The sequence below is a fragment of the Rhea pennata genome, chromosome 3 (genome assembly GCF_028389875.1).
Source record: "Rhea pennata isolate bPtePen1 chromosome 3, bPtePen1.pri, whole genome shotgun sequence".
NCBI lineage: Eukaryota > Metazoa > Chordata > Aves > Rheiformes > Rheidae > Rhea > Rhea pennata.
Window position 1 is genome coordinate 102,566,762 of NC_084665.1, and position 144,179 is coordinate 102,710,940.

The window sequence follows — 144,179 nt, forward strand, 5'->3', positions numbered from 1 at the left end:
TCCCTGTCTGTGCACTCCTATGTGAGGAGACCCATGTAAGGAGCCAGGTGCATCCTCCAAGACCCAGTGGGCACCTCTGACCCTCTATGATAGAGGGATCTAGTCCAGTGAAAGCTGCTGCTTCTGTTCCTGTTCTAATGGAATAGGAATTGCAATCTGCATAGTGTTCTCTTCCTTAATCTCAAGGGAGACATGGAGCTACTGGAGAGAGTCCAGCGTAGGGCTACAAAGATGATCAGAGGGCTGGAGCACCTGCCCTATGAGGAACAGCTGTGAGAGCTGGGCCTCTTCAGCCTGGGGAGGAGAAGACTGAGGGGGGATCTTATCAATGTGTACAAGTACCTGAAGGGAGGGTGTCAAGGGGACGGGGACAAACTCTTTTCAGTTTTCCCATGTGACAGGACAAGAGGCAATGGGCGGAAATTGAAGCACAGGAAGTTCTGCCTGACCGTGAGGGGGAATTTCTTCCCTGTGCGAGTGACGCAGCACTGGCACAGGTTGCCCAGAGAGGTCGTGGAGTCTCCTTCTCTGGAGATCTTCAAGGCCTGCCTGGATGCATCCCTGTTTACCATGCTCTAGGTGACCCTGCTGAGCGGGGAGGTTGGACTAGATGATCTCCAGAGGTCCCTTCCAACCTTACTGATTCTATGATTTTATGATAACCTGCTTTTATCATCCTAATGAGGGTCATATTACCTAACTAAAGCCATTTTCCACGTATGTTCTTTCACAGGAGGACAAGGCCCTCTGGGACCCTCACAGACATGCATCTGTGAGACATGGAAATGCTGTTTGCCTGTCATGAAGTGGGTAGGGCACAGTACTTCTGAGTGACAGTCTGTGGTCCTTTTTGGGAGATGGAAAATGGGCAGACAGCTTCGCATGGACCCAGTGTTCTCTCACCCATGGTGAGGGAAGGGAAATCAAAGAAAGACTGTCCACTGGGAACTGCGGTTGGACGGGAATTGTAGCTTCCAGTTTACTGGTAGAGGGAGACGTGCAGACAGCTTTGCATTTACCTGTCCATTAATGGCTTCAGCGAGTGAGCATGAGGTGGGGAGGCAGGCTGCCAGGGAGACTTGGACATGGACTGAGATCTCTCTGAGGTAGAGAGAAACGTGAATGAAAGGTTAAGGCAGGAGGATGGGTGCTGTCTCTCGAGGGCTGAGCAGACCCTATGTTGCCCACCGCATGCATGGGGATTTCCTTGCTGAAGACCAAGGCGGGGTGTGAGCTGGCCTCCCACCTTCCTAGCCCTTCTCAAGCTGCCTTCAGCAGAAGGGCAGGGAAGCTGGGCAAGGGCTCGGAGCACAGAGCTCTCCTCTGCTGATGGGAAGGGATTTGCTTACTGCGAGCTCTGGTAGCAGCAGCCTGAGCACTCAGAGAAGGGTGTGGGAAAGGCAACGGGGTTGTCGCTCTGCCTGTGAGCTCTGTAAGATGCAGCATCGTGAGCTGAGAAAGGAGAGAAGGAAGGGGGCTTGGGCTTTGTGGCTGTGAGACTAGGAAATGCTAGCAGCAGTCACCACTCAGGAAGGGAGATGGAGGGAGAGGTACCCGGCAAAGCTACTAGGACGTACCCAGGAAAGAGGAAAAAGCACACGTGCACACAAGTTATATATGCATGACGTAGGCTAGCTTTGCCCAGAACAGATGGTGTATTAAGCAGCAGTGGGAGTGAAGGAATTAAATGGCCAAGTGGAAAGGAAAGCAGAAGAGTAAGAAAACTGTCTCACGCTCTTTTGCCCGTGACAGTACAGGTGTAGGATGGCACAGACAGATGTTAATATGATTCCTTTCATTCGTCTTAGCACTGAACTGGGAAAGGTGTTGAATTTTGTTAAGCACAGTCCCCCTGTCCCAGTCAGTTCATTCTAAGACACTCACCATGGTTATAGGCCTCGTCAGTCAGGGAACGCTAGAAATGTGTGGTGTCCTGGGTGTCCTGGCTGCTTGCCACAGACATGGAGGGCTGGCCATGGACAGTGAGCCACTGTCCTCACTGTCGTTTGCTGGCCAAAAAGCCTCTCCTGCATTGTTATGGAGGTAATGTGGGAAGGCATGGTAGGAACCCATAATGTTGGTGGTGCCTGGAACATCATTGCCTGTTGATAAGAGGGGGGCCTGCCAGGTTTTGGCAGTGAGACACCTAATCAGTGTGGAAAAGGCATGGTCAGACTGTGTGCGAGCACTGCTGTAGTTAGGATAGGGCATCCTGCCCCAGATGCATAGAAGGGTGCACTCCCTCCCACAGTTTAGACAGGGACCTGAAAACCGTGAAAGGTCCTGTCTCTTCTTTCAGAGAAGCTACCAGTATCTCACTGATGCTGAGATCCAATTTATGGAAAACATGAGCATTATAAGACCATCCATTGAAGCCTGAGTGGTTTATGAGCCCTGACAAAAATAGAAGACACAGTGTCAGCAGCCTGGCACAGTTTGGGAATCCACAGAGGTCCAAATCCTGAATAATTTCATCTGTATCACCTAGGTACAACTTGTGAACAAAAAACATTTAGAGGATAGTTCCAGAGTCTTCAACCCTAGCACTTTGCCTCTGATAGGCTTGCTTACCCAGTTGTTAGTCATTCACCATTAGGAATTGAGTGTTGCACCGCAGCGTGTTGTCATGGGCTCGCTTGAGTGTGTGGGTTCATCAAAGTCTGTGTAAGGGCTGTGACGGACACCAGCTCCTGGCTTTAGTAGTACTTCTCCATACTTGGAAGTCATGCTCTTACTGGTGCAAGGGAAAAGTGGTCCCAGCAGCCTGAACTTGACTTCTGGGAACAGCAGTCACTGCAGCCAGGGTTTGCAGAAGTCATTCGGCCTTGTCTTTTCACCTAGGAGAAGAAGTGCAAGAGGATGGGCAGGAATTTATTCAAGGTGGCCATCTGGGCATTGCCTTGCAGTTGTAGGACTCAATCTATTATTCCCTTGCAATGCCTTCTAGTGTGTGTTATCCAAAGTGCCAGGGAAGAGAGAAGCCCCGTGGGTAACTAGTGCCAGTACTTGTATAGAAGTGGCACCAAGTGAAACAGGAAAAGGGCTGCTGTGGGTGTAGGTGGTGCTTGTCTGGACCCTGATGAAAGGGCAATGTGGTGATTCCTGCCCATTTGCAGGGCAGCTCCTCTTCAGAGACGTTTCGAACCACTTGGGTAATGGGAGAGGTGAGGTGCCAAATAATATATAATCCCCAAAGCACGCACTAGCTCCCCCAACCACTCACTCTTGAAAGGAAGGGAGCCTCGGCGCGGGCCACTCCCGCTACCGGCCGGCGCTGCGGCAGCAAAGGGCCCTGCGGCGGCGCCGGGCGCCCTTGCACGGCTGCTCCGTGCCGCAGCGGCCGCAGCAGCCGGCGGCGGGCGCAGCTCCGTCGCGGACACGCGGGGGCGGGCGGCGGCGGCGGGGCCGGGCCGGGCCGGTGCCGGGCCCGGTGCCGGGGCGGGGCGGGCGCGGGGCGGGCCCCGCTGGCGGCGCGGGGCCGGGGCGCCGCCGAGCGCGGAGCGGCAGAGCGGCGCCGCAGCGAGCTGCAGCCCCGGGCGGGAAGGGCGCCGCGGCCGTCGCAGGGCTGGGCTGGCGGGTCGGCAGGTGAGCGGCGCGGGGCCGGGCGGGGCCGGGCCGTGCGGGCGGCCCGGAGGGCGGCGGGGCTTCAGCCCGCGCTGCGCTGCGCTGCTCTGCTCTGCGCTGCGCTCGGCGCGGTGGGGCGAGCGGAGGGGCGGGAGCTGCAGGTGCAGCCGTCGGGGCCGCTGGCGCTGCGCGGCCGGCCGGTGCGCCCCGCGGGAGCCCCCGGCGGGACGGGGAGGGCGATCCGCAAGGGCCCATCTTCCCCAGTGCCATCAGTCACGGTCGGCGTCCAGTCGGTATGAGCTGCTCTTCAGCAGCGAGCTGGAAGGGGCGTGGGTCACTGCTGTGGGGTTTTTCTTTCTTTCTTTTTTTGCAGTACGATTTCTGCGTGTGCACACAGATTGTACTGCCTTGAAATCCTGGCTGATTTTTTGGCACGAGATGAAATGCTTTGTATTACGTTACCTCCTTCTATAACATACACAAATCTGCTTTCTTCTAGCACCATGGGTGAAATGAGTTAATGACTTGGTGTAAATGTGCCATAACTCCTTTGGTAGTTAGCCCATAGCATGGGAACTCAGGCATTACAGTAATGAGTCAAATGGAAATGTTCATAGGAACTGCAATTATGCTTGTTTCTGTAGTTCTGCAAACTACCTGACAGATATGCGCTGTGGGTCACTTCTGATTACTGCTATTTAGTTATGTAATGCTCACTTGTACATAGTACTCATCGTGTTGAAGGGATTTGCTCTCTGATTGAAGGATTTCAGAAAATGGGAAACCAATCAACTGATCAACTGGATCTCAAAGCCTTTCACCTTTCAGGGCACTGAGAAGACATTGTGTTTTAGGTAGGATTTATTAGACTTAATAAATTTACTTGGAAGTTTTCTCCAGATCTTTTTGAATGCAGTGGTGCTTAGTATGTATCTCTCAAAGTATATATTCAAACATATAATATTGAATGAAAAAATGATTTTAAAATATGTTTGAAGCACACTGAAAAATCACCTAAATTCCTTATGAAACATAGTTTCCAAGCATGAAGACTCTGATAGGACATAACTTGCTAAAGATAAATGCAAGTGTAGTGTGTGTGATAGTATTCAACTTTGTAAGTACAAGTTGAGGTGAACTTCTGTCAAAGTGGCAGTTCTGCAAAAGGAAGGTGAAAAAGTTATGACCACAAACTCAACAGGAGTCAGTAAAAAAATCCACACAATTTTTTTATACATGCATGGCTACTATATGCGTATTATGTGCAATATGCGTATACTGTATCTATATGCATATGCTATATATACATAGATATGTATAGAGAAAAAGTTAAGACAACGGTCACTAGGGGATGTATAACAGGAGGGTAACAGAGGATGTGCGATATCATCTGGTGCTAGTTATGACCTCAGGTATCTGGTGTCAGTCCTGCATGCGGTTTTGGGTACCACAGTTCCAGCAGAGTTTTAGCCAATTAGGCAGGATCAGGAGGAGCTAGGTGGTCAGAGGGCTAGAAAACATAATTATCAGAAAAAGTGAAAGAAATGGATTTTTAGGGAGGCAAAGGATGATGAGAGATGTGGTAACAATCTTGCAATATATAACTGGTTGCAGCAAAGTGGAGGGAAATAAAATATTCTCCATGTCCCCTGGAGATGCAGCAAGAAACAGCATGCTAAACTGCAGCAAGAGAGACTAGATTAAGTGTTAGGAAAAGTCCTATTTGACTGTATGAATAATTAAGCATTGGAATTGATTGCCTAGGTAGGAATTTGCATCACTGGAGCCTTTTAAGAACAGAATGTAACTAACATTTGCCAAAAATGCTTAAGGCAAACGTGACTGTGTACTCTGGTTGTGAGAGAGACTACATGACCTCTCTGGGTCCCTTAGAGACTCCCTGGGCTGTGGAGGCTACCAGAAGGCCAGCCTAGAAGTCAAGCTCTTGCTAATGATCGTGTATTTCAGAGAGGCAGGTAAATACTGCTTAGTCTTCCATCTATTGTATTTCATTACCTAACTTTTATACTAGGTTTTTGTGATTTTTTTTTAATTCTTCTCAAACTACATTCACAGTGGAGGTCTCAGAGCAGTCCATGAAGATGGATGATCAGTTAAAGAACATCTTGGTTTGGTACCATCAAAACCAGTAAATTGTCTTCTTGGTAAATTTGAGCTGAATTCAGAAGTACAGTTTTGTAAACTATCACGTGGCTCTTTTGTGGTCCACAGTAATGCAGCTATGATTCAGGTGCTATGTATGGCAAAACGACTATTAAGGTTTAATTTACCTCTGCTTAGCTATGATCATCATCTTCAAATGTATTTCTCTTACATTTGAGTTCTTAAACTTCCTTTGAAAAGTGAAGTTTATCCTACTGGATTAAACACATTTTTGACCCAGAATATTTCTTTTCCAATGTTGTCCTTGAGTGGATGCTTCAGAAACAACTTCACTAAGTAACTATGGAAATAGCTAGCTGGAATTAGACTTCTGTGGCTGTTTTTTTTCCTCTTTACCTCCATTACTTAGAGGGTCTCTGATTCTTAGAGGGTCTTTGATTGCTTTTCACCATACCTGTGCATGTTGTGTTGGGGTGTCCCATGACCGGGGCTGGTGGTGGTGGGGGAAGCTGCCGGTGGGGCCGGGCCAGGCTGGGGCTAGTCACCAGGGCCTATCCTGTCACCCTGTGAAGCAGGGTCCTGGGACAGCTGGGGCAGCCTGAGCCCTGGGAGCAGTGGGCACCGCAGTGGGGCCGGGCCCAGGCAGGGCTGAGGTGGGGGGTCTTGGGGCCCTGAAACATTTAAAGCTTCACCGACATAAGTTGTGAATTGCAAATGAAATCTGTCCATGAGCACAGTGTCCGAACGCCGTGGGAAGGGGGAGCCCACAGAGGCTGGGCAGCGAGGTTGCCATCTGCCCCACGGCGTGAATCGCCAAGTGTAATTCTGGAGAATTCATCTTCGCCCGCTGCACAAAATAATGAGGCTTCCAGGCGTGCTTTCTGTAGCGGGGACCGGTGCTTCAGTGCCTCGTCCTTGCCAGCGTCTCCTCGGCTTGCCCGCGCGGTGCTGTGCAGGTTGTGCCGTTCTCCGTGCCCTCTGCTGCTGCGACCTCCCTGCCCACACGGTGCTCTCCACCACGGGCGGTAGCGCTGGCCCTGCGTCGCTCTTTGCATTGCAGAGGGCTTTGCCGACCAGGGCCTGTTTGTAGGCAGCCATCTCCACCGGTCCAGAGTAGAATTTGGGGTTAGGAAGAAAATTGTTGAGATTGTTAAACTGGGACAATATTGCTTTGTTAAGTAAAACAAAAAAAAAAAAAAAAAACAAAACAAAACAAAAAACCCCCAAAGCTTGGCATTTATTTCCTGCTTTTGTCCATGACTGGAAAACTGGCTGAGTACTGGTAGGCTTCTGTGTAGCTTCACTGAGAAGAGGGCTGACCCTGGAAAAAAACAGTGTATGGTAGGAGAAGACTTCTTACACTGGCAGAAGCATGGACAAAATGCCTCAATAGGCTTTTTCCCCTCCCTAATTTCTGTGGTACCATGGGAGTCACAAAAGAAATTTTTCTTTTTAAGCTTCCATTAATCTTCACAGACGTTGTTTTAAAGCAGTGCTGATTGATTTGGCTTTCCAGGGTAGATGTCAGGCACACTGTTGGTGACTAACAGCAGATTTAAACCAGGGAGATGAGCAGTGTTGATGGTACTGAATAACAGTATGAATGAAAATAAAGGTACAAAGTAAATACATGTCAGCCTTTTGGAATTTTATCTGACTTGAATAATTTCTATGTTGAATCAATTGATTGCTCTTTGTATCAGTGTGTTTTATGCTGTAATAAAACAGGATTTAAGCAGAGAAATGTTAATAGCTGTAAAACAGATAGCCATTGGAATGGGGTACATTCTCTATAACTAGGAACATGCACAAATTGCAGGGAAGTTTGCTTGAACTTGATGTGGTGAAAAATAAAACTATCATCCATGCCAGCAAGAGATTTAAATTTTCCTTGAATTTGCTGTCAGTTCAAAGAATTTTTTTAAAGAGTACTGCATTAGTGCATAGGAAATCTAAATTTCTTCCTTGTGCATTAGTACTTTAAGAACTAAGTACTTTATAATTCAGACTTTTATATTCCAAGATTCTTCTCTTTCCCATGATTAGTTCCAGTAGGTTGGTTAGAAGCTCTGGTTTGAGGCAGGAGACGCTGTACTAATAACAAAGATGGAGAAGTTGAAGGCTTCTCAGCAATATGCTGAGAAGAGAAAAATGTTGATGTGGCAACATGAGCGGGCTCTGGAGATGATGGGGGAGGACAAGGATGGGCTGGGCGAAATTGCTGCTGTGCCAGGGCAGAAGGGCTTGGGAAGCGGCTGGAAGGGCCCTTGGGCTGTAGATGTGGGACTGGTGGGACAGGGGTCTTCTGGCAGCTGAGAGGGGACAGAAGCATTAAGAGGGCTTCATACATTTTTAAGACAGAGAGGGTTTGGTGGAGCTTTGTGTGTGGCCAGAACTCTCTTGTTCCTTCACACTTTTCATGCAGACCAGCCCTCCTCGTCGTCTTCTCCCCTGCTGCCCCACATTATGGGTCCCTCTTGTCACCTCTGAAGCCATCCACCTTTTTTCAAGCTATCAGTTTTCCTTCCCTCTCCTCTGGCCCCTTCAAACTCTCCTGCCCCTCCTAGACTTTGGAAGAAGGGCTAGCTCTGACTGTCACTCATTCTGGCTATGGGGAAGATGGTAAAAGGAGGTGTGAAGAAAGATAACAGGACTGTGCTGGGGCAAAGACAGCACTTCAGTAACCTGGAAGAGGACGATTTGCTTTTCTTGCTGCTCCGAGTGATGTGAGAGAGACATGTGGGAGAGGGGTATGGCGGTTCCCGCAGCTGCCCCAGGTGCACTGATCTCTGCAGTGGTGGTGGCCAAGTGTTGGGGGACCGTGTAAATAGGAAGTGCTAATCAGTGGTGTGCGGTGTCGATCTCTTGTCCCCATCTTCTTTGGCGTAAGTAAAACCTGCTAGTTGTAGTGGACTACTTCCTTATCTGTGTGTGTGTGTCTGTGTAGGGCTAAAGAAGACCCTGAACAAAGAAGAGGTCCTTGGGGTTTTGTACCTTTTAACTTGGAAGTTAAGATTTTCTGGGATGGCTCTGAGTATATCCAAACATGGGAAATCCGTAGCTGAAAGGCCTGTAGCATATTGCGTATTTCCTTGTGTAACAATACTTGACTTCTTGAATTTTTGAAATGATTTATCTGTGGAACATGCTAGAAATACATGTTGATCCAAGCTGTCTTTGAAAGGGGGAGGAGATTCAGTAGCTGGAATGAAGAGTGTCCCAAGTTTTGTGGTTAGAGTGTGCATTAGCACTGATATTTGCTTAGCTTAGAAAATTTATGTATATTTTAAAAATCATTTACTATGCCTAAAGCTCTGTCTTTTTCATACTTTTTCCAACTTTTCAGATGTACAGTGTTGATTGCATTATCCAAACTATCTTGTAACTCTTCTCCCCTTTCTTTTGTGTAAACCTGTGTAGCTATGGTGATAAAACATGTTGCAACCTGCCTGAATTCATTTATATCCTGCATCAACAAAAACTTGAAAAAAACCCTGAGCTCTAGTTTGAGAGTAAGCCAACAATTTTTAAAGCATGCCTTCTTGTATTTTCCGAAATATTTTATACCAGTCTGTACTTTCTTCATGCAGTAGAGGTGATGATTTCCAAAAGTTTTATCTTTAGTCATAATTGTTGCAGCATTTTTGCTTTCTATATTTTGAGCACATGCACAAATGTGATTTGAAGGCATACATAAGAGGAGTGCTGCAGTAGCTATGATAGCAGAAGTACCTGTGAGCACCATCCTGAAACTTGGTAGGTCCTTGTTTAACCAAGAATACCTTGTGCTTCTGTTGATCTCAGTTGATAATGCAATTTTCACAGCTTTAGTTCCCTAATTCCAAAACAGCTGGCAGTATCTGATGTGGAGAGGTCAGGATAACTTTTCATAGTTTTAGCAACAGTAGAATTTATTAAAATATCAAATTATTGAGCTCAGTTTAAAATCTTGCAGCTTAACCCTTGCCTCACTGAAGTGCAAGCCTAGGTAAATTTTTGCTGTCCTGTTGGGGAGGGACCACCGAACCCCACCATGAGTACTGTAGGCTAATAGTGTAAAACACATGCATTGGAGGGCAAGTGTAGAGGTGGTACTTGAATTGTTTTTCTCAAACACTTAAAAGGTTCAAATTATAATACAATTAGTAAATTTACTTCTGTCTTGGGTGTCCCAAGCCTAATCATTTCTTTTTCTGAGTCTTTTAAACACAACTGTCCTGGGATCCTCTGAATGGCTCCTTTGGAGCTCTGGCCTGGATAGACTCCATTTGGAAGAAACCTAAGCAAGGCTGTTTCTTTAGAAACTTATGCTTCTGTTTCTTGCTTATGTTTCTTTAGAAAGAAACATAAATGTTTCTTTAATTGCAGCTCTCTTCTACCAGTTCAGCATGTTCATACTTAATTGCACTTGGGATCTGACCCTGGTTTGCCCCTAATCCCTCTTGCTCATTGCAAGTAAAGAAGATAGAATCGTATTCCCAGTTAAAAAAAATAAAAAGGCAGCAGAAGAAGTAAGTGTAGCTTATTCAGCAGAAGAAATTGGTGTAGCTACAGTGTCATGTGGGGAAGAGGAGGCATACCTGTGCAGTAACAAGTGGATGAATTCTTCAAAATACAAAATATGACTTCAAGTTAGACAGAGGGGACCATTAGAGTCGTGCATGCATTTCTTCCTCAGCTGCAGGAGGTATTTCAGAATAAAAAGCACCCTGTGAGGAGCGCTTCTCCCATGTTAGGATTTATGTCCAAATTAAAAACCCAGGGGAAAGTTGTGTAAAGCTGAACTTCCATTTAATCAGAGGATTGCCTATCAAAGATGAATGTGGGCATCTTCAGTTCTTAAAATTTTGACCCTGATAACACATGACTGAAAGATAAAGCAAGTTACTCTTGACAGAACATAAGCTAAACTGAAGTGAATGTCAGCATTTTGGGAAGGAAAGGCACCCGGTTCCTTGCCAAGTGGACCAATATCTACATAATTATCACATTTTGTTTAAAGTTTCCATTAGGACAGAAGCAGAACTGGGCAGGCAAAGGTGAGAAGTTGAAAGGAATCTATCTGTGAGATCTGCCATCAACTCAGGAGATAGAGCAAAGAGGAAAAGTAGTGCCAAGAAAATTGGAGCTACTGGTATGTAAGGAAAGGAGTTACCTATTTCATTGCAATTTACAGAAAGGAAACTTAAGGAGGAATTGCAAAATAAAAGGTATAGGGAAATTTTCAGAAACATAAAACCTAATTGTATTACTGACAGCACACCATCACTTTCACCTGCTGAGAAGGGGTCCTCTTTGTACTGCAGAAATCCTGTCGCTCGCAGAGGAAACGAGGATCCACTGGAAGCCTAAACAGACCAACCAAATTAAAAAAATAGCTTTTTCATATAGCTCTTGCTGTAAGTTGACAGAAAAAGAAGAATTGGGACATAAATTATGTCAGTTAAGGACCTGCAGGAGACGCTTACTATCCCTAAAAAATAAAATCAAGAATCCTTCATGTCCTGTGTAGAAGGAGGTTGCACAAATCATAAGAAATCAGTGATGATCAAGTGTTTCCAAATGCTGGAAATCTATTAAACTGTGAAAAATATAGTCCTGAAATATAATAGAAGATAAATAGATAAAGGACTTTTTGCCCTTTTACTATCATGAAGAAGAATGGAGTCAGGGAGGGGAAGGAAAATCTGTTGAGTAGGAATAATAGTTTTTTTTTTTTTTTTTTTTTTAAGACTAGACAATAGGGTTTTATATTTGTTATTCCCTGATGCATTTGCAATGAGAAGAAAGGAATGTAATTGTATGTCCCTGTGATTAAGTCCATTTGCTGCGCCGAGAGGCCCACATGGTCATGGTGTGCTCATGACTCAGCTGAAATCAGCCCGGACGACTTTTGCCAAAAGGAGTGGGAAGCTGCGACGCAGAGCATTTCATTAAGGAGCTCGAGAGAACGGACAGCTGCACCTAATTTTCAGAAGCACATGTTTGTCTTCTAGGAGGGCAACCCGTATCAGGAAAAAAAACATAGTTTTTATTTCCTAAAGTATAAAGCTGTTCTATTTATTTTCTCTCTTATTTTCTTTTCTTACCTGGATTTAAATAAGTTGTCACTCCTCAACAGAGGTGTTTCTAACAAAGGAGATTTTTTTTTCTTTTTTTTTTTTATGCTCATGTACTTTATGTTAAGTAATCACTATAGTCAATGTGTAGTTTATGCTTTTATGATACCTGACAGAAGCAAGAAAAAGGCATTCAACAGAACTATTCTGGGAGCTGTCCAATAGCAAAGATTTTTCTTGCAAAAATTTTGATACTTTGCAGAAAATCTGATTCTTTCTGTTCCTAAGGACTTTAACCACATGCAGTTTGGGATTTATTGCCTGGTTCATTCTAGCTGTTTTTTAAATAGGAGTGGTAATATATAACTTCTACTCATGCGGAAGTATACATATGTAATCTATATGGTACATATATTTAGAGAATGCCTTTGAAAAGGTGAGCTGCCCTTGTCAGTGACATATGCAATGATATCTTGCTCAGAAATGAAAAAGGTTTGAAAATCATCTTATATGGTGATTTCGTACTCCAAACTCTGTTACAGAACTCAAACATTGTTGTTTGACTCCTGAAGAAAATATATAATCACTTTAAATCCTTAACCTACTTTCTTATTTGAGTAACCAGAAGACAATCTTTTTTCTTTTGAAAATGAAAAAGACAAGAAGTAGATAATATTTTGATATAATTTCTTTTAAAAATGAATAAGACGAGACGTAGATAATATTTTGATACCATAGAAAATAATTGTTATGAAGTAGTCCTTTGTGGCATAGACATTTTGACACTTTTTTCCTGAGGTAGCTGTATTTTAATCCTGTTTGCTTCTGTATTTTCATTGATTTGTGTTTTGAATGGATTTTCACTGTAACAGAAGTGTATTTTATAATGTCTGGTATTGTGTGAAGGGAATTATTTCTTTCTGCATTTGTGTATGTATTGTTTTCATCTGGTAATACTGTCAATACCATCTGAGGACCAACAACCATGTGCCTAGATGCCTAAAAGTGTAAGTTTTTAGAGTTCGTCTTTAACAAGTTCATTATAAAACATTCATTATAACATTTGATTTTAAAGATCTAAAATATAAAACAATGGTTATGGATCATGATGTAGTTGCTAGATATTGTAGCTAATTTGTAACAGTAGTTGTGAATTGTGATGAATCACACAGACCATATATGAGCAGAGAATACAATCATGCGTAAGTCTCAGAAGCAAGATAAACCATTTTAGTTAAACAGTGGATGAATTTCGTTAAGTGAAAGAGCCCTATATGATGTACTAGATACTATCTCTGGAAATAGGTGCTATACATCAGAGATTCCATAGATGAGATTTTTCTGTTTTTGAGGGAGATGATGTATTTTTAGACTGTGTCATTCTGAAGTGACAGTGAAACTTGTTAAATGAATGAACTTATTGCGCAGGACGTGCAGAATTCACAGGCCGGGTGCATAACTATTGCACTCCTATAGTACTTCCAAATACTATAATTTGTGCACTGACAGATGTGGCTTCTATAAAATGTGTCTTAATATATTAATTTAGCATTCTCACAGTATTATTACAGTAGTTTTTTATTTTTTGAATATATTATTAAAACTGGGAGGAATAGAATGTCAAAGAATACTCTGTGAACTGTAGTTGCTTCTTTAACATGGCAGGAAATACTAGGTGGAGGTAAGAGCATTGCAAAACCTTCTATAACTTGAAATAAAATAACCATTATTTAAAATATAACATTGTAGCATTTAATGTAGGGGGGTAGTCCCTTTCCCTTTGGAATCATTTAGGTCTGAATGCAACAAATTCCAGTTCAATTGCAGACTTTAAGATCTGTTGAGTTCACCATTAATTTTTTTTTTTTTTTTTTTTTTTGAGTGGAAACAGGAATCATCTCATTATTTAAGCTGAAAGACATGTGCTATGTGCCTATACAATGGCTGGTTTGGTGTAAGCCCACAGCTGCTAGTTCTATGACTTGTGGTAAATACTGTGTGTTCATTGTGCATTTTTATTTTTACGGGGTTGAACATACCTTACTATATAACAATTGATTGAACTCTACTGAAAAGGAATTTTCCCATTGCTTATTTAGTATTAATTTCTTTACAAACTCTTCTATATACCTCGGTGCAGATGGGGTGAGGTAACTATTGGTGGTAATGAGTGAACCATCAACATCTATCAAGAATTAAAACCAGTGAAGTGATTAGGGTGAAGGGTTGCACTAGCTTCTAAAAACTGGTCACACATGTGGGCAGACAGCGGGGAAGCCTAGCTGTGCTGCAGTTGAAGATAAATGGTATAGTATTTGCCAAATCATAGTATTAAAAATTTGACTACTAAGTTTCCATGGGACACATGGAAGCACAGAAATAATTGGAACGATTAACTCGGGATGGAGAGAACACTGAAATCAGAATTTTTGGAAATGCAGCTTCAGCAAATGGTAAAATATTGAATTTTACTTCTCTGTTTTAAAGCATAGCATCTACTGCACAACATCTGCATTCTGTGTAACTATATGTTCTGGTTTATTTAGAACAGCCTGCCCTAAGTTACAGCAAATGAGTCATCTTATATGATTCCCCAAAGTTTTAAGGACTTAAATGTTCAAGTTCTACTTTGGATGCCTATATTCAACATTTAAATTCCATAGAGACTCCTGATCGCTTCTACCCAACCCCAGAGGTAACAAAAGTCATCTTGCCCAAGTTTCTGTCAGTAAAAATTCCTGCACACCTACATGTCCAATGCTAGGCATGCCCAGAACTGTATAACACGGAAGGTGCCTAACATAAGCCTGATTCCTAGAAAGATTTACAAAGTAGAAATTCCTCTGTCTCAGCTGTGGATCTTGATCCAGTAAGAATTTTTAAAATGTGTTTTTGGAACAAGCTCCAGGAGTAAAAGTTCTTTATTCTTTATGTTCATGGGGTTTGAGCATTAGACAGAATAAGGAAGACCTGGGTTTAGTCTCTTCCTCTGTCTGAAGCAGTTTGAATTGGACCTTTAGATTTTGGTAAATGCTTAAATCATGAGCTTCTGGAAATTTGGAGATGGAATGGGCTGGGAGAAATACGAGGCATGGTGTAATGGTGGGAGGTATTGTGTGTTTCAAGCCCATTTTGCCACTATAGATAGTGCCGATACAGGTATTGGCATTTTCAGTTCCTGAAGTGGTCCTTGCAGGATGTATAACCATGCACCAACCCTAGGGAGCTCTAATTCATTTTGGGTGATAGACCTCTGAAAGCAAGCCAAATCACTCAGCGTAAGAGTTTGTTGTTTCTGTGGGAATGAAGTAAACTGTACATGTGTCTGCTATGGTAGATATTATGCTTGCTAGACAAAGATGAAAGATGGTTGGAAAGTGTAATTTATTCTGTCAAGGGTGAAGGCAAACACAGGGCATTGCAGGATTAGAAACAAAGTTTGGAAGTAAAAGATAGGAATGCATTGGTCATACCGCTTTGAAAATCAACAGACTCGGTAGCTTCTTCTGGGTTTCCCTATCCAAGGAAGCTCCTGCCAGAGCTAAGTGGGAAGCGTCTCTGACTCTCACCGGTGATGGTCTGCAGCACCCACAGACAAGGCCATGCACCTCCCTCCCTCTAGGCAACCCTGCACCCCCCAGGAGGTTGCTTTCTGGGACAGGACCTCGAAGCCTTGTTGTTGTCCTGTGTTTTTACCACTAGAGCATTAGGGAACTGTACCATAGAAGTAATACTTCAATGCATTTCTGAAACTTTTAATTCTTGTTAATTAAGTCTACTAAAACTTTGTGTATGAAGCTTATTTAACCAGGAGCATTACAGAGTTTAGAAACTCTGCCTTTGCCTGGTCCATTTTGATCTTACTTTGTCTGTGTCAGCTAACATAAATTATTTATTGCTATCTAATGGGTAAGTAAGTTGGGTACAAACCTTTGTTGTGCTTTTTATCTTGTCCTGTATCTGTTCAATGGTTGTTCATGCTGCTGGGTTACTTTACTTTTAATGGTTTATGAATCCCATAATTTAAAAGCTAATAGATATTTGCTAATCATACCGTAAAATGAACATGAAGCTTGTGTGAATATAAAACAAATCATGATATTGTTAATGTTTGGTAACATAAGTGGAGTGTAGATGTTGAACGCTGGTTAATCTAGAGGTTCTGTTTTGCACCGTGGAAAGACACTTGCAACACCTTCTCCTTGAAGTAACATTTGCACCGAGTATTTAATTAACAGGGACAAAGAGGTAAAAATCTGCTATTATTACCTCCATGATCTTTGGTCATTCCTGTGGTGAATGGCCAGTCGTAGAAATTCTTGCAGAAAGCTAAGGATTGGATTTAATTTAAATGGATCACTCCCAAGAGGGAGACTGTGGAACACCATGCTCTGAAGTATCTGTGCTAATAATGCTTTTAAACCGTGACTTCTCATTTACTGCAAGAAACACAAATTAGAACTGACGTTTAACAGATCAGTTTATCTCCACAAGCCTTCTTTACATGAAGTCACTAAGACTTGCATGCACTGTGTTTTTGTCCAACTGTATAATCCCCAGTTTCAAGTGCCAGAGTCAGTGTTGGAAAAAGTTGTAAATGTTTGGGATGCTCAGGAATTTGCATTCTTGGATAGCAGTGGGAGCACAAAATATATTAGAATTCTCCTGTATAGATAAATTCAGCTTCCCCCCCCCCACAAATGAATCTACCCTTTTTTTCAAAGAGCAGCAGCTTGACATTTTAAAAATATAAAAAACTCTTCTGAAATTGAGTAAGCTCTGAAAATGCATTTGGCATCTTTAAAAATGTCAGATTTCTGGCATGAATAACATACTGTATTCCTTTCACCTTTTTGCAAAACCCTATATTAGAATCTATGACAATATAAAAACTGCTTTTTTAAGTTGTGAGGCTCTCTCTGAGTAGTGTGTTATATACCTGTTTGTGCAAGAAAGTGTGACTTGTAATTTGTTCATGCCTATCCAATAGCATCAATGTGCAGCGTAAGCACCTTGTAATTGGTCCTAGCAAGTGTGCTGTATTCTTTTATTCTTTCTTTTGGAACCTACATTGGTGATAGTAAACATTACTTAATGGACTCTACAGAAAAGAAGTTGCATGTGTTTTGCACATTGTGAGATGTATGACTACTCTGGAAAAATTCATCTGCAATAAAGTGTTTTAAAAATAAGTCTACATTTCCCGCTTTTTCCCGTGGACTGAAACGCGGTAAAATATAAGCAGTGAGGCATGCTGTTTGTACCATTAAATAGCTTTGTCGGAAGAACGGGGTTATAGTTTCCTCATTCAGTGTGCTAAGACCTCTTATGCAGTGATGGAAAATTCGGTCGCTCATAAACTGATTGAGGACATTTAAGTTAATTAAAATCTAATTTAAAACAGTTAACAGATGACTCAGCAGAGTATTGTAATAGCTTCTGATTTGGACGGCTTTATACGTGTAGGCATCAGAACGAGTTGCTGAAATTAGGTAGGAGGGCACATGTAGTACAAAGGTGAGAGACTTTTTCTTCCTTCTTTCTTTCTTTTCTTCTCAGTAGAGATTACCAAAGTTAGCTAATCGATGCACAATACCGTGCATCTCAGCTAAATATTAAATTATGCTAGTAGTAAGAAATACCGTCCTGTTTAGCCGGGTGTAGTGTGCAGTTAGCTGTATGATGTTAACATAAAATTGTTCAAAAATGGACATTGGGCTAAAGACCTATATGACATTGTTGGAATAACCACTGTATGGCAAAAAATTTAGAAAGCTGTGCTTTTCTGGGAGCATTTATATTTTGCTGCTAAAAGGACCTTGTTAGTTACATATAGATCAGTTTTGTGTGATATGAAAGGAAGCAGGGGGAGGCTGGAAATTCATTTAGAAAACCGGAGGTTATCTTCCTAAAAGAATTCCTAAAGAATCCTAAGGAAAAAGAACATTGTTCAGAAGTACTAGTAAGAACTCTGGGAATAAGATTGGATTTCTTCAATAGTACAGACAAAAAAAAAAAAAGTTTATTCCCCTGATTCTGAAAGAGATAACTAACTTCCTTTCTGTTATCCTTCATGGAATAGTTTTAGCAAGGACTTTGCAAAAGGTCACAGGAACTCCCAAGGTACTTCAGAGAAAGCTTCTGAAGGAAAAAGAGTACATAAACTGCTCTAAACTCTGATGGCCATTTAATTAGGCAGATGCCAATTTGAGCTGAGCTGGGTGATTCAGAGACATGATATGCTGGTATGAAATACAACTTTCTTGCTAACAAATCCTTATTTCCTTAATGCCAGAGAGAGACAAAGGGCAGAACTGTTTGTGGCTTTGAACAGAAAAGGTGCAAACTGAGTGGGATGAAGGCAGCAGGGTGGGCAAGTTCTCAGGTGCTCACTGAATAGGCTGTAATACCGTACAAGATATGATGTTGCAGATATTCTGAGGTAGCGTGGTTAACATTGTATTCGATTATTGCTCAAAAAAGGAAAAAACTGTCTTCTTTCCTCTGGTTCCCTGGTGGAGACCTGTGACATATGCAAAAGAAGCAGGTTTGTGACTCTCTGGGATCCCTGCTGACTACAGTAGCAAATCTCATCCCTGGTGCCTAGATGACTCTCTGGCCCATATGTTGAAGATTTCTTCATAGACGCAAAGTGGGAGGAGAGAGTCTGCTCTCTTCCACGTGCTGGCACCTGGCAAGATGGAAGAGGATGCTCTCTCCAGCCTCGTGTGCCTGGGAATACTCCATTCTTGCAGCGCCAGCTTGCAAGGAGCTGGCTGTGGTGGTGGAGAAAGAGGAAGAATTCTCTATGGTTTGGACGTTCAGATTGCTGAGAATTTCCAGGCATATAACAAACTTGCATGGCCCTGGCGGTTGTAGCAGCTGCACCTCCCAGACTTGCCGATGGCTCTCCTCACAGTACCCCGGTGCTTTAGAGAAGCACTCCTATTACAAAGCCCAGCGGACTAATGAGTGTCTAAAGATGAAGCAAGTGGTCAGTAGCATGGTTTCTCTGGAGTGAGAGAGGAGAGAAAGGAGAGAGGATACTGGAAGTTAATGGTTAAAACAGTATTACGGAGTGTAGGAACCACTTAATACTGGGAGAGGATTACTTATGGTTTTGCTAGCTTACTAGCGGGAGAATTGCTCTCTAGCCTAACTGGGGATATAGCTAATTTTAAGATGATAACTAGGCAGTTGTGATACAGGTATGGAGCTATATATCCACTTGCAAAGTATCACATGAAAATTCAAGCACAAAAAGGCACGTAAGGAACATTTTTAACGTGTACATACTAGTGTTGGCCCTAAGCAACAAAAAAAGAAGAGTCTGAGTTATTAATGAAATTCAATAAGACACCATTGCTTGTTAAAAAAATCATGGGCAATTAAGAGTTATTTTGAATGTTTAAAGCTGAAGAGCTGGTGGACATCTGCTACAGGGCCCCATATTGCCTTTGAACACAAGATGATTTATATCTTAAGTATCTCTCTGTGAAGTGTTAGAAAAGAAGAAAACATGTTTATCATTGGAGACTTTAAACTAGAAAACATTTGGTAGACATCTCATGCAGGCATCTGACTGCATATTTTGCATGTGATGGGGGAGGTAAGAATTAGCTGTTCTAGCGTGGGGTGTCCTCTGAACACCCAGATCTTTGCCTCCTGGTTACTCAGCTCTCTGCTGCTGGTGTTGCCAAGAGGAAAAGATGTGAGGGGTGACAGTGGTTGCTGTGAGCTCCTCTAGCACCCTGTTCAGAGCACATCCAAATATTTTTGAGCCTTGCTCTCTAAGCATGGAGATTTCACAGCCTGTTACGGTATTTCACCATTTTCATGGCAGAAAATTGTTCCCTTGTATCAAGGTGGAATTTTTCTCTTCCAGCACACATCAGTTTCCTCTTGTCCTTCCACTGTGCAGCTCTGAGACCTTCCCTCTAGGTAGCTGCAGACAGCAATAAAATCTCCCATTAGCTTTCTCTGCATTTAGCTAGTGAGTTTGGGGTAGAGGGATAGTGTAGTGGTTATACATGTTGGAGGTCCTGGGTTTAAGCCCTAGTAGAACCAGCAACAGGGAACCTTTGGGAGGTTGGACTAGATGATCTCCAGAGGTCCCTTCCAGCCTTACTGATTCTGTGATTGGGGATGAGGAAGAGACCCCAATTTTACTCATATTTCCCATTTAGTCTCCCACAGCCCCTAGGACAGTGCTGCCCGCTGCTAGGGTTGCACTCACCTGCAGCCTCCCAAGAGCCCCAGGAACCTTGTGGAGTCCTCCCAGACATCTTGTCTTCCCATCGTTTCCCTCTTAGTTATGTGACGTTCCTTTGCTGTGCTGAGAGATGCCTATGAATGGCAATGCTTCTGAGATCACCTTGAATAATTATTCTTTGTTGATTTATTTCTTGTAGGTTACTTTGGAGATAATTTTAATCTACTACTATTCAGTAGATGAGCACCTCAAAATGCACTTTTACTATATCACTGTGGCAAGGTAGACCAATATGTTTGGATGTGTGAAGTACGGACTTTTGAGCAGAAACAGGGAAACAATTTATAATAACAAGGTAACAAGGATACTAGAATATTGTGCTCTGTTCTATGTCTACACCTCAAAAACGATATATCAGAAATGGAGTTCAAAGAAATGTCACAGAAAGGAGAAGGAATTTCAGAAACAAGCGTAGCAATAAGAGTCTAGAGGATGAAGTGGTTTAGTACGTAAAAGACAGGACTGTGTGATGCCTTGGATTATGTATAGATGCTTATAAGTAGAAAAGGGTAGGGGAAACCTTTGAGTTTTACTGGAAAGACTTAAACAGTAGCTGGAAACTCAGATGCATTCAACTTTGAAATAAGATGCAGTTTCCTAAAAGTGAGCGTGATTAAGCAGTAGCAAAGATCAAGAGGGGAAAGGGGAGATGACACATTTGTTCTCTCTTGAGTCATTATAACTAGATTAGATTCTTTTGTAAAGAATGCTGTTTTACCCAGTTTCTTGTTAACATTTTATAACCTATGCATATAGGGGGTCAAACCAGATGACAAAAAAATCTTGGATGATCCTTGCTCTTGGCAGGATCACATGTAATGGCTTTGGCAAAGCAGATCAACTTTCATTTTGTTGTATAGATACTGAAACAGCCCTTCTCTTTTGAGTGCTTGTGCTTTTGTGTACAACTTAACGTAGCTCCTTGTTCAGGTACTTGGCCGCATCGCCTCTTTGGGGCTTGGGAAGTACTGGGTATTTTGCTATGTCAGAGGTGGCATCAAAATCCACGATGAGGTTTGCATGCTGTGTGCTGGCTTACCTATTCTTGTGAACTCAAATACTCATTAGAAGATCTTTAGCCTTCTTGTAGGTGAAAAGGTGCCATGCTTTTAAACCTTTAATGGTTTTAATCTTTGGATTAAAAAACTCTGAAACTGCCTGAGCTTCTCAAAATACCACATTTTGGATATGCTTGAAACAGTAAATATTTATACTGCAAAGATATTTTCACCTTTGAATATGAATGTGCTAAATTTCTGATTTCTTCCCTCAAAAAAGTATGTTTAAAATGTTTTCAGCTCCACTGAAAACAACTGAAGTTTTTCCAAGGCTCTCACTAGTTCACATGCTTTTTCACTAAAGATTTTGTAAAAAAACCCCTTTGGTTTAGGGATCATAGAATTGGAAAACCTAAATTCCTTCTTGCCTTTTACCTCTTATGATGAGTGTTCTTTTAATGCCAGTGAGCTTATGTATCATTGTCATAATGTTAAGATATAATTACATATTTTAATGGCAAGTCAACTTCATGTTATTTTTATATATAGTCTAAAGGCTGTTGTACTAACTTCAATGGAATGAAGGTGCAAGAAAGTCAAAGGTGTTAACAGCAACTTTCACTGTATAACATGAAACAAGAAAATTGAGTAGGTGGAACAGATTGGACAGATTGAACAGAGACTTTGGCCTGCTTTTTCCTGTGGCAGGAGATTGCTATTAAAACACAAATCTGGTTCATCTTTTATTGAATGCTTCCAGAAATGAGGGAAAAAGAGGGAAGTCAGTTAAAGAAATTGAAAGGGGTAAGATTTCAGGTAAATATTAGAAATCTTCAGCTAAAGCAAGGTTCTGTGCCATCAACTTTATCCGCTCCAGCGTTTGCCACTATTTCAGATGACACTGAGAACAGAAGTGAGAGCTGCCGTTTGTGCAGAAAGACGTTGAATAACCATAAAGGGCTTGAGCAGTTGCTCCTGATGTTGGAGTCCAAACCTCTCTGAGGGGTAAACAAGACAGGTACAGGAGAAGAGAAAGATAGGAAAACAGAAAAAAACAGCTTCTGTTTCTGATGCTGACTCTTACTTTCAGGAGGGACCAAGCTCATAGACTTACTTTTTTCTTAACATAGTTAAGTTATGTTAATTTGCCCAATTTTTCTGATATTTCTTTATGCTGCTTTTTTATTTCACAAAAAACGTTGCAGTCACCACATTGCAAATAATGTCTCAGCTACGCCAGCCCTTTTAACAGTAGAGAGCAAAAATAAACAGAGGGAAAGAAAATAAATGTTTGGGAAAAGAAAATGATATGAGTGAGGAGCTGACGGCAGAAATCTGACATATCAGATTTTAGTGGCAGTGACAATATTTCCGAATCCTCTGCTGGCTTGCTTTCCTGAGGGTGTTGTTTGAGAGCAGGGCAGTAATGGATGAGCGGTCCTGCATGTCTCTCACCAGCCATGGTCCTAACAGACACTTTTAAGTCGCATTGGAAGGTCTTAACTTGCATTGGTTCAGTAGATGTCTCCTTCTTTACGTCTCTGTCAACATATGTTGTTTCTCTCAGACTTTGGCCAATTTCTATACTGTTTTCTCTGCTAAATTATGATTTCCAATCATTGTATAGTATCCCCAATGACTGTTTTCCTTCTGTTTACCAAGAATTATTTTTGGCCCAGTTAAAGTTTACATTCCTACATACAGGCAAAATGGTCTCTCAAACTTTTGCTCCAGGTAGTCATTTGGATTCAGTTGTTTTCCATTTTATGTTTGTTTAATAAATAAATATGCACACATGCATACACATGTTTATATGTTTGCATACACACACACACACACACACTTAACATTGGAAATACTGGATTTCCAGTAGAAGGAGTAAGTTTGAATGTTTGTTACTCGGAATCATGTTTTCATATGCTAGGTTAGTTGCAACTGTACAATTTGAGTGTCAGATTTTATCCTATTGATTAGCTGCTTTGTTTTCCTTGGAGCCTGCCATGGAGGGAAAATTCTGTGGAAACTCAAGTTTCTTGATAAAGAGCGAAATAACAGCATGGGCTTTTCATAGCCTAGATGAAATCATGGTTTCCAGGGAGACCTGCAGTTCATTTGTCGCAGCCAGAAGGCTGAGCTGCCAGCTGTGGCTGATTGCATAAGCTGCCCATCCTATATTGTTTTCTAGCCATGCGTATGTATCAGTCACCTATCTCACAGGCTTCTTTTTCCTTTAACTCGTAATAACTAATTGCCATCAGCTGGCACAGCATGCTCTTGCAGTGGGAACAAATCCAAGAAACTGCAAAGCACCAGAATAAACTGGGCTTAAAAACACAGGCTGTCTGGGGCTTTGGAGGTTGGAGCACGAATACAAACTTTCTCTGCTGGAGGAGTCTGTGGATTTGATGTGCTTTTCTGAATCAGATGAAAGATAAACAAGTCATCCCACTCAAGAGAGTTCTTTAGTTTCAGAAATACGTATTTTTTGTTTGGTTTAAAATCGGTATTAGCTGTTTACCTTGGTCTTTGATGTGCAGCATTAGTTTCTAATGAAATATATTGGCTCACCTATTCTCTTGTGCTGTGTGTTTGTGGTATTCAAGCCCAAGTTAATGCAAAACGCACTCCTTTTTGTTCTGAAGAACCTGTTGATGTAAATTCTTCTTTCTGAAATCCGGCCAAAGTTTGATACTTTCTTTGATCCTGTCTACTCCTTTATTTAGTCATTAATACATTATTTGTTATCCTTTATAATCCCTTGTCTTCTATTGTATCCTTTGTTTAATCAATAATATATTATGCAGCAATTATCCAAAGCTATAAATCTGCAGTGCAAACTTACCGTGTAGTATCATTTTCTATGGATTTAGTTTGTGTACGCTGAATACTGTTAGCAGTGGAAGTTGCAGTTATCTTGCACGCTATTTTCGTCGACGCGAAATGCAGCTAACGCGTGCAGAGGAGTGACGGCAGCGCTGTGGCCCCGGTGCGTCGGCTGCGTGTGCGTTCGCTTGGGCGAACCGAATGGCGTGGTGGAAGGAGGGAGGTGAAGCCTCCCTATCTTCACCTATAGGTGAAGATCCCTATTATCTTGTTTTTTTTGTAGGGAGTTTCAGTAATATCAGCTTGATTCCAAGATAAAGGAATAAAGTCTCTCTCACTGCATACTCTAAGTGCATACCCATATAGCCATGGGCACATACACAAAATAAGTAGAGATGCTGCCTAGCCAGAACAGACCCTTTTACAGCTGCTTTTCATTCTTGTTGCACTAGTAGCAACTACCATAAAAGATGAAAGAAAACTTGCTGTATGTGTAACTTAAACGCGTAATTCTCTTTCTTGACCCCTTGTAGTAAAAACTTACCCAAACATACTCTGCAATCATATTCTGCAATCTCTGCAATCATACTCTGCAATCAATGCTGTAGAACATTTCTATTACAAATGTAATTATACTGGTGATTGTATCAAAATAACTCATTCTGACATAGAAATAGAAAGAAGTTGTTTGGGGAATGCTAATGTACTTTTTACCGTGGGACATTTTAGCTATTTAGGTACAGGCATGCATTTTTATACATCTGTGTATGTGTAAACCAAGCCTAAATTAAATGATGGCTTCACAGTCTTTTCAGGGAAATGCTGTTATTCTTTTGAATGGTTGCAAGTATAACCTCATCAGTTGTACCCACCAAAAAAAATAATTAAAGAGGAACAGTATCTGGAAAACATGAATGTAGAATGGGACTGAAATCCAAGTGAAAATAAGTACAGATTCAGATGTATTAGTTGTTAAAAGTAATTGATTTGAAGTAACTTCATAGACTTTCTGAATACTTAGGATTTAAAGTATTAGGTAAAAATATGAATAAATAGGTAAATATACGTTGTCACAATATTTTATTTGCAAGACCCAGTAATTTTGAAGACATGGAGATGGAATATAAAGAGAAAGTGATGCAATATTGCATTAATTTTCCACATTGTTTAAGGCATGTAAATCAGGATTTCTAGAGTTGCTTTTCCATTGCTTTGCAGTTTCTATATTGCATAAGTGATGGAAATGCAAAGAATCTCCAGTATGCCTTTTCAATCATTATTACTGTAATGTTTTAATATTTGCTCCTTCATAGGCCAAACCTAACAATCCCTAGCTGAATTAAGAGATGTTTATACAGTGATGTAATATGAGAGAAGTGTTAATTTATACTTGGACGACGAGACAATATACATAACCTTTAGTCCGGTTGTTTTTTTGGAATGCTGGAAAAGGTTAAAATCATACCCTTCCCAGTTCCTTCTTAGGCAGTAGCTAGCAATAAGGAGAAAAGAAGAACTGACCTCCTCCTTTGGCACCCCTCCGTGTAGTTCTTGAGCAAGGAATCTTTATACAGCAAAGAGGAGCCAGAGTTTTCAGTGAAGGGGAATCTCTATGTCTCTGTCCATTTCCCAGTTTTTGGATAATGACAAAGCTGCACTGACGAGCAAATATTTTTGATTCTGGAAGATTCCAAGTTGCTCTAAATGGAAAGTTTCTTCAGAAAGTATTTCTAGGAAGAGCAAAATGATATACTTATGTGGACACTGGAAAGCTGGGTGTGGAAGGACTGTATCAGTAGACTCCCTTTTGAGACACAAAAGATGCTGCTTTTCAGTATCTTAAATGCAAAGTGGAAATACTGTCCTAGCTGCTTAGGCACCTAAATTGCCTACTGAAAACTTGATTTGGATGTGAGATTCTTTTGCTGTGCATGTGTAAATGAGACGCTGTTGTCGTTTCAACCTCTAGGTACTTTTGTGTAGCAATTCTATTTTGGGAGTTGCATGCTTTTGCCATGTCTGAATTCATTCAAAACCCAGTAGAGGCTCTTTGCTGTGTTAGTGGCTGTGCCAGATGTCCACTGTGCCAGATGTCTGCTGTGTAGGAGATATGAGTTCAATTGCCTTCCTGGTCTGAGGTGTTGGGTGATCTTGCTAGTGCAAATGCTCCAGCACAGCAAACTTGCAGCACCCAAAAATGCATCAAGGAAGATGATCCAGTTGTTTAAGCTGCCTGAAATGACAAAGCGTGTTGATGAGTCAAAACGTCATGAATTTCCAAATCTCAGTGAATTTTCCTCCTACACCTGACAAAGACCGAATATGCATTGGAAAGACTCTAATGTACCTGTCTCTGACCATGTATTCACAGCATATTGGCTGGTGTGAGCAAGCTCAATATGACCCTCTTTTTCTCCTCCTCTTGATATGGAGAGAACTAGTCTGCTAGCTGTGCTTTGGTGGAGAGCAGAGCTTTGTACTGCTGCCCTGTGGGTCGTGAATCAAGGGCCTGGTGCTTAGCTCTGCTGTGGTTTTTGCATTTCATTTGCTTTGAGATACGCAGAAATTTGCCTGGCTTTTGATGCAAGTTATAATCTCAAAGATACTCAGAAAAAATATCTGGTGTACAGCTGCTCATTCTAGGAGCTTAGAACAGAAACCTTTATGTAGGCTCATTGGGGATCCTTCTGAGCAAGACAGACCATTTTAGCCCAGGAGACCATTTTCACTCAGTCTGAACATCCCTTTTGCTGTCAAAGTGGCATGTGAAATAATGAGATTAAAAAGCTTACAGTCAAGAGTGGAAGAGCAGTGATACTGAGTCAGACTAAAGGTCCACCCAGCCCAGTATCCTATCTCCGTTAATGCCCGATAGCTCCTGGCTGCTTTCAAAGTAGCTGTTTTGTGGAGCGGGGAGATAGCCAAAGGCTGGCTCCAGCCACCCTGTGCGTCGCCAGGATTACAAAGCCTCTGTGCAGGGTGCGCTGTCCCCTGGGTGCTGGAAAAATGAGATAGCTATAGGAGATGCCTAGGAAAAGGTTTAATAACATGCTAAACACTTATGATACTTCTCCCCAAATAAATACTCTCCCAGTCCACAACCCCTTTCATGAGCTAGATACCACTTCTGTGTATTTAGTAACCCTGTGCAAATTTCTCTTCCATGACCTTGTATATACTAAAATTGGTTTGGTATAAGTGAGAGGTGGGAAAGCAATTTGACAAATATGTTTCCTGATTACATCTGGTGAAACCACGGACTACTCATGAACAAATAATTTGTAAAAAGACAGGGGCTAAAAATGTTTTTAAAATATTCTTTTCTGATGATGTATTTTTCTCATAGCTGGAGCATAAAATGCTGAGATTTGCCTGGCTGCTGCTTGACTCTCTGCAGATTTGAGGAGCAAAAATGGATCCCGGGTCCCTCTGCCTGTTCAGTGCTGGGACAGACTTACAGTCCCCGTGCTCCTGTGGCGTGTCGGGGGGGCTGGCGCCACTCTACAGCTCCAGCAGCAGCAGGTCGGTGCCAGGAGCCCAACTTCTCAGCCGAGCTCTCAGGGTGGAAGGCGACGCAGAGGGCACTTATACCGACCGCAGCTTTCTCTGTTTGCCTTAGAAACTGTGGGGAGGGAAATGATATGATCAGCAGAGATGAATTTGGTCTTTTGGCCAGGCCAGTGGAGAGATCGCGGGCTGGTACTGATGGTGGCCTCTCTGTGGTGGTGCTGAGGCACTTGGGCAAGTGTTTTCTGTAAGCAATATCAAGTATGCTACTGTCGCCTGTGCTATAGCAATTCCGTTGAGAAGACGCAGAAGTTTGGTCTCCAGGGCTGTTGGTTTGGCATCTCTTTAGACCATTCAAACATTGGTGCTCTATTATTATTCTCTTTAGAATAAATTGCAAACTCTATAATTCCTGGAATCCTTACAGGGTGGTTACTTAAGTCCTGAGTTTATCCCTTTAATTTTGGTTTCTATTAACAAATCCAGTTTGGACAACTGAATAGTTATTTGGCTTCATAGTTATAATGAACTGCTTAAGTTATTAATATCTCATATTTCTCAGCTTTTGTTATAAATGAAATACAGAAGGACTCTCACAATAGATGGAAAAAAGTGAATTGGGGAGGGAATATAATTTAATTCAGAAAATCAGATAAGCCTATTCTGCTGATTTATTTTACTGACTCTTTCTCTATAAGTTGGAGTCTGAGTTTCACCAAGAGCAATCTTGTTCTGATGTAATGGTTTAACTACGTTAATGTCTTTGGAGGTTAAAGGGTTATACTGCAGGTTGCCATGGGACTGTTTGCCAACGCAGAACGGAGGGAAAACGGACGGACCGTAGCGTTTCCGCGCACTGCCCGCCCCAGCGTGCGTGCTCTGATCCGCAAAGTCTCCACGGGCTTCTCGTTCCTCACTGCCCGCTGCCCCGCAACAGCCCCGTCCCCTGTTTTCTGCAGGCCCCCCAACACTGCTGGTGGGGCGCGAGCCTGTGGCACCCCGTCATCTTCCGAGCTCGTGGCGAAGGTGACCCAGCTGGGACCAACTTTCGCCATTTGCAGATGGCCGGTCGGGTCCAACTCCTTCGCTCAGTCCGTCCTGTTTTCGAGAGAAGGCGAAATGCCAGCGTTAGCAGTCACGGTGTCCTTCTTAGCGACAACCGATGCAGTGAAGTCACTGAAGTTCGTTTTATTTGGTAAAACCCTTTTCCTTTTGCGCACATTTTACACAACCACAGAAGTGAAATACACCAAAAATCTATTATAATATTATACTTTAATATCAATTATTAGTTGTTATTAATGATTATTAATAATATCCATAAGAATTAATATTATTATACTACTATTTTCCTCAGTCCTCTTTTTCACAACTATTTCATATCCATATTCTTTTTCTTGGGGGGAAGAGGGCAATCTATAGAATTGTATGTCTCTCTGGGGCCAGCGTTGTATTTTCTGGTCTATACCAGCTCTCTTTTTAATGCTGCAGTAGTCTGTCTTTTATTCACTGATGGACAAATTCCTTGCTGACGCTCTCAAGGGATGCCGTCGTTGTCGTTTGGTTACCTGCTGTTCAAAAACCCACCTAGATTTCATTTCGTATGCTCTTTTTTTGTCATCTCAATTTATCCTCATGAGATCATGCATTTTACCCTTCAGTAAACACTTACGTCTTGCCACACAAAAGATCAAAAGTAATTTAAAAATTATAGATCTTACAAACCATCACGTCTGAAATAATCAATGTAAATGATGCACTTCTACTGTAAGTAGGATTTTCTCATGTATTAAACCAATTATAAGCTGTTATAAGCTCATGGTGTAAACAGATCTTTTCTTCCAAATATCTGGGACAGGAAATGACTGTGTAATCTACATGAATGAAGTCATCTTCCCAGCGTCTGTGTAATATCCTTGGTTTTATTTTGGAACCGTAGGTCTTACATCCTATTCCATAGACCCCCAAAGTCCTTCAGCTGGTTTCTCAACCGTTTGTAAGGTAATATGAACAATATAGTATGGTCCTAGCCAGTCTGAAGGAAGTATTTAAAAACATAGGAGTTACATTTTTGCATTATTAATATTTTTTCAGTTACATTAGTCAGTAGTAGCATTTCCTGAACTTGAAAATAGCTCTGAGGTTGGCTGTGGGCAATTTTCTTGTCTTAATGGAATGACTTTCTAAGCAGTTAGAAAGGCACAGAAAGCTGACTGAAAGGCCAAAGTAAATCAATATACTGCTTTTCTGGCACATCTTCTATTTGGCAAATACAGATCAAGAATCTACCAGGAATTGACCTGATTTTGAAGTTACTACTGCTCTGCTTATTGTTATCATTGCTCCTACAACTCTGTAAACCCTTTTTTCCCTTATCATTTTCCTAAAAACATAACGTCAGGTTGAGATATCTTTAGGAGCAAGGGTTTATGTTTAATTGCTTTTGGACGTTGTTACAGATAACAGCGGGCCGGCAAAACGCTGGATGCCTGTTCAGTGTGTTGCAGCAAACACGCGGCATTCTTTTGCCCTTATTCCCTTGACTGCTCTTGAGAAAGGAAATGGTCACTTATTTCCATTTACGTGTTTCTTCTTCTAAGAGGCACTTGAAATACCCCAAAACCAAAACTCAGAGTGTGCCTTTTGGGGGAGAACAGTATTTTCTAGCATTTTGGAAGTTTCAGAACGTCCACCGGTACCTTATTACTGGTTGCATGGTAGACAGCTTGCCTACCCTGAAGAGATCAAAAGTAAAGGCTATCGATGCAAAAAAGGGCAAATACACGCAACTTTCATCCTCCCCCAACCCTGTACATTGACTTTTATTGTTAAGTAAATATTTTCATGTATATTTGACATTTTGGTTGAGTATGTAGATCTCTTTGATCTGGGTATAAGTAAAGGTTTATGACTAGAATAAAAAGCTATGAAAGGGGAAAGAGTCATGGCCTTAATCAAGGAAAGCATTTCAATTGTAGGAAATAGGCTGAAAAAAGAATGTAAGAATGTCAGTGATAAAATAACATGTAATAGATAAAGACTAACATAACTGACACCAGCTGAGGCTGAGGAGAGAAATGTTTAAAGTCTTTTGGCCAAATATTTTGGCCTATACTTAAATTGATAAAACTGAAGGGGATGGTGCAATGAATTGACCCTTAACTAGCTCTGAATTTATGCATTTTTTTTTCATGGTTTAAAATTTGCCCATGAATGTGGCAGAATTTGAAAAGAATAGGTTGCCTGGCCCATTACTAAACCATACAAAGACCATATTGCTCCTAGTACAAATTGAATAGCTTAATGGGGAAAAAATTTCTTCTTCTGAAATAAGCAAAAATGTATGCCACTTAGTCTTTAATTCTGTTGCCTGTTACATTCATGACATCTGATGGACCAAATCTACGGCTTACATGAACGTATACCACCTGTCATGGTTTAATAGAAATGCACTTAATCAGAATAGCAGTAAATTTTCCCTTTGTCAGTCAGGGTGCTCATATTTTGTAACAGAGGATGAAATGTAGTCAGAAAAATGGCATTTTGCCTTGAAGGATGAGAAGACATAATACAAAAGATATTCACTATCTTTTTTTCCTCTTTTTGGGTCTTGAAATGAATGGATCTCTAATACAATACTCCAGAAATGTGTCTCTTTCCATGATGGTTCTATTTTTTATGCACTAAATATGGGATAAGTTATAAATATGGCTGAATTTGGTAAATTTGTTTAAATAATATTTATGGCAATGACATGATGCCAAAACTGTTTATTAGCTCCAGTCCCCTATCGGGGATATAATTCACAGACAGAGACCTTGATAGCAAAGGAGATACCATAAACGGAGCAAAAAAGTCCGACACGCAAGAGGTGCGTGCTTTGCGTGCGGGCTTTAGGTGCGCTGCAGGGGGCTCGGCGGGAGCGGGAACGCAACCTCCGCGCGTGCGTGGCCCGCAGGAGAAACGCAGGCTTCTGCCTGGGGAAAACCGAGACGTCCCGGCCCGGAACTGCTCCCACGGAGATGCTGTCGAGTGTGAGAGTTGTTAAAAATCTCGGTTTTGGACTTAGGTGCCTGCGTGACGTTTTTTGTGTCCGTGCTGCATTGCAGGCCAGCCTTACGTCTGCTCTTGCGTCCAGGCAGGGCTGGATTTGAGTCAAAGCTGTTCTTCCTGCCCTACGTGTTAAAACCGGGAAGTCTGGATTTTGTTGGTAATATAATGGCATTGCATTTTCTTTTCATTTATTCCTCTTCCAGTTTAATCTCAAGACTCTGAAAATAACAATACACATGGCACAGATTGTAATGCTTTTTCAGACACTCTTAATTCTGCTACTTCACGATTACATCTCAGCTGAAGATGGTGAGACAAGAGCAAGTAAGTCATACACTTTATATTTTGGATATGGGTAATTTAAAAGCCTGCTTTGAATTTATAATGTCTGTTTTCAGGTCCACATGTATACTGCTTTCTCTGGTTCATTTTTTTGCAGTATAATTATACTAGTGAAAATGCTGTGGTGCAGAAGTCACTTCAGGACCTTATTTCTCATTTAGGAAGGGAATATCTATATTTCTTTTAGAAAACTGAGCTGATCGTATTCTCTTGGAAATGTCCAAGGGGGCAGAAGGCACTGTAAAACTCCAGTCTTGGTTTAAAGCTGTGTCTTGATTACTTATGTATTACTTATCTTATATTTTGGCTATTGCATTCATTCACTAAGCATTTTTCTTCTACTAAAACCAGAATATGCTACCAGCAATGTTCAACTGAGATTCATGAATTTATAATAACTAGTTCTGTATGTACAGTATAGCAGAATTGGAAGTCCAGTAAAATATATTTGTAGAAGGAGTGAATATTACTGCTGAATTCTGGATCATCTAGATTACGGCATTCCTCCCCACTGCGCTTGGTTTGCTAACAAAAACAAGTTTTGTGTTTATCACCTCTGCAGCCAAATAGAGATAGGGAAAAAACAAAAATGTATCCCTCCCTGCTGCTTGCATGAAATGTAATTGCCAGTTAAAGAATAGAATTCCAAAATTTTTCATAGTTGTTGCTGGTGATAATGTAAAAAACAGAAGATGGTATGGTTTTCAGATACTGAGCTGAAGCTGTGTGGCTTAGTGAAACAATCTTGTTTTTGCTGATAAACTCAGCTGTTTTTTTTTAATGGAATGTACAACATATTTGTGGATACAGACTCCAACATAATCAGTAATTGATATGAAAAACAATTTCCTGCAATGGACGAGTTCATTAAAATAATGGTTTTATTTGTGTTTTTCAGGTTGCAGAACTGCTCCAGCAGATTTAGTGTTTATCTTAGATGGCTCTTACAGTGTTGGTCCAGAAAACTTTGAAATAATCAAAAAATGGCTTGTCAATATTACACGAAATTTTGACATAGGGCCAAAGTTTATTCAAGTTGGAGTTGTCCAGTACAGTGATTATCCTGTACTTGAAATTCCCCTAGGAACTCATGAATCCACCGAAAATCTAATCAGGGAAATGGACTCCATACATTACTTAGGAGGAAATACAAAAACAGGAAGAGCTATTCAGTTTGCCTATGACCATCTTTTTGCAAAATCTTCAAGATTTTTAACAAAAATAGCAGTTGTTCTCACTGATGGGAAGTCTCAAGATGAAGTCAAAGATGCAGCAGCAGAAGCAAGAAAAAATAAAATCACTTTATTTGCTATTGGTGTTGGCTCAGAAATTGAAGAGGATGAACTTAAAGCTATCGCCAACAAGCCTTCATCAACTTATGTATTCTATGTTGAAGATTACATTGCGATATCAAGAATTAAAGAAGTCATTAAGCAGAAACTCTGTGAAGGTAAGCAAATGATCATAAAATATTTTTGAAAGGTTGGAGTATGTAGTGCTGTACCCATATTTCACAAACAGACCTGTTTGGGAACCTGAGGCACTTGGGAAGTTTTACTATGACAACGTCTTGATTTTGATCTTCTTTGTGGGAATCCCCCCAAAATTTTAGTTTCTGTGTTAAAACAAAGAGGTATATTTGGGAAAGATATGGTTTGTTAACACAATATGTGTTTAATTTCAGTGTGTGGAAGTTTGTCCTAAGTCGCAATTTTTTTACATTAACGATGTTTAGAAACTTGAAACAGTTGAGCAATTCTCACAGCACTGAGAATATAGGGCTTACTTTAGCGCTTTTCCCAGGTACTGTTGATACTTATCCACAATAACACACAGTTCATCATTTCTTCTTGACAATTGGGAGGATAACTTATCATTATACACAGCCGTTCTTCAGCTAGTATGTGTTTAAAAACCCAGAAGAAAGACTCTTGGCAAAAGTGCCTGGAATTGTAACAAGCTGTTACGATCTTTTTTGAAAGAATTAGCCAAGATCAACATTGTAAACTTGACTTTCTAGTTTTAGAATGCTAACAGCATTACTGCACTGAATTTTTGATAACTTTGTGAAGCAATAACTTTCCCATCTAAAAAATTCTAGCAAATGCATCACTCAGAAGGACTCTGTTCTACAGTGTATATGTACGTATCAGTGTTGTCTTGTACCTGTTTTATTACCAAGAATTGATGCAAATCCTGTTTCAGTTGTACCACATTCCTGTACTTGAAGGAGTGAAGAGTAGTTTTCATTTGTTCTCACTTTGAGCATGGACTTGATCGAAAAATGATGGTGATATTTATGTTGAGGTTAATAGTGTTTATTTCTTGATACACTTAACAAAAATTGTAGTAATTCCTTGAAGCTGATATAGTAAAGTGAAGCCAATCCAAAACTGAAATCAGCTAAATGCAGTTAAGTTCTTTAATAATGTCTCATGTAGGGAGAAATTTCCCCAAATAAACACAATAATTTCTTTAAATAAAGTTTAGAAGAAGTGACATTGTATTTCATCAAGATGAATTTCTTGCTTTCAGAATAAAGCTAACAAGAATCCTTTAAAATTCAGCTGCGGTATTTGACTTGCATCTTCCAGCAGTAAACTGTGAAGGTTGATGACATATACAAAATAGGGCTTCTTTTTATTTGTTTTAAATGTACTTACTGTTTTACTTTAAGTGACCCTTGGCTTCCATTCTCTTACGTCCTGCTCTTTCCTAGCGTTAGCAGTCTGAGATGCCTCTCGCAAAGAGCAGTCAGAGCCAACTGGCAGCCTTGTTTCTAACTACAACGTCTTTAACGGGTGAACTCAAAGCCTAGTAAGCTGGAAATTCCATATCTGAGTGATGGATTATTTTATGCCCATTGTTAAGTTTCATTTTGACTCAGGAGAGGAAGTTCCGTAAGGACAAAGCATCAATGAATGGGCTATCATCAACCGTGTTGAACTTCTGAAGGTTTTGTAGTTGTGGCTTGGTTATTAGATAATGCGATTTCACATCAGAATTCCAGAAGGAAAAATAAAGTATAAAAAATCTATATAAAGATACCAAAAAGAAACTAGTTGTTGGTGTAGAGATTTGCTATGACTGATAATGCTGACTGGAGACTTAACCTAGTTCTTAATTTTGTCAATGACTTCTGCATCCTGTGTAATGGCTCAGACATTTATGATCAAACAGTCCTGCCAGAAGATGGTCCAGGAGCCCCAAAGAAGATCTACCTTATAGTGAATATTTTATGTAATTCAGGGTTTCGCAATGTATAATTTTACTCATGCATATTTGCATTAGGTTGGAAGTACTATTTTGGCATTAATCCAGAATAATGCCTCTCACATCAAGTGATCCTGTTTCTGCATTTTTGGGGATGTTACACCAAATTTCTAATACTGTAACTGAAGAAAGATTCTTGCCTTGACTCTCAATGTGCATGAGTGTTTTTAATGCATCTTAATGGCAACATGACCATTACTCAGCTTTGAAATAAGTGAGTTTTGAAAATATTCTTCTGATATTGTTGCACGTGCCTTTTATTATTTACATTAAAGAAACCTGAAAAAATAAAGTATTATCACTACTTAATTTCAGAAGTATGCTGACTTAAATCCTACATCTGTGTTTTGATGTGAGTAAGTGGAAAAGTTACATTGAGCTTTGTATTTTCTTATTTATATGTAGCATTCATAAGGTAGATATTTTATTTTCCATAACGTAGACAGGGCAAATTCTTGCAGTTCTTTACTTGTAGAACAAGACAGGCAATTTGCAATACCTTTTAAATTTGGGGGTCAGATGACACTTTGAGAAGAGGAAGAGAAAACCCTACTGAAGACCAAGGGAAGGCAATCTGTCTGTTTCTCAAAAGCAGGTTCCAAAAATAAGATCAAAGATGTATCTGCATTAGCTAGTATATATGGAGAGTGTGCATTTGTGGCACACCTCTCACCTTGTATGTCCATAAGAAGCTGAAGTCCAAAATAGTTGGGCAGAAGCTTCTTGTTCCTGACATGTCCCCCTGGGATGCACTACCCGTTCCCACCACGGCCGGCTTGGGCGGACCCTTAGCCGAGTTTTCTCAGCTGGGGTATCCTGCCTCCCCTTCTCCAGAGCAGGGGTAGCGTCTGACTGTTGCTGACTGGGCTGGAAAGGGGAGAGGGGCAGTGTTGCACATTTAGTACAGAGCAGCCAGTTTAGACCATCCGTGGTAATTCCCTGGCACTGAAATGTGAGTTTTCCAGCGTGTGGCTGCTCCACATGGAGATGAGAGAACCCTCCACCCCTTCTTTGGATGTATTCCTAACCTCATCCTCTCTCTGAGCTGAGACTTTTCTGTAGAAACAGTGGAAAATGAATGGTGAAAATGTATTTACTGTAAACAGCTTACGTAATTTTAACAAAATGAGAAGTTGTTTGCTTTCTTTTTGTTGATTTATTACTTTAATATAATGTTGGCTTTAGCATTTAGTTTCATTCTCTTTCTCCCTCTCTTCTTCTTCTTCTTCTTCTTCTTTTTTTTTTAAGGAATTTAGGTCCACTGCCTAGTATTGTTTTTGTGTAAAAAGAATTGAACAGAGATAACATTCAGCAAACTTTACTTTCCACAGAAAATACGTCACATGGTATTTGTCCAGTGTGGATAGCTTTAGGTGGATTACAATATAATAGCCAAAATACATTAGAGTCCATCTTGAGTGAAAAAAGATGAAAAAAAAAAAGTTGTAAATAATTTTATCTTTTTCCGCTTTCGGTGTGATTTCATAGTTGGGAGGCTGAATTAAGCCAAATCATTAGTGCATCCAGAAAGTTAACAGCTATAGCTTTGTGGCATTTTGAGACCACGTGTGTTTAGAAATTCAAGCCCATATTTTATATTGTAATACTGCAGCTAGCCACAATTCATAGTAGTATATGAATCTAATTGCAGAAAAACACATCTCAATATTCTCACTTCTTGCTTCTTAAGGATTCTGCATATCCCTTCTCTTTTGCTGTATTAACCGGCAGTTCTTTCTTAAAAGTCAGCTACAAAACAATAGGCATGTGGGGGTTACTTTTTTGAAAGTTTTAGTTATGTTTTGAACTACAATTGCATTTATTGCTTTGCAGAGTCTGTATGTCCAACGAGAATTCCAGTGGCAGCTCGAGATGAAAAAGGATTTGACATTCTGCTAGGATTAGGTGTGAAGAAAAAGGTTAAAAAGAGAATTCAAATACCAACTACTAATGCAAAAGCTTATGAAATAACCTCACGTGTTGACCTGTCCGAATTGACAAGGTATTTAACTTTAAAAATATGATTCTAAATTTTGTAACATTTTTATCGTTTAAAGTGTGGCAGACTACAACTGTGGTCTTTTTCTTTCACCCTCCTTCCTTCTCCCTTAGGAATGTGTTTCCAGAAGGTCTGCCTCCATCATATGTGTTTGTTTCCACTCAAAGATTTAAAGTAAAAAAGACGTGGGATTTGTGGAGAATCCTAAGTCTGGATAAGAGACCACAGATAGCAGTCACTGTTAATGGAGAAGAGAAAACGCTGTCGTTCACAACAACAAGTTTAATAAATGGAACGCAGGTTATTACTTTTGACGCGCCTCGTGTGAAGGTAAGGAGGAGCTCCACATCCGGCTGCAATACTTGTACACATTTTTCCTTTGTCCTTTGCGTTTTTTTAAAAATGTGTGGTCTCGTGCTTGGCTGCTTAGGCATCTCAGAATAGGGGCTGGGAATTTCATCCATTTTTCCTGAGTGTCCACGGAGTTCATCCATGTAGGTGCCTCACGGGTGCTTTCTATCCAGCAGTGTCCAGCAGGTAGTTGTGAAGATGAGGTAGAGTTGTGGCACACAGCTCAGTTCTCAACAGATGCATTGGTTGAAAAGTATCTTCTGCCTTTGGTACGGAGACCAGAAAACGTGAATCAAAAAATTCCGTTTTTGGAGAGAGTTTTATTAAGCTTCTAAATTCTTTAAACATACATAAAAGGAGGAAAAAATGCATAATGAAAGAAGTGACTTTCTTCTTTGGAAGAGAAGTTAGTGGCTTACAAGAGGTTTGTCCCGTTCTCTGTTGAATAGAAATTCCTTTCAGCCAATTATTTTTCTCAGCCTGTCTCCATGGACAGAGAGATTCCCTTGTTTGCCTAGACCATTTTGGTTTTCCTCAGAATGTAATCTGAAAGTTCCGTTTCTATCTTCTTTCAGGAATTTTCAGTGAAATAGTCAACTCCGTAAGAAAGATTATCCCACATACGGGGCAGCCACAGAGGGAAGGGGAATGTATGTCTCTACTCTTGTATTTGTAGCAGCAGCATGGGAATACAGCAGCACAGGAGTAAGAGCCTGGAGTTTCCCCTTCCTGCTTTAGAGAGTATTTTTTAAGTGAAATCAGAAGGCAGACTTCAACAACAACAAAAAAAAAAGCATGAGAAAAATTTACCCCTAGAATACTTAGTGTTCCAAGCAGTTTCTAGTTTTCTGGGGAATTTTACTTTTTCTTTACAAATTGCTTCTGCCTTTAATATTTTTTGAAATGAAATCTTTTTTTGGAACAAGCAAAGTGTTTAATTTGATTTACTGGAAATCATGAGAAATTTTGGTTTCAAATCAGTCTGAAATTGTTTAATTGGTTTTGGCAGCCAAAGTGAAAAATCAGTTTTATTCCTGCAGTGCCAGATACCCATGAACTTCAGCCCGCAAAGAAGACTTTGTTTCTTTTCTGTCCTGTTTCTCCATGCTTAGATTTATTATTATACAGAATCATATTTCTTCGCCCTTTTTAGGGCTGCATGCCTCTAAACACATTAATGAATATTGTTAATCCTTTAATGAACCTCTTTGTCGAACATTTATGATTATTTATCACATCTACTCAGTTAGGAAAACGGAAATGTTCTATATTCTGCTTTGCTGTTTATTTTTATCTTGTAATAAGGGCCACTGTAAATACATAAAATCGCAGTCTACAAATAAAAATAACATGGGGGCAGAGATCTTATCTGAGGCTGTGAACTAACTAGTAAAGGAAGTGAGATTAATTTCTGATTATGCCTACAAAAGGTGACAAAAATATAAAACGTACTAGGAGGTGTATGTTTCAGCTACTCTTGGGCATCAGTCTAGTGTGGGATTAATCTCAATTCAATTTAGCTATATAAAAGTATCAGGACTAAATAGCTAGATTGTTTTTTTTAAAATTAGTGGATAGGTTCAAGGAGGTGGCATTCCTTTCCATGCTGAATTTCATTCCTAAGGAAAACGGGATGAATATTTCTCTAAAGGTATCCCTTGTTCTCTGTTACCTATAGAAACAAGCTAGGCTGTTTGTTTAGACCAAATCTTATTAATAGCTCTTTAAATAGTTCAAGTTCTTTGAGATAAATGTGGTACTTGATTCTTTCATTGTAACATTTGTGGTTCTTTCTGCTACTGTCATGATTAATTTAAGATTTTTTCATAACAGATTGGGTAGAAAGATTTTCAAGTAACGTTTCGCTGTGATTGAAGGTCTAAACTGCATGAAACACTGTGCCACTGCTGGAGAACAGATAGAGGTTTCAATATATTCAGGACCATAGGCTGAAAAATCTATACCAGTTTAAAAAAATCCTGAAATAGTGACTAAATATTATACAGAATTTCTTGACTAATACTTATTTTGCCTATTTGATTTTTGTTTTTTGGCATATCAAAGCCAGAAATGCTGATCATCTCTACCATTACCAGGCAGGTTAAGAGTTGAAATGAAGTTTTACGGTAGTTAAAATTGAAGACACTTTGTTTCAAGCATTTCTGTTTTCTTCACTTTTCTTAGACATTGTTTGATGAAGGCTGGCATCAAATTCGTCTCTTAGTAACAGAAGAGTTTGTAACCTTATATATAGATGATCAAGAAATTGAAACGGAGCCATTGCATCCCGTTTTAGGTATTTACATCAGTGGCCTAACCCAAATTGGAAAGTATTCTGGGAAGGAGGAAACCGTACAGGTAAGCATACACTAAAAACACAGTAATTTCAGTATCAGACTGCTCCAGAAATTCTGCTGCAGGCTAACATTTCCATTGGAGCCTTCTGTTTTCCTGAACTTACTCTTCTGATTTACTGTGGGTGGACACTGAATATGTAGCATTTCAGTAATTAATGGGAAAGGAAGCAAATATCTTTCTCCAAAAGCCAGGAGCCATCAGGAGTCGATTGCCCGACTGGTCTCGCTAAGTCCAGGGCGCCGGTTTTTGCTGCAGCACTAATTTCATGCCGTGCAGCCCCCTGAATTTGGGGAACGGTATCTGAAGGCAGGGGGTGTGCTGGAGGAGACCCTGCGAACGGCGCACGCGGGGTCTCCTCTGTGCCGCGGCGCCTCGAACTCCCTTTGCCCTCGGCTGTACGCGGCCACCGAAAAGCTGGTAAAAACGTCGCGCTGTGCGAGCAGGTGCGAGCGATAAAGACTACAGCATTTACACCGATCCAGATGTTTGCTAAATAGATAATTTCCTTGTTTTAATTTCTTACGATTTATTTATAGCACCATAGTAACGACATTGCTAATTAGCCTGAGAGTCATGGAGGCAATGCTGAGAAATACTGAATTACTTGAACAGGCATTATTTATAGGCATTTTGAAAGCTTCAGGCATTTGTTTCAAGGCAAGTAGAGAGTTCAGAATGATAATGAACCATCTCATACGTCGTTTTTGTCGGCACAGAATTATCCCATATGCTGCCTTTTAATAGCTTTGTACATTCTAGGGTTTTAGGCTGCTTTTCGTTGGTGGTGTTTCTTGTTTTTTTTCCCTCTCTCAGTTAGCTGCAGAAATGGGACTTTTTTAGATTCCCAGTAATTCTGTTTCTCAGTTAAGGAATGTTATGACCAGGACATTTTATCTGAAATAAAAATGAAAACATTTTAGGAATGTGGAATTGTTAAAGATTCGCTTTTGGTAGTGGCCTGGAATCAAAGTAGAAAATCTACAACAGGGAGCAATTTTATATTTCCAGATGATTTCTATAATCTAAAAAAGGTATTTTCTTTCTGCAGTTTCTCAGACTTTGTGACATGTGCAGTAAGCCACATTAACAGTCAAACTTTGCCAAAATATATCTATTTAAACTATTATTATAGAGAAATATTTTAATGAATCTGCATAACACCTTTCAGTGACAAGGTAGTTTGAAATCCATTAAGAAAAAAAACAGTCGGAGTGGGATATGAAGAATGATACAAGAGTCAGATTTCACAATAAAGTAGAGAAGCCAATTTGCAATTAAGAAAAGGAAAAAAAAATTCTTCAGAAACTAGTGAAATTTCAGTTGTCTTCATGTCCGCTGGGTCAGATGTTTTCCAGTGATAATTTGCAAGTGTTCTCCAAGCAGTTAGGCTCGTACTTAGGCTGAAGCGCTTTCCAGCGCAGTGATGATAAACTTATGCATGTACCTAGGTTTTGTGAATTGTAGCTAAGACATTTTAAATTTGCCAATTTAAACTCCTCGGACGGCTGATATTAACAGACTCCACATGCTGTGTCTTCCCCTCACCCCCTCCACTAGTCAAGCTTGTGTCCTGAGATTTCCCGTAGGAATATCGGACTTTCTTCTCCTCAGTCACGGTAGTCTCCTACTAGACGCATTGACTGCAGCTGAGTTTCATTTTTCTGGTGTACAGTGACAGACCAGAATGGCACAACTTTTACTCACCTGGAGCCAATGTTTTTATTGTCTGCTTTTCAAAATTTTAGGTTTTACATCTGAACTCTGAGCTAGATCCTTCCAAGCATCAGGGACGCTTTTTGTTACTTGATCAAAATTTATTAACTTTACATCCAGTGCAGACTGCTTGGTGTAGAAACATCTTTCCAGGATTATTTAGGTATTTAGATTTTGCCTGTGGGGTTGTAACTGTCTCCTAATGATATTGGCAACCAGTGTTATTTGTGCTGTGCATGTTCTGACTTATTGTCAAAGATTTGGGGCAGTAATTCCATCGTTTCAGAAAGCAAAATCTTGGATTGATTATTTTCCGTTAAATAATTTTATTATAGACCATGTAATTTCATTGTGAGTAGCCTGAATAAAACTGCTTCTACATCTTTCATTGCTTCTTAACTGTACTGGACTCACAGAGCTTCCAGTTTCTATTACTTTGTGGTTTCTCATTCATTTTCTTTTATGCCCAAGGGTTATATAATTTAAGAATGATATCATTTAAATTTACTTCATGTTAGACTTTTAACACTTTCTAAAAAAAGTTTTTTTGTGTTTTGAATTATAGTTTGATTTACAAAAACTGCGGATCTACTGTGACCCAGAGCAAAATAACCGAGAAACAGTCTGTGAGATCCCAGGATTTGTGAGTATGATAGATGAACTTTTGAGGATTACCTGGCTTTTTTTTCAAATCACTGTTTAAAGCTAACTTAATAATGAGTTCTTAAAATACATAACACTACACTGATTCAGCTGCTGCAAACAAATGCTTTTTTACCCATGCGATATCATTCAAGTGACATAGAACTTGTCTGTTTTCAGCCTTGTTTTTGCACAAACATATTTTTAAATCTTTTTTTTTCTGACATAGGTAGCATAGCAGGCTTTGATGTAAATGTAGATATTTGATGGTGTAAATTTGACAACAGAAAAGAAGAATCTCAGAATTTTATGTCACAGATTCAGGACTTCAAACTTTATAAATTAATCAAATAACCAGGTTATAATTATAAAATACTTTAAATATAATTTAGCTTATCTAATATATTCACCAGTGTATTGATGCTCACCAGGAGGTCATTCAATCTGAGATTTTTTTTATGTAACCAGCAGAACTATCTTTTAAGTTAGGTTTTCCTCTCATAAGTACCTATGCTGAAGTCTATGTTAAAACTTCCATTGACTGAAATGATGCCAAGACTTCATAAAATATGTTTTGGATAATACAGAACTGAAATCCAGTCCAGTTTGTACATAATTAGGAAGCTTAAGGGGCTGCTTTGGCCCTCTCCTTGCCCTTGTGTTTAGAGATAATTATTCAATGAAATGTAAAAGACGTGTGAACAGATTTTTGAAAGCATTCAACTCCCTTTTCAAAATACAAACAAAGAGGTGTTTTGTGTGTACAGTTGCCTTGAAAATGCCATCCTTTATGTAGTCTCTGAAAAGAACAGAGTTAAAGGTAATCAGACACCAGTGCCCTAGTGTGTAAGACCGTATTTTGCTTGTTTTGATTTGGTCTATTATTAGGGTGATTTTGCTTGACAGCAGAACCTGTGAGTCTTCAGCATCCAGATAGTTGGTTCTTTGCCCAAGATCCCTTATACAGCTCCAGAGCCAATGTGTCTGCCTTCTATTTAACGAGGGCTGGTTTGGCTGTAGCAGTAGCCCCCGTAGAGTGTAGCACCCCTATTAAGATCTACTTTTTTCAAAACCTGGAAGTTTAATTTAAGCGGCAACTATGTAGCTAGATTATTAGCTGTCGTGAAAGCTGACTGTGTGTTTCAGGAGCTGATGGATGTGGGAACGCGGTGTATAGTTGGCTTTACTTCCTGAAGTAAAGTTAGTATTGGCTGTTTAGCTGCTCCACATATCTTCTTACACTTTACAAAATATGAGTAGGATACAGAAAGTAAACAAATGAAAAGAAATTCGGGATATAGAAAGGAAACACTCAAAACCCCGTCGTATTTTGCATTCTCTGTGCTTGGGCAAGAGGTTAGAGCAAAGAGGTTGATTTTGCCAATTCAATTTCACTTGCTGTTATAAATTAAATATATAAATTTCACCCATGAAAATTCTGGATTCCTTCAGAAAATAAAAAATGTTGGATGTTCTCCGAGGAGGTGATGCAACAGCAAGGTATATATGCTTTGTGGTTGTATTCCATGGGACTGTGTTTGTGTCAGAGTTTTAAAGCTAAGCAGGGCTTGAATGTGCTAACAGTGGCCTGAATTCATCCCTGCTACCTGGGGTACCTGGGTGCAGAGTTGGTTTAAGCTCCCTGTACAAACCATGGAGAAAAATAACCTCTGGAGGCTGCCTAAGATGTAGCTCCTCTAAGATAGAGGAGCTGGCTGTGAATGAAGTCTGTGGTGACTGTTTGCATCAGAAACCTCCTGTATATGGAGCGGGTGTTGGTGGTTGCTAACTGATTAAGTAAGACAATTTCAAGGTTGGCGTGCTGAAATATTTGGGGACACGTTGTTCTGCGATATTGCAGATACCAGAAATCCCGCTTCAGTTTATAGTGGAGTCTTATGCACTCGTACAGGGAAGCAAGTGAGGAAGAGGCCAGCCTTGCCTCTGTGTCGACACGAGTTTTCCTGCAGGCTGCGTTCAGGCTGAGATCAGAACATTTTGTAACATTTTGATACATTTCTTACATTTACATTTTTTTGCATCTTTTCTGTTTTGTCATGTTATGGCACATTCTTGGACATGAATGAGTAAGCAGAGGATGTTTTTTTGATGAGAAATTACTCTTGGCAAAAAGCTTGACACAAATATAAACATACAGTGTATAAATACTTACATCATTTAGTTTTAATACTAGTTTTGTCATTTCCGTTTAAAATTGCTACTGGCAGCTCCTGTTGAAAAACTCTTAAATGATAGTAAAATTCATTGGCTTTGATAGCAACTGCACATGAATTTGAGAAAGTGTGGAATTTTGAGTTATAGTTGCTTGACAGTTACAACCCCAAATTTATGAGTGATTTTAGTAGTATTTGCAAATAAATGGATTTTGTTTGTTACAAATGTTGCTATACTCTTAAACTATGTTTCTTCTTGTTTCAGAATGGAGAGGTAGGCTCAATCCTAAACTGCTCAAACTCAGTTTAAGGTAGTATTTGACTTTATATAAACTTATTGTTATTGTAGGGAACATATGCTCTATTTTAAAAAGTGGACATACATTTGCTAAACTTAAAAATACTAGAATTCCATTAATTGAACACAAGTCAATAGGCAAATTCAAAACTGGCTTTTTGAAGAAACCCATGTTTGTTAGAATAAATGGCTTTTTTTTTTTTTTTTTTTTTTTTTTTTTTTTTTTTCCCAGTTCAATTCAATTGCTCTTATTTGCAGGGCTGGATGCTGTTGCAAAATGAATGGGGATATGCACAGTCAGGTAGCTGTTCCTGCATCATGTGAATGGGAGCTCCCTGAATGGGAGTTAATATGAAGGCTTAATGTGATAGTTCCCTTAGCCACTCTGGTCCAAACTCCACTCATGCTTGGTGCTGTTGCAATGAAAACATGGACTTGTATTTTGAACACTCATCTCACCCTGAGAAAGCATTGCATTCAGAGAAGATTGCAAAATGACTGCATTTTCATAGAAAATCTGAGTAAAATGTTAAGGAAAGTGAATTTGATAATTACAAAATCTGCTTCTCCACACCCTGGATTCTTAAATTTCAGCCTTCACATAGCTCTGAGCACTTACTGTGTGAAAGAGGATTCAGTGAATCCAACTTTGGCATATACATTCAGTCCAGATGCACCTAAATTTTGGGTGCCTGACCCTGGGCAAAGGGACTCCAGTCCCCTGTCCTTAGTAGTTTTCTCCTCAGCACTCCCCTCCAAACCCACAGACCTTGATAAAATGCCCAGATTTCTTGTGATGTCTGTGGAGGGAAGTAGATCCTTCAAAAAAAAAAAAAAAATCTGTGGAGGAAGACACAGTGTGCCAAGGTTTATTGCTACTGCTGTTTGCTAAGAAGCATAGTCTGGAGTTAGATCCACGATTGCTCTTTGGGGGGGAGAGGCAGCTGCCTGGCTGGGTTTGGGGGCTGGTGGGAGCGCGTGGGAGTAGCAGACGTGTCCCTTGTTTCTCAAGTAGCTTGGTGGTTGGGACACTTGTCCAGGAGTTGGGACACCTGGGCTTTGAGTACTTTCCAGACTTGTCCCAGGTGATAATGTGCTAATCTCCCTACCAGCCATGGTCAGTTTGCTCTGAGTAACATTTATTAGGCCCTTTTTAAAGTTTTAAATAGTGGTATTTGCATTATTGATCATCCTACAAATGACTATCCCTTAGTTTAGGAGAACGGCTTTGCATATTGGCAGATTGAAAACTGTCAAAGAATTTGACAAAATATTTGTGGAACAAAGAACAAAGCCTGTTTCAGAAATCAATCCATCAGAGTTACTTAATTATTTATTTATTTTTCTTCTGGGTAAAGTGATGAATTCGTGCTTGGAAAGTTGTTGAGGGGGAGATATTCAGATAAGCAGAAGGTCCAGCAGAACAAATATGTGAAAGCCAGGACCTGTGCAAGCTAAGGAAGATCAACTTGGTATAATGGTGCATTTGTTGAACTTTTTGGCGTGTGTATTGATGGTTGGTCTCACTCTTGGTAGTGCATGAATGGTCCTAGTGATGTAGGCTCAACGCCTGCCCCCTGCATATGCCCGCCAGGAAAACAAGGACCTCCAGGCCCCAAAGTAAGTTTCTAGTCTTTCTTATTAAACATATAGTGCTTTTATTGTTGCTCAAGTGTTATGTTGACAGCCGTGGTCATGTGGGTTAAAAACGAGGGGACCACTCACACCATTAAACGCAGTGGATCAGAATAGTGGTTAGTATCCTTACAGGCCAGTTTTAATGCCATATGATAACACAAATACAACTTTTAACTTTTAAAGAAACTGCTCATTAATGTAATCTCGTTATATTTATACAATGTAAAATTGTGTTTCTGTGTACTTACTCAGCAAATGATCTTGCAGTATTTGCATGATAATGAAATGGTTTGCTAATAAATTAGTCATTTAATTCAGATTTTTCTCTTTGTTTAATAATAGAGTAAATACTTACTGAGAGAATTCCACCCTAGGCTGATCTGATTTCTATGATCTCCCTTCAGTGCTGGTGAAGGATTAAAAGCCTAAAATGAGGATGGGACTTAGGTCTCAGATCTCGAATGTGGCTCACTCAGATCTCTAGTATTTACCATAGTTCCCTCTCCAGTATTTATGATGAGCAGGCTGTCCACAACTACTAGCATGCCTTCTAAAAACTGACAGGAAAACTCCAATTTATCCTTCATTAAGCAAATGTTTACAATAAAAAAATCAAAACTATTAATATAATATTTAACAATTATGCTGCAGCTACCTCGGCTTAAAGGACTTTCTGCTGTAATGATAAAGGTGTCTCTAACCAAGGAATTGGAAACCAAATGATGGAGATCATTATTATTTCATGTAGTGGATTTTTTAAAAACTTTTTTTTCTTCTTTAGCACATTAGAGAAAAAGAGGGAGGGAGAAGAAGGTACTCATCAAAAATATTCTACAGCCCACCCTATAAAGCATAAAAGCTTAGGAAGTGTCAGAATTAAGGTGATCTATACAGTTTAAATTAGATACCTGCTTAATAAGCAATCTCTCAATTGCATTGCAGTATAATATTTGTTTTGGACTAACTAGATAAGACAGGTGACAAGATATTGCCTAAGTTACAAGACTGCAGAACGAGTGAAAAGGAAGACAATTTAGGATTGCATAGGTTATCTTAGTTACAGAATATCTTAACTTCTGTATAACAGACTTTGCAGCCTTATATGTTTAAACATAATTTGTGTATTAGTAATATTAATACAGTACAATAAAATTAATTCAATTAAAGTAATTTACAAAAACAAGTAATTTTTTAAACTAACTTTTTAAAATCACGGGCTATAACACTAAATAGTGTAGATACTGAGTATTTAGTTTCATGCATATCAAAGCTGGTCTCTAATTTGGACATTTATAATTCTAGATAACTTATTATTAATTTTTGCAAATGGTAACAGCTTATGCTGTGTGAGTTGTGAGTTGTGTAAAGAGACATTATTTCTTTCCCATTTCATTCATTCTAACACATCTGTGGTTTGCGTATGAAAAGATGTTTTTTCACAGTCAACCCAAAAGTCAGCCTGGTGTTTCCCTTCTGAAGTCCCCCCTGGCCGTGATAACTCTGAAGTTGTGACGGAGCTGAGAGCTTGCTAATGGGTCGGGCTGAGGAGCAGGCTTAAAGTTCCTGTAGAAGTAAAAGGCTTTTATGAGTCAAGTCTTGTTGGATTTTGTAGGGCCCAAATCAAGTCCTTCGGTAAAATAAACAGAGATGACGTAAATGCACTAAGAGGATATACTGAGTAGAAAGTTATGTTCTTACCATAAACATGATATCTGGGGAACTAAGTTTTATTTTGCCTTTGTGCGGTCGTAACAAAGGCTACCAAAAGAATTGCAAAGACCTTCTCATAAGAATTACAAAGCAATACTTTTTAAAAAAAAAACAGCAATAAATGTGGGAGGAGGAGTTTGTTATTAACAGGTTTTAATCCCGACTCTTGCTTTCCTCGTGTTTTGGCTCTAAGAACTAGACTCAGCCAAATCCTTGGTAAAGAGATGGAAGTTATGTTCAGAAGAGAACTGCTAGGGTTTTAATAGAGAATTTTTCATCTGTTTTTACTTCTCTTGTTGAGGATGCTGAAAACCTTGAAAGCACGTGAGGTAAAGGGCCTCCTCTGCAAGGAGACCCTGCGCGTGGGCCTGTGTCTCCACGTCCTGCCCAAGGAGCGAGGGAGGATTTTCCCAGGCAGAGGTTACAAGATCCGTTGCTTTTTTGCTGTAAGAACAGTGGCAGGTATCTGGCTTTGCAGCCAATATTTGTATTAAGATTAGGATTAGGATTAAGGTTAGACTATGCTAATGTTAAACTGCTTTTTTGTATCCTTTTTGCATTAACATATTATATCCCTGCAGGGTGACCCTGGGCAGCCCGGGAATCATGGTTATCCTGGACAGCCTGGTCCAGATGGTAAGCCTGTGAGTACTAAAAACTTAGTCATATATTGTAAATGTAAACTAACAGGAGGAAGGTCATGTACCATGCATATCAGATTCTCAAATTCAGATGATTCTTGCCATTCTGTGAAACTGTGAATATTGTTTAAGAGCTATCTAAATGTAACTAGTCTATGAATATGTTAATAACAATATCTTTATTTCAATTAAAAATATTGTAAATATGATAGCATGAGTTTAGGTGCTGTTGTAAAGCAGAAAACAGTATGCTTGCTGCTCTTGGTCTTTGTGTCATTTAGCAGCAGTTATCACCTTATGACTTGCGATCTTTAATGCTTAGATTTTTTGATTTAGGAAGCTGTTTAGGACAGGAAAAATCCTGTCTATTTTGTTTTAGGAATTGCATCTTATGTTTAGGTTTGGTTCATTTAATTTCTTGTGGTCTGAGTCCTATAGCAATAATCAATAAAAATATATAGATATACATACACAATGTTTAACATGCAAATATTTTGCAGTTCTACACATTATATGTTAAAACATACGTCATAAAAATGTCTGCATTTTTCTGTCACCCTAGATTACTTTTTAAACTGATAGTTCATTCATATGAATGGTAAAGACTGAGAGAAAGTGGATGAATAACAGACATCCCTAAAATAAAAATGACAAATTTGGCGATGGCTCGATTGGTCTTTGTGACTAACATTTTTTTATTGTGATAAAACTGTAATAAAATAAATGCATACGTAAGAATAGTCTACATTTTTATTTTAAAATCTTCGGAAGCTGCTAAGCTGTTGACACCCAGGCTCCTGTGCTGGGCAAAGCTGGGCAAAGACCTGCAGCTCCCGAGCTCCCGCGGCAGCACTGCGCGCGTGCCGCCAGCGTGCAGGAGGAGGGCAAGCCAACGGCTGAGATGTGAACGTCACCACTGATGTTTCTGTCACAGCAGTGTGGCCCCTGATGTGCCTTACTACTTACTAAGCTGTGTCATTTTATTAAAAAAAAAAGAAAAAAATGGAAGACAGTTGGGAAGAGAGGACAATTTCTCTGCCGAGCACTTCGTACCAAAAAGAGGGAAAGAAAAGTGCATGCACTTGCTACAAACTGTTAATTTAGCGTGGACCTTTTGTTTTTATTTTAAGGAGTAAATCATATGCTTGAATCCCTAGAATGTTTTTATCTTACCCAACATTAGATAGCTAAAAAAAAAAAAATACAGTATGAGCAAGTAACTGCACATGTCTGGTCTTTGGCCATGATGAATCATTCTTTAGAAGTGCTCTGTCCATGCTTTGTAAGAGGCACCTGCACAAGATGACCCAAAACACTAAAAATCTAAATGGATATGTGCAGAGAACAAGATGACCCAAAACACTAAAAAATTTAAGTGGATGTGTGCAGAGAAGACAAAATCCTTTAGGCAAGAGACATTGGATAATGGGGGAGGAGGGAAGTAAAATGCTGTGGTTTTTGGTGACACTTAGCAGGGTTCTCTTGTTTTGGGCTATTTTATCAAGCTTGACAAACCAAACAGACTTCGGAGAAGGGAACCAAAAAGCTAGACTGGGTCTTTCTACTTCATTCTCTGTTTTAGTAATTGTTCTGTCCTTTGGAAAGATTGATGAGGATATTGTAACTAATCACGAGTCTTTCCCAAATCTGTGCTTGCTTCTCAGTGTTAGTAGAGCCTGTAGCATGTTGCTCTTGCTGTCAATTTTCATGGCTTAATGAAAACACCTAACAGTATATTTTTGTTAAGAATTTTTAGTGCACTCTGTTTCTGTCAGCTAAAGATGGAAACAGTGAGATTGATACTTACTTGGAAGTGTGTATGTTGTAAGGGTAATAAATATTGTCAGCTAGAGAGAGCTCCATGCTGCACGTTATAAAATGTTCATATTTCTCTTATTTTGTTGCTTAGTTACATTTTGGCCTTTTCTTATGGACAGCAGATGGTTGATTTGACTGTAGTGGTTCCTTTTGAAAGCACAGTTTCTTTGAGGGGAAAAAATTAGCAGCTAGAATCAGGGAATTTAGTTATTTCTACAAAAAAATAAATTACTCTTTTAAAAGATAGAGCTTGGTATATTGAGACCTGGCCATTATGGCCCTATGTATAATTCTGTCTCCATTCTGTAAAATGTGTGGTCTCCGAATTTTTACTCTTCTGCTTCTGTGTCGTCAGATTTTGATGGCCATTGTCTTGAAAGCTTTTTTGGAACCAGAAATAGAGATAGCTGTCTTTGACTTGAGATTGCCAGTGCTATATACAATGTGCTGATTCTAGACAATCATGAAAACATAGGTTTTAAAACAGGACAAGGTGGAAACTGAGCGAGGGAAGTGTGATCCAATCAGAATAACTCTTTTTATTCAGTTGTTTAAACTTTGGAAGATCAGAACAGTTCTTCTGTAGAGAGGGAGATGGACAAGCTACCTCAGCCAGGCCGTGCAGGGGAGACGTTGTGCATCACAGCTCCACCATGAGGAACGCTGCAAGTGGAGCAGCAGTATGGATAAGCGTAGCAGAACTGTGTTTAACCTAGCTAACTTTGATGCTGTGAAAAATAAAATGATATTGTGTAGCCATTGGTGAAGCCAGAATCGCCTAGGTATTTGTAAAGAGATATCAGTTTCCATACCCCTTCTTAAAGAGGAGATAAATACTTTATTTTCAAAGCATCCAGTAAGATGCAATCAGAATTGTTTTCGAAGGAATCTGTCATGACTTTTTCATACTTTCATGAAAACAGATTTCCACTTCAATGCCACACATCCTCCTATAAGCACTAAAATTTATAACGCCGTGTATCTCAGAGGAGAAATAAGTTGATTCTGTAATCTTTCTGTAGCTTTTTAATCTGACAGTTGTGTGTGTTTTTTTCCCTGCAAGTGAGTCATAATGTGCAAAGATGGGCACTCGGTGAACATGGAAAAGATTAATAGAAGTATCTCAAGCAATTAGAATAGAAGCAACACGCCCTGCTAGTGGAGAAACTGAAAGATTAAACTTAAAGGTTAAACTTCACTGAACAGAAGTTAAACTTTTTTGAAGGATTGCAGTTAAATCCTTTAGTTTTATCAGCTGACTTATCTGTTTGAACACTCAAATGTGGCGTTTTGCACTTGTTCTTTGTAAGGATATAATTGCAAACCTATTAGATCATCTGCAGCTCTGGCCAGTATATTTTTGTTCCTTACAGTAGATTCTTGACTGCTTTCCAGTCTAGTTTTTAGCCATGAACGATGGGAGACCCTTTACATACACAGTGTAGGAAAACAGATTCCTCCCTCTGTCTTTTCCTCTCTAAGTTTTCTTTCTTTTTTCTTTTTTCTTTTTTCTTTTTTCTTTTTCTTTCTTTCTTTCTTTTTTTTTTTTTTTTTTTTTTTTTTTTGGCTAACAGTACTTACACTTTATCTATGCCAGCAGTGATTTTCCTTGTTTGAGATAACTTCACTCATTTTAGTCTGTTTAGCTATATGCCCTTGGGGAACTCTGAAAAGCAAGCCGTCAATTCAGATAGTGCAACAGGCTCATAGGTAGCTGTCTGTAGTCAGCGTTGTTTGGTCAAGTGGCTTTTGCATGGAAAGCTTTTCCTGGAAAGTCAGTCTTTTCTGTTCCCAAACACATTTTTATGTTCTCTAAACTTATTCCAGTTTGCCTATCTGGTATTCATTTTCTTTGAACAGGATAACTGCTCAAGAAAATACTTCTCTCTCTGCGAAAGGTTTTAATCATGCATTTTATGTTACTATATGTAACTGATTTTTAAAGCCAAAAATAAAAAAAAAATAGTTTATTGCTCATGGGCTTGCTAGATGGTTTTAACACTTAAAGTTAGTCTTAGTCTGGAAAAATTCAAACCAACTGCCATGAATATGTTCAATATTACCATAAAATAATTGTTCTCCATGTTTTACTTGTTCCTTGAGTAAAGTCGTTTGCTGTAATATTTAGAGAAAATGAATAAAAACATGACTCAAAGTCATACATTTCTTAAGTTAAAAAATAGTTTTGATTTTAGACCTTTCTGTGCTTTAATCATCAGCTCTGTTTATTTTGCATGCTCTGATATATACACAAAGGATCTGTTAAAAATAACTGGAGAAAAGTACAGAAATGAGAAGTTTAATAAAAAATACTTTTCCTCATAATCATAAATGGCAGTCCTGATCTTGAATGATTAAATTGTTTTGTCAGCAGAAATAGCACTGGTAAGTAAGGATGAGGGTAAAAATAGTATTTGGATCTTGGTTGGACCTTATTTTAATGGGCATTATTCATCAGAAAGAAGCAGCTGGAGTGTTTACTGGCCCAGAGAATACTTAGCAGCCTCAATGTGTGGTCACAGAGCCATTTTTTATTCCAAATACTTTAGACATACTGGAGAAAAACTCTAGCTTAGGAGGAAAAAAAAAAAAAAAAAAAAAGAGTGAAGCAATCCCTTGTGGTTAATAAAGGTGATAGGTTATCAGTTTGTTGAAAGAAATGAAAAATAATTGTCAGTTTTGAACTTTGAACAAAAATATTTGTCAGTTTTGAACCACATGGTTGACAAATCTGGGAATTTTCCAGTATACCATCTAGATTCATTCAAGAAAGTTTAGAACTATTTGCCTTGTCTTTACAGTGTCTGTAAGAAATAAATAGTTTAAAATAATCTGATGAGACTGACTTTACTGATATGTCCAGATGGACAGTTAATAAGATATCAGAAGTATCACATAATAAAATAATTTTGGGTTATTCCAATATTTCTTTTTTTAAAAAAGAAAACTATAGGATACTTTTACAGCTGAACTACCTAGCATTTATTAGCATTTGTTTACTGAATGAAGATTGAATCTTTTATCATGAACTTTGTATAGTGGCCAGTCATTCCAACAGTGCTCTTGAAAATAGAACAGGTAATAGCTTCACATATACACTGCCTGTGGCCACTGGAGGATCTATGTGGTGACTTAAGTTGATAAAAACTCTGCAGCTACATTTCTCAGGAAACTTTGACAAACACAACTGTAAAATGGTGCTCGTTATTCTGGAAAAAAACTTCTGAAGCCGTACTTCATGGCCTTGTATTTAATAATCTTGATGGGGTTTTTCTTCAGTGTGCTTTTTGAACCCATGCAGATGCTTGTCGCTCAACGTCAGGCTCAGCGAACGCACGGTGCTGGCAGAGCTGAGCTATCAAAGCTGTGGCCCGTAGTGGAACGGCCAGTGGAAGGAGGTGCAATCAAGGGGACTGAAGAGTTAAACAGGCCAAGAAACCCCAGGGCTATGGGCAACTATTTTCTGTACCATAGTAATCTTCATGTGATAGCAAATCTTTGGTCAGAAGTCTCCCCTGGAGGAAGGAGGATAAAAGCTGCATTTAGTTAGCTTTGTGATCAGCACTGAATCTGCCCTTCATTTCCATGTTTTAATATCTGTAGGTGTAAGGTCTTCACTGCAGGGACAGTCCTGCTACCCTCTGGAAGTAGATGAACACGAGAAGTCCTGTTACTGGGGCCCTCCTATGTAAGACAGGGAGGAGAGAGGAGATGACGTGTCGTTTGGTCTCATGAGTTACCAGTGGAACTGTAAAGTTTAAGAAAACCCTGGAGAAATGGGGAGGGCATGTGGTCCAAACAGAGGACCAGCTGGCTGTTCAGCGTGTCCAGAGGGCAGGAAAAAAAGAAGAGCTGTAGGCAGATGACTGCAAGCATGGAAAAGTACTAGGGAGGGTTTTTGCGGAGAGAAAGGAGAAAAACTCCTTGAGAAAAGAAGGAAGCAGAACCTAAGGCAAAGAAATCAGATGATAAACGGCTTCTCAGATAAAGGCTAAAACACTTAATTCAAATACATCAGATACTTCCTAACATTTCTGTTGCCTCACATAAATAATTTTATTTGCTATAGGAGTATTGCCAATGAGGATTAAGGTTATACCATGACTGAATTTGAGTTATGGGTATATGGTGAATAGCTGTATGACTTTCTCACCTTGAAAGTGTATTGTATTTTGTAAAAAGGTATTAAAAGCTTCTCTTTTTATGCATTAGACAGTTGTGTGTCAATGTACTAGGTGTTTTCCACAAGAGACTGTTTCACAGTTTAAGCCCCCTCTGTGTTTTCCTAACATCAAGTCAAAATTTTCTTTCAGTTAAATTCCATTACACTTAGTTACATCAACCTAAATAGTTCTGTTTACTTGGTGTTTGCAATCTTTAAATATCTTTAGACTGTTACTGTTGATCCTTGGTTATTTCCTAGCCAAATTCAGTTTGTATACTTTTTCCTTGTAAGTCTTGCCCAAATAGTCCTGCTGTCATCCCTGGATCATTTGTGTGTGTTGGTCAGAGAATCCAACAGCTTTTCGGTAAGGAAGTGGGCAGAGCAACCAGTGCTGCGCTGCCAGGATCTCCTCTGCTTTTCTTTTGTATTTCTCTGATGTGATGCACCCGTGAATGCTGTCTGAATTTCCACCCTTAGCCATGCAGGGGAAAAGAAGATATACTTCTGAGTTTTAATCTACTATTGCACCTAAAGTTCTTTGGAATTATTACTTGTCATATGTCCTTCTTGCTGAGTTTTTTCCCCTACAGGTAAACTGACATCCATTTTCCAGTTATGCTCCTATTTCACTGTCTATGTTAGTATTGCTAAGCTGTCTATGCTCTTTATATAATTTCTTTGGCCTAAATAATTCTTACATTTTTTTCAGTTATTTGCAGATTATTGTCATTTTATTCAAATATCCAAATTACTTTTTATATTTTTCTGGCCAACTGGTACAAAACTAAGCATCTCAGTGTCTTCCTGTTTATCACTAACATTATGAGACGTTATAGGTGGGATCCAGTTTAAGACACATACCTTTGGTGTTTACATGTGTACACATGTACTAGGTGTCCAAGTTCCTATATTAGCCAACAGATACTTAAATAATATATCCCCCAAAGGGATGGGATTCAGTTGCCTAAGTATAGGCATCCAGTGTCATTTTATATGCTGTAGGGTGCTCTGTCTTGCCTCCAGCTGCTGCTTCAGATGGGTGAATGCCTCCCACAAATTTTGTGACAATATCCTCTAGCACTGCATAGGTGTCTATGTGTCTAAAATGTAGGCAGCTGGATCTAGAACTGAGGAGCAGACTCAGGGTTAACTATAACACTTTTTCACCATTTGTATGACTGAAGAGTTCATGAGAGAAGACCAAGCACAAATAAAAATTTTAAAAAATCTATTTGGTGACAAATTTAATGATTTCACATTATCTGAAAGTGAATTTACAGTCCCAAACTGGCTCTATGTGAAATGAAAAGGGAATTTCCGCTTCTTTCCCTTTTACGAAAAATGTTTGCTATAGCACAGCTGGTCATGGAGGGATCTGTCGTGTACCTACCTTTGCTGCGGGCTTTGAGGTTAAGGAAAGAGGCCATAATCTGTATTTACTATAAAGAAAAAGAATAGAGGCTGAAAATTTGTACGGCAAAAGACCACTGTCATTTAGGATGTAAGTATTTCTAAATCAAGAGAGTGACGGATAACCATATAATTAAGGTTAATGTGTGGGAGCAGAAGGAAGCCATGTGAATGGATAGTAATGAAGTAATACACTGCTCCTGTTTGATAGTCTGACAAAGGGGTAATCTGCAAAGAGGTGATCAGTTTTTTGCAAGTGGGTTGTCAGCATTTATAAAAGTTTTCAGTTTGTCAAAACAGGTTATTTCTGTCAGATGTTGATTCTCATTTTCTGAAATTTCAGTGAATTTCCTTTCGAATCTTCTCTGTTCCAGCTTTCCATTTCACAAGCACACTGACAGTGTTTGATTTGCTCCGAAATCACATTACGAGATCTAGCTTTGAGCCAAATATACAGTTTTGTAGCCCAAAATCTATTCTGCCATCCTCCATTCATATGTTGAATTTTGAAATTCAGTTCATCCAGGAAATTATCCTCCTCTCTTTCTGCTGCTGCTCAATAAGAAGGAAAAGGAAGGGAAATTGCATTTCAGAGATCTGAAATGTGAAATAAAGTTTTATTTATATAGGTCTATATCCTACAGGAAGTTGTACAAACTTTTTGCTTTTTTTGGAGCAGAAATGGATGAATTTTTAAAGGTATTTTTGGCTTGGTGAATTGTTTCAGCTACAAAGAAGACATATAAGCAAGCTGGGAATGCTACTGCATTTACAGCTAAACTGATTTTGCTGGAACTGCCTTGGGCACTAAAAGTGAAATGCTTGATATAGGATCCATGTATGACAGAGACCTAGAATTCTGTTTACTTCTATGCTAAACTTAACCAGCTGGCATCTGCTTCGGGCATCTGCTCGGACGTCTCTTGGGAGGGGGGCATGGCAGGCACCATCTTGTATCTAACCCAGCAAATGGTTTTAGCTCTGTTTATTATTCCCTGTCCAGTCTGATAGAAAGAACAAATCACACATGCAAGTTGCCTTGTTTATAAAATAGTACTGTTATCTCCTTGTACTAGTGTGGAAATCTCCCCATTAAATTTTGTACTTTTTTATTTTAAGACTGAAAACTCATTTTTAAATGGGATTATTAATTCTTTTGGATCAAATCAAAATCAAATGAAACTGGATAGTCCATTTTATGGGATTTATCTAATGAAATAAAGTTTCCATTTAGTTTGAGCTGCCTGTTGAAGGGTCTGAGCCAAATAGCTTCAGAATTTTGTAGACATTTTTTGTGGGGACAATTCCTTTTCTTGTTTTGCATCTTTTCACAAAAAACCCTCTTTGTAGCTCATTTTGTCCTTTGGAATCACATATGTATTGCTGGAGTTAGGTAACCCCCCCCTATTCTTCACTTATCTCCCTATATTAAAGTGTTCCTCTAAAACATTGCTAACTTTGCACAGAAAAATGGCAATCTTTGCTCACTGCAAAGATGAATACTCATTGTATGCAAGTCTGCAAACAAGACCTGCTCGAACATATATTTTGGGTCAAGGTTTTCTTGTTCTGCCAATGTTGATTTCTGGTAGAGGGTTCCTGAAATTCTGATCTTAATTCGTGAGTTGTTTCTTTTTCCTAGTCCCAGTGATTCAAATTATTTTTTCACTCACATAGCCTGTTACATACCTTTAAGTTTGTAGCTAAGTTCTTGGTATTCAGAATGGAATTTTTATTATTTAAAGATATTATAAAACTAGCTGCATAATGTATTAGAACATACGTTGTTTGTTAAAGCTTATTTCTGTACCTAGGAATAAGCCTTTAAAAGCCCTGGCATTCTTTAGCTATTTTTGCGGAGACAGAAAAAAAAAAGTATGTGGGTCAATTTGTTCTTTTCTTACAACGGGGAGTGAAACAATATCTTTGTTACGTTCTCATGTAACAATTCCAAAATAACGGATTTTTCTTATTGCCTGAAAAAACCCACTTTGCATAAAGTCTGGAGGCTGCAGATTTCAGATGCAGAAATGAAAGCTTCAGACAGCTGAAATGTAAATCTCAAATATAAGATTATGATAGCAATGTTGAAAATTTTGTGCCCTAAAATGACAGAGTATGACAAAAGTTCTCTAATAACTGGAAGGATTGTTTTTTTTTTTTTCCTTAAATAGATAGTGGAAATTTGTGAATATAACTTATGAATAGTTACAAGTCTTCATTTCCTTTTGTTAGGGTTATCAAGGATCAGCAGGAAATCCAGGTATCCCAGGGACGCCAGGGGTTCAAGTAAGTTCCTGTTTCATCCGAGACAAATCCTGTGAACTCGCTCCTCATTTCCAGTGTTCGTCACTGAGAGTTGAGGTGTGGAGCATGAGCAGGGCTCTGGGGGTGGTGGGACGTCAGGGATGGCGCCTGGGGGGTCGCTTTGGTGCTCGACGGCCTTGGCTTCCGATGAGATGGAGAGATCCGATCACTGCTAGCCAAGGCCTGTGTGAGCTGGACTGGGCATGGGCATGGGCATCCTGATCCTGCCGGGGAGCAGCAGTTCCTTCTGCTCTTCGCTGAGTTGATAAATGTGATCTGATGCTATGTCATGGTTCCTACAATTCACTCATCCAGAGCGTTTCAGAGAAAGCCCAGATTGCCTGAGGTGAACTTTATTTTTTTTCTTTTTTTGCTTTCTTCATAATTTAGCAGCCTTTTTTGGGACACTTAATGCAAAATTTTGCTGTACCTTCTACGTGCCTTGATCCTGTATGGCTGGATAGTCATAGACTAGTTAATGTCTTGAAGTAAAGCTCTGAGAACATGCTGGGGCTGAGGGCTGGCCTGCAACCGCATGTACATGAAGACTGTCTGATGGACATTTGAAAGGAAAGGGACATCTCTGGATTAATGGAGACTGCGTGACCTCCTTCTTTCCCAGTATGGTCCTCAGAGCAAAGAAGTGCTTTGGTGTTCCCAGGTCATGGATTATAACAACATGCCTTACACATCCTGTATACATCTTGTGCCTGGTTCTGCTTTTGTATCCAGCTACAAAAATGTTGTGACCGGCCAATGACACATCAGTCTCTGTGTCATGTACTTATATTTGTATATATTGTATTTGTGGTCTCATTCCTTCTCAAAATGTATTAGTATTTGAAGCTATTTTTCATTTTTTCTCTCTTAGGGACCACGTGGGTTACCGGGTATCAAGGGAGAGCCAGGGAAAGATGGGGCTAAGGTAAAATAAATAAATAAATGAAATAAATAAAAAAGAAAAGGAGGAAAAGAAAAAAAGATTATATTCTTATCATTTTTGATTGGTACAATTAATAGTCAATATTTCCACGTGAACCTTCTGTGAAAGTTGTTTACTGAAAAGGTGATAAAGAGGGTATAAGAATTCTAAATTTAGAATGTTATTTCAGTTCTGAATCTGGTCTGCTTTATTTAATAAAGTTTATATAGGCTTTAGCACTGCCAGTAACACCTTTATTGCACTGAATAATTTATATTTAGAAAGCATATCTAAATATGGGTACCTGGAAGCATGATACAAACATCTGTCAGAATGGTTACTTTCTATCTCTTTTTACCCTTTTTCTCATTAATGAGCATCCAGATGAGCTAGGTAAGAATTTTTGGATGGCATTTTTTATCAAAAAAATACTGACTGATTGAAAACAGAGTGTTCTGTGGAAAAATTTGCATGGAAGACAGATGTGTAAGCTCATATATAAGTCCCTTCTGGTAATCAGGATAAACTTGAATCTGGATCTCCCACATACACAGTGAATAAACCAGCCAGTGGCTACTGGCAGGTCTCCTGATATGTGAATATCTGTGCCCACTCTTCTCTCATGCTCTCTTACACTTTTGCCCTTTGGAGAGTATATTTAGAAAAATATAAAGTTCATTTTGATACAAGCTTGTGTTTTGTTTGTTCTTTGTAAAATGAACACTTGTTTTCCAACCAAATTTTACTGTAGAATTTCCTTCCTCTGAAATTCCTAACTCTAAAAGCAGGTCCTTAAATTCTTCACTGTGCAGCAGAATTCTCAAATGCATGATTAAAACTGAAAAATGTGCTTATGTGTTCTGGTGCTTTAGGGAATTTACTTTAATCTAACTGATCAGTCAGTACTGCGCCCTGTGCAGAGAGTAAGATGCTGGTGATGAAGAAAACCACTATTCTCCTGGCAATGCAGGGTTTTGACAGATGGAATATTTCCTAATGTTTAGTCCAGCCTTGTTTAAAATGTGCCAGAAAAGGGGCTTCCACCACGTTTTTAGAAAACTTCTTCCACTGTAAATTAGGTCTTGCCATTAGATTTTTTTTTCCTGGTGATTCAGCCTAAATTTTCTAAATTTCATCCCATTACTTGTAAAGTTTCTATAGCAACTAATTTAGAACTATTTCCGTTGCCAAGTGTTTTGGTCTATCCAATAATTAAGTCACCACTTGCAGACAGAAATTGGGGCTCTATTCTTCTTGCAATAAGGAGCAATGGAAGCATGACGAGTTTATTTATAAACTTTGCTGGCTTTTTTGAATTACATTCCATCTGTATTGTCTGTTTTCAGTGCTTGCTGAGAGATATGTCTTATAACAGTAGATGACAAGCTGTCATTTCTGTGGTCGTGTTCCTGTCTCCTGTGAACGTGTGACAGACCTCCAAATCTGCTTAGGCGTGAATGGCTTTGATAAATGCTGCTGAGAGGTCTTATCTGTTGCCCTTTGGCCCCAAACTTGAAATGCTATATAAAACAAAATCCTGAGCATGTCTTAGTATTTTCTTCTTAAATTTGAAATACATTAAGCAAATTGAAAACTATTGCCTCAGACAAAGTTAGTTAGATTGACCGCAATGATTTGGTGGTTGGCTCTGAGTTCTGGTTGAAGTAGATTCAGTTTACTGAAAAAAGCAACCTGTCTTGCTTTTATTGTTTCAAGACAGGTAGTGCCAAGTTATAATTTAGCCTTCTGTTATAGCTCAAGGGAGTTTGAAGAGAAATCATCAGATAAATATCTCTAGTACCAACAGCAAAAGCTTTGGGATACCTGACATCTGACAGTTGTGAGGAAAAAGCAATATTGTAAACAGAGCAATTTTAATAGCTCTGTTAATTTTTAATAGCTTTTGGAGAGTTTCCCGAAAGGATTGGGCTGATTTTTTGGTTTGTGTTTTCAATTGCCAGCTGCTTTTACAAAGTGAATTCTTTCTTCTCCTGAAATGAGAACACATTTATTAAAGTGCCTGAAGTTGTTTAATCAATTTATTTTGGTTTTATTTCGTTTAATTTTTAGAGAAAGTACTTAACATCTTAATATTTAATACATTATTTATCCTGATGAGAAATTTGATAAGGTCAGTAGGCCTGTGATATTTTCGGGAAGAGGTAGGAGCAAAGCCATCCTGGTTTTAGGGAAATTCCATGCTCTTCAGGAGTGAGGAATGGATGGTAGAGTTGTCACAATTCCCCAAAGCCATTATGAAGCTGGAAAGTACTGATTTTTGAGACATACTATATAGATGGGTTAGTTAGCTCCTTCTTGTAATTAGGTATGTGTAGTTTGTACGCAGCTGTAGACTACACAATTAAGTTTACACTGCAAGTTTTGAACTTGCAGTAACCATATGAGCTACTGAGCAGTCCTGCACCTATCCATGGAAGAGTGTCTTGAAATCCTGTTTGTGAAAATAAAGCAAGGACTCACCATAACATCTTTGAGATTGCTGAATGTTAGAAACCAAGTTGCACATTCCTATGCAGCACTGTAATCACTGCTGAGTTGATGGATGGCGGTAATGAAAGAATTTTAATTAAAATAAATAAAAGTAGGTATTTGGCAAACCCAGTTTAACACAATTTAACTGGTAAAGGAATGTGAAGGAACCTATTTTTTGGATGCTTTTTGATAACTACCCTCAGAAGATCTGTCAAGCTTATCTAATCTAATTGCTTATCTAAGACTGCTCAATTGATTTTACTTGAAATTCTTCCTTAGTTAAACCTTTCAGAACAGAATTGAAAAATGTGCAGAAATTTTCAGAGAGCTAAATTCCTATTTTGGAACCTCCATAAGTCTTAATGAGAGATCACAGTAAAATCTATTTTTAAAATCCTGATATATAGTGATTCCTTTTATTTTCTTTTATGCATTGCAACTGATCTGAAGACCAACAAGATCTCATTAGTCAGCTTACCAATGTTACATATCTGATATGCTGACACTTACTGTCTCTCCAATATTTGTTGACCATTTGGATTATGAATGTTATTTTAGTATGTTACTGTTATTTAGATATAAAATTTTCAAATATGCTTGCTATTTTAGGGTGACCGTGGACTTCCTGGTTTTCCTGGATTACATGGGATGCCAGCACCAAAGGTTGAAATTAAATAATATAATTTTGTGCTATGGTATTCATATATCTGGCTTTGCTCTATAGTCAAATAAAAAAAAAAAGAATAAGTTTATATACCATATAATGTCAGTGTATTTGCTGTAGTACGTAAAATAGATAGATCTGATGCTGCATTGAAACTGAAAGGTGATACAGGTCATGGACCTTGATTAAATACCTAAGCAATGGATATTGCCATTTTTTTCATTTTTGTCCTGTTCTGTGAGTTTTATATGCATTTGAACTTTGTTTTTAATATCACATTCTTCATCACAAATAATGTATCAAAATCGTAAATGATTAATTATATAATTTTCTTGAAGTCCTTCAGTTTGAATGACAGTAGCTGGAACGATTATTTTGGTCTAACTCAATGAATTTCTCTCACATACATGTTCCTCAGAAATTGTTCAATGCTGTCTTTTGCTCTTCTCATTTGTATTTTAAACATTTTGGACAAAATCTTCAGAAGAGTAGAGCACTTTTCAAAGGGCTAAATTTTAACTTATGTACCTACCTATACGAAGTGGTAAGACATTTAAAGCCCTTGTGCCCATCTTCCACTGAAAACAAAAATATTAAGCTATTGATTGTCTTACTAGTGGTATGGAACATTCTGGACTCCTCCCTTTTGAAAGCTTGGAAAATTCAAGATATGCATTTACTGTCTTGAGTATATTTTTATAATATCAAATGGAGCTCTTTGCCCACTTAATTTTATGTCTGCAGTATGTTTTTTCATATATAAAAATATATAAATGTTCTATTTTTAGAATAACTTATTCAAACATACTATTTTGTTTAGGGAGAAAGGGGTCCTAAAGGAGATCAAGGAGTACCGGGAATATACGGCAAAAAGGCAAGTAAAAAAAAATAATTAGAGAACAAAATGACAACATTTTATTGACATTGTTCTTATTTTATAATAGATTTTATTCATTGGGAATTTGATTCTACAGTCCTAACTCAGAAAAATTTGCACTGAAGTCAAAGCATATATTATTATCTAGTTAGTAGTACTAGACTCCCATGCTTTGCTTATTCAGATATCTTGAAAAAGTTTTTTTTTTTCCATCAGTGTATCTATATAATTCCTTTTAATACAAATTACTTATAAATATATTTTTGTTTACAAATATGTCTATGCCTTGAATAAGATTCTTGTATATATGGCATAATTATATTGCAAAAAAGTCTTGAGCTTTTTAATATATAGAAATGTTCATGCACTGTATAACCAAGAAGAGGGAGAAAGAGAAAGGTAGAAGGTGAGGGAAAGGAGAGGATATAGATGAATGTAGCAAAAATGATAGCATACTAGAAAAAAATACATTATATATCATTAAAAATGGCACATAAAGCCATTTGTACCTGCATATTTATACTATATAGAGAGAGCATATTTTGGTTGTCCAATGTGTAACTTTCATTTTTACCCTTCCTTATACTTTCTTCATATTCTTCACTGGTCTAGAGTTTTTAGTAATTTGAAAGAGGGTGTGTGATCATATTTCTATATTTTAGACAATGTTTAAATTTTAGTACCAGCTAATTATTAGTAGACTACTGTCTGTGTAAAAAGCAAACCATCTTTTCCATAGATTTCCAAAACAAGGAAATAACATATATGAATTACTAAGTATGCTGAATTTGCAGCATAAACATTTAATAGTATTTGCTTTTGGTTTGTTCTGTTTTTCAGGGTTCAAAAGGAGAGAAGGGTGATACAGGATTTCCAGGAATGCCTGGACGATCCGTAAGTTCTGTAAACACAGTGAGCCTTTAATTTTAGTTTATTAACTCATCTACTGATGACTGTTAACTATTGCCACAGGGAGACCCTGGCAGAAGTGGGAAGGATGGATTACCAGGGAGTCCTGGTTTCAAGGTATGTAAATATATTAAGTGAAGACAATTTGACATACATTCTCAAAGCACTTGGAATAATAAATTCCATTTGAAATCTGGAGTACATTGTACAGTGAGGATGGAAATCAGAGAGGTTTGAAACACCCAGATTCTACTGTGTTTGTGAGCACGGCAGCTACCTATGTCCTCTTTAAAGTCTCTGGAGTCTGGAATTCAGCTCCTATAAAGAAAACACATAGGGCCCAGCGTATTACCTACATACAGGTATCAAGTGCCATATGAGATGCCTAAGAGCATCCAAAGCATCCCGGGGGGTTGCCAAGTATGACACAAGTGCTATGGAAAGCCAGTGCCTTTCTGGAGTGGGAGCTGGAGGCCAACCTTAATATCTCAAAAGTGACCAAATGTCTGTGAGTGGGCAATGAATGCTCCTGGCTGAGCAGCTGAGTCGGGGCTCCAGAGTGTCTTCTGTGGGCTGTTATGGCAGCCTGGTCACCTACATGTCACCTAAACAGCTTTATTTCAAATGAATCCTGCTCCAATTTAATTGCATGCGTGTGTGTGTGTGTGTGTGTGCAGATATCTCAATAATTGGGGGGAGAAATTCCTTTTCTAATACTAATGGAAGAAGAAAAAATAATTAGGTATTAGATCTATAATCTTTAATAATAATGATAATAAAATTAGATGTAAGATGTGCTCCTTTATTATTATAATAATGACACAGTGTTAACTGTCATTGGTGAAGTATTACATTGATAAAGCATGAATTTGGAGGGTATGTTAATCTATTTTTACCCTTTCAAACAATACAGGGTTAATTCAGTCTGTTAGCTGTGTGAGTCGATGTACATTCAAACTAAAACACCTTTTCTTGAGTATTTTCAGAATTTAAATACAATAGTACAAAAATATGCCATCTTGTTACTTTTCATTCATTTTGGAATATAATAGTTAACAGAAACCGTTTTTTCCATTCAAACATTTTGTCAGCTTGAATTTAACATCTGCTTACTATAAAACATTGCTTCATTCAGGGTCTGTTGTAATCAAATTCAAAGCAGTAACAAACAAGCTGTCTTTGAAGGAAATTTCTGCCGGAGCTTTCCTGTTCTCTTACAATATTTGTTCTGGGAAAGAATGTGGGGAAAAAAACATGGCTTGAAACCCAGATGCTACCCATTCAAGTCCAGTTTTGTAATTTTAAGTTAATTATTACCAGATTATTATATGTTTTAATTCTTCTGTGCATTTGCTTTATGTACATCATTTCATAGAATCATCGAATCGGTAAGGTTGGAAGGGACCTCTGGAGATCATCTAGTCCAACCTCCCTCTTCAACTAGGGTCACCTAGAACATGTTAGACAGGGTTGCATCCAGGCAGGCCTTGAAGATCTCCAGAGAAGGAGACTCCACAACCTCTTTGGGCAACTGGGGCCAGGGCTCCGTCACTCTCAGAGGGAAGAAATTCCCCCTCACGGTCAGACGGAACTGCCTGTGCTTCAGTTTGTGCCCCTTCCCTCTTGTCCTGTAACATGGGACAACTGAAAAGAGTTTGTCCCCGTCCCCTTGATACCCTCCCTTCAGGTACTTGTACACATTGATAAGATCCCCCCTCAGTCTTCTCCTCCTCAGGCTGAAGAGGCCCAGCTCTTGCAGCCGTTCCTCATAGGGCAGGTGCTCCAGCTTGCTGAATCTCTGGAATTATTTTCCAGTGTTTCAGGTTTTTTTTGACAATATATTTACTTTGGGTAAGGACCCAAATAATGACTTGATAATGACTTGATCATGTCCGGTACTACTGTAGTTGTGAAATGTTTTGAAATAGTTTTCAGACTATTATTTGTACTAACAGTTAGAACAGTAGACAATGTGGTGTCATAGGCTACATCTATATTAGTAAGTAAAAACCCCAGACATCAGCCCTGAAGGCAGGTAGTACAGCGTGGCTTCTGTTTCTACAGCTAAAATCCTCCTCTCCAAAATAAGGTGGCTTTTAGAGATCAATGCCTGGCTTACACTGTCCATCAAGTGTCCTATGCCTGGACATTTCTTGGAAGGGGGCAAGTTGGCATGGGGCAAAACCGTGCATGTAAAACACTCAGCAGTAAGCATAGGCTGCTGGGTGATCATAGACCAGTGCTGAAGCACTCTCTGTTTAGTTTACCAATAACCATAAAATTCTGGCATTTTTCTGGTAATAGTGACTTTAAAATGGTTTAGCAGTTTGGACAGCCTAGGTAGTTGAGAATAGTCTATGTTATAAACAAGTATGTTAAAACCTTGAGTATGCTCTAGTTAAAGCATAGAGAACACAGCGCAATAGCTTGCTTTGTCTGAAAATGAAATCTCTGGGCTTGATTTTAAGAATTACGGAGTTTTTTTCTCTCACATATACATTTTTGATCAAAATGCCAAAATTTTGAGAAGCAGAAGTGTTCTTAATCCTTTTATAATTATTTTGTTCCCATTTATTATCATTTCAAAGAGAAAAGTTTGATTCATTTCCCAACAGAATTAAAATCTATAATTTTCCATTCACAGTTGCCACATTTTTCTTTTGAATATTGTTATTCTATTATTGTCATTTGCCCTTCAACCAGTAATTGCCTTTCTGGTTCAACTCTTCCCAAATTTCAAAAGAAAATGCTCTCTCTCTGATCTGTTTTTGCAAACTGTTTAACAGCTTTCTGTTCGACACTACGTGAGGGAATTTTAGGGAATTTTGAACTGACAAAACTTATGTGTTTCAGGCTGTTTTCAAGAGACTTTTTGATGAAGCCTTTAACATGTGTATTTGTTTTACATTTTAATTAGATTATTTTAAAATAATAATTTACCATTTGAATTCCTTTTTTTTTTTATGGAAAGAAAGGTATTTTTTTTTCAAATACCCTATTTAACAGTATATTTCTTTTTAAAGGGAGAAGTTGGACAGCCTGGATCTCCAGGCCTAGAAGGACATCGGGGAGAGCCTGTAAGTGATTAAATTGCTGACATACCTTTGCATACAGTTTTGTTGTGGTTGTTGTTGTTAATGGATGCAGTACTTCATGTTTCACCCATTCTGGCTTTTATTTTTTTTTATCATCTTTATATTTTGATGTTGTAGAAGAATGCAAGAAGAAATTTAAAGTCAAAGGTGCCTTATAAGAAAAGATTCTCAAATATATTCCTGTTATATACCACTTTTCTTATATAATATAAAATTATCTCATTGCTGCCTTCTTCTTGGTGTTTCTAATTCTCCTTTTCTGCAATATGGAATGTGTGTTTTTACTAACTTGCTGATGGTACTTTTAAAGTTTGTTTTATTCATAGTCTACCATCCTTTCCCCCCATCATCCAGTTTTCTTAGTTATTTGCTTCCTTGCATCTTGTTACACCCTCCACGTGGTCTCAGTCTTCTCTTGCTCACCTGGTAAAAAGGCTGCTCTCATTTTTGTTTTGCTTGTTTCCCAAGGCATTGCTTCTCTCCTGGTGCTTGGACAACTCTCTGGGGCAGCTCTTTAATGTCTCTCTCTCTCTCTCTCTCTTTTTTTTTTTTTTTTTTTTTTTTTTTACGTAGTAGCTAGGCTGTGCCCTCTTTGTTTCCAGCTGTTCTTTTAGGCCACCAGGCTTTGCTTTAGGTAGAGAAGCCAAGATATCTGTAGAAACAGCTGAAAGCTTGGAGTGCCGAGAAAGAGCCAGCTGTCTCCAAACCACCAGGAATTGTTCTGTAGACCATGAATGGCAAATCGTGCTCAGCTGGTGAACCACTGCCTTCCAGATGAATTACATTTTCTAACTGTAAGATGAGAACATGTAGCTTTTTAAATCCAGAAACGTTTGGAGTACTGATTGTAACACCTTATGAAAGGCAGTGGGTATTCGTGGTGCTGGAACCTGGTGGAGCGTTCTGCTGGCTCAGAGATGGAGATAACAATCCAAACTGAAGTATGCTCAAGCACTTTCCTTTATTTATTTACTCACCAAAACCTCACAAGAACACTGTGACTAGACTGCAAAACACTGGGCAGTTATTCCTAAGAGACTTTCTTCTCACTCAGCTGGCTTAAGTGAAGAATGCACATAATTCCTCACTTGGCTTTGTTTTTTCTTCTTTTTACCCCCCAAATAACCATGTGACCTGCTAAGATGTATTAACTTTTTACACACTACAGTATCTTCACATGTAATAACAACTGAAAGCGAATGTTAATTAAAAGCAATAAAATGTAAGTGAAGGTTTTATAGTGTACTGCTTTTTACAAATTTGTTAAGGCAGTAGGAAGACATATGTTCTTTTACATAGCCTAGTTTTGTCCCTTTTCAGTATTAGAAGAAATGTTAGTTAGTCCTAGATAACTTTTAAAAATTAATTTAATTAATAATAGGAAGCAGAAGGCATTTCTAAGCTAGAATATTTAATACTTCAACAGTGCTTTTTGATCTGACAGCTTTGTTTAAGTCTTTTACCTACTAAATACTTTTTGATTTAAAATTAATATAAATGCTTAATAATACAACATTTTAAACAAAAATGTAAATTCATTATTTATAGCTTGTACTTCTGTTCTGAAGTGGCAGATTTAAAGATGTTAAAATCACTGCAGGGTCATTTGAAATAACCATAAAATAATATAGGGAAAAATTTTCAATATATAAAAACCTACAAAAGATTTACGTCGTACTAAAAGGGCAAGGCAGATTGCACTGTACATGCTTCATTTTTAATCACTGGAAGTTCTTTTGAAGAGCAGGAGGTTTGCATGCTTAGAGGTGACCAGTAGGAGAAGCTAGACACCTTGTCGTACCTGATCCCCTGCCTCCCTTGCTGACGTAGCACCAAACTGCGTGTGCAGTTTGGGCCTCTTGGAGCCCAGGGGAGGAGCAGGGACATCTGTGTGCAGCCGTGCTTGGGCCGTGGGAAGCGAGAGCCTTCCTCAGCCTGAGCTGCTGGTATTTGCAGCCCCTCTCTCCAAGGATGGGGTAATTGGCTGTCATGCAGTGGGACGTGGTCTGTTATGGAAAGAAGTATGTAATAAGCTGGCAAGTCAAAGGGAAAAGTCTCTAGCAGAACTGAGAAATTTTTCTTTCAGCTGTTTGAGGGCTGTGAAGAATGCCTTGTGCCACTTGCTGCCCTGTTATTCCTCCACATCTGTGATGGAGAATGTGGTGCTTCCTCTCTGCCCCTCTTCAGGCACCATGTCTCAATTGGATATTCGGTGTGGTCTTTGGTGGCATAGCCTGGTGGTTAGGGCACTGAGATGGGAGAGGGGGTCTGCCCTCTGATATGGCTCACCTGTGATAGCCAAATGGGCTGCATAAGCTGGAGACAGACCTTGGATGATGCTGTTGGACCAGCATGACTCCATACTGCATACTCCTCAGCAAGTTGCGTGAGTACCTCTGCCCACACAAACATACATGCAAACAGTCTTTATTTTTTCCCTTCAGCCACATAAGTGTTAGACATGGCCTAATTCTTCAAGTTGGCCTTTTCAAAAATAGCAATCCTATCCTTTTTGATGTAGCAAATAACAAAGCATCATGGTTGCAAAATGAATGCATCCTGAGACAACTGTCCAGAAGGCAGCGTGCAGCAGAACTGAACTCCATTCTCTTCAGCCTCTGAGTGTGGTTATTTTCTGGTCAGCATACTTTCTAGTTTATTATTGCTCCTATTAATCACCAAATTTATGAGCAGGAAAAAGAAGGTTGTAAAGCTAAGTAAATAATTCTGAGTGATGTAGTTTTCCTTCAATCGTACTAGCTGGAACTTAAGTTAAGGTCGTAAAAACATTTGACAGCATGGACAGAATAATTGACATTGCACCCAGTAAGGCTAGTAATCAGGCTCAGTTTGCTAATGACAAAAACACGGTATGCTCACTTAATCAGGCTTAATTTCTGCCTGATTCTCCTTTTTAATGTAGGTAGTGAGAGTCGTGTCGGAGTTTGATTTTGGTGGAAGCTGGGTTAGGTGACTTTGCTCCTCGTGTTTGCAGTTCTGCCAAAGGGAGCTCTGGGCCGAGTGCGTCTGGGCGCCGTAGGCACTTTGCATGCGACAGCGATAGCAGTGCAACGCGGCTGGCGGCTTCTGACCTGGCTCCTCCTGGTACACCTATGCTCTTCATGTGTCTCCTGATGGTTTCTCATAACTATTACGGAGGGCAGATCTAGGTCACCTTTTAATCATTTTCTAAGCTCAACAAAGTGTGTGATTTATGTTGGGCCCCATAGCAGAATACTTTCTAAGGCACTTATTCAAGATACACTAATAATATGGGAATGCTTATACCACAGAAGTGACTGTATTTTCCTCATAAAGCAGAAATCCTTTAAATATGGCATAGGAAATCATATAGCCAGGTAGCCAGTATGTTTGGAAGCCACATCTGGAGGTAAGTATCATTCTACTGCATCTATATCCATACTGAAATTAATAAAACGGGGACTGAGGAAGGAACATTCCTGACTTAGCTACATGGTAGTATGCAGAACAAAAGAAATTTTCTTTCTTCTCTGTGCCACATAATATTGCCCCCTCACCCTTACTTTAGGGGTTCTCACATCTCTTCCCTACCATCAAATTCTCTTCAGTAGGACCCTTGAAGTGTAACACCTTCCTGAGTGCCTTGTTAAATGGGGTCTTTTTTATGTTCAAACTTGCCTCACTCATCTTTCTTTGTGCAGGAGACTATGAAAAAGCAAATAGAAACCACAGAATTTTGCTAGCAATTGCGTTATCTGTGTACTGGAAATCCTAAGAGAGCCTGTTCTCAGAACAGATGCCTACCAGCCTGACAGTAATAACAGGGAATAATAAAATCTACTTTTTAAAAGTAGAGCTGATTTTAGTGGATTAGTTGATTCTAATGGACTACCTTTCTTTTTGTTAGGCAGAGCTATGCAGAAATCATATTACTAATGGTTATTTCTTAAATTCATTTAAACATAAATGAAGATTGAGGATTTTGAGGATTGAGGAAATTCTGAAAAATAATAACCTACATATATTTGCCTGCTGAAGCAAATTTTCTTTCACTTCAGTTTCATCCTGTTACGCTTCTGCTGCTGTGTGTATTCTGATGAATAAACCTGAGGAGAGAAATACCCAACAGTATACCGTATCTCAATGAAAATATGAAGGGAATTCTCTGTAGAGAATAATACCTTTTATGAGATATTAACTATATATTAACTATACAGATGATCTATTGCAGTAGACAGCAGTCTTAAAGCTATGCTAGGCTGTTCAGGAAGAAAGGTCCTATTCCATTTGTCTTTAATAAAATAGTTCTAATTTTGTACTTCTAGTGGTCATAAGTCACCAAGCTGTTTGCCGAGTTGTTTCTGATAATGACTGTGTTTGAGGGAGTTGCATCATGTGTGAATACTTTGTCAGTCCTATCTTTCGCACTGACAAATAAAAGCAGCAGCACTGGTTACTCGACATGTCAATGATTATTCATTTGGCTTTAACGCTGACTGAAAAGGATGATGACTACTAAGTGAGATAAGTGGTAGTGAAATATTTACACTGCACGTATGCACATACCTCCTTTTCAGTGATCACTGTGATATACTTTGCTTGATGTGATTTATATCGATAAAATACTATATCCTTTTGTACCAGTTTTAGTTGGTCATTAGGATACTGTTTATTCAATATTTATATTTTTTATCTGTGTTTATATAGTGTGAGTTATGAATTACTTCTGACCTTGCAATTGGAAACAAAGTTGAAAGCTCTATAGTATGTATGTATGCAATAGGCCCTGTGACAAATACCTTTTATCTGAAGGTGTGACTTATCTTATTTTGATTAATGCACCTAGTCTGATCATTGCTGAACTTCCATTTCTATTATTTCAACAGAAGATTAACGATTAAAAATGCTGTTGGATTAAGTGTTGGTGCTCAAAAGATCATGACTTGTATGTGAGATGTAATACTCCTCTTGGAAATATTTCAGAGTACTAAATATTCCATAAAGTTGTTTATTTCCTTAAGTGGGCCCACTATAAAGTAGCGATCACTTTAAAAGTAATGTATTTAAAAGAAATGACTGCCAGGAAATCCTTAAGAAAAAAGCGATCATTTTGCAAGGGAGACTCAGCAAGCTGTTTGATTTCAGGCAGTCAAAATTCTTAGCTTCAAGTCTAATTTTCCTGCCTTTCCATGAGTCTGAGACGCTTCTGTAGAGCTGCTGACCTCTGAACACCAGTGGCTTGCTTTTCAGAGGTGCCAACACTGCAGTTATGAGGGAAGCAAGAAGGACTAGTATTGCTATGCAAAATGAATATCTGATTTCTTTGTTGAAAAATTTGCTTTGACCTGTAAATATCTTTTTGTATAAAATGAAGTGTTTCTTCAGTTTGGGTTTTTTTGACATAAACAGCTGGCACATCTTGTAAGACTTTGGTAAGCACACGCCATATGCCATTATTTGTTTAGAGAGAGGTTTGGTTAGCTGAATTAATTTTTTGATGGTTGTTTATTGATTTCTTCTTTAAGAGTAGTCTTTTCAGAAGCAGGAATGCTTTACTGGTCTTGTTTGTCTCTTCCTCTATCCATCTTATTTTCCTCCAGAATCCTATTTGCTTAGCCTCCATTCACTAAAAAAAAAATTAAAAAAAATCAATGTGTGTCATTTTTGTCATTTTTTTCCTGAACTCTGAGAGTCCTGATGAATGACTTTCCGATTACTGAAGCTACTATAGCATGTATTGTTAGTGTTTGTTACCACTGGAGAAAGGCGCTGGTGATGGCAACTTTGACAACACAATAATTTCAATAAATTTTCTTTATATACCCAATGATTGCTGTAAGTTTAACTGTATTTTTTTGACTGACTGTGGATTCTTCCCCTCAGTTATTACTTTTAAGTTCACTTTAGGTGTATATATTTTTAAAATACTTGCAACATAGCTCATCTTCACCATTCTGTCTGACAGGTTATTTTAATTGAATTCATTCCATACTACATTGTCTGCAAAGTTAATTGCTATTAAGAAAATAAATTTGGGAATGACATTGTAAAGAAACAAGTGTTTAAAGACTTCTGGAACTTCAGGCAGACTAGTCTCAACTACTCTGTTGTTCCCACTTGACAAAAATTGTGTTAAACAGGACAACACAGTTGCTGATCCAAAGCCTTTTGAAGTCAGTGGAAAGATTCCCATTGAATTCAGTCTGGACAGGGGCCACATGTTGCAATAGACCTGGGCCTACTGACCTAATGCAACTTGGAAAATAATGCCTGCATTTCCAAGCTGTAGAGCCAAACAGTTCTCTTTCATCTAATTCACACTTTCTGTTTCTTCCTCATGATTTCTAATTTTTAAATTTATATCTTCATAGAGCATGCAATTATACTAATTATATTCATGTTCTGTAGTTATACACTATCTTTTTATTTTTTTTTATTTTGCTTCCAAAGGCGTAAAATGTGTTATTTTTTGGAATTTTGCAGTTAGTAACATTTCGAATCATGTAACGTAGTCTGGAAAATCAAAGTGGAGAAAAGGTGACATACCCTACTGACATTTGTTAAAGACTATTTTATAAAGGCAATGTTCACAGAGGCAATTTCTAAAAAGTTGAAAGGGGCTACTAAAGAGCTGTAGTTATTGTAAGCCTATTATGGACATGAATGGCATATGCTATAAATAGCTATAAGCAGTACTTAGAGTGGTCTGTTTTATGCTGGTACGCTGTAGTGACCTTTTCATGGGTATGCTAGCACTTTTCTTACTAATTCATGTGCTGGTAGAGGTTACATACCAGCATTCTTCTTCCACTGCAGCTGGTTTATAAGCACTGTGATAGATAAAAGCATAGCCAAGTATGTCGTACCAATTTAAAATCTCCCTATTGACTTGCTGAATTTTATTACAATGAATGGATGTTAGCCACTCGTTAAAATGTCTCCTATATAATTTTATAAATTAAAAAATCTGTTCAAACAGAATGATTTTGCAACTCTTAAAAAAAATGCCCTACAATAAACAGTTTAAGGTGCATTTTTGCTCAAACATGCAGTGTGTATGTACTAAGCACAAGAATATAGGTAGTGCTTATTTGCTTGTGTTCCATTAGTGATTCCAATGACCTAGTCCTGTTTATACATAAAACCCACAAACTCTTGGATCTGAAGAGTGAAGTTTGTTCTATACATTAAAATAATTCTGGGTGTTTATGGGAAAATTTCAAGTAAAACCCTGAGATTATGTCTGTTAGTTTGCTTACCCTAGAAAGGGAGCTTTGATTCCCAGATCATGTATTTTGGTGGGCATACGTATGAGCCGTGGCAAACGTTGTACCATAAGTGTTTTTCCCCACGGAGGGAAATCACGATCACTTCACACTGGAGCTTTGGCATTCGGCTGTCGCATACGTGGCTTGGATGAAAGGGATTTAGAGATCTGGCGTGGAACTAAGAGCGAGTCACCTTAGCAGGTTGGGCGTACGCGGTAGTGCATGATGTAGCCCCTTCTGGATATCCATATGAAGGTTTGCCCATTTAGGAGACTGGAGACCTTCTTATCATTTGTAGTGACTGTGATATACACAGGCTCATAAAAAACTACTACTTTTTTGATGATAAACAGATACATTTAAAGTGTATTGGCCAACATACTACTGCTTCAGCTGAAAATAAATAAAGTGTTCTGAAAAGTTACTGGAATTAATTAAATAGAGATCTTTTGGGAGCTGAATGCAGAGATCCACACAACTGTAAATAGACTCTGTATTCTCTACCAGAACTTTTTAAGCTCCCAAATATCGCTTTAAAATGTGATTGGTTACCGAACTGCTTTAGATTCAAACATTATAACCATATAATTTGTGTGTGAATGTGAATCTATTTCAGCTCTACCTGGCTATCTCTGATTCAAGTTAGAAAGTCCAGAAGTTCTTTAATCATTCTTTATTTTTCCTTTAAGAATATTAAATTTTGTGTTTGCTTAAGCATTTAATCTGATCGATTACTTTCCAGACAAAACAGGTTTATCCACCACATTAGGGGAATAACTGCTAAAGAGCTTGAAAGTAGTGTAGTAAACCTGGTATAAAATAGATACGCCTCAAGTGATTAACATTCATTTTGTTTGATGTGCAGTATTCTAAAAAGCACTCAATTTTGGATTCTTTATGATCCAATGATGTCAATAATAACAGCTAAAGGATTTCTGAATTTATTTGGTTAACTTCATCCAAGAAAGGTTGTTCTGAAGTAGGAAATGCTTCAAGGGAGCGTTTGGACTGCTGTTTGCAACGTTGTGCATCGGGCTGATGTCTCCCGTTTCGTACCAGGAGAGTTGGCATTTATTCTTTCAGTAAACAATACTTCACATGTGCTGATTAATCTTGTAACAGCAACGTCTCTCCAGCACTTTCACCTTATAGTTTTCGTGTTAACTCTCACAGTTTTCAAGGAAGTTAAGATTTTAAGGAACACTTCAAGAAATTATCAAATCATCCAATAATTTAGATAGCATACTGGAAATGACATACATAACAAAATGGATTTTGTATGTTCCTCAACAGAAGCATAATGCCTGGAATCAGAAATATAAAACAGCATTTGGAAGATTGGCAGCACATAAATAAATAGTGAAATACTTGTGAATTTGAATGAAATTTTGACAACCAAATCAGCAAACTCTCTTGACTGGGTGGGCAGTGCCATCTTATGATTTTGGCATGATAGTCTTACATGCATCTCCTTTTAACTAAATATATGGTATGACAAAATATTTCAAGTCATTAGAGCAGCATTTTTGCAGGACATCATTGTGAAAGAAAGGAAAAAATGAAAAACTTGTTTTGTAAAGAAGAAAAAATTGACAATCAGTGAAGTAAACATCCCATTCTTGGATTGTGGCTGAGGAATCACAAGTAAATGAAATGTCAATTATTTTTTCTCTTTGTATTTAACTATTTTGCAGCAGTACTAACTTTATTATCCACACAATTATCTACAGTAAGTTTCCACTCTCACATTTTCAGATGGGAGTATGAAATATCTCAGATTATAGCATATACTAATAGAATAAAAATATTTTTGTAACAATAAACAATAACAGTAAATAATAGCCATTTATTGTTGCTATCTATACAATATAATTTAGGCAAAAATATAAGACATAGAACATATTTATAATCTTATAAAGTAAATTAGAGAATGGCAGTTATGTAATGCTTTCACCTGTAATGCAAAGCAGGTGTGTTTAACTTTTACTCAGCAACTCTGTTCAATCACTGCTACAAATTTCAGGAAGTGTCATATATGTTAGACTGTACATTGCATGAGTATGTAATGAATATGTGCTGTTGTGGCAAGTGGCAAGTCACTGCACACTGTGCCCACTGTGGTCTTTCATCTTTGCCAGGAGTCAGAAGATGAATTGCATAAGATATCAAGATAGACCTGGATTTTTCAACATTGTTTTAAAAATGTTGAAATACTTTGCAAAAAGGAAATGTTTTGAAGCGTTAAATATTTGTCAGACAATAAAGTCTTTGTTCTAAGATTATCATTTATGGTGTATAAAAGCAAAGTGTTTATGTGTCCTTTTTTCCCCATTTATGATGTAGATTCAGTAACCAAATTGAGTTTTCTAACCTGTATGTTGGTAGTTCCACTGAATCGCAGATAATGCTTTAGGAGCTTACTCTTCACAGTAAAATTTCTGTGTATGTGCAATGTGATGCTTTTATGCCTTGACTTAGCACTTTTGAAGGTCAAACACAAATAATTTTTCTGTTTCTAAATACAGTCTGATAAGATACAAATGTTTCTTAGTACATAAAATTACCATTCATGAAACATATGCATGTGCATTGGACTTTTTTATTCCTCTTAAGTATTTCCTCTTGTAAGTATTTTTGAAGAATTCGATTTAAGCTTTTACTTGACCATATAGTCAGACTACATTTCCATTATTAACTTTGACTAGTCAGTCTGCATTTAAAAATAGGTAAGTGATGTAAGTCTTTCACCTGAAGAAGGTTAAGGTTGACTACACAAACTCAATAGATGAAATCCAAAATTGCAATGTTTCTTTCCTCTGTTTCATGTTTCCACTTTTTCTTTGGTGCCATCTCCCTTATCTCCTTCCAGTCTGACTGCTGCTAGTGGTGGAGCTCTTTGCTCTGCAGCTCCGGTGTCTAGAATAATCATCCTGCTTTTTTTCTGGGATGTACAGCTGGGAAGCTGCTTATGTTTGCTGTAAAAATATGTGCTAATACCAGTAGATACTGCACTAGCAAATGTGGGGAAATTTGGGCAGCAGTGTTTTAATTTTTGTAATTTTTACATGTCAAAATTCCAGTGAAGTGAAGCTATGGAAGCTATGAAAAGTCTTTTCATCCAAAATGTAACAAAAACTTAAATAATCTTTTATCAGCCTGAATTTAAATAACTTAAATTAATTTGTAAGGTTTAATTAAAAACTTCTGGCAAGATTAAAATGCTTCAATGGCAGAAGGCCTCTTTTCCACAAATTCAGAAACCTGATAAAAATATACCATTTTTCATTTGTAGCATATGTTGTTGTATTGGAAAGCTTCATTGAGATGTATGTTATGACCAGCATTTGTCTCTTTTCAGATAGATAATTCTAAAATATCATGTATTTGTGCTTAACTGTTGTTCTGAAAAGATGACTTTTTGCAAACCAAATAGTGCTCTGAACTAATGAAGCAGTATGCAGTGTGTATGGGATACTGTTCTTAGGTCAAAATGGAAAAAAACCTGACTTCTGGATTTTGACATCTTTTACTCACATTGGACCAATGTGGATTAAGGTCCAGTGTGAGTACTGATACTACATGATCAAAAAACCCAAGGTTATTGAGTCCCATAGGAGCAAGAATGAAGAGTCTAGTAAGACCAAGAGTGATGTAATGTTGTACAGAAATATTAAACCATTTAAGAAAGAGCCTGACTCGCATTGTACAACTTCATTTTTGCTTTAGCAATTACTCTTTGTAATTAGATTTTGTCTTAGTGATTACTATGTCTCAAGGTATGATTTTCCCTCCTTGCCATCTAGAATGATTTGAACTCTGCACCAAATTTTGTTAGCTACAACTTAAGCGCAGATAAGAACTGCCAAGCAGAGTCAAACTCCAGAAGTTATCAAGGAGTTCTCTCTATGACAATGGATAGGAATATATAGATTTTTTTTCCTGCATATTTACTTCCAATTTTTGTTTGTCAGAGGTTTAGGGACTTCCTTAGCCAAGAATGCGTGCTGGATCATACTGTCTAATAGGCCATTTCTGTAGTAATTTTAGAGACTTTTTTGGAAATCATTTTTATTGTTTCCTTCTGCCACATCCTGTGACAAGACGTTTCACTGTATGCTGCATGTGGAAAAAATGCGTGATTTGTTCTTCAGCAAGCTCCCTGCTGATTTCACTGGGTGGCCCCTTACTACGGGAAAGGGGGGGTGGCAGGAAATTGCGTTCCTTCTGCATCGATGTGACCTGGGTGAGCAGCGTTGCCGTTCCTGCCTCTTAGACGGCCGAGAGCTGCGGACGCCACATGGAGTTGCTCAAGTGTCCATGTGTGCATGTGACACACGGGTCGGGGTCTCAGCTTCTTGCAGAAAAGGGAAGTCGTTGGTTCGCCCAGTGCATAAATCTGGTGGCGCGGGGTTGGGGGGGAGGACATCATAGCGTCACCAGCGGATCCACGGCATGCATCCACAAAGATTTGACAGGACACCAGATTCATCCTATGGCAAAACATACACAGTTTCCATTTTCTGTTAATATTTTCAGCTTTCCAGCTATACAGTTTTCCAAGTCCAGTGTTGTTGGCAGTGCACCAGTGGCCACTGTGTTCCGCATTTAAAACATTAGCGTTTTTTATTTTTAATAACTGATTTGCCAAAAGAAGTGTTTGAAAACTCTGATCTTATAACTGCGGAGATACTCCATATGCTCTCTCCTTTCCTGCATTTTATTTAAAGCTGTTAGTCCAGTGGATACTCATTGTGTCTATTTATTTTACTGCTCTCCACAGTAGGGGAGTATCAATTTCTCCATTATCCACATTAATTTTTTTCTTTCGTTCCAGTAGGATTATCAAAGATTTGCTGTAATCTTTTAAAAACCACCTGGACTGTCGTCGTATTTTTATCCAACAATATCACTTAATGCTTTTTTTTCCATACTGCTGGTAGGTCTCTTATGTAGCGTCAAGGGTGTTTGTTCAAGTAAAGAACAGCAATGCATAAACAGTCATATTTTTCAGGCACTTAAATATGGTGCTTGAAGGGATCATGGGAATATCAAGGTAGATATAGGTAGCTTTTGTGAATCTTCTTGTATTGCTACAATTTATGTAATGTCTGTTAGCGTCTTCCCAGAATCAGAACTACAGATTTTTCAGCGTGGAACGAGCAATTTAACTGAACATCATTCAGGGAACTCGTATGCGGTAGAGAAGTCCTCTTTTTAACAGTAGTCATGTCTTTCATCTGTTTTAAGCCTAATACTTCAGCTGACCCTGAGAAACAGTAACATGCCTGAAAAAAAGAATAGGGTCAAAGTTAGCACCTTTCGGGCAACCTTCATGGCGAGCCGGTGGACTTTATAAGCCGAGCCACCAAGTGCAATGTCTTGGTGCCCTGCTGGGATGGTGGTGTGCGGCTTGTGCGGGCTGCGGCTCTCGGGTTTCTTTTTTTTTGTGTGTGTGTGTAAGTGGCAGGTGGCTAGAATGATGTGACCCTCTTTTAACAAAAGTCTCTAAATGTTGTTAATGGATCTGTGTATGAAAACGGGTGTAATTTAAACAAGTGGAGTCACTGAGAAGTAGCTTTGCAGAACATTCTCATGAAAATAAACTGTGAAAGCAGATACTGTCTTTAACCATAGAAATCAAACCATAATATTTAGCTATATTCAGTAATGCAGTAGGGAAAGTAGTATTTTTTCCCCCAAAGAATAACCTCAGAATGGAGGGGCTATGCTTAGGTTTTAGTATCTGTTTATTTTCCAGGAGGTAATTTAAACAGGAAGTACATGTTTTAATCCTAACTTTTTAAATCACGATCATTTTAAGTAGAGAAAAATGATATTATTTCAGGCTTTTTTGTGTTGATGTTGAAAGAAGGAAGGACAATTTGAAAAACTGCCCTGTAGTGCTTTGTCCTAGACCTTATTAATCAAATATCTGGCACATTGCAAAAGAAGTCCAGATGTGCGGTATTCAGTGAGAGCCTGCTGAAGGCAGTATGCTAAAAGGGTACAGTTTTGTATACCTGCCATAAAGAAATAAGATCCTTGAGGAGAATTATACTAATGCTGCATCAGTCTCCTCAAGGAGTTGTTTGCAAAAACAGTTTGCTCGTAACAGAAAAGCTTTTGGAAACTTATCTGTAATTTTTCGTATTCCAGAGATAGAATTTTATGATAACTAATTTATTAGCTGTAGTCTCAAAATTTCCACTTTTCCTACCAAGGTTAGTATGCCAGTACCATAAAGCACTCTCAGGTACTGAGAATATGGAGGATATTAAATTGAGTAACAGAAAATAAAAAACTTAATAGGCTAATAAATATCCGATTTGGGAATAAAACAGTTTTTACTTTGTTTTGTTCCAGAAGAAGTCTTTATGCTTGGTTTCTTCTACTGTTCAAGAACATAAAGTTAAGCATAGGGGGAGATACAAATAATTTATAATGGTGGCTAGAAAAAGTGGAAAAAATATTTTGAGAAATGTAGCATGTGCCTTAAGTAAAAAGGCTTCCACCTAGTTGATTTGAAAACATAGGGCTTCAGGCATCTTAATGGATTTATTGTAAAACAGCATGGAAAAAAAAACCCCAGCTGTTTAATATCATCCAAAAACATAGATGCTTTATGATTAATGAAAGGTACAGAAAGATTTTCCAGGGACTGTGAAACCACGTTCCTTTTACAGTCAAATGCACTATATCTGCCAGATACTATCAAAGAAAGGACGATTTATTTAAATTGCTCAAACTGGGATAAAATGGAATGTTTCTACTGAATTGCATCTGTGTCACTGTTGAGGCTCGTAATCATAACGGAGACAAGTTTGTGCTTTGGGGTATTCTGCATTCCCGGTGGCGGCGGCGGAGTGAGGAGCTGCCGGGGGGGAGGGGGGGCTGCGACAGGGGACGTAGGTGGGTGCTCGGGCGAGCTGTGGCCCCAGGGTTGGACTTTAAATTTCCTGTGATGATGCGGGTTAAGGCTAAAATAATTCATAATTTTACGAGTTGTTACAAGTGTAAAGGAAGACCCCCCCCTGCCCCCCCATTTAAGGGAAAATTTCAGAGAGAAGAGGAAGGTATTGAAAGGAAATAAAGTTAATTGAGAAAGTCAGACTGGTGTTACTGGAAAAGCTAAGGCAGTAGTCAGGCTTGCAATAAACATAATCTTTTAAAGGATGGAAAAGTGGTGAATCAGTCTTACATGCAACTTGGTGTGGAAGAAGAAGGGGAACAAATTAACTGGTTTGGGTGGGAGAATATGGTCTAACTTGTGCGTAAGGACAGAAATCATTAAAATGCAGTAGATATTGATTTTTAGCTCTTCTGGTTACAAATGCAATGCTGTGTTTTATTGGCATTATAACTGCATATGTGATAAACATGAACCTTTTCAGCTTTCTGAAAAGAGGGAGAGACTCTCCTCCCCTTTTTATGTCACACGAACAAAATGTTGCTTGATAGTTTTGCAAGGGACATCCCCAGCGGCAGTTTTTTTTCCTGGGCCAGTGAATCATGAATTATTCCATACCATTTATTCTGTTACTCCCAGTGGGTGGCAGTTTTCCCATTTGTAGTAGCTCCAAACATTGTGTTTCCCTTAATGGCAGAAAAATTGCATGATGGTTCTGTTTCACATTAAGTTTTGATTAAAGGCAGGCATTTGCGATAATTTTAGTTACAATATACACTTCACAAAAATTACATTTTTATTTTACAAATGGAGTAGTACTAATTGTTTCAGCTCAGGCTTTAAAATAAGAATACATCTTTTGATAATTATAGTAAGGTTTCTTTGATGGCTTAGTCGGTGTTATGTCACCCTATTAAACATAACTTCCTGTGAAAAGTGTTTTATTAGCCATGGTGGAAAAAAAAAATGCTCAGATTCTGAAGGCTTGTGCTGCATGTGAAACCTCTGTTTGGGAACAAAGTTTCTAACGTATTTCCAGAACTTGGTTTGGCTTTTAACCTAGAAGTTAGGGGAGAAATGCAGGATAGCTGAACTACATTTTAGCCTTCTCCATTGGGAAAGTGTAAGCAATTCTAATTGGCATGACCAGCTGTTATACCATATATAAGGAAGTAATAGATTGGGAATAGATAATGAGAAGAACATTTAATTTTTAGGCATGCTGGACTTGATCCTACAGAAATTAGTCCCTACAATTACTGAACCATGGAATCTCTGCAGGAAAGTAACTCTCATAGGGAAAAAAACTTCTTTTTAATGACCAAATTAGCCACTTCTTCTGTGCCAAGTGACATGTGGTAAATAACTGTGGAAATCTCCAACTCATTTACTCTGGGAATCACTCAGATTAATGTAAGCAATAGATTCATTCTTAGCTGAGCGAATGCCAGTGAGCTGTACAAGAATTTTAAGGATCTGGACCTGCTCCCACGGAAATAGGAGCCTAAAATTCCGTGCACTTCAGTTGTGCAGAATCAATCAATCAAAAAATGGCTTAGTTTTATTATTCTTTGAATTTTATCCTTCTTTACCATTGATACAGAGATAAAGTTAAATGTGCTGTATCAGTGATTCCTTTCAGGCAAGGAAGTTTAACATAGCTCAGCAAGACATTGTATTTTTTTCTCTTTGGCATGCTTACATGATCATAAATCATTCTGTGTGTTGTATGTGTGGAGTGGTCCTCTCTCTGCCCTAAGGACCACACAGAAATGTAACCATGGGAAGCTTGGGTACATCTCTTCACAGTAAAAAAAGGTTGATGCCCACTGGGAGATTTTTGTCAGCATATATGAAATTCACAGTTTTGTATTATAACTACAGAAATTTATGTTTTAGTCTAATATTTTACAGGTATAGAAATTAGGTGTTAAATAATTATACTGATAACTCAACAAGTCTGGAATATCCTAAATGTGGTAGTAAATATGCCCCATTTTTTATCTTTGCGTTTGTGCAAAAGACCTAAGAAGAGTTTGGACAAAAGAGCAGAAGTTTAGTGAGAAGACTTTTTATTCAAAGTGAGTGAAAGTCCTAGAACGAGGCCTTTTTTCCAGTTGATTTTATTGCATCCCCTGACCTCATCTTTCAGTGGAGAATTGGAATTTCGACGACTTGTGAAATCCACGGGATACGGTTGCTGAGTCATGTACCATGGACCACCACACAGTTTCTTTTCGATAGAGTTGTTAGGATCTGGAGGGCAGGTGTAAACTGCAAAATAACTGTGCTGCCTTTTCCTAGCCAGTGTTGCACAAATGTAATTTGTATAGAAAAAACTGTCATGTTATTCCTACCATCTGGCACGTCCATGTTGATTGATAGAATGTCTTTTTTTGGGTGATGTCTAGAACAAACCTCTTATTTTCAGTGCAGCATATTTAAATATTAGAGTAAAATGTAAAGTCAGTACGCCAAATTCTACAATGGTACTGTAGATTAAAGATGGTACAAGTAAGAACAGTGTCCAACAAATAGATTTAGCTGAGAGGAAAAATAGATTAACTAGTTTAGACTACTACTTTAAGTGTACGTAGAGTTTTGTTTCAAAGGCTGAATTATATTCATTTAAATTACCACTACAAGCAAATACTGTGAGATATACTGCAGAGTTAAATGAGTTTAACACTAAGTAAATGATAGGTATCTCCAAGGATTTATGAAGGTGGAAGCTAGCACACATCACATATAATAATAGCCATCTCTTGTGTTTGTATTTTAGATGGGAAGGTAGGATTTGTTGTCCTTGGTCAAGAGCTCTGGAGTCCTCTTGACCAGGACTTTTGCTGGTGCTCTAAGATGCTCCTGTCTATAGGAAATGCTATGTTTTGTAGCATGAAGTGAAGATTTGCAGTCATTGCAGGAAGCTAGCTACAAGTAATGATATTGCAAAATATTTTTTTTGCATGAAATGACAGTATTCATTAGCGCACAGACTGTGTAGACATATTATGATAGCTCTAAAAAGCAGCTTGCTTATTTAAGATGTGATGATGCCAAACTTGGCCTGTAGTTTCTGCAATGGGAAATCTTACGGATAACGAGAAGCCATCTCTTCCCCTGTGTCGGTCAGGATGCTCAGCACAGTGCTGCCGCCCGCGGTGGATGTCCAGGGTGCTGTGAGCTGCCCGCCTGTGGGCTCGGAGCCCTGGTGGGAAAGCACTGGGCCATGCTGCGTATCACGGTTTTGCTGTATTCCTGGGCGAAATGGTTTGCATGTTTGTACCTGAAACCTTTTTCTTATATTTATTTATTTTAATTTTCTATTTCCTGCCCATTTTTGAATCTTAATCGCAAATGTTAATTTTATAAGGACATGGGGTTCTATATTTTATTTTCTGGAGAAGTTATTCAATATATTTAAAAGTTTTTTTTTCCCTCCCCCTCAGGGAATTCCTGGAATCCCTGGAAGTCAAGGAGCAAAAGGACAAAAGGTATTGATAATAGTTCAAAACACAATTACAACCTGCGTGTGTATGTACTGCTTCGACTGTGGGCTCTGTTTGTCCTGAAAGGAGAGTTTCATAATGGCGATGTTTGAAGATCTCGCATTTAGTCTTACATCTGTGATTCCAGGAGTGCATGATTAAAAAAAAAAAAAACAACAGTCTTCTAAAACTCTCAGAGATGATCCTAGTTAGAAAAATCTGCGTAACTAAATGATATTTTAACAAACTGTATATACATTAATTATACAATATTCTATTTATGTGAAAAATTACAGGGTGAAATTGGCCCACCAGGGCAACCAGGAGCAAAAGGATCTCCAGGGGAAACTGTAAGTAGTATTGGTATTATTATGATCAGGAACTAAAACTAATTTTATGTCATTGTATTCAGGATACAGAACTAATAGTACTTGTCAGTGGGAAAAATAAGATAGCATTTCTTGATTCAAAGCTCACTGATATGCGCAAATGTTCTGATATATGACAACAATGGGAAAAAGGTACTTGTTATTTTCTCACTTTGTCTTGAGACTTACTGTACATCATGCGTGTAACAGGATTGTGCACACTCAGTCCAAACTGAATGTGGAACTTCATTTTCTCAGGAAGCCGAGAGGGTGTTACAGTGAAAATATTCAGTTGGAAAATTTCAGTATTTCTGTGGTGTTACTACTGGATAAATATGACGACATGGGAAACTATAAGATATAATGTATTTAGATTGGAAAATGCATTGGAGGTAGAATCCAACTGTATCTGTGTTTTTCATTTTGGTAATGATGGTGATCAGTTTTCTAATGGCTAAACCAAAAAGAAATATCAGATTCCTATAAATACTTTAATAATTTTTTTTGATAAATAAGTCTAACATCTAAACAGATAAACTAAAACATTAACAGGTAACTAACATATAAACACATAAAAATATAAAGCATTTTGCAAAAAATAATCTTGGAGCAATAGTCATTCATTCTGAAATGGTAGGATAAATCAAAGGAAGCAGTAAAAGCAATGAACTGGTCTAAGTAGAGAGACTTACATAGCAGCAAGGGTAAAATACTCTGGACAGAGCTCCAGGAAAACCCTTAGGAATGAGCATATACAAAGGAAGAGACTGAGCAGCCGAAAAGCGGATGTCAGCTTTGTAGGTACAAATGGCACTGACCTTTTTATCTCTGAACAGGGAAGCTATGTTTAGAAGTCACTATATTTCTTCTACCAATAGCAGATGACAATGTTACCTGACTGAGCTAACACCCTACATTTGTCTATGGCATTTCTTAATCATCAGGATGCCTATTGTCATACTGCTAAGGCCATCTTGCTGTCAATATCTACCCTTTGCAGGACAGGAATAATCTCAGTCCAGAGTCCTTTTGTTTCTGCTCTCAGTGCTTCCAGTGGTGTTTAAAAAGCTTCTTCCCATAGCTCATCTGTCATTTTGGTAGGTAGGAGAAACCCTGACAAAACGGGATGCCAGGGATCTCACTGTGGGCCTTCAGATCCTCTGGCTTTCTTGCTGAATCACTCTAAAGTCCTAGTTAATGTTACCATCTTCTAGAGTTCATGAGGGCAGAGCTGAACTCAGAATTATTTGGGTTTGTATCCTGCTGCATCATTTGCCATCCTAGAGAGAGAGTTTTTACTCTGATGGAGGTCAGCAACACGTACGTCTGACCATCTCAGTGTGTGCAGGCTCATATAATTATGTGTGGCCTCATGTCAGACTATTTATGGACTGTCTGATTAGGGATCTACACTATTGCTTTCCCAAATGAGCCATCTGAGTATGAAGACAACTATTAGCCTAAGGGTCATTTATATACTACAATGCTGAAGGTTTCTCAGAATGTATATACACATATGCCACTTCGTTATTCTCTCCATCCAGATGATTAGTGGTGCATGCTTCCCTCCTAAAATGGAAAATCTACCAAGGGTAGCTGAAATATTTTACTTTAGAGGAAAAAAATACACATTGACATATTCAGAGCTTGAGGGGAGTGAGAGGGGGCTGTTCGATCTTCCTGTGTCAAGTCAAGGACTCATTGTAAGCTAATGGGGACTGAAAATATGATGCTTTCCATCCCCAAACAAAATATTTTTTTTTCCATGTTGGGAAGCTATTGATCTTTACTACTGTTTTATAAGAAATCTGAGTCATTAATGAGTCTTCAACAGGCTGTCAGACAATTTTACTCACTTCCAAATGTTGAATTAAGAGTGAGAAATTTGCTCATGGTGTCTTTTTTATAAGTGGGGTTTTCCACAGTTTTGCATCTTTTCCTTTCAATTGGAAGAATAATCAGAGTTCTTTTACAGAGTTCTGCAATTTTAGAGTAGATGTTGCAGAGGGAGATAATGTTATATGCCTTTTTCATGTTGCCATTGTTATCCAAGGAACATCAAAAGACAAAGTCAGATGCAGCTTACCAGCTCTTGCCTGTACATAGCCAGTGAACACAGTTTTAGTTTCTGGATTTTCTGAGTTTGGTGATAAGGAGCCCAGTGCCCTTCTCACACTCAGCAGACTGACAATGAAAGTTTCAGGGAAATTCCTATTCCAGCTTTGAAACACTTGGGTGCTGGATGATTCTTACTTCTAAAACTGAGAGCAGTATATGGCTACTTGGCTAAATGGAGTATGTTCTTGTCCTGAGGCTTATCTAAATCTGAGTCTCCTCTATACTGGCTATTTTTGATTATATTGTTGAAGGTTTGATTATGTCCATCAGTTCAGTTAAAGTCCTTTTAATGTATGTCTTCCCATTGCCCTCTTCCTGAGACCGTATCTATATTTTTTTCTTTCTCAGATTTTGTAAGGCTTTACTGTTTCATGTAGGACTAGCTAGTTGATTATCTGGTGAGAGGATCTTTGATACCTTAGCATGTTACATCTATTGCAAGAAGACTTCATGTTCCTCGCTGATGGTTTCTTCTCTGTTCATTTTGCTATGAAAGTTGTCTCTACTTCCACTCAGAAGGTAGATAAGCTTGAGATCTTCAAGGTTGAATGACATTACGTATTTATTTTTGAGAGAGAATATGTTTTCAGACCTATCCCAAGCTTCTATTTAAGTTTGTACATGAATTCCACTTGAACTTAAACTTCATTTGTAACCAGTCAGGTTGATCAGACTGCCAAAGGGGAAGAATCATCATACACCCTGTGCATCAAAACTTGCTGTGTGTCTGTCCAGCAATGAAAATCTATTCCATCAAAACTAAACCTCGTATTTTACCATTTTTGAGGTTGCCTTTTCATATACATTTTGCATTTGTTAGAAGGATACTGAGATCATTTTTCTGTAAAGGACTTTCAAGTCCTCTAGGAGGCTTTGTTTGTGTTGAGTATTGCTTGCAATCTTGTGGCATCCAGAAGGCTATGTGGACTATCACTGGAGAAGCTGAAGAGGTTGTTAAGCAGTAGATAGACTTTTCCAAATTGTGAGGTCCACAGATCTTCTCTACATTCCTATTTCTTTTCTTCTCCATGTTTCTCTTTGTTTTACTGATTTTCATTCAGAAGATTCAGAAGAACTCAGAGTGTGATTTGTGCTTTGTCCTGTATCTCTGTGGATAACTAAAGAAGGAGCCCTGAACTCGTTCTATGAATAAAGCCAGGTTAAAAAAGCCTGTTTCCATGTAACACAGGTTATATGCAGGCATATGAATGTCTATAATTGTCTTTAAGAGCTCATTTCTTTTCTCATGCTTGCAGTTCCTTAATAAAATACATGATTGATTAAAACGAATGCGGTCCTGGATGGAAAGTTGAAACCACTTTCGTGTTTTACCAGTTTTGGGCTACTCTATCACCCAATACATTTCAAATATTCTTCACAACATTCAGCTATCCTGAATCCACCTAGCAGCTCTTCCTTTCCCAACCCATAGACATGAGCACTGCATGACAGCTGTCAAAAGCCGGTTTATATAAAGCAAGTACGCTTGTGATCTTAAAGGGCTTTTCCCACTGTCTGTAGACTTTCTGTGAAAAGAATAGATTTCCTCAAGAACCAATTATTGCAATTGTCTAGATCACTCTTGGAAGAAACATTACCTGATAGAGGAACAATTCATGACAAAGCATGACATTTCTCTCTACCTTTCCACTGAGTCTTCAGCATAAGCATTCTCTGCTCCTTGTTAACAGATGCACATTTGATCTCTCAACTGTGCCTCTAATCATTTTTGTTGCCTATCAATGGAAATTTTTTCTCCATTTCTTTCTGAGCAAAGCTGAACAAAATGCTCAAGGTGAGGCTGCAAATATAATATATTTATATATAGATGGTAATTTTTCTATTATATATATGTATTATATAAATTGTGAGATTCCAAAGAGTATCTATTTATTCACTAATTCACTTACTATTCAACTTCATATTTTATTTAGATAAATAACGTCTGCTTCTATAATACACTTGAAATAATTTATTTTGTTTCCTACCAGCTCATTTTAATGCGTCTTTTGTCACCTGATAAAATAAGTAGGAAATTGATGCATGGAACGTATGAACTTTTTATGGCATTAGGGAATTCAAAACAGAAAAGATAATGAGATTTTCCTTATATTAGTCACATTTACTATGTCGGTTCCAGAAAAAAACAGATGGAAAGCTTGTAGATGCTCTATTAATACTTTGGAGAAATTCTTCAGTAACACGTTCCTCTTCAGTAATGTTATGTTGCCAACTTCAGTAACTTGTTAATTTATCTGATGCATAAAGAGTAACAGCCCTGGAAAATGGGGAGGTAACACTGTGTTTTACATCCTTGAATTTTTATTTATTTTTCTTCAGAATATACTTTTAATTTTGTATGCCATAGTTTTCAAATTATATTCTCAAGCTTTTCTATATTGCACAAAAGAGTTTTCTTTCTGCAGCATGCTGATTCCATATCACCATCTTACTGTAATTTTTAAATGAAATGCGTAAATATGGCCTAGTCATTAAAGTGAAGAAAGGAAGTCAGGACAACTGGGTTTTATTTCTCCCTTTCCTGCAGATGTATGTTTATTCTTTAATTATATTAAGCCTGTTTTCTGATTTGCCTTCTCCAGTGTGCATTTGTAGGTCAGTGAGGGCAGATGTATCCAATCTGATTTTTTTGAAAAAGAAGTATATATACATACAGTTTTTACCCATTGTACAAGTAAAATATATAAATATTTAAATGAGCATAGAATATTTGTGATGAGTGTTTAACCACATCTTAATCCCGGGACTGATGCAGGCACAAAGTAGGAGTATGGAGTCTAGCGTGGCGTCGCCGGTGGATAAGCTCTCAAGAGCGTGTTACATGACTTGAAACACAGGGACACACTGAGCTAGTAATGTGAAAGAAGCTAGAAATCCTGCAGTTCCATTTCTCATCTTTTCCACTCTGTCTTTCCCCAAACTTGAGCTTGCTTTTCCCTACTGGGAAAAATGCACATGAGCACAAAAGAGGAATCTGAAGAGAAGAGAGTAGTAATTTCAAAAGGATTTTCACAGAAGGAAGATCACTCAGAAAAGCTATATTTTAAAAGTGAGGAGGTTAATACGTAATATGAAGGTTGATTAAATAGTTGGTTGATAGCCAAGCTGAGTTAAGCCTCCCCAGTGAAGTGAAAATTAATAAAAGCTTATTTTGTTATATAAATAAAAAGAGAAAAAGTGCAAAAGCAGGGTTGATATGCATGCAAGTAAATTAAGATAGGTCTTAAAGGCAATTGACACTAGGCTTGAAAACCAAATGGATATTTTCTTAGGTTTTCTGTAGCAAAGGTTCTGCTGAGCATAAGCTGCAAGCAAATGACTAATGGGACAATACTGTCTCTTAAACTATAAGTGGAAGTATAACTTGGATAACTCACTCTAGATGGAGGGAAATGGATAATTCCTACTCCAAAATTATGAAAGAAATGGAATAGAGTATAGTAAACCTTTGGTTTACAAAAGAATAAATTATACTAGGGTAATTGCTTCATATTTGATAAGATGGCTGATTTTTGAGATAGGTGAGAACAAGTAGACTTAATCTTCTTGAAGTTCAGAAGAGTGTTTGAAATGATGCTGCATATAAAATTATTAGCTGTAATAGAGAAATTGAGTTTTAATGGGAGAGTTTGCATTTGTAACTGGCTGAATGGGAAAAGTCTGGCCTTCAGGACAATTAGCAGGAAATTTACTTGAGATTTAGTCTTGCGGTTGATAGCTTTTATTCTGTGGACTCACAGCCCTGCGTCTGTGGCCCAAAGAGTGAGTTGCTACGTTTATTGACAAAAGGTAAAAGTGTTGGCGTCCAGTAATTTCTTGCAACAAAGCAAGAAGTAAGACTGAGTTGCCTCACAGGTAAAATACTAGAAAATTGATGAAATGCTTATTAAAACCTGGTACAATGAATTACTTCATATTCCAAATATTTTGATTTTTTTTTTGTTTTGTTTTTGCAAAAACAAAGCCATCCTTCCGGTGTTAGCAAAAGCATTGATTATTTTTTTGGCAAAAATGAGTTATAGTCTTTGTAACAAATTACTGTAAACTTACTTATTTTTGATCGCACATAACTTTTGAAGAAGATCTGGAATAATGTCATTGACATTATATTCTAAATAGTTCCTAACATTTAGTACTAAATGGAGGGTGGGTTTTATATATATATATATATATGAAAGCAGAGATTAGTTTAATTAATGAAAATAACAGCGGTTCTCGGAAATGCTAACAATTAGAAGCACTGATAAAACTTAATCTCTAACAAATTAGATTTCATGGCCTTGTTTAAATGTTTGACTTTCTGTATGCTTGTATTTTAGGCTGTATCTTATTATGTAAACTCTAATAGTAGATCATATTTCAGAGTATATATGTGTGTCCAAATAAAACAATAATATTACATTGTTTTTGTTGACAAATGGAGTTTTAGAGTCAAAAGAAGTGAGATGAAGTGGGGAGGGAGACCTATATTAACAACAGATGTGGAAAATAATAAAATTGGGAATTCCTTCTTGGAAAGTATTGCTTAAAAATAAGATTTCTTTTCAAAAGTGTACTTGAGAATAACTTTAAACAGAAGAAAGGAGAAACCCAGGCTTTTGATGATTTAATATCCTGTAGTTCTTAGCTTTTATATGGACCAAAGATGGCTAAATGTGCCTTGTCAACACATGCCCATCAGAGGAGTCCAAGGGACTGTGCACGGCAATGCTCTGCCTGTGCACGTGTGCTAAAGCATCGTGATCTGAAACGGCAGAGGCTGGTGGGTCCGTGAGTGGGTGTTTGAATCCTGAAGGCTCTGCAGAAGAGCTGAAGACCTGCCCCCAAAGCTCACTGCTGCCTCTAAATCTCTACAGAATTTGGAGATGGAGTGAAGGCATCACAACCTTGAGGGACACGTTGTCAGAAAGAAGCAAGCGAGTCCTGAAATAGCAGTTATACTTCCATTGATTTAGGGAACCCTAAATGGAACTAAGAAACTCTTTCTTGTGTCACTTTCAGTTATACCTAAGGACCTACTAAATATTGGGATTTTTTCCATTGCGTAGTAACACTTCCTTTTGCCATAGAAGGCCAAACTAATGTACTGTGTGAGACTGTATTTCCTATCCATTTACTTCATTATAGAAATATATATCATAAATAATATTTTTACACTATACTAAAACCATTATTCTTCTAGCTTGTTTTAGAAATGTCTCATCTTTTTCAAAAATAAATAGGGTTTGATGGGACCAGAAGGCTCATTTGGTCTGCCTGGAGCTCCTGGACCTAAGGTGAGCATGGGGGTTAAATTTAGCTCAGTTGGTTAGAGCATGGTGCTGATAATGCCAAGATTGTGGGTTTGATCCCCGTATAGGCCACTTGTTTGACGATTGGACGAGGTGATCTCCAGAGGTCCCTTCCAACCTTACCAAGTCTATAATTTGTGCTGCTTTGATTGTGCCTTTGATAAATGATTGCTTTATCAATGACAGGACCCTGAGTTTTGCAGCTAATTATTCAGTATATTGAATATTGAAAAGTAACTATGTGGTTTTCTGTATTACCTTATACGATAGTTCAGTATCTGTGCTCAAGAGAGCTTAATATAGTTTAGCGAATGGTGCTATCTGAGGTTTGGCACTCCTCCAGAAATGACTGTGAGATTTTGTTTGAGCTGCACAGTCCTGGAAAATGTTCTCCCATGTTAGGAGCCACATAGTTCTCAGTATACATCAGAGCTTTCAGCCAGTGTTACATTTATTTAGATTTTAATTGTGTTAAATAAAGTTACGTGCTGCTTTTTCCATTCGTGGAGCCAAATGTATTTCAGATGTAATGTAATTGATTGCAATGCAGCTACAGCAAGAATTAATTTGACCCATGCTCTCAGCATCTAAAATAGATATTATAAATCCTTATCTGTTAGTGTAACTTTAATTTAATCTGAGATGAGTTTTTGCTAGTAAGCACTGAATTTTATGTCTTGGAGAATATTTATGAATATAAATCCTATTTCCCAAACTTTGTATCTACCCCTAGCTCCATTTCCACATACATTATTTTATATCCAAAAGTACCGACTTATTTAAAATTGCATGCTGAAGGTAACATTTTTTAAAGGGGACAACATTTTGCCATTGTTGAGAAGACTGAACACCTATGAAAAAAAGATAGTTTATTTTGTTTGAGAAAAGGCTCTCATTTGGATGAAGGAGATGTATTTATCTCTCATTCAGAGTATAAACTGTGTTCCCAAAGGAATATCACATTCTTACAGAAAAGTATTAAAAAGTAATCCATAATTCTTAGATTTTAATGAAAACCTCATGCTAAACACATGGCAAGTTCTATTGACTTCAATAAAAAGCAAAATATAAACATATATTTGGCTCAGACAAGTCCAAGGATTTTGAGAGTTTTATTAAATAAGATGATGGAAATATGAAGTTAATATATATAAATATGGTGTGACTGGGCAAGGAAAATGGGAAGGGACAGGTGAGCAGAGGCAGGCAGATCTATTTTTTCCCCAGATGCCTTTCCTGATAGAGGGCTGAAACTTCAGGTCTCCAGAACGAGGACAGAATTTAGCCTTCTGGTCACTTATCATGACTATTTTTAAGGGTGGATTTCCCAGCAGTGTCTGTTTATGTTTGCTATTCATACCACATGTGACAAAACATACTGATGCATCAGCTACACTCTTGTGTTGTTTTATAGGGTGATAAAGGTGAACCTGGAATACAGGGAAAACCAGGATCCTCAGGAACCAAGGTAAATATGAATGTGCACGTACCCTAGTTAAAAGAGAGATGGATTTACTCTCTCATGATTTACTTCTTAGTTACAATGCATATATACTTGAATACAAAGGTGAAGAATTAGGAATGCCTTTTGTGGTATTAATCAGGTTGTGGGTATTCAGTATCCCTTCCCAAGTTCACTAGACATTTTAATCATCCTAATTTATAGAATTTCAGAATATGATAGCCAAAATGTATCAAGTGATCCTGAATAACATGCAGTGTGTGTTCTTACACACATCATTGATATTTACGGAGCTATTGTATCACTCAGGGAGAGCTAGGAGGATCAGGTGCTCCAGGAGAACCAGGCTACCCAGGTATCCCTGGCGCACAAGGTATAAAGGTAAGCAGCTTTTTTTGCTAGTTTTACATTATTTACAGCTTTTACTGGAAATGCTTATCCTATAAGTGATCATTATTAAAGGAAAACCTTTATTTTTTAATACATAGCATTATTATTGGACAATAGCTGGTAAATTTTGGAAGGCTTGTTCTCTAGAAAACCAATTGCTTTTCGTAGAGAGGAGAGAATGCCAGAGGGGAGAAACATTAAAAATGAAATGTTACAAAGTAGGTATTAATGCACTTTTCATTATGAATTATAGTATGTAATGGTATGTTCTATGATTGGCTTTGCATGTATCTTCTTATAGCAGCTGCTATTTATATGAAGTCTATTCTGCAAAGTCTTTTGTGGAGATCCCCTAAGAACTGGAGCAGTTAACCGAAGGCAGCTGGGACAGAGTCATCTCGGTTAGCCTGAGCCACTACGAGTTAGATATCAGATCCTTCCTAGTATTCCAGGTTCTCTCCATATTTAGTTGAGGGAGTCTGGGCTCTTCAGGAGGTCATTCATTCACGTCTTTATTGTGTGCCTTTCTTAGGATGGGATGCATCTGGAAGCGCTTAACTGTCCCCTTTGGCTGTAGAAGAAGCCTAGGCAATTAGCTAAATTAAATGTTGAAATTTTAGATGCAAGTCAGGATATGTATTGCAGATTAACTGGAGTTATAACCCTTAAGTATGAAAACCTCTCAAAAAATATAGTTTAGGCATCTGACAATAAAAGCGAAGCCCTTCAGTTATAGATTATTTTAAAACATGAAACCAAACAAAATATTTTATATTCAAGTACAATACACTCAAATACAGTTGGCATAAATACCTTCCTATCTTGAGGGATTTTTGATCAGGAAAATATTTGCCATAGCCAAAAATCTCCTCTCTGTTACTGTTTAATATTTAACTAAATATTCTGTCTTAGAAAAGAAAACAAAAACCAAACCACACACATACACATTTGACTCTTACCAGAAAACTGACAAAACCAAACCTCTCTCCAGCTTCTTTTCTTCACGAAAGACAATTTTTGCGTGCTCCCCATGGATCCATCTTTTGTTTCATGAGTTGCTGTTTTTTAAGCCCAACATTTTAATTCATGTCTGTTAGCAGAGTCACACTGATTTAAGATGTCAAAGTTAGGTCAGGCATCACTTCCCATAACTTTAAGCTTCCTTCTCAGTAACAGAGATAGGCACCTTCGGGAAGTATCTGTTTTACACCTCTGGTGTTAATTGGAATAATTTTTTTTCAGGATCTGCCTGTTTTTCTCCATGGACAATTAGATGGTATCCAGACAACTAGATAAACCTGGATGACTGACTTTTAAGTACCATTTGCACGATTTCATTACAAGTCATCCTATCCCATTGCTAAGTGCACCAGTAAGATTTAATCAATAAAAATCTCTATCAAAGTCAAAAGGAGCAGGTGAAAATGAAACTTAGTCCTTGCACGGTTTTGATTAAATATAAATACAAATATTCTGGTTTAAAAAGATCTGCTGTTTTTTTTCCTTCACTGTGCTATGTATAAGCTACATATTTAATGGGCTTGTAGTAAATATTACAGAAATTATTTAAACTCTGTTCTCTGTTGGGTAAAGGCAAGCATTCTTATTGGGTTACATCCAAACTAAATTTGATCTATCAAAAATGCTCGCCCTTCTTCCCTGTGTCTTGTCCACTCCCTTACAGTCACTGGATGAACACCGACTGGATTTGCCACCTTACATTGTTGTATTTTTAACTTGGTATATGAGTACCACTGGTCCTCTGTGTAACAGATTTCCTTCTTATTATAATGCTCAGTACTTTCCTCAGTGTTTGTGTACATAGGGATAAAATAATCTGTTTTCATTCAACATAAATAAAGGCTATTAGATGCTTCCCTTGTATATGCTGAATTAAATTAGAGCAGAGACAACATGTCTGGGAGATGAATCATGTTACAGTAGAGACTTTTCTTCTGATATTTTACAGGGGGACAAAGGAAGCCAAGGTGACACTGGTATCCAGGTATATTAATTTTGTTTCTAGTTAAAATCATTGGCCAACACTATTAATATAAATGTTATGTTAATCACCCTCCCTCTGTCTAGCTATGATATTGTAACCAGTGGGGTTATCTAAATATTTTAAAGTACTTGAAAATTATCTGAATATTATTTAATTATTCAAAAATTTAAATATTCTAAAATTATCTGTATTGTTATCTAAAAGCCACTGTAATACATACAGGAAAATGAGAGTATCATGTCACTGCTCAGCTGCTAAACTGTTTCCTCTGTGTGAAGGGAAGAAACTGTATCTTTCCAGCACAGGCTGTACTCTGAACTCTTGTAGAATAAGTATTTAGAGTGATTGGTTTGATGAGATTTTAGGATTTACCTCTTTGTATTATTTTCAATAGGTTAATTATTCCTCCCAAATAAATGTGTATTTTAAGATGATGTGTTTCTTTTCTGAAGGGACAAAAAGGAGAGAAAGGAAGACAAGGAATCTCAGGCTTGCAGGTGCAGTTAAAATAATAATCTCAGCTCAAGAGAGCCACAGTTCATATTTGTTTCATAAGATTGCTTCCATCAACCTGGGTAGTTCACTGCATCAGAAGTATGTTTAACATATCTTTATCTGAATAAAGCAATTAATATTCTAAAAATAACAAATGCAATAACAGGTATGTAGAGAAGATGGAGGCACCTTCTTCTCAGAGGTGCCTGGTGGTGGGACAAGAGGAAATGGATATGAGTTGGAACGCAAAAAAATCCCGCTTGACGCAAGGGAAGATGTTTTGCCCTGAGGGGGGATCAAACATTGGAGATGGCAAGCCCGAGCGGCTGTGGGGTCTCCATCCTTGGAGGCACTCAAAGCCCGACTGGAGATGACCCCAAGCAGCCTGCTCTAACAGGATCTGCCCCAAGCAGGAGCAGGAACCTTGGAGGTCTCTTCTGACCAACATGATTCTGTGGTTGTGGGAGATTTTGTCTTGAGAAAGGGAATAAAAGTACGTTTTCCTGTATTATTTAATTAAATCCATCACAGTGGAAAATTTTCATGAAACAATTACAAATAACATGAAATACAAAACAATGCCTAGTGGTTTTTTTTTGAGAAGGTCATGAGTGAAGCTTAACATGTTAAGCTTTTGCATGTATCCTGCTGCGGTTTTATGCACTTCTCTACTTCCTGTAGTACAGTGGGAGTCATTGCTGACATCTTCTGTGCTCATAAATTACAGATGTTTCCTGTTTCAGCTGCAAAGCAGTGAGATCCAGTTGTTTCTCTTTCTTTTAAATCTGGGCCAATGTATTTTGATTGTATCATAGTTGGCTATGCTGTGACACCACAGAAAATAACTGTTAGTATTTATAAATACTTGTTAACTACATACTCTATGTCATGTCTAAACAGAAAAGTATTTAATAGAGGTACATAGCTAAAACGAGACTTGGAAGGAAGTCACAATTATGCTTTTCAGAACTATGACATTGATACAGCTGAATGTCTAGCCAGGAGGAGCTAATTCCAGTGAAGCAGGGGTAGAATATCTACTTTCTATGTTGGCCTGGTTTTATCGCCCTCAGGGCTACGTAGCTTGATAGAAGTCTTGTGGTAAAGCTGCACAGAAATTTTTGAAAAAAAAATTAACTAAAAGGCCAACAATTTTTTTTAACCATATGTAACATTGTACTTTAAAATTTTACAAATGAAATGTCTTATTTTTTTTATTTTGAGACTAACAGACATATCTGCATATATTTATTTTTTTAATTATAAAGTAAAATAAAATGAGAGTGAAAGAGCACATTTTTTTCAGATAGAATCATACAGCCTGAATTATTATTTCTTGCTTTTTTGAGAAAGCTGAAAAAATAATGTGTTTAGTCTAAAACACACATCCGCATTTCTCACACTTATCTAGTTTGACTAGCAACCAAAAAAATCAGTCATTCAGATAGTTTTGGAAGACTGTGCTATACGTAGGTCCTTCCTCAGGTTTCCAGAAGCTTCAGAACTTCTCAGAGATATAATGCAGGTTCCTTTGTCCGTGAAAGTCCATCAGAAAAGTGAAAAAAGCCTGAGCTGAGCTGCCGTTGTGCCGTGGAAGTGAATGATTGGTGACTTGCTGGAACCAGCTGACAGAAAGGATGCTGGAACTGTTTGCCAAAATGCAACCTCTGGTGTGCAAACTATGTCTATATTTCAAAGGCCCTGAGCTTGGTTTCTGTCTAAGACAGTATTAAACAAATAGAATCCAGAGTCTCCTTTAGGTAGACCACAAATTTTTATATCTTCTGTGTTTTGTTGAGTTAATAATGTTTTGTCTATGCACTTGTAGATTAATATAATATATAGTTTATAATATGTATGGTATATTTCCAAGTTATCCTTTAGTGTATGATGTTAAAGGTATTACTAAAGGGTTTAGCTCACCATGATGTATATATTTTAATCCGTATATACAATGTGCTTTTTTTTTGTAGAAATAGGAATCACAGAACCATTAAAATCAATGTTTGTGATTAATTTTTAAAAACAAGGGACAAAAATACTATATTTTTGTTCCAAATGTAATTTGGTTCAACTTACTTTGTTAATATTTCTTTTCTATATTACTTTCTAAAGGGAGCAAAAGGATTGCGTGGAGAGCAAGGGGAGGTATGTACTTTGTAATCACAAAATTGTTTCTGCAAATCAGATAATCTGTAAAGTGCATGTTCAGAGTCTTATTTCTGCACTCCAAGTAAGAGAAGGGAAAAGAACTGAGAAATACCAGAACAGAGAAAGAAGTGATAGTTAAAAAGAGACAAAGTACATATTTTTTATGAAGTGCAAGATTAAAAAAAGATTTTTAAAGCCAAGCATTGCCTTTAAAAGAATAAAGGTCAGAGAAGATGCTGTCTGAAGAAACTAAATGGAAGAAAAAAATCTAGAAGTTCTAAGTTCATTGAAAGTATGAAATAATTCGAAGAAGAATACTGAGTATTTGATCAAAATGATACGTCTGGTCCAATGTCTGCCCTTCAGCAGCAGCCAGCACAGCTTAGGAGGCAAATATAAGAAACAGGACACCTGAAGACAATCCTTCCTCTTGTATATTGTATATATTTGACAGTCAGCAGTGGAGGGACATTTAAGCTAGAGGCTGGACCCAAAGTGTTGCATTTAATGCCGTTCGTGAGCTTGTCCAATTCCTTTTGAACTATGCTGGTATGCTGCACTTTCAGCTTCCAGAAAAGCCTGCGGAAAGAATTTCCACAGCTGAACTGTTTATCTGTGTGTTTTAAGCTTGACCAGGAGCTTTTGTTGTGTGGCTTTATTTTGTAGGTAATAAAAAGGAATATAGTGATCCTTTACAAGCATCTTATTTTAGAGGATTCTGTCTTGTGAGACTGGCTCAGAAAATCCCAGGCCAGATTTTTGTTCTCTGTTATTAGGCTTGTACTCAACTCAGCATGAAAATTGAAGGGTTAAGTATAAAGGGAAGCACATTTGGAGGAGCACAGTCCTTATCAGTCTGTCAGAACCTACATTTGTGGATCTCTGGGAGAGTTCTGCGAGGCCCTGCTTTACATTTTATATATTTACGGTCAAACCTTTTGATCTTCATGCTGCATGTTGTTTAAAATACTGAAATTTAAATGATTAACTTAGTTATCTTTTATTCATTCCAATACAAGTGAAATCAGGATGCACGCTGTCCCATTAGTATCATTCTGCTTCAACTTTATTTAGCGATGTCTATGTTCAGTTATTTTCTGTTTTTCTTAATGTATTGTTGCATGTCAGTAACTGGGCATATTCTTTGGAAGCTCAGTTCAGATAAACAATTAAATATTTTTGTGCATTTAACTTTGTGAATTGTCCTATATGCCTCTAGGCTTCTATTGAATACTTACAGATGACAGCCAAAATTGCTTAAGGATTACTTTTACATCATCAAACTAATCCCTCTAAATTTAAATCATCATAATAATTTATTTCTTCTGAAAAATCCTTTTAATGATATTCTTACTAAATGCTAAGACGTCCTGTGTTTACTTTTCAGATCGATAAAATAAGTTTATTTTCTAATTTTTATAAAATATGTGTCATTTGTTATGCTCAAACTCCTTAATTAAAAGTTTCCTCAGTAGGTAACTCTCAGCAGTTAACTGAAGTCTTTTCTGTTTTTTTTGATTTTCTTTACCAATAGAGAGGGTCGACAAACAAGGCCACACACAGAACGTGGCAACATATTCTGCAGAAAATGTTCCTTCAGCCGTTTCGTTTGCTTTTTGGCAAGTTTGCAGGCAGTTGTACTGATGATTTCACTGTTTTGTCCTGATTTTTTTTTTTTAATATACTGGCTTCTTGCCTGTAATATTTTTCTACAATAGATGCCATTTTCCCAATATTGCCCTGGCCATTTCTAGCTTTTTTAACATCTACTTCCAAATCAATCATCTTGCCAGTCAGATGTGTATATGTAAACTTAGAAATGAACAATTACAGATTTATCCTGTGTAACTAAGAAAACCAAGTCCCCATGACTACTGTGATTAAGCTGACAATACCAAGAGAATAAAATACGGTTACAACATTGCAAATAGTCAGTTCTGAATTAGTGCAAAACTTCTACAAGGGAAAGAGTGTGCGGACTGCCATTCAGTTTGTGCTTGGCATCTTATGATGTCAGTGGTGGAGCATCTTTCCAGCAGCATTCTTCATCATTTGACTGACATCTGTCACATTTTTTTCATTTCTGTGGATTTTTTTTAAGAAGAAAGAGTGGCTGCCTTTTTTTTAGTTGCATCTTTTGTACATATATAGTTTTGCTCTGTGGGTACTGTAAGGTAATGGAAGTAAAAAGAAAAAGAAAAACTTGTAACATTAATTTTTAAAAAGCATAGAAAAGCAGTCACTTGAGTATGTTTTCCTTTGCTAGCTTTTCAGAGTAGGGTTGCACTGCCCCACTGGCTTGAAATTTCATTTACAGCCAAACTAAATGACTTAGTCGAAGAGCTAACCTGGCCAAACTGTGGTCCCTGTGTAGGGCCAAGTGCGATGTTAAAAGTGCTTTTTTTTTTTTTTTTTTTCCTGATGTAATCAGTTACAATGTCACAGTTTTGAGATAAACACCATCTGAAAGTTTCTACATAAAACTGAGTAAGCAGATACTGGATCTGAAGCTAGCCACTCTGTAATAATTCATTAGGAGAACTCCGGGCATTGCTAATAATTCGGAGCCTCCAGAAAGCTTTGAATGAACCATATATTTTTCTGAAGTCAAGAATTTTGATAGTACTAGATAGAATGGTACAATGAAATATAAATTATATGATTTTAAATCCAAATTTCTATGAAGAATATATGCCTAAGTGCTTCTTAAACTTGCATTATTTGCTCCAGTAAGTTTTCTCTGCCATGTACAGTGATCCTGTTGCCTTGTTTCCATAGTTGCATCTAAAATAGTTGAAAGGATGAAAGCTACTAAAGCTGCTGATAACACCCTGCACAAACTATGCAGAAATGCAAGGAAAAAAGCTTATCGAGGAGTAAAGATAGTATACTAACTTTAACCTTGGGCATGTACCAAATTGCATTGTACTGAAGTTTTTGTTGGCTCCAAGTTAGGGAAAGAGTTTCACACTATTACAGTAGGTAATTCCATACACTGAGGAGTCATTGCTTTAATAAAGATAAATCAGAATGTTTTCCAGCATTACTTTTAACTTTTTTCCAGCAAATCAAATGGACTACAGTTGTTACCGAATATATGGAGAGTAACTGAAGTCAGAAGAAAAAAAAAGACTAATTGTAGTCAAATGAATTTTTGTTTTGTCTGTTGATTGTTTGTTTCTTGACTATTATAGTAAATGGGAAATTTGCCAAGAATGTCAATGGAGCCAGAATTTGACTTGTACTATTTCCAGCCTACTAAGAAGAGTTTTAATATACTGTAATGACTTAGCTAATTTATCATGAAAAAGTGAATAAAACCCTTTTCTTCCATATATTAAGGAAGGCTTTTTTGTTCTGTATTAATTAATAAGCAAAATAGATCTATTTAAAATAGAAGTTTAGATATTTAAAGATTAAAAGAAATATCCATAGTAGTCATTTATTTCTAGATATATTTGGCAAATATTTGTAACTGAAATAATTGCTAAGGAATCTGAAGGCTGCAATACATGTTAGTGAAATACATCTACTAATCAGTGTCAAGTTAAGTTGCAATGACAACTTGATCATATTCATTTTATGAAGATTATCAATGGAGATTTTTCTCAGAATGGATTTGCTTGGTGCTATATGGCTTCCAAATGACCTGTGAAAGATGTGGTTGACTTTTTGTTGTTTTTGATTTCAGAAAGGTGAGAAGGGAGATCCAGGTATTCGAGGCATCAATGGACAAAAAGGAGAATCTGGTATCCAGGGCTTGGTTGGACCTCCAGGTCTCAGAGGTCAGCCAGGAGACAGAGGACCCCCGGGACCACCTGGATCAGATGGAAAACCTGTGTGTATTGAACCTCAGAACTGTCATTTTGGGCACCTAAAAGCCCCCAAACAAATGCATGCTTTCTGACTTTGTAACACTTCTCTGTTCAATTCAGGCACGAGAGTTTTCGGAAGAGTTTATTCGGCAGGTGTGTTCAGATGTACTAAGAAGTGAGTTCCAGAGATTCTTTATGGGTCTTTCTAATTTAAATACTAAAGAGGCTTCCTGATAATTATCAAGATGCTTTCTGGAAAGTAAGATCAGTAGTGCTGATTTATCACTGACGTGCAAATGTCTGTAAAGCTGTATTTCTGTACTACAGCTTCCATAGGCATTTTGTTTCCTAAGGGCGTTATCTTCTCCATATGCAGGAAGCTGGTTTTGTTGCCGTGGTTGGGGGGTATTTCTGTATTTTCGTGTGCACAGCGGTAGTGTTCGGTGTCACAAGGCTCTAAGCACTTTTTGTTTGGATTCTCCCAGCCCAGTTGCCCGCCATCCTGCAGAGCGGGAGGCTGCAGAACTGCAATCACTGCCAGTCCCAAAGCGCTTCCCCGGGGCTTCCGGGGCCGCCAGGTCCGAGAGGCCCCGAAGGCCCCCGAGGGTTTCCCGGTTTGCCGGGAAACGACGGCGTTCCGGGTCTGACGGGGGTTCCGGGTCGCCCCGGCGCTCGTGGGACGAGAGGTACCGCACGCTCGGGTCGCGGTGCCGTTTCTCGCTTCCGGCTTTGCGTGGGAGGGAGAGCGGGGTGGGGTGAGGGGATGGCTGGGAATGGACCCCGCGGGTGCCGGAGGGCACGGAGCGGGGTAAACGTGTCACTGCCTACGAGGAACGCGCGCCAGGAGGGGAGAAAACACAACCGTGCAGCAAGCTGACTCGCGTGGAGTTCTCCTGTAGTTAAACTTTGTGGTCATCTTACAGAGTTGTCTGTTTTCTCTGTAGTCTTACACAGCTGCTTTTGACAACATTTAAATTTTTTTAATCGAGTAGGTTTAGGCATGAATTTAAATGCATTTCCATGTTTTCTAGTCTTTTTCCCCCTAACTTACTTGTTTCTCCTATTTTAAAGGACTTTAAAATGACTAGTATTGTTCACCAGACATTTACTGCCTGCTACCCTATAGACTGATACTATAGCATGTGACACCTTTATACTCCTCTGTTATTTATCTGTACTCTTCCATAAATTAACTTAACTTCTAGCAAATGCTAGCCTAATTTCCTGGGGTTTTCTCCTTTTTTTCCCTTTTTATTTAACAAGGCCTTTTCTTTATGCACCTTTCTTTATGCTTTTCTTAAACTTACTGGTTTTCTTTTTAATAATACTAGCAATGACCAAAGTAATACCAGTATTTTTAGGTAACTCAGCCGTATGAGCATTCCCACTTATTCCTATGGGTTTCTTTGCAACTTAAAGTTAAGTATGCATATGCAGTCTGAAATTGTACAAAGACAACAAATAAAGTCCATAATTTGGAAACTGTGACCCCAGCAGCCACTGTATTTCCTATAGCATCAAAATAATTGGGAAGTCTATATGAAATATCGCTAGCTAGCAACGTACCACAGGTAGACAGGCAGAGGGTTAGTAAATACTCACTTTGCGGCTTGCTAACTGTGCCCCAGAATGTCAAATTCATTCTGGGCAGGATGATGATTTATCTGTAGTGCTTGCTTAATTTCATCCCCTGAAGGAGAATGCGCAGCTTTTTTCTGGAACTGATACTGATTAATCTTTCTGGCTACTCCATAAGAGATGGAAACATGGATGTCTGCTTCTTTAAAGAAGCTGAATTCGTTGGGTTGTACTAGTGTGAAAGAGCATAGATTTTTGCTTCCCTTGGCATTTCTTCTTTGGTGGAGATAATCCAGCTCCAATTTGGGAGAATTGTCTCTGTAGTCAGCATTTCATTGGGGCTGTGGTGTCTTACCCTTCCTTCATGCTTCTTAAAATCTTTACAAAGCTGCACTTCTTAAAATTTTTACCAGTGAAATGCCACTCAACAAAAAATGTTCTTAATTCTCCGTCATCTATTTCCTTGCTATCTAGTGTCTATCTCCTTTACAGGTGCTATATTAACTGACTCTTAATTTAGTAGAACTGAGGGTAGTTAAGGAGCTTGTTATACTCTACAAATTACAAGGAAAAGTTTATTTTATATCCCTTGATTTGCTTTTGAACTATTACATTTTTTATTCAATAACTGTTCTCAAATGCTGACTGCTGAGTTTCTCAGACAAAAATATTGTTAGTGTGGAAATATATGCATCTGCTTGCTAATCCACAGGCCTGCCAGGAAAAAATGGAGCGAAAGGCAGTCAAGGAATTGGGGTTCCTGGAGTCCAAGGTCCCCCTGGTCCTCCAGGTGAGGATTGGTTCAGCTGTTCAGATTCAATGCATGTGAATAATTAAAAAAAATGTATTTTATAAAAATTGTTAATATCATTTGGAAGGACTGAAATAGTTTTTACACATCTTAATTACCTGTACATTTTAATGCTTAATGCCTGTCCCTTGTATGTCTTTTAAATTGCTGCAGAATATTATTTAATGTAAGGTAGGTCTTCTAGAGATTGGCACCAGAGGTTCCTACCTCTTGGTATGCCAGGTCAAGTACGCTTTGACAAAGCAGTTCCTGTTTAATTAGAAAACCGAGCTGATGTAGTCATGAGACTTGTAACCATTGCTCAGTGAAGGCAAGTCCTCCTCCTAACAGGAGTGTGTTCTTGCAGAATACAAAGCTGAGTGTCTGGAAGAGATGTCAGGGCCTGACCCAAAGCTGAAGAATGAGTGGAAATCAGAGGACTCTGATTCATGCCCTGGGGTTTCAGATTAAATGACAAAGTCTAAACAGTGTGTGAAAGCAGAATTTTATACTACCTTTTAAAAGATAGTTTTACTTAGATTTAAAGTCTGCTCCACCTTTTTTTATTTAAAATCTTGATCAGATAACACGTTAGTAATATAAACATATAAACTCTTTGTGAGAAAAAGTATCTTTTTCATGGAATGAAGTTTTCCTTGTCTGAATACTGCTCCTCACCAAAGAGGAGGGGGTTTGTGGGTCTGTATTTGCCCTTGTTTTCGTTTTAATATATCTTCCATAACGTATTTGTTTATTGCATGTGTGTTGCTAAGGTCCTGAAGGTCCGCCAGGTATGAGCAAGGAAGGACGTCCTGGAGAACATGGGCAGCCGGGTAAAGATGGAGATCGTGGCAGTCCTGGGATGCCGGGGCCAGTCGGACCACCTGGAATCTGTGATCCATCACTGTGTTTTAGTGTCATTGTGGGAAGAGATCCATTTAGAAAGGGACCAAATTATTAATTTGTGATATGATACATTAGAGTATAGGTATGGTGCTTGTCTTTTATGGTCTTTAAAGTCTCAGGAAGGTGACCAGCAATAATCCCATAAACAAGAACAAAAGTACCTCTGATATTATAAATTAATAAGAATCCCAAAGGTTATACATTCCTTTTTAAAAGAAATTCCAGTAATTTTTTGTAGCTTGTGTTGATGGAATCTCAAGTGTTTTTAAAGAGAGATCAGTTTTAAAAAGAATAAAATTAACTTTAATATTTGCTATTTACTATTTAAGTGCCCTGTCATACTCCTGCTACCACTGAAGTCCTTTACAATGGACTCCAATGGGAGTGACTACAATGGGAGCAGGATTAGGCATTAATTATTGGTATTATTAGTTATTGGTAAATTACTGTGAAATTTTACACATGCAGCCTACCTACACAGTATTTGATTTGAAAGAATGTGGCTGGCTTTTACTTCATATGTGTGTGGCTCTCATTGGCTTGTGTACGTTTCACATGTCTTAGCTCAAGGTGTTCCATTAGCGAAAGCATGTATCAGATTTTTATAAATTAAGAAAAAGAGGTATTGGGACTTGTTAGAGAAGTAATATCACCTACCTTGCCATGCAAATCCTAGTTTAAAATCAAGGTGAAATGCAAGGGTAGAACTCCTACTGATTCAAGCAGGGCCTGAATTTTACTGAAAGACAATATTTTCAACTACAAAAGAGTCCCATGTGAGTGATCTGGCTTATGTGAAAATTGCATTTTTTTAACTTGAATTGGAGCTATAATTTTAAAAAAATAAAAATATGTTTGTACAACCAACATGAAACAGTTCTGCATAATTATGGATTAAGTTATATATCCTTTACTGTTTCTCCCCAAGGACTGCATTTGTCTCATAGAAAAAGCAGGTTTACAAGAAGAAAGGTCTAACTGCTGGCTAACTAGCTGTAAAGTTTGTTATGATGTTTCCTTGTTCATTTTAAGAGAGCTATGTGTAATTTTCATTGTATGCTTTGCAAATTAGGTGTATTGTTTGCTTTTACATAAAGAGCAAAGACAGAGTTCCCATTAAGATCTGAAATCCTTTTCTTAAATTAATGCAGAATCCTGTATTGAACTTAACCAAAGCTTTATAAGTGGCTTTTTCTAATGTGGTGTTTTTTTGTTGTCATACTATCAGAGATGGGTAATATGCTTGACATTCAAGGCAAAATAAAAATTTGTACAGAACTGGTGGTAGCAAGATGAGCAATAGCAAGTTGCCCATGTTGCGTATAGCAGAGGAGAGTGCCTCCAGGAGAGGCGTTTCCACCTGAGGGGTGTTTCCACCTTGCCGCTGTATTTTTTGTTTGGTGTCCTTCCCCAAGGAAAGCCATAGCAAAGTGGTGCCTGAGCGACACTGGGTCTGGGGCCGGCCCTGGTGGCCCCCACCTGCCACATCCCACCAGGACAGGTCCCTGCGAGCACTGTCCTTTGCCAAGTTGAGCATCTACCATAGTGGGAAGCCCAGCAGAGTGCAAACATGACTGTCCCTAAAGCTAGTTTAGAAACCTGCGAGAAGATCCTTGGAAGATACCCGTTGTCTGAATGTATGAAGTGAAAACCTGAGAAACAAAGTTATGCGTGAAATTTTCTCTCCCAAGTAAGCCATTCAATTTATTCGGAGTTACTCTGCGCCTGCTACGCTGGCAGGACTTTGCTTGTGTGAACAAGTATTGGTTGAATTTGTGGAAATTGGAATCTAGAAACACTGTATGCAGCCTGTCCAGTCTCTGTATTTATTTTCTGAGTGCGTGTCAGTGAGGAGTCAGATCCCTGCACATTTCCAGACCCTCTCCACATTGTATGCTAGTTTAAGTCAGTGTTTAAGGCACATTTTCCAAGAAAATGTATGGCATTGTGACTGGTGGGTCACATCTTTTGGGAGGTGTTCTGAGGGAAAACAGAAGCAAAAGATGGGCAAGGCAGAAGGACACCTGACTGCACTGAACACCAGCAGCAGAAAGCCACAATTCCTGCCTTGGAGAAGATCCCAGTATTTACTTTCATTGTGATTTAAAGCAACACATACACATTATTCCATATCAGAAAACTGGAGGAAAAAAAATGGTTCAGAGTATTTCACTTTTATGCATTTGTGTGGGAGAAACATTTTCCTTCTATATCCAAACATTTCAGTTTCATCAAGAGGAATCAAAATTTTAACAAAGTGCATTTGCCTGCCTCGATTCACCTAGCCGATCTGTTTTCCTGTTAGCTTAGGTTGTGATTTCGTTTTGTAAAAGTAGTGGCATTGCAGTCACCCCATTAGTCCTATTGGAGGGTTGCTTCAAAACTCATACTCTGATTGAGGCTCTTCCTCTAATTTCCAATCCACCTCTATTAATAGCCGCTTTATATACCTTTAATCTCCTACTAGTGTTGCGTTTGGTGTGAATAACTTTTCTTTTGTCATCTTTCAGAAAGTTGCTATGTTCCCTGTCCGCCTTTTGCTGGCCTCTGCTAGCAAAACTCCGCTTCCTCTTGGCAAGCAGAACTGCACCTGCCTGAAAGGCTGCCCACCCTTTTCCTCCTCAGCAGCTCCGCACTTCACGTCTTTTGCGAAGGAGTCATTCTAGAAATGTAACCATAATTCTAGGTAAGGGCTTACATGTACCTCAGTGGCACTGATGATACATACTCGAAACATCTAGCTCTGTTCTGCTTCACATTTTCTTAATTTTGGGGACACGTTATACAAAAGCCATGTAGGTATTCTGTGATTAACTAGTTTTACCCAGTTCTATTTTCTCTTCTTTTTCTAGCTGATGAACTCCTAAGCTAAGGGTAATTCAGGTTGGAAGGGACCTCTACTCAAAGTAGATAAGCTTATTAGTACTTAAATGCATGAGCTTGCACCTTGTACCCCTGCATTTAGCTTTTTTGCTGCTCTGACTTTAAACTAATTGTTCATGTGTTCTGATCCTCCTTTCTCATGATCCAGCCTTCATTAGCGTGCTCCTACATTTTTGTGTCAAGGTCACTAAGGAAAATTATAGTGTCAATCCAAAGACCAATTCTGGAAGCAATCCGCTACCTTTTTTTACCTATCCCAATTGATATGCCTTTGAATATTCCCATTTACCTTACTTTCTTATTCATTTTATTGTTCCCTTAATTGGAAAACTGAATCTTTTATTTTTTGTCTGTATCAGTAAAAAGAGAGACTTTTACTTCACCTGTGCTCCTTCTGGTAGCTAGGACAGCCCATTCAGACCCAGCAGATTTCTGTACAGCACTGCATAAATCTTAGGTGCAGCTTTAAAACAATATCTCATGTTGGAGCTATTTGACTTTGTACAATAAGGTACTCAGAAAGACAGACTTTGTAAACTTAAGAGGCTTCACTGAGTGTAGAAAAGTCACTTTCAAACCCTTTATCTGCAACAGGAGTAGGTATGAATCTCCATCTATTTGATTGCCTTAGCTGTTGAGCTGTTCGGATGCTTTGAGCTTCGGTACATTGTCTTTCTATATCTTTGACCTGGTATGCTCTGAATTTGAGTTTGTTGAACCTGTCACGTTTCTTCAAAAAATGTTTGTTTTTGATAAGCTGGAATTTTCCAAAAGAAGTGCTAAATAACCCGTTCAGTGCTTTTTGGAAAGCATGTAACAATGTGGGCTCATTTAATGAAGACAAATGCCTTGAAAACCTAGCCCTATATAATGAAATAGCCAGAAGCGATTAGTAAATGTCTTGCATCCCATTGAGATGCATACACGATAGCCTAGAAACCTATGATTTAGGCTATTGTTCCATATAATATTTTATCAAGCCAGAATTTGGCTGAATTCACACCCTTTCTCTTTCTGACTTTGTTTGAAATACTAAGATGATAGAGTAAAATGTAGGTATGTTCAAAATCATATCTTGACTGGATCTTTTAGCTGAGATTATGAATATTTCCTAGATCTTCAACTACTTCTAAAGTAAAAGGTTAAACAAATGCTATAAACTTGAGCATTATTAGATGAGTGATCCACATGAGAGATATTCTTGTTTACTGTTCATAAAAACTGTATGAGGTTCTATAGAGCTGATCTGCAGTCAGAAGCCATGAATAAAAAATACCACTGTAAATCATGTCACTATCTAAGTGCCAGATATTCTCTGGAAGCAGTTATGAGAAACTCTGTTAACTGACATTTACTTACTCTCCTGACAGTCTTTAAAACTAGAGCTTTTAAGCAGAGGAAAAGATGCTAAAAGAGTTTCTGGACTTTTATTAGTAGCAACTTGTTGCGTGACCTTGAGTTAAAAAATCCATTGTTGGTCTAACGCCTGTTGGTGTCAGTAGAACTACAATTCACTATAGTAAGTTTTGAAAAGGGCTTCAACTCTTCATACCTCTGTGTTTGTAAAATGGATTTAAAATTTATCTGCTTCACTACAGTGATTGATTGCTACCGCGTCTTAGATACTGAGGCATGTACTTGGACATAAATATGCAGAATTGCAAAGTATTAGCATTGGAATTTAATTTCTTAGTGAAAGTTTAGCGGTGCATAGAGCTCAGCCATTTAGTCTGTACCTCAGAAAGCCATGAGCTTCTTAGGGAAGTTTGGAGTAAGTAAATATGGAATGATGTGGTTTTTTATATATATGTATATATATATATTTATACACACACACACACACACACACACACACACACATATATTATTTAGTAAAAGACCAGATGTCACAGATGGCGTCCACATGTGCAGGATTTATTTGGTGTGTGTATATATATTTACACACATGCACACATATAAACACAAGATATACATATATGTATACCCATATATGCACACCTCAAATATATATGTGCATATATACGTATATATATATCATAGATAGCGTGTGTGTGTGTGTGTGTGTGTGTGTGTGTGTGTGTGTGTGTATGACTCTCAGTTCTTCATTTGCTTAGCTGAAAGACATTGTGGTCTTCCAATTAGAAAAAAAAAGTCAAGTCTTCTGTAACAACTGAACTATCACAGCCCTACTACCGTTGCGGAGCCCAGTTATCATCTTCAGCTTCAGGTGTAGCCAATATAATTCAAGCTTGCTTAGTCTCTTAGAGGAGGAGCTGGGAATCATCTTGTTTCTCAAAAAAACTCAAGGTTCAGTAAAAAGAAATTTCCTATTGGTGCATCTGACTGGCTTGGTGCTGTGTTGGATCTTTCTTTTCTAGTTCACACAGGCTCAGTCAAGTCCCTGTGAAAAGAGGTGATAATATTTTCCTGTAGGTGGAAAACAATAGAGCCAAAGCACATCTTAGGAATGCATATTCAGTGGAAACAGCAAGTCATCTTAGGATCCATTGGCTTGTGGGATCAGGTTGAAATGTTTAAAAATTGAGTTATTAGAAAAAAAATATATTTATGGTTGTTTTCTTCTGTTAATAGTTACCTGGCATCCTCCATGAGGAAGTATTGTCTATCAGTTCTATACATACTGGAGAATCCAAATCCATTTTTTTATTGTAGGCAAATCATTGCTATGTGGCACCTGAGTTTTTCTTTAGATGTATTTTCCCCCTCCCAGTGTTTACTGTGTTTGCATAAAATGCTTTTAGTAACAAAGAAATATTTTGGCAATATTCAACTATATTATATTATTTTGCGCTATTCTTTCCTTTCTTGGCAAAAGATGCAAGCGTTAAAAGCTGTTTTTCCAGAAGCAGTGTCCGGCCACTCAACTAGCTCTCCAGAAGGTTTATTAGTGGGTCAGAGGTTCCTTGGTCATCTGCCACAAGCTTATAGAAATATGTAAGTGTTCTATGGTAGTTTTCTGACACTTTGGACACTGTTTCCTCTTGTCACTGATAAAAGTACATAGTATTCTTCCACTTAAGGAAAACGAAGGTGTGAATTCATCAGAACATTTATCCATGTGACTGTTATGGCATCATATGTCCATATTGCCTGTAAAAAGCATCTCTCTTGTGTTAGAAACTCATAAATTCCAGAGAGTGTTCCATCTGCTGTTTTCAGCTTTTCCTCATGTCAAGTATGAAAAAAGTCCATGGTATCTTTGTGACACATCAAAATTGCATGAAATAGCGTGCAAAAAAAAAGGGAGCTACTTCTTAGAAACTGCATTTCAACCACAATAGCGTTTTTGAAGTGTTGACAAATACAATGCTACCCAAAGACATTGGAAAAAGAAGTTGTAGTGTAAACAGGAAAGATTCCTCGAGGCACGCGAAACTTGTATTGACCTGAGAGGGGATTTTGCTTGCTACCTCCAGTGTGGACAAGAGATATCCTGAGGAAAAGAAAAGGCATAAGCAATACAGCAGTCTGGATATCAAACTAAGGAAAAGGAAACAGTCACTCGCTTTACTCCTCCATTCTAATATTACATATATTTTGAAAGAATTATGTTTCTCCCTGTCCCCTACAAAAAAAAAAAAAAAAAGAAAAAAAGAAAAAGAAAAAGAAAAAGAAAAAAAAAGAAAAAGAAAAGAGAAACGTACTGTGGAAATAACACTCACCTGATATGAAGTGACAGACCTCCCAGAGGTGCAAGCTCAAGACAAGTGTGTCAGTGGTGAGCTTCAGGGATCTCTGGCTACCAAGGCTAAAGTTCTGGATGTGAGCACGAGAGATCATAGCATCTGTCCCAGCTTGCTGTTATCTAACTTCTCCTCTGGAAATTGGCAAGCAACTACTAACACTCAAGCCATGTTTGTGTTATAAAAGTTAAAAAAAGACTTTTTTGTATATGCAGTAGGTCTGTTTATGATATTTCTTAGAATAAAAACCCAAACCTACAACTGAGGGAAAAAAATCTGGCTCTTTGGGTTATGATCCCATAAATTTTGTTCTGAAAATCCAAAGCTCTTTGAGCTGAGGATCTAGGATGGATTACCTTCAGGAGGAAGGGGCTGAACTGATACTTATAAACCCCCAATACTTTCATCCTTTCTCTATACCAAAATTTCTGTTATACCCAGGGAATCGAGGAGCCAGCAGCTTATTCAGATATTATCATACTCAGGATAGAAATAGGTTAACACAATATACCCATATTTACTCACAAATACGTCATTGCCTTAAGGATTATTTCTCATGATGTGTATACTGGCAAAAGCTTGAGAAACTGTAGAACATTACTTTGATAATAACTCACTGTTGGTACATTACAATATGTTTTACTGGTTAAGAAAGTGACAGCACAGCTGTGACCACTATAAGACCACTTTATTGAAACCTGGATCAAGAGTGAATAAGCCAATATTTAATGTAAACTTGATAATCAACTGACAAGACACACCTTGGAGCTGTATTTGGTAAGGGAGCTAGTAATACGCTTGTTGAGTTGTGGCTACTACAGGAGAAACTCCTCTCCTGTGTGTTGCTAAATGGAGTCCTTAGTAAAGCCCGTAAGTGCTATGAATCATGAGAGATTAATTCCCAGCAGGCTGAGGGGTGTTACTGCTAAATTTAATGCAGCTGAACTGAGTTTTTGACTGGAGTGGAAAAAACACAGAAATAACTCAGTAAGTAGGTGCTAGGACTAAGCATTTTGGGTTATAAAAGGGGAGTTTGACAACAAAAATGGCTCTTGACAAGAATGCAAGTAGGTACTTTTGCACTGGACTTCTGCATAACGTTCTCTCTGGGAAATCGATGTTCAGGTTCGATCCAGAATTGTTAGTGAACTAGTTGGCTGCACGGCATCTGACTGTAATCCAACATCAAAAAAAATATCAGCTAATGAACAGTGTCAATCTTTCCATCTCTGGGCTTTGTATGAGTATTCCCTCTATAACAGGAATAGACACAGGCTCCATATATGCAGGAGTGTTGTGCAGCCGCTTTGCCAGGAACGAAATACCTGGTGTGGAAATAGGCATCAGGTTGACCAGTCAACTGGAGGAAAATAACTGTCGTCTTCTCACTGGTTCTAGTTACATGTGCCACTAGAGTGCAGTGACATAGGATTAGAGAAAAGGTACCCATGTGACAAAAGACAGAAAGGAGCTGTTACCTGTGCCAGCTCTTTCAGATGTGACTCTTTTAGTTTTTGAGCAGAGCAGAAGGCAGTAGGCACAATATTGGTAAAATAAGAGAGAAGAATTCTATTCAGATTATAAATTTTGTGTGGTGTTGGCTGCTACCTGATTATTTCTAAGAAAATAGAGATCCAGTCTGTATTTTAGAGTTGGGATTTTTTTGCTTGATAGCATTTAAAGGCCAGATGGTATCTCTATGGTGAACTCTTCCATAGAAATTTAATGATTTTTTTCTCTCCCTTTCCTTCTATTCTCCTCGCCCAGCTGACCACTATGGCATTTCCACTTTCACACATACTGCAACTTGTCCATTTGCTGTTTTTTTTCATAAATTTTCCGCTTTCTCTGTGCTATGCTACTCTCTGCTGTCTGCATGTGCCTCTATTCATGCCTTCCTTCTACTTCAGTCTCTCACAAGGTGCTTGGAACAGGAGGTGTGAAATCCAAGTGTTCACTTGGGCCTGGATTAGCAGAAGTGGCATAGGAATTGTCACCTTGTTGTTGGGAGTATGCATATATTGCTGCTACTTATAAATGTCTCTCCCTCTGACTCTTCTGATTGCTGAGTTGTGACTGAGCTAGAGTAGAGGACCGGGTGGAAAGGACAGCAGATCCTGCACAGATCTGCTAGCAGAAGGGCTCACCTACCCAACATGATAGGACACCCTTAGCTGCCATAGTCGTTGACTACAGATACAACTAGGTGCAATTTAATGGATTATGCTATACAGGACGTCGGAGGACATAACATAACTCTTTCACCCTTCAGATTGAAAGACTTTGGCTTGCTTATCTAGTGTATCAGAACAGGTTGTGGAAAGGGCTGTGGTTGCGTATAAGATAAATGATTGGGGTAAGTACTAGGGGGAGAGAAGGGTTACTTAAGTCAAAGGACAATATTGCACAGGCAGAGGGGTATAGTCTGCCCACAGATGAATTGCAATGGAAAGCAAGTGGAAAGTCAGTATAGCTTTGTCTCCAAATGATGTTGGAGAGTAGAGCCTGTGGCAACTGTTACCTACTCAGGTTCTTGTGATAAGCACACCCTGAGACAAACAGACATCTAGAGCAAACTCAGGAGTGGACATCATCCTCCTGCTAATTACCTGTAGGTGTCTGAGTAAGTTCTGTGGCTCTGTGTATAAATACTTCTGCTGGTTCTCTACAGAAATTTGAAATTTTGGTTCATATGTGTACAATTTCTTCTACTAATATTTGTTAACTGGGCTGCACCAAAATAAACTCCTAGCAGAGGTAGGCAGGTATTCTCAAAAGAAAATGCTTTTCTTTGCTTGTTCAAAAAAAATTATTTTTGAAATATTAAATTTCTGTGGAATTAAGAACATTCCCTACATAATCCTGTATTTTAGTTCTACTAGTTTTAAACAGATCTTTAGGAATCTACTACTAAAATGCTTTTGGTTTTGCTAATGTGGATTCCTTACATATAATACTGATTATCTGAAAGATGGTGGGTTTGTTATTCTTTTTCTCATACTGTGTTGAACCATTCAAAAGAAAAAAAAAAAAAAGGTTATTACTATGGGAATGATAGGTAACCAGAGCAGAATTCCCAGGGTAGAGGACTGTGTAAGTTGAGCTCAATAATTAATTCTGATATCAAAATGCCTGAGAAGGAGAAAACTTTGATTACTTGTCTGAACTGTGCTATGTCATACATCAGTAAAAATGACACAAACATTTATTCCTTTTAGGTTTAGCCAATGTATATATGTATGCATTTAACTGCCATTAATTTCAAGCAGGTCAAACAGGAAAATCTTAACACTAATCCCAAACTCTTCAAAATTGACAGGAACCTTTTCTCAGCCTTAAAGCAGTGTCTCATATTTGCTCCATCTGTTGGGCCTATATGCCAAGTAAAGGAATACTGTGTTGGATGAAGTGAAATTTCAATTTCCAGTAAAAATATTTGGATTCTGCACAACTTTATATATACATAACAAAATGTTCCTCCATCTAAATATTTAAAACAAATGTTTAAACAAATTGTCATCTGTTAAAGTGCCCAGAGAACCCTGGGCACTAGGTGTTAACAAATGGAAATTCATTTTTTATAGTAAGTGCACTAATGGGAGTTCTTTTATGGCTATGGGGGGTGTTCCAGCATACCCCTGATGGTCAGTGGTCTGATTTGCCATGTTAATCCATCCAAGGAAAGAGACCTGGTTGTGTACTTTGGTTTCAGACAAGCCCACGTGCCCTTTTTCGCTCTGCGTGTGATAGCAGGGAATATTTTACTCAACTATTTTTTATTTCAGAAGTTCCTCGGGGTCATTCTGGAGTCACTTATCTGAAGACTATGAGAGAAATTCAAAGTTAAAGAAGGCTTTTTCTGCTTACATGTATGTGTTACAACTGGGGTCAGCTGCTCTCTCTTCTCTTAGTCACTCGTCTCATTATCTGTTACTATCTTGTCAGTCACTTCCACTGCAGTTGGAGTATGGTGGATTTTCTTAAAGCGCTTTGAGACTGATTGGCAAAGTTTGTTTCCAGTAGACTAGGAGAAAACACGGTAAGAGAGGTGAGATTCAGTGCAAGGCATCTAATTTACGTGTATATATACAGCTGTCTACATGTGAGCTAGGTGCCACAGCTCTATACATAGTCACTGACCACCTGGGCATCAATTCAGTTGCCCTCAGCCCCCATACAACGTCAGTATGAATGACATATGAGCTGCCTAGCGTATCAAGAAGGGCTTGGTCTCCCAGAGGTAGGTTATACTTCTACTTGCCAGATAAGGGCATTATGCTTGAATACCACCCTTGACGTCCCTCTCTTGGAAAGCAGAAATGCTTTCCAGGCTCCACCGGCTGTATTCAGCACTCTGCATGGTCTGTGACGGGAGCGTTGACAAGTTTTGGCCTTGCAGATAACTAAATCGCAGCCGGTATGTGCCTGAGAAGCTGTAACTGGGTATGTTGCAGAAGTGTAATTGCTTGTGATCATTTCTCTATAGTTTGTACTAATTTGTCTCGTCTCTGAATTTGATCCGAGACTTAAAAAGTCTCGATAGAAGTGACATCTCACCAAGAAAACATAGGTATATGAGGAACACAGGTACAGTTAGTTTAATTTAAAATGATTGTTTTTTTTTCCAAGAAGCCAAAGCATGTATTATTCAGGTATTCAAAATTCCATACGCAATATTATACTAGATCATCTCCAAATCTGCCTCTGTGCCATGTTTAAGTTACTGTACTGCTTGGAACAAAATGAAATTACAGTGGAAACTTGTATACAGACCTTCTTGTTTTTCATTTTATTTGATTGCATTTTTGTATTTTGCTCTGGTAGATTTCTTCCAGTTGGCATCAAGTTACAAGAGGCAGTACGCTTTTTTCTGCCCTCTCAACTAGAGTAGGTCATATTTTAATTTTTTATTTTAATATTTAAAAAAACCCTTGCACTATTTTTGACAAATGTTAACACAGGCCTGTAACTTTGCATCCTCTGATTTTTGTGCGTACAGATATAGTGAAAGTTTCTGGATACAAGTGTCGAGGTGAAGTTTTGTCAGTTAAAATAGTAGATATTCTTTATAATTCTTTTTTTCAAAAGAAAATAAACATGACATGTAAGCCATTGCTATAAACATAACCAAGAAATGTAAATATACGCATAAACAAGTTAACAGGGGAGAGGCAGGACAACTTTAAAGGGCACACAAGCATTTTAAATTGAGAAAGTAATCTTTGGTAAGCATTAGAGTATAAAAGGAAAGAGATAATTATGTATTTTTAAATGAAATGAAAAACACCTCTAAAATATGTTTAAGAAGATAATTCTGATTAATAAAGCAGAACCATACAGAAAGGCTGGTTTTGAAATGCTAGTGTGGTAGCTGCTGATTTGTACACACACAAAAGGAAGCGTTTGCATTAAAAATAATGAATAAAATCCAAAATAAATTAAAAATAATGTATTCCTTGATAAATATTTTATATGGTATGATTATGGTATGAGTACGGAAAACTGAAAAAAGCTGCTTTAAAGGTACAGTGTCCTAACAGAACTATTAGATGCTTTAGTCTTCAGAAAAAACTTCCATTTCTTATTTTCTTTATTATGTGTTTCTTGGATCACTGAATCAGTGCAGCATGTGTATTGAAGGCAGATGAATAAACTCCTTGGGGGTATGAGACCCAGAAATACTCGTAGGCTTCAAAATAGGCATGTTTAAATGCTTTACTAGTTTACGGCTTTCTGAGTGGTGGAATAAATATTATCAGGAGCTGCATGTAGGAATTAGTGTTTAAGAGCAACTTTATCAAACTTACAAATGTCTGTGCCAGGACAAAATTATCACATGCTCTTCATTAGCAAATTGTATTCTACCTGTGTAGAGGCCTTTCTTTATATAAGAATGTTTAATTACAAATATAACTTGGATATCCAATTTTGTATGAAAAGATTTTTTTCTTTCAAATACCAATTCAGACAGTGCAGCTAAATCCTAGGTTTTTTTCCTCAAGGAAAAAAAAAATAGTCATTATAGACATCAGTGAGATCACTAATAGAAAAATAAATAATTCTGCAACTGAAAGGACTATTTCCAAATACTTCTAGCTTTTACAAAGAAAAATACACAAAAAAGACACAAAGGCTGAAAAGAGCAGATTAGAACTACATGGGGTGCCTGGTAGCACTCATTTTGTTTTTATGTAAATAATTTAGTTCCTAAATTAATGGCATCAGTCTTTGATAAGGTATTTGAAGCTGAAAGAGTGAATTTCCTTTACTGCAATATTACTAACACAAAGGAAGAAGTCCCAATGCAGCAATCTGTACAGTATTTTGACACCGTCTTTTGGCTGTCCCACTTCACCAGAAGCAAAATGTTTAAAAAGCCTTAGGCCGACTGTCAAAGGCCAACAGGCATAACATAAACAGTGAGATGGATAGGAAAAGTGTCGCCAGTGATTTAGGTCTCAGAAGTAGCCACAAATTAGTTTGATGACATTTCTAGATAAATCTAGAAGGAACTTTCCAGTGAGGAATTTTCTGTGCAGTGGAAAGGTGGCAGGTTCTTTCCCCTTCTCTCATGAGTGGTCACCACCTATCTGACTGTGGGGGATATTCCTTCCTGAGCAAAAACCTGATATTCTCTTTAAAAATATGTTCAAATAAAGTACAGCTTTCTCTCAAGAGGCTTTGATGCCATGAGGAGCACTTGTACACACAGTCTCCAAATTCTGGTTTTAGCTATAGACCTGGACCCCTTTATCTCTGCTTTCCTATGTTCAAGGTAGTAATACAGCTCAGCTTTCACTTTTTTAATTTAAATTCACTATTTTTGTGAATATTCATAGTGGATAATATTCTCTGTCATGAAATTTACCTCTCAAATTCCTTAAGAAGGTTGTAATTTACTCCTTCATGGATGTCAGTCTCTTAAGTCTGTGCTTTGTGCAAGTATTCTTTTCATCCAGAAAGAGAAAACAGATGCAGCTGATTAAATTAAAGTGTAAACATTTCTGAGTAGTTTGGCAATATTCATTTAGCTCTAAAGAATATACTTTCAGGGTAAACATGCATAAAGTTGTTGGTTATCAAGTTCTTTTTGTAACAGATCTCCATCTGAAAGCTCATTTAACAAAAGATTGCATCCCGATTTATGCATGTAGAGTCAAGTTGGCTGAAAGATGGTACTTTAATGTTCAATTAAATAAAATCCTAATTAGGGAGAAACAAGGACATTTATGATTGAATGTATTCTTTCATATTAAAAAATTAACCCACAATTTGGAGAGGAAAAGCATATGTAAAGAGCTATTCAGAAACAACGGAGCTTAAAGTGTTGCCAGAATTGCAGCTGCAAGAATATTGCCGTTCCAGGGTTCCTCATTACAACAAGTGGCTGTTCCTTAAGGCTCCTGTTTTGGCTGTTTTGTGCCAAAATCTGTCCTTGTATGCCCATGCAGAAACAGAGAAGATGGGGCTTCTATTCATGTACCTGGTCAGCTTTGAAAAAGCTGTATAGATGTTCTCGAAATGCTTGGATAACTTCAAAGGAGGAGGTGAGACACTGATGAGGTTGAGTTGCTTTTGGAATGGGGCATTGGCTGGCTGGCTGGGGGAGAGGGATTTGAGGATCCCAGCTTTCGAATGAACCATCCAACGAGCTCTGTCATGGATTTGGCCTCTTCCAGCCTTGGGCCTGCACCCAAAGGAGCTAAATTATGCTACATATAAAATACAAAAACTCTGAGATTTATAATTGTTCTCCCATAAAATTCCCGTTGACTAAAATTCTGTCAGTAAGAGCTATTGAGTTGTTATGTTTCCTTTGGTTCATAACCTCGTGTGCTCTTTCATTCCTGTAAAATCAAACAAAGCCTTTAGAGAAAAAAAGATATGAAAGAAAAGAAAAAATAACAAAATAGATAAAACCACTGCAAGCAAACAAATACAATGCATGTTTCTAAAAATGGGAGGTATTAAAAAAGGCAGTCAAAAAGACCAAAGCTTCATTCTCCACTTCAGCCAAAACTTCTGTTAAATAATGGAGTATAAAAACTAGCAGAGAAATAGTATGAATAAGTGTTAGAATTTAATTTTGAGAGAGAATCTACATCAAATGAAAAAAGCTGGGATTTGTTGTTGAGTGGGGTTGGCTTTTTTCTCTTTCTTTTTTTTCCCGTGTGAATATGAGCTGCATTGTTTCTGTTACAGAAACGGCAGAGTGTTTTACTTGTGTCTGATTTCATACCCAGCTGTTTTAATCCCTGTCCCAGCTTCCATACTTCCTCCAGACTGGGTGTGGATTCCTCACTGAATATGTCTTTTCTAAAATCTGTGAGCTAAACTTTGGGTTGCTCAGCTTTTATTTCATTCTTATCTGAATACTTAATGATTTTTTGTTGTTTTGCTCTGGTTTTATATTTGTGGTGTTACTATATTTCCCTTTGGTTAGATGTGCAGTATAGGATTGAAGTTAAGATCCTACCTTGCTGTTTAGAATGCCTCCATTGTGCCTTTCTAACCATTTGTTTGAAGTTTTCTTTAATGAGTGCTCGTTTTAAATGGCTCTCCTTAATAAAGTTAAATTGAAGTAGATCTGAAGGAAAAGAGGGACTTTGTCCTTCTATAAGGATGCTGAAAGTACATAGTGCTTGATATATTTTTTCCTGTAGCTATGTTTTGATTTTGATTATATGAACTACTCAGAAAACCTCATAGTTATTTTTCCCCTTATGATTTTCTGACTAGATTTTGGCAGTTAAGTAGTCATATCTTGTTTTGCTTGAAATTCCATATTTTGTTTTATTTCTTCCCCAAATCATACTTCAAGTTATATAAACTTTTTGGAATTATTGTAGTTCTCAGCGTGAAAATAGTAAACAAGATTTTTCTCCATGGAGTGCTTTGAGACTTCTATGTTACATGCTGCACATGTACTATAATATATTAATCTTATCATCCAAGTCTGATACATTATGAATGTCTTACAGAATGTTTAAACAATAAATCCTTCATATTTATCCTGCACTTCAATGTGCAGCATAAAAAATCTTTAATGATATATTTAAAGTGCACCAGTTTTATCTCTAAATAAAATGAGTTTTCTCTGTGCTTTGAGGATATGCCTAACAGTTATTCTGACTTGGAGGAAAAATGGAAATACAGAAATATGGGCAAAATGAAATATCAGAAACAAAGTTTCCAGTGATTGGAACACTGAAGCAATCCCACTGAATGCAGGGAGAAGCACATTTCTTCGCTTTGAAGAAAGGACATGTGAGGCATAAGCAGATGGAAAATTAGAAGGGTGAAGTTGACTGAATACTATCAAGAGACAAAAAAAAGAAAACATGTCAATAAAAGGTTCAGCTAAAACTAAATGCTTTAATACAATTCTTATTAGTGTTAATTATTTAAAATTTAATGTTAATGACAATGTGAAACATGACAGAAGAAAGGTCAGTGAATGTTTGGATAAATTAATATAGAATGTGAGACTATAGAGCTAGGGAACTAGATGAGGTAACATCTGTGACCTAACTTGACTTTTGTAGGCTTTTAGACTCTCCCACATGGAATTATCATAAACAAGTTAGGAAATAGGGTTGACTGAGAGATGCAAAATGGTATGGAGACCTATAGGCAGAAAGACATTGTAGCTGCTCTCAAGGTGGGAAGGCATATCTGTGAGCTGAAATCAGCCTTTCCTGGAGCTCCTGCTGTTCTACAAATTCGCGTATGACCTCTGTGTGACATTAGAGAATGATACATTTGCAGGAGACAACTACTTGGGAGAGGTCAGGGAAACCATGACTGCAATTCAAAACGATGCTGCTAAGTTGCAGGCATAGTTTGCAATTCATACAGTGAATGATGGCTTTGTAACTTCATGGTCACCTTAACCATAGTTGCTTTCCTGCTTTTTCATACTTGGCTCTTTTCTGCTTGTTTTAAGAACCCAATAAAAGAGAACAATCTTTTCTTTCCTCTCTAAGAACTGTTATCATTGCATTTCAATAAATTCCTAAACCCTCTGTGTGGAAGTCATTCGACCACATGTAGACATAAACATACAGATATTTATATCTGAACTTGTAGTCCGTAGTCAGGAGAGAGAAATTGGCTGTGATTTTTTTTTTTTTTTTGCATCTTAAAGTAATTGTCCAAATTAGGACAGATTAGATCCTTTATAAAAGTACCTATTTTCTTCTACTGAATACTAAGGGTTATTACATTCAAAGTAGCATCTCCGTTGGAGGTATACTGAAAATAGGCTAGATAAATCCCACTGTCTGGCCGAGGCTACGCTAGAAAGTGAAATACTGCCAGTGAATGCTCTTGTATCAGTGAATTGTTGGAAAACTCCCTGGCATGAAAACCGATGTTCTCCCAAATCATTTCAGCCCAGAGCGGGAACACTCCAGTGACCATTTTCAGTAAGCTGTTTGCATGCAGCCACCAAGTTTTAGAGGCTAAGAGAGTTTGTCAGGTTATACACAGGCAACTCTGTATGAATTGATCTTGGTGCCTGGGAAAGTTGCTAACCCATTAATTTATGAGTATAGAAGTAGTGTTCACTTTCTACCTCTATTAGTTACAGTTCCCATTAGCACCACCTCTTATGCTTTGGATTATTACATTAGCTGCCCACAGAAAGACTTGTCCATCTGTTCCTGTTTTGGATGTCTACACTATTGTCCTTACCAGATGTGTGATCTATGTTTCCTTCTATCCTAAATCTTACATGAATGTATATACCCACGATTTACAGGTAACACCTAGATCATCTTCCTACGTTAATAATGTCTGAACAAGCTAAATCTTTGTGAAAGTTATTTCCAATACATTTCTGCTATTCCAGTCAAATCATAGTTTGGATGGTATGAAAGCTTCCAGATTTTGCTAACACTTCATGCTTTAGTCTGAAGCCATGTTAGGTGCTCAGAAGCTTGACATGTGACTTTTTTCTCGTGATTCTCATAGATTCTCATTCTCATATTCTCATCTTAATCACTAGTCCTCACTGATTGTAATTTCTTCAAGAGTTTAGGATTACTGAGTCCAAAAAGCCTCTTTCCTATCTTTTCGGGTGTCATACACTGTCTGTTTAGCAGTCTTTTTGCAGCATAGATAAGGGAGCTCTATAGGAATATAGGAAGTTCTATAGGAATAGGTATGTATATAGTCATACTACATTTTTTCTTTCCTCTGCTGTCTTCTTCTCTGTTGTCTTCCTGTTCCTGAGGCATGTGTATGTATCATATTATCCAAAAGAGGTCAGTCATCGTCTGGCTTTTTCCTACATGTAAAAGGGTTGAGGAGAATATAATCTGTGCCTCTGGCTTTAGTCATTTCTGATCTGATCAGTTTTAATCCCAGAAGAATGATTAGCGCCTATGTGGGTTAGCAGTTTGGTCAAGTAGTCTGTGATTCAGATAAGCACCGGCAACTTTTATGGTTTCAGGGCCCTTTGCACTGGCACTCTCCAACATTTTGAAGGTCCAGCCTGTCAGCTTCCTTTGTTCTTGAAAAGTTTGACTGAAAAGTAACTCTTGTAACAGACTTTCTTCTTTCCCATCCTGCCCCCCCTCCCATCACTTTCCTGGCTTTCAGGAGATGTGAGACCATGTTCACGTTCATGACCATGAGACAAAATCCTGACCAGAACATGCTTATATTTATTGGGATCTCGGATCCCTGTTTGCACACAACTTTTGCACACAACAATTAGTGGAAGATCTGATGAGGCGATGCCGGTGATGAAATATTATGGCTGCATCATTTTTATCCCTGAATATTCCTGTGATTTGGTTGTCTTTTCTTTAACTCTGTCATGAACTCTACAGCTCCCTCTTCACTTTCTTCTGTTCCATACTTTTCTTTAAGTGGTTATAGAAAGGGAAATGCTCTCTGGAGCCTAGAGAGTATGTTCCTGCAAGATGGTGATTATACAAATGCATACAAATGAGTGGTTATTATGAATGAGTGTCTCCTTTGGGAGCTGTTGTGATTGGATGATTGAATGTTAGTAGCCAAACTCTCTTTGCAGAACATGGAAACATAGAATAATTTAGATTGGAAGGGACCTCTGGAAGTCATCTGGTCTAACCCCCTGCTCAAAGCTGGGCGAACTTTGAAGTTAAATCCAACTTTGAAGTTAGATCAAGTTGCTCAAGGTCATATCCATAAGATCAGCAGTTTTATTAGGCCTCTTAAACTATGGACAGTGCCTCCTATTTCATATAATGGCAGAAACAATTATTTTCTGTTAATTCACTGTACACAAATATGTTTTTATAGATTGTTTTATAGATTGTTGTTGTTTCATGGAGAGGCTGCAATACTGACTATGTTAAAGGCACAATGAAGAAGGGAACAGGACCCAAAGCATAAAAGATTCTCAGGAGCAATAGAAAAGGGTAGGAACAGAAAAGCTGAGTTACTATTCTTTGTTGCAAAGCCACTCATCTTCAGTGCACCAGTCAAAACAGAAGTAATGGAGATGATAGATTCAGAAAGCCTCCTTTTATTTACCTTTTGCATTATTGCAAAGTATGTTTTTTTCACCCAAATCTAATTTTCTAGCTGTGGTATTCTTGAGGGAGGGGAGAGAAGAGCAAAATAGGAAGGGCTAGACTGAGCCTAGCCCTGGGCAAGTAATAAATAAACTAGAAGGGTTCCATACACACCACACATTCCTCTACAAAATGTGCATCAAAACGGCCTTGGGGTATGTGATCTGTTACAAACATCTGTATTTTATGAGCCTATACAAACTCATTTGGAACATGCTTATGTTTGATGTTGGTTGAACCAGTTATGCTCTTGGTTGCACTGAATTCTGTGCAAATTTTTCCCTTATGCTTTAGTTTTGCTGCCCTCAGATCACGGCCTCCAAAAAAAAAAAAAAAAAAAAAAAAAAAAAAAAAAAGAAAAAGGAGGGTGGGAAGAGTGTGCTGAGTTTTACTCCAGTCTAAAACTAATAGCTACTGTAGTCCAAAGCAATAGCTAGTAAGCAATAGCTAGTATCCTAATAGGAAAATTATTTACTAGTGACACAGCAGCATAATGCTTTGATTTTTCTTTTGTTATCCCAAATTATTACCCAAAGTGAATCCTACCTATTTTAAGAATTTACATAGCAGGTGCACTATAGTCATAGAATACTTTAAATCACAGAATCACAGAATCACAGAATCAGTAAGGTAGCCAACTGGAAGGGACCTCTGGAGATCATCTAGTCCAACCTCCCAAAGATTTCCTGGTGCCGGTTCCACTGGGGCTTGTACCCAGGACCTTCAGCGTGTAAAGCAGATGTGATAACCGCTATAATTAACCCTAAGGAACAAAAGAGAATGTCATAAACCTATTGAAAGCAAAAGATTACCATTATGGTTGTCCAAGTCCTCCAAGCTTAGAAATAATCTTATAAGCCAGAACAGGTTGTTAGTTACCACACTGAAGATTATTTTATCATAGTATATTCAAATCTTTGCTATTTTTCCTCTTTTTTGTTATAATTGTTCAAATATATTGACAAAAAAAAGGTAGAAAGTTGCTTAACATATGTTCTTCCAAGCACTTAAAATTACTAGGAACCATCTAATACCTAGTCAAATTATTTGCACATTGTTGAGTTGGAAAAAAGCACATTTAGCTGACACAAACTTAAATAGCTTCTGTGTGCAGCTGATCTTTGGGGATTCTTACTTGAAAACTCTGAGCTAATAGAACTACCACATGTGTTGGCTACCAAAATGCATCTTGTTCCTTTTTGCTATGATCATTGCCTATGGAAACTTACTTTTCTGCCTAATGGTAAAACATGATACTTTCTGTAAACATGGTAAGAAGAACTGGAAACTTCCTTACTGAGACACGTTATAGCCTTGGGTCATACTTTGACATGATGTGCTGTAAGTTCGCTTGTACTATTTTTTTATACATGTAATTATAAATATACTAATTTGCAGCTAGAACATTCTCTACAGGAATGACAATATATGGCAAAGTCATTCTTCAATTTTTTTGCTTTCTTCAGCATGCTTCAGCCTTTCATAAATGTCATAGTGCTCTGTGGGGAAAATATGATTTCAAACAAAATTGTTTGAATGATGCAATACATAGTGATATAGATAACTTGTCAAATCCATACTACCAGAGTGAGAAATACATATAATATTTTCAGAACAGGAGTACATAGAATTAGAAAGAGAAATAGAGAGGTTAGCCAAAATGTATCTTATTCAGATTGCTTTCAAGGAACAAAAAAGGAACCTAATTTTTTCCTCTTGAATCCTTAACCAAGGGGAAAACTGTAATTCTTCACTCTTTCGGTCACAGTGCTCCTGGGGAGTATCTGATTATTACTGTGCACCTCGTATGGTCATTTATCCAATTCTTTTTTTTTAAGATTCTACCAAATCAGAATGGTAGTATTTTCTAAGTCACTCAGTATTTACTTTTCATTCATATAAAGAACAAGTAGAAAGGAACATAAGTGCTGCCGTATTGAATTAGATCAAATATCCGTCATACCTTTTATTTTGTGCCTTGTAGTGACCAGTTACAGATGCTTAATATATATTCGTTAGAAATAAGAGTATGCTTACCCTGCTCTTTTCCCTGGCATAACTTCATTTCTGACAATCAGTGGTTGTAAGGATTTCCTGAACTGTAAGTTGCATCTGGACTATTGTATTAAGTAGCATCTGATGGATCTATTCTCCATGGAGTGCATTTAATGCCTTTTTGAACCTTTTGGACTCTTGACTTTCACCACATCCTGAGATAATGAGTTCCACAATTTAATTTTGCATGAGATTTAATTATGTGTGAAAAATGACTTCCTCTGTTTGTTTTAAACTTTCTGCTTGGTAAATAAATTGGGTACTCTGATTCTTATACTAAGAAAAACAGTAAATAGTGCTTCTCCACTATGCAGCCCTCTATCATATTTCCCCTTTGTTCTCTCTGGTCTGAATTGAAAAAAAATGTATGTGATTTTTCCTTGCATTAAAATAATGCTGTATCTTTGGTCAACTTCGTTTCAAAAATATACAAGGATATGTGAGTAACAATGAAAAAGAGAAGGTTATGGTGCTCTTGATTATAAGCCCTCCTAAAATGCCTGCAACTCCATTCCTTTTCTAACTGAGCAGTTACTTCTGACCGGTCCAGTCCTTCAGGCTGCTGAATTGTCTTAAAATAAGCCCTTGCTTATATGCATATCTTTCTCAATATCCCTTACTAGGCAAGTCCTAGGCTATTAAGACTCTGGTTGAATTGTCACTCTGGACTTACTCCATGACCTTTAATTTGTCCACCTCTCAGTATAATGTTGGTATATTTATCTCTGAGATTATTTTTGATCTAAGAATTAAAAAGTGTAATTTAATTGTTAGATATTCTAGACAACCACTACTATATGTAAACTATGTCTTCATGATCTGTTATGAATAGTAATAGGTTATCAATATAACTATCTGCTTAACAGAATTCTTGCCCACAGAAAAAGAGCTTTCTGTGTCCAGCTGCCTTGTGTTGCACAAGAAAGATGTCTGAGTCACCTGATTTGCAGGCAAACAGCTGCCTGAGGCCTTACAGTCTGTGTCCTAGTCCATCACAGCCATGTGCACAAGGAGCTTTGCGAACTGATACAACTAGAAATTATATTAAGTGTTTTACATGGAGAACTAATTTAAATGCCAGATGTTTTGTGTTTTCTCATATTCCAGACATGGCACTCTCTTTCTTAATCAAAATAATCATAACTGTAACAAAACCTATTTTATCACTTTAATGCTTTTACCCTGTTGTGATTAAACATTATATGATATGGCAACATTCAATGACCCTGTTGCATTAACATTTTTCAGATGTATACAAGTTATAACAGAAGAAAGTAAGTATGTGAGGTGACAGTCGCTCTTTCAGTGACATTAAGATAAGTAACACTGACAGCTTGTAAATGTGAACTTCTCTGGGCTTTGACTTCTGTTATATTCTCAGGCCACGTTCCCCAGGTTTTGCTAATCTTTTGGTGACTCTTGATCTTGTTCCATCAAATCAGGGCCAAGTTTTAAGTACTCTGGAAACTGGACTTTGTTCAAATATTAGACTAATTTATAGCTTGGGACAACATTTATTTAAAACTTACTTTGATTCAGCCAAAATTTTGTGGATTTGTCTGAGTTTTATTTCTAGTTTTGTAACCCATATGAATGGATCTATATTACATTCTATAGAACTGGAACCTAAAGCCAATGAATGCATATGCTCATAGAAAAAAATTAAAGAAATGTTTTAAAAAAGTACTAACTTAATTGCTTTTCCTTATTTCTGTGAAGCGAAGAGTGACATGAGCCAACGCTCATGTTCCATTCTGCATTAAAAAATTATAAAGGTTCAGGGATCTACTGGAGTACAATCATCTCTTGGAAAGGTATGATTATACTGTAATAGGACCAGACTGTTATCTTAAATTCTTCTGTGCCTATATGGATGAACATACATATTGTGCATCTACCCTGTCAGTATGAATCTCTCTATCATCCTCTTTCTTACCTTATCTATGCTGTGCACAGGCTAGAAAAATTGTGGGATCTCTTTTGGAGTGGAACATGTAGTTCTCTCACACATAACATTTGGAATGGTTTACTTGTTATATGTTAAAATGTTTCTGGCCCAGAGAGAGGTTGCACAGACCAGCCAAAGACCTGGACAATTCGACAGTAGGCTTAAATCTGAAGGAGAGTTTGCAATTGTAAAAGCCCTTGGTCTTGGCACCTATGGGTATGTTGCAGGATGATTTCTTACTGGGGGGTTTGACCTCAGCCTGGGAGCTCTTGAAGTGAAAAGCAAACCCCCGAAGTCTAAAAGGCAACCCGTATAAAAGGGTTGTCGTGATGTGACTAAGATGGAGAGGCTTGGATGTGAGCAGGTGCAAGGATCTGTGGAGCTGAGACCAAGTCACTCCAAAAGATGCTTCTAGTGTAGATGGAATATGCCAAAGGATGCAGAGAGGGTCATAAAGTAGTAGAGATGTATCTGATAATTTAATGCTTTTCTGTAAATTTAAGTCTATTTGCAAGATCAGAGCCCTTTGACTTAGCACAATTTAATTCAGAAACAGACCTAAAACAAAACAATGGAAATTTCTTGAGAAATACTTTTTATGTAAGCTTTATCCCTTAGTTTGCTTTGTAAGTTGCCAGCAAAATGTTGTTTTCTCAGAAGTATTGCATTATGCAATATTTACTTAGTAATCTTGTAAAATTAATCTTGATCAGTTGTTGTTACAAGGATGATTGCAGTGAATATCTGTTCATAAAAGACTCAGTTTAAATTGAGAGAATGAAAGGTTTGTTTTTTTGAAAATATCTTGCAAACTAGATTTCAAGGATTTGGGATAATTATTAACTTGCTTTCAACCAATATTCTGTATTTTTTATAAGTTACTCTTTATGATGCAAGCTACAAAAGTACTTGAAATGAACCACCAAAATGTTCTCCATGTAGCCATTTCCTTTTCTATGACATTTACTATTATTAGGTCAGATTTTGGAAGGGGTGTTTGCATACCTACAGAAATATGCAGGCTTGAATATTTGTATGAAATCCCATTGTACTGAAAAATGTTGTAATTTACATTTTTTTCATCAGTGAAGATGATTTTACCTTATTATTGACATATTCATACCCAAATTGTACACACCCAAATTATCTTTCCTCTGTTGGGTCCTCAGTGACTAAATGCAAGACTTCTTGAAGGTGGAATTAAAATGTACAATTAACATTGTACATTAAATTAACTATTTAATGTGCAATTAGATTGTTGAAGATATTACCCGATCTGCTGTTTTATGTGAACACAGAGAGGATTTGGGTAAAATTTAAGACTTGGCCAGGTAAGCCCAGTAGCAAGAGAAATGTCCTAGCCTCTACACACAGTTTACAAAATTCGTCTCCGCTATGGGAAATGGACATTGTGTTTCAGGTTCAGTAGAAGTAGGTTGGAAAATATAGGTAGCCTGTACTTTAATTTTTCTCCAGCTTATTTCTCTGGAATGTCAGTATTATATTGATAGTATTTATCTTGAAATTTGATATCATGGAATCACAGAATCACAGAATGACTAAGGCTGGAGGAGACCCTGGAGATCATCTAGTCCAACCTCGCCACTCAGCAGGGTCACCTAGAGCATGGTAGATGGGATCATGTCCAGGCCATTTTGAGTATCTCCAGAGAAGGAGACTCCACAACCTCTCTGGGCAACCTGGGCCAGTGCTCTGTCACTCTCACAGTAAATAAAATTTTCCTCATATTCAGGTGTAACTTCCTGTGGTTCAGTTTGTCCCCATTGCCTCTTGTCCTTCTTGTCCTGTTGCATGGCACCACTGAAAAGAATCCAGCCCCATCCCCTTGACACCCTCCCTTCAGGTATTTGTAGACATAGATAAGATCCCCCCTCAGTCTTCTCTTCCCCAGGCTGAAGAGGCCCAGCTCTCGCAGCCGTTCCTCATAGGGCAGGTGCTCCAGCCCTCTGATCATCCTCGTAGCCCTGCGCCGGACTCTCTCCGGTAGCTCCATGTCTCTCTTGTAGTGGGAAGCCCAGAACTGGATACAGGACTCCAGATGAGGCCTCCCGAGGGCTGAGGAGAGGGGCAGGATCACCTCCCTCGACCTGCTGGCAGCACTCTTCCTAATGCACCCTAGGAGACCATTCTTGGCCACAAGGGCACTTTGCTGGCTCATTGTTAACTTGTCATCCACCAGCACTCCTAGGTCCTTCTCTGCAGGTCTGCTTTCCAGAAGGTCAGCCCCCAGCTTGTACTGGTACATGGGGTTATTCCTCCCGAGGTGGATGACCATGCACTTGCCCTTGTTGAACTTCATGAGATTTCTCTCTGCCCAGCTCTCCGGCCTATCCAGGTCTCTCTGAATGGTAGCACAGCCCTCTGGTGTCTCAGCAACTCCTCTCAGCTTGGTATCATCAGCAAATTTACTGAGGAGGCACTCCATCCCTTTTTGTTATAGTCCCTTTTATGTATTATAAATTAATTTATGTATTGATATTTACTTACTTACACTTTACTCTTACATTTATTCTTCTTTGTAGTTCAGATTTGATTATCTTAAATGCATTATTTAATTCAAAATGAAGAGTACTCTTCTACTTCCAAAACCATGCAGTGACTTTTACATATCTCAAATGACACTGGATGCATGTGTGAGGATGAGTGAATTGAACCCTTTGAATTACTGAAAAGAATGAAGATGTTTTCCTTTATTTTAGAGGTGTCTTACTTGAGAAAAAGAATCATGCAAAACATATTTACTTTCTGACATGTATTTTATTCTTATGTCTTCATCTCTACTCTTAACAGGAGCCCTTGGAAGATAATGATGCTCATATCTTTCCAACACTTATCAAAAGGAAACCTGCAACTTACAGGTCATATGCATACTGTAGTCATAGCCTTATTGCCTTATCCAAAGTTGACTGAGAATAGCTGTTGCTATTTCCCAATCTGAGAGTTGTTCAGGGAGAAGAGTTGTGGGAAACTGAAGGGAAGCTCATCTGGAGTATTAGGCAATCTGCCCTAACTTTACTGCCTCGTCAGTTCAGTTGATATATTTGATCCCTAGACATATTAAAGTGGTTGGAAAGAGTCCAGTAGACTGCAATGGGCTTACATCAGGCAATAATATGATTGCTGGAGGACGGGAAATTGATGAAATTTTACCTTAAGTGGAAGTTCTTTTGAAATCAATGTAAAATGACATGGGAGTATCCTGGCAAATACTCATGCTAGTGACATGTGTGGTTTCTTCTAAGTACCATCGTTGCTGACTGTTAAGGAGTGAATGGACCCAAGGTTTAATCAAGCATCTCGTTCTAACTGAAGCAGGCAGGGATAAAAGTTTTACAGTGACAGAAGTCCTCGGGAGCTGGTTTGGACACACATATACAGCTGTTTTGGGTAGAACAACAATACCTTCGGTGACCCTTCCAGTTATTTTCCTTAAATAGTTTCAATATTGTATTTTCACTAAAACAGTTTCAGTTGTATAGACAAATTGATAGTATGACATGGACTATTGTGGATGCCTATGCCATTATTTTCATTACTTTGTTTAAAAGAAAAAGAAAGAAAAAAAGAAACCTCTATCTAAGAAAGTCCCAGTTTTCTCTGTTCCCTATTTTTTTTTTTTTTACTAGATCCAGAATCTTCACCTCACTGTGAAGAGTATCCAGACTCTTCACCTCACTGTGTCTGGAGCCATGAATTAGTGCAGACTTCCCTGTGGCCAACTGGGAATAGCTCACAAGATGTAAATGATATATTAGAAACAATTATCCACTCTTCATTTTCCCTAGGCTGTTCTGAGCCTTCACACTTAAACATATGGACTGCCTTATTGAACTCGGTGAGGCTACAAGCAAAAGCCATTTGTAATAAGTTTGGTCTCCTTGGCTTTCTTATTGATTTATCTCAGTTTGTAGCATAGTTTAAGTTGGGCATTTTATAAAACACTTCTGATGTAATATTAAAAGATGAAATTATGGTTTGGGGCTATTACTGGCAAGAAGGTTTTAAATTCAGAAATAAATATACTCAAGCCAGAGTCGATCCAAAAAGCCACCCCATAGGCATGTTTGTTTTCCAGCCAAGCATTGTAGTCTTTCTTTTTACTCGCACTTTGTATTCAGGTTTAGAGTTTCCCCAATGGACAATAGATTTTTATTTCTATCTTTTACAGGGTCTCTAGCTCTCTCAGAAATGCCATGAAGATATTTTGCTGGAAAAAAGTTAAGTCATGAACCAACATAGATGTTTTCAAATGGTTTTGTCCATATGGTCTGCCAGGTATAAATACGTTACACAGTGCACAAACAGTTAATACAGTTTCATATCGTGTGTGCTGACTATAAGGAATCTGTGTTGACATTTATGCATGCTTATTTCTATAAGGAAGTACTTCAGTTATTGCCTTTGTCTCCTATTAGTTTCCTTTCTTTTTGCCAAGAAGCATATTTTTTTCAAATGAATCACTAATTTTTTTCCAACACAATTATTTTGTTTAGCTAAATTTTGAGGCCCTCTTAATAATCTGGAATGAAATCTTGGCAAGAAACAAAACAGATCTTGAATTAGTTGTCTGAGTCCATTTTTACACTCCTTTAAAAAGACCAAGGAAACATTTCAAAGGAGTTCAAAGAGAGGGAGTAGAACATTTGGTGCAGATGTGACTTTATGACATGTGATTGGGGATGAATGGTAATGCAAAATGTACATTTTCCCTATGAAATGTAAACAACTTTGTGCCTCATTGTTTTTAAGGATGATTTTTCTTCTTGCTTTATTTTACTTTGTGCTTCGTCTGCAGTCGGACAGCTGGATTGACTCTGGGCTTCAGCTTATTTATGTTTTTAGTTGATCCTAAGTCTGCAATGAGTGTTAAATATTATTTATATGCTTCACTACAGCTTTCATTCTGTTGCAATTATTTTAGTAGGTTATGTAATATTTATAAATTATAACACCGAGTAGCTCTGTGAACAAAGTTTCAGTGCAATTCCATCTCCGACATATTTGTCTTGTGTTGATATTTAATAAAAGCTGAGCTCTTGCTGCAGCTTTTGAACATTAAAAGTTCTGTCTTCTGATGATCTGCCTAATTCCACAAACGTCTTGAGACCTCTGTATCTTTGACAATTTTTTTAAAACCATCCCAGGTGATCATAAGTTAGTGGGTAAGACTGACAGTACTGTTTTTTTTTTTTTTTTTTCCTTAAGTATCCAGACTAAAGAATAACTCATCAATACTGAGCCTTCTCTTCTGAGTTGTTCTTCAACATTTCTTCCTCTCTCCACAGCTTTTGGCAATCACTGGCTTAGGGATTTCCTGAGCTAGAGGCAGCATCTGGACTGTCATATTTTAACAGCCAGTGGTGGACCTTTTCTCCACGAATTTGTCTAGTCTCTTTTTAACTCCATTTATGCTTTTGGCCTTAGCAACATCCTGTGGCAATGAGTTCCAAAATCTAATTACGTGTTGTGTGAGAAAGTACTTCCTTTTGTTGGTTCTTAAATAGTTGTTATGGGCAAAGTGTGCTCTCTGTTGAGTGATAACACTGATTTCTTTACCACTCTCTGAAGCAATCGCACCCTAGGCAATAGGTGTTCCCAGCAGTAGGCCAGTGTGATTATATGTAGACACCAGTGAGAAGAGTGAGAGGAGAAAGAACTGTGTAGTGGCCTCAAGTTCGTTTGATTTTGTTCTGTCATGAAGCTATATGTAAGACATAACGTTCTTATGTTATATGCTTAAATAGAAGCTGTGCTGCTGTATCATTTATTGCTGATGTTTAACAAAGTGGACAAGTGTTTATTGTTGGCTTTTCCTCTTTCCTTACTTTGCAAATGAACTGAAATATAAACTGAAGTTTACCATAGTGGGTGCAAGCTGCTATTGCTCTGTATTTAACAATGTATAGTTTATATATTATATACCAAACAAAGTGTTTGCAACTTAAAATATTACTGGCTGATCCAAATAGTGGATGTAATATATCGCAGACTTCAGGATAGTTTTTTCACCTTCTTTACGGCCAAGAGCTCAGAACCAGCCCTATGCTGCTTTATGTAATTATCAGATGTGCCCACAAGCATCATAATCAAAATTTTTGTTACTAAACATTTGGTAATAAAATCTTTTCCAGATATGCTGATTTAATTGAAGTTGCTGATTGCTTAGAACTTCTGAAAGTGGAGTTTCTTGCTTATGTAGCAAAATACAGATATAGGGAGTTTTAACTCAATATTTATAAAGAAAGTAGTGTCTGAAAGATAGGAAAAAAATTTAACCATCTAGATCCTTTTATTCTTGCCAGCAGTGTCCCAAAAAAGGACTGGGACAAATACAGATTCTTTCTGTCTTTCTGTCTTTCTGTTTCTCTCTCTCTTTCTTTTTTTTCTTTTTCTTTCTTTCTTTCTTCTCTTTTTTATAGTAAAATGTGTTAATTAGGAATTCTATCAAGTTGTTTGTACATCGAGCTTACACTTTTTGAACAATCCTATGTTTTTATTTTTGTTTTTTTTTTCACAGAAAGATTCAAGAACTATTGCTATTGTAGAATTAGATCAAGGTCATATATTCAATTGAGTTTTGAAGACTAACTGATTTTTTTTTTTTTTTTTAATGGGGACACATTCAACTGCATTATAACGTGATCTCTTCCTTCACTGTTCAATAAATTGAACAGATATTTAAAACTTAATAAAGATAAAAGGTTACCATAGAAATATCTCCTTTTACTTGTCAGGCAAAATTATTGCTGTACGTGGTGGTTGACAAAGACTGTCACAGTATCAGTAACCAGTGAAACTGCATTGAGTTGAGGCCATGAAAACACAACAGATATAGCCTATATTATTAAAATGTCCCTTTTTTCAGGGAATATGTGTTTTTTTCCATACTGTCAAATCTAGGTACCAAACTCAGATATATGTGTTAGCTGGTTAGTCTTTCCTGTATAGGAAACAGTAAGAGAAAGGAAGGTATTCAAAGAGGGATTTTGAATAAATTAAATTTGATGCCTATACCAAAGTGAGAAGGATAGTTTGTAAAATCACTGAATAATCAATGGAAAGGGGGAGAGACTACTTCAGAAAGTAATTCCTCACTCCTGTCCTGAATTTTCATGTGGAGGTGTCTGTTTGCCTCTGTTAGCCACATACAGATGTTAACTTCAAGCAAAGAGCTCCGTTTAGCTCAGGGAGGTGAGCTCCTTCCCTGCGGGTCTGGTTTCAGGGAAGCGTTGTGAACTCTTTTGCAGGTGTTGGGGGAATTCAGAATATTATAGGAACAAAAGGGAGGGAAATTGCAGCATTCGAAGAGACTGCAGGATTCAGTCAGCACAGAATTTCACTTTGTTCTAGATGTTTTTCAAGTACTTAAACCTAGGATCATGACTTGTGCGAACCCAGGAGGTCAGAGTGCAATAACTTCAGTCAGTGCCACTTAACTTTAATTTCACATGCAAAATCACTTTCAGAGATTTTTTTTCTCTCCTCTTTTGCTTCATAGGAGCATAGAAGTTTTCTTGTTGGTAAAACATTCAGCACCGTGGGCACTGGAGTATGCATACAAATTTCTTTTGTAAATTTGTAAGGCAACTGACAGAAATTGTGATGGATGAAAAAAACTTACTATATAAAACATTACAATCCTCAAATCATTTCCTAAAATTTACCAGGAAAATAATAGATTTAAAAAATGTTAAGTATATTTGCATCACCATTCTTGAATGTCTGATTTCTGAAATAAATCACAGAATCACAGAATCAGTAAGGTTGGAAGGGACCTCTGGAGATCATCTAGTCCAACCTTGCCACTCAGCAGGGTCACCTAGAGCATGGTGGACAGGGATGCATCCAGGCAGGCCTTGAAGATCTCCAGAGAAGGAGACTCCACAACCTCTCTGGACAACCCCTGCCAGGGCTCCATCACTCTCACAGGGAAGGAATTCCCCCTCACGGTCAGGTGGAACTTCCTGTGCTTCAATTTCTGCCCATTGCCTCTTGTCCTGTCACACGGGACAACTGAAAAGAGTTTGTCCCCATCTCCTTGACACCCTCCCTTCAGGTACTTGTACACATTGATAAGATCCCCCCTCAGTCTTCTCTTCCCCAGGCTGAAGAGGCCCAGCTCTCGCAGCCATTCCTCAGAGGGCAGGTGCTCCAGCCCTCTGATCATCTTTGTAGCCCTGCGCTGGACTCTCTCCTGTAGCTCCATGTCTCTGTTGTAGTGGGGAGCCCAGAACTGGACACAGGACTCGAGATGAAGCCTCTCCAGGGCTGAGTAGAGGGGCAGGATCACCTCCCTCGACCTGCTGGCAACACTCTTCCTAATGCACCCTAGGAGACCATTGGCCTTCTTGGCCACAAGGGCACCTTGCTGGTTCATTGTTAACTTGTCATCCACCAGCACTCCTAGGTCCTTCTCTGCAGGTCTGCTTTCCAGAAGGTCAGCCCCTGGCTTGTACTGGTACATGGGGTTATTCCACCCTAGGTGGATGACCATGCACCTTGTTGAACCTCATGAGGTTCCTTTCTGCCCAGCTCTCCAGCCTATCCAGGTCTCTCTGAATGGCAGCACAGCCCTCTGGTGTCTCAGCAACTCCTCTCAGCTTGGTATCATCATCAAATTTGCTGAGGAGGCACTCTGTCCCCTCATCCATGTCACTGATGAATCAATTGAACAGGATGGGACCCAGTACTGAGCCCTGGGGGATGCCACTAGCCACAGGCCTCCAACTAGACTCCGCACCACTGATGACGACCCTCTGAGCTCTTCTTTTCAGCCAGTTCTCAATCCACCTCACTGTCCACTCATCTAACCCACACTTCCTGAGCTTCTCTAGGAGGATGTTATGGGAGACAGTGTCAAAAGCCTTGCTGAAGTCAAGGTACACAACGTCCACTGCTCTCCTGTCATCTACCCAGCCAGTCATTCCGTCATAGAAGGCTATCAGATTGGTTAAGCAGGATTTCCCCTTGGTGAGTCCATGCTGGCTACTGATCACCTTCTTATCCTCCATATGTCTGGAGATGACATCCAGAATGAGCTGTTCTAACACCTTTCCAAGGATGGAGGTGAGGCTGACCTGCCTGTAGTTGCCTGGGTCCTCCTTCTTGCCCTTCTTGAAGACCGGAGTGACACTGGAAATATTAAATCAATGTTTTTTACTTAGGATCTAAAAGGAAATTTTGAGTATCATTTGTCAGAATTGGCACTGCAGACGTAAGTCTATTCATTTACCTCATGGTAAATAATTTCATTTTTGATGTTAAAATAATGGATTTTAATAATATAATGTTTCTCTTTTTACAGACTGTACTTGATGACAATAAGCTGAGCTAAATTACAGGTGATGGTAAAGGCTCTTGTACAAACACCAATTATCAATGTGTCTGTCTAATCTGCTCTAAAATGAAGATATAGGCAGATTCTCAAGGGTCCCTGTCGCTTTTCTGGAGCCTCCACTTGTGTGTACATAAAGCCCATATTTTCAAGAGTGATTAATAACTTTTCATGTTCGGCTGAAGATCCTTAAAAGGGGTGAGGTACAGGGGCAGGAGAAGAGGGTAAAAGCACATTTCTGAAAACCAGGCTACTTCACGACACTCTTGTGTGTGGTATTTGCAAATGTAAATCACCGAAGCTGGGAGTCACTTTGAAAAATGGGTGCCCACAGGAGAAGGCCTGAGCATAAAGAGTGAAATTCAGAGCAGAGACACGCGGTAGCAGTTATAAACCTGCCAGCCTTAGCTGTCCAGATTGATCCCAACAATTTCTTCAGTTATTCCACAGTACTTTTAAAATAGCTAGTCAAGCTATTAAAAATCCCCGTGCAGTTAAAGTGTGACCCCAGCTTGCTTAGGCGAGCTGGCTTGGGCACTGGTAACAGCCTAGGCACCACGGAGACCCCAGCCTGAGCTAGCTGCCTGCGTTTAGGCAGGTTCCCAGCCAGGCTTTCGCAGCCGAAGTTAAGCTCCCTGTTTTTGTGGTTGGACTGTAGCGAGTGGGTTCGGTTAGGACTCTGTCAGGAATGTCGCTCCTGTAACTGCAAATCTAAGTACAGCCAAAATATATTCTGTGTTATACAATGTTTGCATCTTGATATACCTGTTCCAAAAGTTATCCTTGCTAGGATGAGACAAAAAAAGGCATTGGGTCAGAAATGTTAACGGGGGGGAAATATCATCTGTTTGGACTCCTTGACTGTTTTGTATAGCTGGTTAAATTTAATTTTGCATTGAAACAAGTATATAAGGACAAAGCAGTCTGAGCTGTATTATTAATATTCTCAGCTTTATTTTCTTTGACTTAAACTTTTTGTATGTCCTTCACTAGCAGTGGAATTACAGTGAATTTTTTACACAAAGTTTACTGCATGCCCCTTGCTTTTTCAAGTGCTGTTAATAGATGTTTATTTCCCAGCTTGGAAAATCACCTAGATGATAAATAAATATTGCAATGCATGTTGTCCTATTAAAACAAATCTACAAACAGTGGAATTAATTCTTCTGTCAAAACAGAAGCTGAACTCTCCTCAAAGACAGCTAGAGTTGTGATTACACAACTGAAGTCAAAATTGTTTCCAAAACTCTTTAAATGTACAGTACGAAGGGAATTGTGTGTATAACTGACACTTTAAAAATAATTCGTTTTTAAATAGATTTCTATTTAAAAGAGTATTCAAGGAATTCCTGTATTAGAAGGAGTGAGGAGAGTGAATAACACAGGGAATTTATTGGAGAATATTTGTAAGTGTTCAAGACAAGCTTAAAACTTCTAGCCATATGGAGAACACATGTATACACCAGCTGAAAAGATGTTGTTTCCACTGCCCAGCACATAGAATTTATTTATTAAATACATTTTTACAACAATATTTGTAGGACATAATTCCCAACCAGTGAAACCTGCATTTCTTTTGTTTTTTGGCTCAACTAAGCAGGTAGAATCAGCTCCTCCAGTAGCAAAACTGAAACAGCATTCCCTATGGCTCCCTCTGAGCCAGTTTTTGAGTAACTGATAATGATATTTTGAGGGAGAAACAGAGTAGGCAAAGAACTTCATGTCTGTTAATATTTGTGCTAAAAATGGAAGAAAATGAACCTGCTTTTCAAAGTATAAGGTTTTCTTTGTTTTCTTAAATAGTGGACATCTTTGTGCATAGCTTTTTCATTTTAAAAGTTATGTGTTAATTCGTGTGTAACCTGCTGCTCTTATAGATACATCATGACTCGAGAGAGGAGCATCATGACCTCCATACTGGTTCCCGGATATTCCTCCTAGGCTGGCGCACTTCTCAGGGAACGTGAGGTCCCTATAGGCATATTCAGTTCCTGAATTAGCTTATTCTCAAAATGATTATATCTTGCAGGGTACCTGATTGTATTTGTCAGAGCGCCTTGTCATTCTTAGTAGATTTTTTCGTTGTTTTGGCTAATATTTTGTTTGCTGGAGAATACAGTTTCTCGTGACCTAGAGCTGTCTGAAATGGAAAGAGAAAGAGCGGCTGAGGTGCTGCCTAGGCAGTCTGTTGCGGCTCTCTCTGGGCTGATCGGTTTGACCCTCGAGGAGGGAGGGAGTTTAGCTGTTCGACATGTTCAGTTTTTCAAAGGCATGTCGGGGAGAACAGAGCATGTAAGCAGCATGGGCAACCAGGAGGGCAAAATCCAGCAACAAAACAGGGAGTGATGCAAAGCAGGCAGCGCACATGTGCTCGGTACGTCCTGCTCCAGGGAGGAGATCAGCCACCGAATCAAAAGCATTTGAAGTATCAGTTGCTGATACAGCATGTCTTTTATATATTTAGATTACTTCAAAATGGTTACTTAAAGCTGAACACTTGGCTGCTGCTGAGATTTTAGTCTTCTAAATTGCTTTTTATTTTGTATGTGTGATTTTTCATTCTGACATATTCCCAAGTGAAGATTCCTTCACTTTGTTCATAGTTGCCTGTACTACTAAATACCTGAAATAAAATGCTCTCTCTCTCACCCTCGCCCATAATCACGACTGTCAACATTTGGGTTATACGTGTTTCTCAGCAACTTTGGAAAAAAAAGGTTACTATGCACGCCAGGATATAAAAGGACATTGCTTACTAGAAAGCATTTTCAGAAGAAAATTCCTCTCATCTAAAATCTTTAGATAGCCTCAGAGGAAACCTTTCCTATCTCATTCCATACACTACAGCCTTGCTCCTAACTTCAAACACAAACCCATGATTTCATTTCTGAAATAAATAAAGACAAATAAATGTGGCTGGCAATTTTCCATGGCATTCCTAAATGCACGAAGAATTTTTGGGTAGCGTGTCCTACGAGGATGCTTTTGTATACAAGGTGTGTTTTTAGGTGGAAGTGAAAGAACAAGAGAGCAATGAATCCTCAGAAAGTAGGAATGGCCTTAAAAACTTCTCATACTTGTTGCAGAAATTAGGAAGAAAATTAGACCTATAATTCTTCAGTCAAAGTGCAGAGTGTGTCACAACTCAGGACAAAATCTCAGACACAAGATGCTTGGAGCAGTGGTGCCCTGAAGAAAAGGCAAGAACTCCATCTTTCCTCGAATAAGTTTCTGATGTGGGAAAATCTCCAAATCTGAGCCATGCGGGCTGTGGCCCAGGTGGGTGGAACAGTAAAAGGTGGTGAAAGACAGGAACCTGAAATTGCCCTGAGATGGTGCTGTCATGATAAGCAGGATTAACACTGGCTTCTAGCTGGTGGTTAAGTTGGGACCTTTGAGGAGACAGGCAGGAAGTCTCCCAGCTGCCGCTGTGGAAAGCTGAGGTCTGATCAAGATCCTGGAAGAAGGCTTGGATCTGCACTGAATATATGACAATGCACAAGTCGCTGCTACTTAGAGATAAAGATCACATGAACCACATGGGAATGTTCGTGTCTGGAGATGGTGAAGTACCAGTTGTTGGAGCAAGCATTCGTTTGGATTTTTTTTTTTTTTTTGGGGGGGGGGGAGGAGGGAAGAGCATAGTTCTCATTACTAAATCTGAAAAATCATTTCAATTTTCTTCCCAGCTGGAAGAACAAGGCTAAAAACAATTCACTGCATAGAGCTGAAGAAAGAAGTTTCTGTGAGAAACAAGTTTAACTATTATGGCGGTAAGCTAAATACTTGTAATATGGCTTTTAAGCTTAAGGCTCTATTTCTAGAATTTTAAAATATACAGCTGACCATGTGTGACCAGCTTGTGACTGTGGCTTAGCTGTTACCTATGTGACTGCTGATGAGCAAGATCTAAGAAATGCATTCAGGAATCTTGTTCCTACTTTGGAGAAGATAGGGTTTCACATATACCTTGACTCCTTCTTCTCTTGCCAAGCATCTTTCTTTGACTACTTTTTAGAGAAAACAAGGTCAGTACAAGGTTTAATATAAGTAGGCAGACCTCTGTAGACTTGCTGGCTTTCAGCTGAACATTAATGCTGTTTTAGTGTAGCTCTTTTGTTTTGAGCATCCTTTTTTGTTAGATTTTAGAAATTCTCAGATAAAAACATACAATATAATTGCTCATATAAATCTGAATTTTCACTTTAAATGATCAGAGTATACCACATCTAGAAATATGGCCAGCTCCAATGTTATTACTTAAAAAGTGTTAAAATTCCAGCTTGTTGAAATGAAGGTCTGTGCTGAGAACTTCAGGTGTAGAATCAGATCTGCTCATCAGATTAAATGGATCAATGTATTCTGTGCTGGTCCTGTTTCCAACAAAAGGATAATCAGTCAGTATAGTCCTAAAGGTAAATTACTCAGAATTAAACAATGATCTAACGATCTCCATGAAATGGTTCATTCAGCCATTTTTAAGAATACATTGCCATCTGGTGTACAAAATTTTGAACTCTTTTGTCTTTACTATTTGAAGAGTAATGTCCTTGAGTAGAATATCTTTCACCAGCTGAAACTAACTTCCTGGAATCAACCTACAGACCTCAAGGGAGTCAAACCTCCAGCTGAGGTCACTTTTCAATGCCAATCTTGTCGTTAAGGTTTTCTGAGCACTTGTGATTTTATGCAATGGAAATGATACACTTGAACTGTTACAGAGACTAGTTACATGTAAGAGCTACTGTGTCCCTATGTGACTGAAATTTATCTCTTGGTTTATCTCTAAGCTACCAGAGCAAAGTGAGCATAATCCTATGAAAATAAACTCTGCTTCTATTAATAGAGCAGGCACTGCACTAAGGTGTAGTATCATTAGTCATTGCACCTTGTGCACAGGGAAGTTTAAAAATAGAGGGGCAGAGCATGAGCCCAGATTTTGTAGGTTTTAGAGGATGCTTCACTCATTTAAGTTAACTAAAGGTTTGATCCCTAATATTGAGTTCTGTTAAGTTGCATAGGTGTCCAAAAAAGTATGGTTAACTGCAGATTTAGTTTCATTAGTCTCTTGATAGTATCAGCAATTCTGAGTTTGTATTAGCTCTTTAGATCTTGGCTCTTCTATAAGATTTGATTATGGTTAATCATGGTATTATAAAATCTGGTAAAACTAGCTCTTCAAATATTACATTTGTCCCAATGGAAGGCATCATACAATGGTTTTCCTGCTAGAGATACAGGCAATCTGGAAAAAAAAAAAAAAAAAAAAAAAAAAAGGCTTGCATACTGCCTATTTTCATTCTGAAGTACAAGCAAAAGTCTGAGGTATCTCAAAAACAAGAAACACAAAATCCCAGCCCTTTCACTCTGCACAAACAATTACATCCAGTCTGAAGAGAGGTGACATGGAGTCTCTGTTTCAAACTTAATTTTG

General features: G+C 38.2%; 1 protein-coding gene across 1 annotated transcript; it reads left to right on the plus strand.

The window, feature by feature from the left end:
* The first annotated feature begins 3,502 nt into the window (after positions 1–3,502).
* Positions 3,503–107,512, plus strand: COL21A1 (collagen type XXI alpha 1 chain). The gene is made up of 30 exons (XM_062572912.1): positions 3,503–3,585; positions 31,604–31,724; positions 32,641–33,192; positions 36,849–37,017; positions 37,128–37,344; positions 39,550–39,723; positions 42,002–42,079; positions 44,518–44,526; positions 46,087–46,170; positions 48,480–48,542; positions 58,168–58,221; positions 59,111–59,164; positions 62,264–62,317; positions 63,139–63,192; positions 64,036–64,089; positions 64,168–64,221; positions 67,128–67,181; positions 84,806–84,850; positions 85,141–85,194; positions 92,574–92,627; positions 94,057–94,110; positions 94,414–94,485; positions 96,464–96,499; positions 96,952–96,996; positions 99,110–99,142; positions 102,837–102,983; positions 103,081–103,135; positions 103,446–103,646; positions 105,251–105,328; positions 106,102–107,512. Exons 2-30 carry the CDS (start codon positions 31,637–31,639, stop codon positions 106,287–106,289), a joined length of 2,874 nt encoding a protein of 957 aa, XP_062428896.1. The 5' UTR covers positions 3,503–3,585; positions 31,604–31,636; the 3' UTR covers positions 106,290–107,512.
* Positions 107,513–144,179: the final 36,667 nt, after the last annotated feature.

What these genes read in the sequence shown, in the direction of transcription:
- COL21A1 (XM_062572912.1), top strand. Translation starts at nt 31,637, where the DNA reads ATGGCACAGATTGTAATGCTTTTTCAGACACTCTTAATTCTGCTACTT. An exon ending in CAGGGAGTCCTGGTTTCAAG is followed by an intron (nt 64,222 to 67,127) that starts GTATGTAAATAT and finishes TTCTTTTTAAAG; the next exon opens with GGAGAAGTTGGACAGCCTGG. An exon ending in CAGGATCCTCAGGAACCAAG is followed by an intron (nt 94,111 to 94,413) that starts GTAAATATGAAT and finishes TGTATCACTCAG; the next exon opens with GGAGAGCTAGGAGGATCAGG.